Below are 144,179 nucleotides of genomic sequence, written 5' to 3'. Positions count from 1 at the left end.
TTCTTAAGATTGCTGTGTTACCAAGATACAACAGTTATGAGAAAAGGGAATAGGACGACTGGAAAACCCCTGCATTTTTTTTTTTTGGTTTCTACAAACCAAAAATTTGTTTCTTTTAGCTGGATTCATTTTCTCAGCTTACATTTTAGCACTGACAAGGTATTTTTAAAAACTCCCCGCGGCATTTTTTTTTTTTTTTGCTATCAATCAAAAAATGTAGCCAACGTAACAACTGAGATTTTGTCATATGGTTATAAATAAAAAACTCACCTGACTATTAGAAGGTCAGCATAAATTCTTTCATGTTAAATAAAATTAAATGTCAAGGAATGTAGGAACTGGTAACACAGATCTGTGCACAATTTCATTTCAGCCCTCAAGTGATCTTCCTTTGACCCTTTCTAGAAATGTTGTATGGATTTAAAAGTTGAGGAAATGAGAAGGAGAGGAAGAGAGGAGCATCTGTCAGAGACAATGATAACTGGTTGTCCACGTGTCATAAATTCTGTATTTTGGCAACAGCTTCTTCTCTTAGCTCTGTGATGCTCAGCCTGTTATGGAAGAGGAATGAGGATCTGCCACATGAATATACTGCCTGACAGTCTCCTGAGAAAGCCAAACAGAGGGTCACCAGAAACAGGAAGCCACTGGTGTCAGCTCACATCATGAGGTGATGCTGAGCAACCCAGCTCTATATAGCCCCTGGTTCTAGTAATGGGGGTTGGCACTCCAGACAAGGATGACAAGGTGGGAGAGTCAAGCGAAGCAGCCTCCAGCAAACATGTCCATTCCAATGGTAGTTTCTATCACACCAGAGCCATTGCCAATTACAGGAGATCATTTCCAAGAAGATCAGCGCTATCAGATGGTGGAGTGCTACCAAGCTCTCCCCTGCCATCTTTCAGCTGAGTCGTTTGTCCCAGTGGACACAAGCTTAAACTTAACAATCTATAGTTCTCAGTAAAATCCTCCTCTTATCTCAAAAGCGAACATAGTAAAATTGTTTGGATTTTGGGTTTGCACAGAAACAAGGCTCCCAGATTTACATCAATTCTGATTTAGCATGAAAGAGAAGGTCCATATGCAATAGTGCTACTCCTGCCTTGTCCATGATGTGCTTCAATAACAAGGACTCACATTGACAAGAGGTAGAGTTAGCTAGCCACTAAATCAGACTTTTATTTTATTTGTTTAAATAAATTTTATTGAAAGAACAATGATACACATGCATGCATTACAATAACAATAATAGAAACAATATACTGACATAGATTTGCATAGTCTTTCTGCTGCTGTCCATGGTTCTGAAAATTCTAATCCATGCCCCAGCTGGTTTTGGGATGACAGAGGCAGTAAATAAAGCAATAAATAAAAATTAAAACCATTCAGATTTCTGTGAAGGGGAGATTGGCAAAAAATATTGGGATAGTTCAGCAAAAATTCATTCTTCGATATATACAGGGTTGAACTGCAAAGAAAAAGAAGTAATCTCCCTTCCAAGTACCAGCCCGATAAAAAAGTCTGCTGTGAAAACGTCGTGATGTGATGTCACTGGTGCTTGCATTAGGGGTCTACCTTACCTAACCCTTAAAAGAAAGGCAGTATGATTGAGTTTGGGGTTTTTACCTCCTGGGTATAGGGCTGAATATTTCACCTGCCTAACAGCCCCTTGGCAACACAGAGCCTATTCGCAAGCTAGGTTCAATGTGCTACCATCTGCAATACTTCTTGGAAGATTCCATAAAACTCTTTATGCTAACAGACTGTGCACTTTTGCATGTCCAGAGATAGAAACTTTAGAACATGTGTTCTTAAACTGTACTTTTTACTCTGACCCGCTCTCCATACCCATTGACCCCTGTTTGAGTGAGCAACAAATACAAAATTGTCTTCTTGTTGTCAACTCAGAACCAATTGGTAATTGAAACTGTTGCAAATTTTTTATATCTCGCATCCAGGAGGCACTTAATGTATTTGCAAATTGCCATTTGATAGATGGATTGGTTCCCTGTTATGTTCGATATCATGCCAATAAAGGTTATTGTATCACTGATTGCATTTATTTAAAAAAATACTGAAGCACTGATGGTACAGTTAAAAAGAACAGACACTGATATCTAAATGATGGCACCAGACAAGCATCCTTCAAGATGGTGCTCCACTGGTTGGGGGCCATCACAGCAAAGGCCATTTCTCTGGTAGACACCCTGGAGAAGGGCTTCTGACAGTTTTCACTCACCAGCATCCTTGTGTGGACTGTATATTGTGAGAAGGGAAGTGTTCAGGCAAAAGCTTTTAATCACAGTGTCTAGGAGCAGAGGCTGGATCTGCTCCTGCCAGGCTTAATTCTGCCGTTTCCTGACAATGTACAATCAGTCAGGCTGAGTACTCAAGATGGCCACTTAGAAAACTCACATGTAAAGCTTTTTTTAAAAAAATACTCCATGCCCCACAACCATCCTTTACTTGAAGAGACGTCTTAGAAAAGGCTCAGTGTGCCAATTCAGTTCCCCCACCTTTTTCAAGTATGCATTTCCACCCTCTTGAAGGCTATAACGCAATTATCGCCCTATTCAACAGAATATTTAATGATACTTATGATTCACTGTAATACATTTTAGTCCTTTAAAAGAGAGAGAAATCAATTTATAAGCTATTTGCCAGCACAATGTCCTGCAAAGCTGAACAAAATCAATGCTTTGCGGGTCTCTGCAATCTAGGCTGAGGCTATTTTACCCACAGAAAATGCTGTATCTGTTGTTGCACATCTCCAACAAGTTTTATGAAATTAGAATATGTGCAATTTAAAGACAAGGCATATAGCCATTTATGAATCTTTACAGAAGGAGTCTGAGGGTAAAGGGGAGAGTTGCCAATCAGGTGGGAGAAAAATGTCCTGGTCTTGTAATAGAAATTTAATGTTATTTACCAGGTGATGTTATTTGCTTCCCATGCCATGAAAGCTTCAACTGCCCAATTCCCCACATTAAGCCTCTATCAAAGGGACAGGACATTTTTCTCCAGTTCAGTTGGCAACCCTGGTAATGGAATTTTAGTTCAGATTTTAAGGTAAAAATGAAGTTTTCTGGAGTGCTATTTTTGAAAAGTTTGGAGTCGGCTGGAAGCTGGGTTTTTTTGTTTGTTTTTACATAGCATTTATGTGGCACTTCTTGAATGCCCCAGAGTGCAATTCTAAGTAGACTTACATCTAAACTCATTTACCTCAATGGAAAAGGAGTAACTCTGCTAAGTGTCTTGTAATTCTGCTTAGGAAACTCCTTAAAGTATCTACAACAGCATGTAAGTTTTCAGGCTTCATACCAGCATATGAAACTGGCCTAACTAAATAGCTCTATAACTTTCGCTGGATCTATGTGATCAAACGTATATTGTGAGTTTTGTGCTGAGAACTTAACCCCAAGCACAAGGATGCAGTTCAGATCAGCACCAAAACATGCAGAGAGAGCAAACTTCAGCCTTCCCTTCTGTGCTGTTTTCCGGACCTGAAATGGCTCAAGGGGGCTGCCATTTCCCCCACTGTGAGCTCCACATGTACAGGTGGGGTGGATCTAGGTTCCCCAGACAGGGCAAAGAGCATCTTCTAAGGCCATTTCCATTTGGGAAATAGTTGTTGGGGGGAGGGAGGTTCAAGCCTGCTTTCCTTGTGCACTGGGGTGTTAATCCACCCTGGGATGAATCCACAAATCTGAAATGAAATTCCCAGCACCAAGCAAATGACAGGGACCTGGGGAAGATGCTGTTAGGGCCTTATAGGGAGCCACAGCAGTGGACTCTAAGCCCAGCACCAACTGGCAGAGGCTCTCTAAGAGCTTGAGCAGAGATTCTTTCGTAGCCCTGCTACCTGGAAACACCAGAGATTGAACCTGGACCCTCAGCATGTGGAGTAGGTTTTCTAAAAGTGAGCTAAATTAGCAATGACCAGGGGCATGACAGATGCCAGAGGGCAACCAGGTAGGTTTCCCTGCAGCCAGAGAGCAGAGCTTCAGTGCTTTGCCAATCCTTGTTCTTCCCTTTGAGTTGCAAAGGATACTGTATCTCTTATACAAATTGCAGGACTGAGGCTTTTCTAGGCACAGAAGCTGGGTCCATGGGTGCAAAAGGTATAGGGTACATTTTGCCAGGGAATGAAAGCGGGGAGATACCTGCAAATTGAAGGCAGAAGCAGCAGCTCCCTTATTAGGCAAGGAAGCAGTGAACACTTGGCAGGGGAGATAAAGTGAGCTGACAATCAGAGTAACAGCCAGTAAAGTGCCCGAGGAGTTGATTCAATTTGTCGAAACCTGCTTGGGCGAGATTGCCTCGCACTGAGCCGCCAGCTCTAATTGGGACCAGGCAGGCTTTAAATGACACCCTCCTTCGTCTTCACCTCCCCCCTTGCACAGTGACAGGATGAGACCAGACCAGACACAACAGGCCTCTCATCTCAAGAAGAGGACAAAAACTTGAGCCTGGCAGCTGAGTTGCTGGCCCTTTAAGGAGCAGCAAGGACTTCCACAAGGAGGTGGGGCCAAAGAGGCTTTACTACTTTCTCCAAGGTCCTTTTAGTCTGGGGCATGCAGAACAATCTTGCCTCCCACCCCGAAGCAGAAAATGTTTTCCTGTGTTTGTTTTTAGCTTCCCTCAAATATTTTATGAAGAGGAGTGTATTGCACTAGAGGAGAGGCAGCTTAAAAATCATTCTCCAATTAATCCTTAGATGCTGTTTCTTTATCATAAGAATATCAAGGCAGCTTGCCCAGGCCACTGTGAAACCACCTGTGAAAATACTTGCAGAGGAAGGTCAGAGGTCACAATTGCAAAGGCTATCCTGGCTTCCAACCTCACTTCCACCAGTCCCTCTCATCTTCTGAAGGGAGCCTTCTTGAAGATCTCTGTGTACATGTGAAGCTTCCTTAGAGAGACTTAAACTACTGACCTCTTCTGCTCAGCACTATAGCTTCTGACTGGCAGCAGTTCTCTAGAGTAGGGTGTCAAACATGCAGCCCAGGGGCCGAATGAGGCCCCCGGAGGGCTCCTATCAGGCTCCCGAGCAACTGGCTGTCATCTGCTTCCTTCTCCCTCTTGCTTGCTCCCTTCTGCATCACAGCTTTGCCAGGCTTCCTTAATTGCACAGGAGCTACAGAATAAAACTTCTATTTTCTCCATTGGCTGAGGCTCCTCCCTTGGGGAGGAAGGGGAAGAAGCAAAGCTTGCTTTGCCAGGCTCTCTCAATCATACAGCAGAACTACTGAGTCAAGCCTCTCTTCCTTCTATTGGCTGAAACTCCTCCCCCTCCTGGTCCCCTGGGGAAGGAAGGAAAGAGCCAGAGCTTCCTTTGTCCAGTTCCCTGGATCCCATGGGAAAAATACAAAGAAAGCACCTTTAAGACTGAGTGCTAATGTTTAAAGCATGTTTTATTCTTTGTGTTTGTCTGTGTCCTTAATAAAGTGTATATCTCTGCTAAAAAGGTAAAGGTAGTCCACTGTGCAAGAATCAGTCATTTTCGACTCCGGGGTGATGTTGCTTTCATAACGTTTTCAAGGCAGACTTTTTATGGGGTGGAATCTTAAATAGGTACATACACAGCCCAGCCCAACATGGCCTGGCCTGACAAGATTTATGTCAGCTTTCGCCCTCATGAGTTTGACACCCCTGCTCTAGAGTCTGGCACATGGACAGGTCTCTCCCAGTGCCTCCAACCTGAGATGACAGGGTTTGGACGTTAGACCTGCTGCCTGAGCCATTGCAACTCAAAGTTGACATCCCCTTCTCCATATTTAAATAAAAGCTTTGTTTTGGAATTGCAGTCCATTCTTGGGTGCATTGGGAAGCAGATGCTACTTTAGAGATTAGCAAGTCACAAACAAGATGGTACATCAACAACTCTTAATGCCCAGTTTAACAAGCATCAGTTCTAAACAAGGAAACACCATTAGCTGAGAGCTGGACAAAAGCCTAGAGAAAAGGCCATCCCCTCCTATTGTAAGGCTGTAAAATAATTTTAAACGTATTCTTTCAATAAGAAAACCATAAGATGCAATTTTTCTATAACATTCTTCCTCTCCCCCCTCCATCTACTGAAGTATGTTAGCTGACATTTATTTTATTTACTTTTTTGTAGCAGATTACACAGTTAATTAAGGCAACACTAAATATTTTTCTTTTAAAAATTGTTTATTTGAATAAAAAAGGTACAATATTATATTAAAAATATGAATTCAGGTTTTAAAAAACATTTTCATACGATCTTAACCCCAAATTACATTGTTAGTAAATACTACTCTACAAGAAAAAAAATGACATAAATTAAGATGTGGGGTGATATTCAAGATTAAAATTTATAGAAACAAAAATTTATAAGATTAAAAGGAGGTACCAACAGGAATCAATATGAAAAAGATCAATAATCCTACCCCAGAACTAATCCGAAAATAACTTTGCAATTTAGTTGGGCTCTAGATCTTATTATAAAGCAGAGGGTTTTTTTGTAGCTGGAACTCCTTTGCATATTAGGCCACACACCCCTGATGTAGCCAATCCTCCCAAAGCTTACAGGGCTCTTAATACAGGGCCTACTGTAAGCTCCAGGAGGACTGGCTACACCAGAGGCTTGTGGCCTAATATGCAAAGGTGTTCCTGCTATTAAAAAAAGCCCTGCTTTCTTTCTTAATCTGCCAGGGGTTTCTTGAATACAGTCTTGAATACAGGAATACACCTACATACCGTCGAAATAGGAAAAAAAATAAAAAGAGAGGAAGTGACTAGAATAAAAGACCCACTGTCCCACAGTTACCTGGTTAACTAGTTGGTAACATATAGGAATTTACTCATTTGTTTTCACCTTAATCCTCCGTATTGCATGGGGGTGGGGGGAGAGGCAACACTTAATATTAAACTTGTACTATTAAACATGACATGAATTGTTCCATAGCTAAAGGATTTGATCCCAAAACTGCCAAGTCCAAACACAGTCTGCACCACTAGGGCTCAGGAGGTGCACTGGAAGTTAAAAGCCATCTCAAAGCCACAATTCGGCAGGACAGCCCTTGGATAGCCACAGGTTTTCTTTTCACATTGAGAGCTGGTTGCATAATTGTCTGTTCTATACTATGACTCCTGCATTCTAACAACGAGCAGCCAGAAGAGGGGTGTGGGGGGAGGTGGGCAAGTGATTTTCCATCTCCCAGCTGCAGTGGAGATAAATGTCCTATCACCAATCAGGTAACCTGACTTGTCCTGCATCCCCTCGCAGTCTATATTTCTGTGTGCCCCCTCGCTGTTTCTCCAGCCTGAAATTGCTGCCAGCGGTGGCTGTGGAGAATGAGAAGTGTAAGGATGTGAGCAGAATGCAGAAGGTCAGGCCTCAAGAGGCCTCCAGCCGTGGAGTAAACGCAGCCGGGGAGCCGGGACAAGTGGATCGCAGCATTTTTGGATGACTCTATTTAATTAAGAGGCAAAAGGCTCTCTGTCTCCTGGCTGCTGCTGGAGTGGATTGAGTTCATGCCTAATGCAGGAGCTCTGTTTTGAGGAGGGGGGCACACAAATACTGTCCATACTTGTGAAATTAGCTGAAATGTTGCTGACAGACTGACTTGTGAAATTCTAAAGATTTTTGAATGGGGGGGGGGGGGGAGGAAGGTTCTAAGGAATTTATTAGCCATCTTTTCAGATCACTTTGCCCTTACTGGACCTGTGTGTGTATATGTTGTGCTTAATATTTGCCAGCTTTAATTTTCAGTTCAAAACAAGATATTTCAGTAGAATTGCCCCTCAAAAAAAAATCCTAGAAAATTGATTCCTCTGCCAAAACCATCTCTTTGTTTTAACAATTTATTAACAACACATGGTTACAATATTTAATTAACTCTTTCTTATACTAAACCATATGATATTTCACCCCCCCTCCCTCCAATGTTGACTTCCCCAAAGTTATAAATTTCCAGTTAATTCTAAAGGTACCACTAATCTATCAAAATGTAATACTTTTGATTAATACTAAAAAATTGTCCAATGTCTTTTTACGTTCCACTCTTTCTCCATATATCCTTTGAATTTCTTCCACTCCTTTTTGAATAAGTCTAAGTCATAGTCTCTTAAAGTTTTAGTTAATTTGTCCATCTCACTCCACAATAAAACTTTCACAATCCAGTCCCATTTCTCTGGTATTGTTCCTTGTTTCCAAAGCTGCGCATACAATGTCCTAGCAGCTGAGAGCAAATACCAAATTAAAGTCCTGTGGAAATTTTTCTAATTGTAATCCAAGCAAAAAGGTCTCTGCAGTTTTTTTGAAGTCGTAACCCAAAATTTTGGAGATTTCTTGTTGTATCATCTTCCAATGCCAAAACCATCTCTTATCCATACAACTTTGCACACATGAAGGGATTCCCGTATCAGCAGCTCCCCTCTCTTTCACCATCATGTCCATCTCCTGTATACTAGAATATGTCTTAGATTCAAAGAGGAATTGTTGCTTATAGTGTAAACATACATCATATCCCAGTTTTGCTTCTGATAAATAGGTTTGGCAGGTATTGTTCCAAAACCTGCAAAGCCTGTTTAACCAGATGTAAGAAGGGGTTGCGAAGAGCACCAACTGTGTTTTTCCCCCTATCTCCAGCCTTGTTCCATATTTTCCATGGCCCATGGATTTATGAAGGTTGAGAAGAGCATGAAGGTAGAAAGAAATGTGATGGAGAATGTTGAGCAGAAACTTGATTTCTTCTTTTTACCGTGTTTGGGGCTTAGAGACAGAACAATAAATAACAGCCTCTACAGTAAAACATTGCAGGAACATTCACCTGCCTGCTAGAGGGGGAGACAGATCGGCTGCAAGGGTTGTATTTCACCTTGCTTGGAAAGACTGCAAAAGACAAGAGGGAAACCAGGCCAGGCCAGAGATGGCCACAAAGACTCCAGGGGTTGCCCTACAGTGAAACAAGGTGAGGGAGCAGGAAGACAAACAGTCCCGAGCCTTGAGAGGCAAAGTCCCTGGAGATCTGCTCTTCCCTCCAGATCTACTAAAACAAACAGGAGCTGGACAAGATTATCTCTCATCCTGTGGGGTGTTTGGTTTTGCTTAACTTGGAAGCCAAGCTCTTAGAGCAAGGGATTTACCTTAATCTCTGTGTGAAAAAGGCTGGGGAAATGAAGAGCACCATATTAATTAGAATTAGCCACATTAAAGAGCTGGGGCTTGATAATGCCACCGGCCAGTCCTCATGCGTGGCATGCTTTATAAATGCAAAAACATGTGCTCTGAGTTATGAGCAGTTGTGCTTTTATGACCCCTGAGCTATGCCAGTATCAGGGCTGGGCCAAGACCATACTCAGATCTAGACTCAGGAAGGAGGTTCTCCAGCCCAGGTTCTCTGCTGCTGCCTGGAACCAGAACTGGGTAGCCAACACTCAAAGTGCAGAAGGCAGAAGAGGCGGAGCTGTTAAGCAGGTGGGGGCAAAAGGAAGGTTCCTGGAATTTATATTCTGCCTGGCCAATCTGGAGGCCATATGCTTTCTGCCAACTGGAGCAGTCGCTATTGCCCACTGCTGCCCTTCTTGAGTGCTAAGGTTTGGCCTAATTCAGATTTTTGAGAGCCACAAGACAAGGAAGGGAGAGGAAGGAAGAAAGGAAAGAAAATAGATGGGGAGGGAGAGGTGGAAAGAAAGCAACTTCAACTTTAAATGCATTCTCCAAGCCACCAGCTGGCTTGGAGCTGGCTGACAGGGTGGTGGGAACTTCGAGAGCCACACAATATGTGTGAAAGAGCCACATGTGGCTCCTGGGCCAAAGTATTGCCATCCCCGGCCTAATTCTTAGTTCAAGTCACATAGTCCCTTACAGATATCATGGTTAATCCTTTTGTCTGCACTTCTAAATCAGAATTCTTGGGAAAGAAACCTTTGCTTAACCTTAGATTCTTGATCTTAAACCCTCTGCAATTGACCAGAAACAGAAAACAGAGCACTCACCAAACCATTTTTTTGGGGGGGTGAATCTGCATTTCTACAGGCCATCAATAATTTACATTTCTTTGCTTGGCACATTCCTTAATCAATTGATTTAAAATACATACTTAAACACTTAGACACCACTTTTCCAAGGGGGGGGGACCATGGCTCAGTGGTAGAGCATCTGCTTGGGAAGCAGAAAGTCCCAGGTTCAATCCCCGGCATCTCCAACTAGAAAGGGTCCAGGCAAATAGGCATGAAAAACCTCAGCTTGAGACCCTGGAGAGCCACTGCCAGTCTGAGTAGACAATACTGACTTTGTTGGAACCAGGGTCTGATTCAGTAGAAGGCAGCTTCATATGTTCATATGTTCAATGCAGGAAAATCTATAGTTCAGACATTTAATTTAACCATATTTATAAGGGCATGTAAACACACACACCTAGTGATTCAATGCATATGTTCAATGCAGGAAAATCTATAGTTCAGACATTTAATTTAACCATATTTATAAGGGCATGTAAACACACACACCTAGTGATTCTCAAATTTTGGGGTGGGCTTCTTCTTGAGGGAAGAGAGGTATAGGATCCCACAAGTAATTCTTTCCTCCCCTAGCCCATTAGTCAAATTCAGCCACTGCAACTCATTACTACTCTATCCTCACTCAAATCCAGTACAATTCAGTGGGGCACCCTGAATCCCAGACTTTCCCTGATTTGCCTTTGAAAGTATCTTTCACCAACCATTATCCAAATCTAACTGGGAAAAGCAGGGAGCCAAGAAAGAGCCTCTGCTCCATTGCTATATCTCTCTGTATGGGATTTTAGGAAGAGGGAAGCATCAGAAATGCCTTGATCTATTCTTCTTCTAATGCCAGGATTAGATTACTGCCAGAACAGGATCCTCAGATAAAGCTGCAGGCTGTGCACTACTGCTCATGAGCATATACTTTACCATGGACATAAGAAATTGTCTTGTAGCCCTGTGGTGCAGAGTGGTAAAGCTGCAGTAGTAAAAGTAGTCCCCTGTGCAAGCACCAGTCGTTTCCGACTCTGGGGTGACGTTGCTTTCACAATGTTTTCACAGCAGACTTTTTACGGGGTGGTTTGCCATTGCCTTCCCAAGTCATCTACACTCCCCCCCCCCCACAAGTTCACACACAGTGACTTTTACAAGGACTTTGGATGAGACAGGTATTTATAGTTTTGTGCTGGGAACTCATCTCCCAGTGCACAGGGAGCCCCTTTTGGTCTGAGATTGCAACACACAGAAAGAAGGGGCTGAAGCCCTTCCAATGGCCCAGGGAGTCTTGAGAGCCAGTGTAGTGTAGTGGTTAAGTGTGCGGACTCTTATCTGGGAGAACTGGGTTTGATTCCCCACTCCTCCACTTGCAGCTGCTGGAATGGCCTTGGGTCAGTTGTCCTTGAAAGAGCAGCTTCTGGGAGAGCTCTCTCAGCCCCACTCACCTCACAGGGTATTTGTTGTGGGGGAGGAAGGTAAAGGAGATTGTGAGCTGCTTTGAGACTCTGAGATTTGGAGTGGAGGGCAGGATATAAATCCGATATCTTCTTTGCTGGAGAAACTTGCATGTAGATGATATTACATATAAGCTTCCCCACTGGGCACATAGTGGCTCCATGAGGCCATTCCAGGCCAAGAAAATAGCAGAGGGCCCTTCAGCCCATGCACAATAGTTCCAATCCAAATGAGGAACCTGTGTGCCTGGATGCTGAGTTCCCATTGGAAAATTCCCAGGATGCATCTGTTGAAAGTCCTGGTGTCACAAGCAATTTGGCTCTGAGAAATACTGTACTGGGGACAAAATAGTGTTCTCTGCTTTAGCAAAGCAGCCAACCCAACAGCGGCACCCTGGGAGAGAGGGAATCAACTAGCTCACTGATAGTTCCCGTTACAGCAATTTTCTTATGAGCACAGTAACCCATTTGCTATATGAGCAGTGATGTTACTCCCTTGGTGCTGAGAAAGAAATAATGTGACAGAGTGTCACATTAATAACATGAGTGATACTAATCCGGATTAAGAAGCAGGTGGAGGACAGGCCAGCCATAATTCTGGGAAGCTCCTGAGATCCAATGATATAATTCATATGTTGATAAAGCCCTGTCATGTCTGGGTATACAAAGAAGGTTTATAGAATTACGAATGGTGGAGAGAGAGAGGATCCCCCCCCACCTGTCCTATAACCCCGGAGCTCAGAATCTCAAAATAAAATTGATTGACAGTGGATTCAGGGTGGGCAAAAGTATCTTCACGCTACACTCGGGGGCTGTACACAGTTATGGAGGAGGAGTCCATCAGCAGGTATTTACCGTGAAAGATAGAGTTTCCATCTTCAGAGGCAGAGTATCTTTAAACACCAGTTGCTGGATGGGCAACAGCAGGAAAGGGCTAATCAGTGCCTTCATGCCTGCTTGTGAGCTTCACAGAGGCATCGAGTTGGTCACTCTTGGAAACAAAATGCCAGATTAGATAAGCCTCTCCCTTCTTCAGTTCTTAACATCTGCTGTCTTTTGCAGGATAGGGATTGTGCAGAGCCAGTCTGGTGTAGTGGAGAGCCAGTTTGGTGTAGTGGTTAAGTGTGCGGACTCTTATCTGGGAGAACCGGGTTTGATTCCCCACTCCTCCACTTGCACCTGCTGGAATGGCCTTGGGTCAGCCATAGCTCTGGCAGAAGTTGTCCTTGAAAGGGCAGCTGCTGTGAGAGCCCTCTCCAGCCCCACCCACCTCACAGGGTGTTTGTTGTGGGGGAGGAAGGTAAAGGAGATTGTGAGCTGCTCTGAGACTCTTCGGAGTGGAGGGCGGGATATAAATCCAATATCTTCTTCAGAACGTTAACTTGGCTTTATCTTGGCTCTTTTGGTTCTGGCTGGGGTTGAGATGAGGATAATTGTATGAAAACACCAGAAAAGCTTTCCTGGAATGGACGTGTGCAGGGGGTAAGCACCAACATCCTGTTTCCTTCAGTGGATAGCCAGATGCCTCTAAAAAGTTCACAAGGAGAGTGTGAATGTAAAAACCTTCCCCTTTCAAGTGTTATAAGAAGAAGACTGCAGATTTATACCCCGCCCTTCTCTCTGAATCAGAGTCTCAGAGTGACTTACAATCTCTATCTCCTTCCCCCACAACAGAAACCCAGTGAGGTGGGTGGGGCTGAGAGGGCTCTCACAGCAGCTGCCCTTTCAAGGACAACTCCTACAAGAGCTATGGCTAACCCAAGGCCATTCCAGCAGGTGCAAGTGGCGGAGTGGGGAATCAAATCCGGTTTTCCCAGATAAGAGTCCGCATACTTAACCACTCACCAAACTGAAGATAAGCAGCTGATATGCAGAGGGACACTGCCTCCAAACATGGAGCTTCTGCTTAATACACATGGGTAAGAAGCATCCAGCTAGATTTGACTAATGGTACATTTAGCCCCGATTTCTGCTTCTAGCAGCAAGATACCTCTGGGAAGACAGCAAGCAGGGCATGAAGAAAACAAGCCTCTAAGTGTTTAACAAATAACGGGGAGGCGACCACTATTCCACCATCCCACAGCATTGATGCCGGAACCATCCCAGTACAAATTCAGAGTGCCAAATAGTATAATATCATTACATGCGGCACTCAATAAGAATTAAAACCTGCCATCTGGATCCTGGTGAGTGAACCTGGAATCATACTACATATTTTAAATTGTATGAACTGTTGACATGTTTTAATGATTTTATTGTACTTTGATTTTAACACTCTGTTATTTTAACTGTTGAGCTGCCCTGAGCCCGTTAGGGTAAGGTGGGATATAAATGTAATAAAATAAATAAGTTTGTTTATCTCCAGCAGCCTTTATTTAGAGGTATGCTGCCTCTATACATGGAGGCTCCATATAGGTGTATCCCAAGAGTTCTGGCAGAATCAGGGTGTGGGTATATCAGGTAATATAGAAGTCATCTAAAATATTCTTCTGGGTGGGTAGCCATGTTGGTCTGAAGCAGTAGAACAAAGTTTCCAGCGACACCTTCAAGACCAAGGAAGTTTTATTTAAGCTATGAGCTTTCATATGCATGCACACTTCCTCGGATACATTGAAATGGAAGGCAATAGTTCACTGATGCATGTAAATCAGCACAGAACACAGTGACGATCAGCACAGAACACAGCAAATCAGCACAGAACACAGTGACGATGTTTTAACAGATGCAAGAATTAAACAGGAGTAATAAATTAAGTTTACATGCTCACCATTTGTTTGAATTCAGTTGGTGGGGGGGACACAATAAATATGTCAAAATGGGAAACTGACTGTGTAAAAGTATCCTGAACTCAAACTTTGTTCTAATCAATTCTTATAATTACAGGTAAGCAGAATCTGAGAATAATTAAATGCTCGTCATCTTTATGCAATGTTTGTCAAATCTGGGAGACAGGAGCAGGTTAATTTCTTCCTGAACAATCAGGTTGAGTACTGCTAGCCTGTTTCTTCCCTCCCCCTTACATGTCCTAGAACAAGGGCTGGAAATGTACTTATTTTAAGTGCATTTGAATCATTCATTCGCTGACTCAGTTAAATGTGAGAAGCAAGCCAGGGCCACTGTAGGATCTGATGGAGCCCTTAGAGGCACTGCAGGACCCTTCTCTGAAAATGCAAAAGAGAAGTGTGACACAGCTCTGAGCAACTCAGCCTCTGGTTCACACTGAATGGAGAGAGTGAATGAAGGATTCAGATATTCATCTGTTCATCCCCTTTCTCATTACATCTGCAGTTTTATGGCCAGAAAGGCAAAAAAAAAAGTGTTCTGTTGATAATGTTCTGGCAACTGAGGATTTCTTTTAATACATCACCAAGGATTATTTTCTCTATTTCACGCATTCATTATGAGATTCATCCTAACCCATCCACTCTCTCACTGATGGATTAATGGTTTTAATGTGACTCCATCATCTCACTAGCATGCAAAGGCTGTGGAGGGTCTTCACTGGTGGGAAGTTCACTAGGAATTTCTGAGCAAGTCCTATGGATGAAAGTGAGACCCACTCCACCTGTTAATGCAGGAACAAGGAGCTCCCTCCTTAAACTGCTGCCCTAGGAAAGGTTGACTCAGCCTTCCATCCTTCCGAGGTCAGTAAAATGAGTACCCAGCTTGCTGGGGGGAAAGTGTAGATGACTGGGAAAGGCAATGGCAAACCACTCTGTAAAAACTCTGCCATGAAAACATTGTGAAAGCGTCACCCCAGAGTCAGAAATGACTGGTGCTTACCTTTACTTTAGGAAAAGTACTTGGTTGTTGTGACAGCTATCCCTACAATATCTTTACCTTTACTTTAGGAAAGTGCCTAGGTTGTGATAGCTATCCCTACAATACCACCAGGGCTTTTTATTTGGAAAAAGATGTGCCAGAACTCCCAAGAGGGAAATGAAGGAGAAAGACATAAGTGCCCCTCACAAACTTGTAAACCTTTTTAGATTATTTTGTTTCCACAAAGAGGTTCCAGAACTCTGTCCCACTGCATTCCCCCAGAAAAAAAAGCCCTGAATATCAAAGTCGTTCTATGGTAGCAAGCTAGAAACTGTACTATGAGAATTTAGCCACCATGCTGGATGCATTCATCACTCTATGTCTGGGAGGCCTCAAGCAGCAGTGACTCCCTCTCTACTAACATATGGCTGAAAGGCCACCCCATCTAGAAGAGGGTAAGAACAAACTAGAATCTCTGTGTGCAGTGCTGTGTTGGGTTGTGGAATTCCCTCCCTGCTTGGTGTGTGATGATCTTTCAGCATCAGGTTCAAACTTCTTGGGGGGTGGGGGTGGGGGTGGATGAAACTGCTATCAGGTCACAGCTGACTTAAAGTAACCCTGTAGGGCTTTCTAGGAAAGAGACAAAGAGAGGTGGTTTGCCATTACCTGCCTCTGCTGAGCTACCCTGAATTGCCTTGGTGGTCTCTCATTCAAGTACTATGCAGGTCCAGCTCTGCTTAGCTTCCCAGGCTAGCCTGGGTCATCCAGGTCAGGTCATTTTAAGGTTGCCAGGTCTATATTGGGAAATACCTGGAGACTTTGGGGGGTGAATCCAGGAGAGGGCAAGGTTTGGGAAGGGCCTCACCATGGTACAATGCCACAGAGTCCACCCTTCAAAGCAGCCATTTTCTCCAGGGGAGCTCATCTCTGCCAGTTGTAAAAGCAGGAGATCTCCAGGCCTCACCTGGAGGCTGGCAACCCTAGATCATCTGGGGTACAGTTTTTAAATCTTTTGTTGTTGTTGTTGTTTCTGCTGCCTTGCATCAGTTTTTACTGTCTTAATTTTTGTCTACTGCAGTTGGTTTTATTATTTCCCTATTTTTACAACTGTCTTACTGCTGCTAAATCCAGTCTGGGTTATTTAGTGCTTCTCTTTTATTGGTCACTGAGCGTGTTTTGTGGCTGAATGTGGATTCAAACTTGGGCTTCTCCACTCTTGGGCATTCTAACCCAGCGATCCTCAACAGGGCACCTCCTATTGTGTTCCTTGGTGTTCGCCTGCTTCTTCCCCCACTCATGACCTCTCAGTTCAAAGAGTCAGTCCTAGTTTTCCCTGGATCAAGAAGTGTTTCAGTCGTGTCAGACCCCCCAAAACTATCACCTTTGGTCTGCAAGGAGCACTGATTTGGAAGTGGCTGACCCCATCACAGGAAGATACTTGGCACGGTACCTTCCCATATTTTGTAATTGTTCTCCTACAGAAGCCATTTTGCGATACTTCCTATTAGCCTTTCTCAACATTCCAGAAGTGTTTACAAGTTCAGAGAGCCAGTTTGGTGTAGTGGTTAAGTGTGTGGACTCTTATCTGGGAGAACTGGATTTGATTCCCCACTCCTCACTTACAGCTACTGGAATGACTGTGGGTTAGCCATAGCTATCATAACGGTTGTCCTTGAAAGGACAGCTGCTGTGAGACCCCTCTCAGCCCCACCCACCTCACAGGGTGTCTGTTGTGGGGGGAGAAGATATAGGAAATTGTAAGCCACTCTGAGTCTCTGATTCAGAGAGAAGGGCGGGGTATAAATCTGCAGTCTTCTTTTTCTTTTCAACTAGCTTGGGACCTCCTTCCTAGTTTGAATGTGGTCTTTTTTGCAATCTCATTCCTAGCCATTACTTTGAAATCAATTTATTTCCCCTTCCTCTCTACCCTTAATTAACCAATACAGGAATAATGACGAAGAGCAAGATAAAATGACAACCAAGAGACAGATAGATCTTTTTCCAGATTAGTTTAGGGACAGCCTGGACCCCTTCTCCCAGAGCCAGTAATTTTTCGATAGTACCAGAGAACAAGAAAGGGGTTCCCAAGTCAGCTGTAAGTTTGCCTATTTAATCTCCATGCTTCTGGATCTGGTATAGATGGACTGCTTTAGGTGGTTTAAAAATAAAAGTTTGCTCAAGAGCTGTCATAACATTTTTCAAAGGCCCAAGATCAATCTTGGATGATCTTTATGGCTAATTCCCTGCAGAGATGCTATCCTTTGGTGCACCAGTCTTCATTCCCCTTTCAATTGCTGGACGTGAGTCATTTCTAGCAGTGACTATTTTGTTCAGATGTAAAGCTTGAATTGGAATCCAGTGGCAGCACTTTTGAGTACCACTCGCTTGCCTATTTCCCCCTTCTCCATCCCCTTCGCCCAGTTCTCCAAAAAACATTTGAACAGAAGAAAGCAAAGATTAAAGATGGCAAACGAGTAATTTCACTCTGTTAGCTAATGTAGCTTGCCTTTGGCATATTTCAATTCACACACATTTCTGGATCTTTTCTGAAACGGGGGATTTTTCTGTTGGTTCAGTATTGTTCCTTATGCTTTTTGGTACTCACAAATAATCAGATCACTGAATGAGATTTAAAGGATTTTAAGATCAGCAACTCAACACCTCTTGGTGGTCTATGGCCCCAGAGACATCTGACTTGCCTTGACTAGGCTCAGGCCTTTTTCAGTCCTGAGTCTGCCTGATGGAATGAGCTTCCTTTGGCAATCAGGGCTCTCCAAAAACAGTTCTACCAGGCCTTCAGTTGAGGCAGCAGAGGTCACCTTCTATTAGGCCTCCCCCCCACTCTAGTGGTCTTGGGATGTGATGGACCTCTGGGTCATAACTGTTGAGGCAGAGTTTTTAACTAATTTTCTGATGGAACCCAACCCAAGCCTGCCTTGTGGGAAAAGCTTAAGCAGTGTGTGTGTGTGGGGGGGGGGTACAATTAATCCCTGCCCATTTAATAGGAGAAATGTTCAAGCATACCTCTTTGTTAAAGTTCGGGATTCCCAGGTTTTGTGTACCAAATTTCAGCTGGTGAGGTGGCACACTTCATCTCTCCTGTTTTAAAAGAGACATGGAAAGGTCCCTGATTCTGATTTCTCTAGGAACCAGGGGTATCTAGGATGTATGTATTGTATTCTATTTCCCCAAGTCAATTAGACCAAAGGAGGATTATGTATGATCATAGCTCATAGCTGTGCTAAGGCTGAAGGAAGGGCCATAAAGTCAAACAGCACTTTAAGAGCTATTCAAATAATAATCCTATTAACATCCCCCTGAATCCTGAGAGACAGGTCAGCAGGATCCCCATTTTACAGGCTGATGAGCTTAAAATACTGAGTAATAAAAGCACGGAAGGCCCCCCCCCTTACCCTTGCTAAATGCTATCCCAGTAATGCAAGAGAGTCTCAAGTTATTTCACAGAAAGGAAAACACTGAGAAAGCAGCTTTGTTTAGGAGCTTTAATTCCCCAAGAGCAGAGTCCAGCTTTCTTGCATCTTCCGTCACAGACTCAAATGCAGGCAAAAAACCCCCCTGCATTATTTATAACAAGGATACTCCCTCTCTCTATGCTTGGTACTGAAATTGGGTCAGCTATTCTCCTTTTAATCTTTTTATTTTCCAAGCCTGTGCTTAAAAGAACAAACACTTCAGGCATCTCCCTGTCCTGCCCGCCCACCCCGCCAGGCCTCCCCACTTTTCCTGTCACCAAAAGGAGTGCAATCCCTGTTGCCAGGGCAGAATGGAGGTTCAGAGAGAAATGGGTGAAGAGAGAAAGAGGCCAGCTTCAGCCATCTCCTGAGCCAATTATTAACTGTGGGGTAAGAAGGCTGTGCATAAAACATGGCAAACAGAACCATCATCTTAGGACAAGTCCTCATCAAAAGCTAAATTTAATCTCCAGGGTTCCCCCCCCCCTTTCTTTCTTCTTGCTGCTGGGCTGTGCAAACACAGAGAAGATAAACAACTCTGGTAGTGCATTCATTAAGTGACACAGGCAAACCTGGGACTTTGGGAATGGGGATACTTGGATAAACACAACACAGCTGAACCAGGGCTGGGCACTCCCCTAGAAGGCCGTGCCTGCCCTTTGCTTGCCTACAAGAAACCTTGTGCCTTCTCTAGCAGCATGAGCAAGACTTGCCAGTAAAACATAAATGCCAAAATCATTGCCTTCAGTTCTGACGTAGCTCATGAGAAACAAGTCACATGTTTACAAGCAGATCCAAGAAGGGGTGGCACCCCCACTGGACGGATCTTAGAAAAGGTCAGGGAGACCCTGCCCTGAGGCCACTGAGAACCACTACCTGTGGACTGGGCTAGATGGACTAATGGGTCACCTTTGAGAGTGCAGGTTGTCCAATAGTACCCATGCAGGGGCAAGCCAAGGTTGGCTGATGCTCCCTGTCCACCATATTGGTTTAGTAATTATACCTCCATGACCTTTCTCCAAGGCACTGAGGGAAGCACTTGAAACTTCTCTTGTACCTCACTGTGATCTTCACTGACCTGTGATGAGATATCATGAATTGCTCAAGGTCATCCATGGAGATTCACTCTTGGGCCCAGGTTTGTTGGAAGATCATGTGCCACACTTGGGGTAGGATTGGAAACAAATTTAGGTTTATTGTCACAGGGTGTTTGGAATGGCTTTTAACTGGGGCACGACCATCATGCCAAGCAATATGTGGTGATCTAATTTTTTTAACACCCTAAGAGATACAGGTTTAAGGTTAACCAGTGCCAAAATGTCCCTGAGACAATGAAAGGCAGCTTTTGCCTGACTTAACCAGTGTCACAAGAGACACTGGCAAGAACCTATTTAACAAGCAGGATTGAGACAAGAGCCTCCCCCCTCCCCCCTACAGAACTTTTGAGTGACACAGCATTGCATCCCTTTGGAGCCAAAGCACTTCACGACTAGATGGGCAATACCCAGGGATCATATTATCTGGCAGAGAGACACAGCTGCCTTCTGTGTGCAAAGGGGCAAGGATCTGACAGGGAAAACAAGATTACGCAAGTATTCTGGGGCAAGAAATAAGGAACGCAAGAATTTGAGAAAGGATTTGGAGACAAGAGAGATAATGAGCCCAAGAGAGGGGTTTGATGGGAAAGCAAGGGAGATTTCCAGTGCACCAGTCAGCCAGCAAGAGAACTGACACAATTAAAGAAGTTGCCAGTCTTCCAAGGACAAAAATTCAGCATTTCTTCAGGAATTTTTGTTGTCACTAATGCTTGTCTGGCACCAGCAGTATGCTAGGTACAGACTCCAGGAGAACAGCTGGGTTAATCATGGCATAAGCTTCCATGGGCCAGAGCCCACTTTGTTAGCCAGACATCTGACAAAGTGTCTGCTACAATATATTTGTTAGTCCTGAAGGTACTGCATAACTATTAGCAGTTTTGGTTGCAAGAATGGACTAGCAACAGTACTCCTCTAGAATATTTTAAGAAACCCACAAATAACTTTTGTTAGACTATTGGGTGGATCACATCTTCTTTCAGCTTAAGTGGCTCCTTCCTCCAATGGTAAAGCCTTGTAATATCGAGGTAGGCTTCTTACATTGGAAGAAGGCTTCAAACTTGAACCCAAAAGGAGAGGTTGGGTTATAAATATTTTAATAAACATTGCTCAACACAACCATAAAAAAATGACATGCATGTGTGAATAAACCATTCCTGGTGAATATTACTGACTGAATTTTTTGCTTTGTTTCCACAGACAAGGCCTTTCAGTGGATTCCATTTGCGCATTCAGCAGAGAGTGCTGGGGGACCAACTCACACACATTCATGCCTCAGGGACTGCAGCACTGTCACAACTTGTGTGCACCAAATGAGTCATCACAGGTCAGTTGCCAGAGATTGCATTTGAATACCATTCAATGTCATTGGTCTTCAGTGGGTGAGTCAGGACCCCAAACTGGATCATAATCCAATTTAAAGTGAGTCAGCAGCACCATTTTCTTTTTTTTTATTTTAAGAGATGTAAGGTGGCCAGATGCTAAGGAGGAAAGGCCCTGGGCCCATATAACAGTTGTGCAAAAGAGTGAATGACAATAGGGCATAGTTTATCTCTACCTCTATCACATTTTGTCTTTCTTGCAGCTTTTAAGTGTATAGCAGCCCTGTCCCCCTATTTCACTTGGTTACAGTAAAGGAAAAAGCAAGATCCACTTGTGATTGCTCAAGCTACGTGGCAGGTTGTGATTCACAGGTCTGCACAGGTTGAAAATGACAGCTATATGTCAACTGAGGGGCAATTCACACATTATTACATCCTCCTATCCCACGCATATCCTGTTGAGAGATGCGGCTTGTGAATTTTGTGCTTGGAACTTAATTCCCAAGACCATGGTGCACAAGCCTTCCCCCTCCCAGATACTATTTTCCCAACCTGAAATTGCTCTAGAAAGCAGCAATTTGCCCCACTTAGTACAACCCATCAGTATACTAAGTTTCTTCTGTTGGGGCATACAGCAACAATACTAGGTTTCTTCTGTTGGGGTTTCACATTGGAAAACATTAGCAGGCGGTGACTTAAGCCCTCTTTTCCTGCATGCCACTGTCTCATCTAAATTGAGCCTGGGTGTACCTGGGAATTAAGTTCCAAGCACAGGACTTCCAGAGAACTTCTGGTCAACAATTCTGGGTCAGTTACATGGTAGACATGAGGACTTTGTGAAGTGTGCATTAGCCCTTTTGAAGACAGATCTTTGCAATGGGAACAGCTGAAGCCAAGGAAGTGTCTAAAACTAGACATATCTGCAACCCGCCCCCCCCCACCAAAAAAAATTGCAGTGCACAACAAAGAGGAACAGGATGAGCACAACTGATTGTCTCTGGTGACCTAAAAGGATTGGATCTCATCCCCCTTCTCTGGGAAAGAGATTTGGGGGAGGGACTCAAATTTTCTACTTACAAACAGCTCTCTGTGTGCTTCTCTGTCCCTCCTTCACAAGATGCTTGAAACAGGGTCAAAGCCCTGCAAGTTGTTATCGCAGTTAAAGGAGGGTAAACAACCCAGAACAACCTGTTTCACCATGATACACTTATGGGATCAATTCAAAAAGGAACAAAACAAATTAAAATAATCTCTGACTCATGGAAATTCTTGAATGCTTTAGTAGCATTACAACAGAGGACAGCTACAACTGTGGTTCTGCACCAGAGTTACAAAGAAGGCATATATTGGGTAGAATGGATTTGTTTGTCAATAGTTCACAGATGCTTACATGTATTTATTACAAATTGGTTTAAAAACAGTTATAGGCCCAAATATAGGATCAAGAAGAAATCATACAATATTCACAATTAGGACCTTAAACAGATGTGTTTTGACATACTGGCCTTCGCCAGTGATCAAGCATAAACGTTATACATAGGCTCAATTATTGTAATAATATTAGACAATATAGGACTAAGTAAAAATTATGTTCTGATAGATAAGGCAAGGATGTACTTTACAGGCTTCATATGGTACATGTAATCCAAATGGTATTGCAATTATGTACCTTCCTATTGTGGTTCAAAAGAATCAATTTGACAAGCAATCTACTACATACTGTTAGGTTACACTGGCTCCATATTGGTTTTCAAATTGATTCTTTTGGACCACAGTATCATAGAATATGATTTGGAAGGAACCTCCAGGGTCATCTAGTCCAGTGTTTAGTCCAACCTCTGCACAGTGCAGGAATTTCACAAATACCTCCCCCCCCCACTGCCCACATACATCCCCAGTGATCCCTGCTCCAGGCCCAGAAGATGGCAAAAACTTCCAAGATCCCTTGCCAAACTGGCCTGGAGAAAAATTGGAAGTAGAAAGGGACATCATTGTAATACCATTTGGATTACGTGTATTTGATTTGGACACCAGATGATACAGTATGAGGTCTATAAAGTACATCCTTGCCTTGAGTCACTGATATCTATCAGAACATAATTATCACTCGGCCTTAAATTATTAAATATTATTTTTTATTATATTAAATGTATGAATTGCTCAGTCCCTGGTATTGTAGGGCACGGGGTGATACACAACATAATAAAAACATTAAGAAGAACAAGAAGACAAAAATATCTGCAGCACCCTAACATCAAGTGGACTGTGACTGTCTCGTGGGTGTGTGTGTGGGGGGGGGGGGGCAGGAACAGTCTGCGGGAAAGGAGAACACAGGAGGGTGCCAGCCAGAATGGAAACCATCACCATCCTCAACCAACAGCCTGGAGGTACATCTCTGCCTTGCAGGCCTTGAGGAATTGCATAAGATCCTGTAGGGCCCTGATAGTGTTTGGCAGAAAGTTCCACCAGGTTGGGATCAGGACTGAAAAAAGCCCTGTTCCTGGGTTGAGGACAACTGAATATGCTTGTGCCAGGAATCAGTAGCAGATTGTTATTCAGAGAGCATAACGCTCTCCTGGGGACATACCAGGTACTGCAATTGCAATCATTATTGCAATAATTGAGTCTGTGTATAACATTTATGCTTGACCACTGAAGAGGGCCAGTAGGCTGAAACACATTTGCTTTAGGATCACATGGGGTCCTAATTATGAATAGATATTCTTATTGAGAATATATTTGGGCCTATAACTGTTTTAAAACCAATTTGTAATAAAAGCAAGTGTTTTTGTTGCGTTATTTATATATTGATGTTAATGGAAATTAATATTGCACCCCATATTTTGTATCCAATTAACTTTTTTGGTTCTTTCTCATTTTGGGGGGGGGGAGAGGTTATGTTTTTGGTCCCCTCCTTTTTTCTTCTATCACAGATGCTAACTTCAGCATTCTGGGGTGGGAGGCTCATCTTTGCAGTTCAAAAGACCTTGCAACGCTGAGTAATAAGAGACTTAAATGAAGTGCTTTTGCATCCTTTTAGAACACTACCCCCTACGAAGAAACACCATGACTTTTCTCTCTCCCCAAATGTTCAGGATTTTTTTATTAAACCTAAATGAGAAAACAATTAGATCTGCAGAATATATAACAATCCATGGAAATAAAAAAAAATTATAGCATCTACCTGTACCAGATCTTGTATAAGGAGATACGATTACTGGGGGTGAGGGTAGGGGTTGCCTCAGACATTTGGATTTCAGACATACGTATTTTCCAGAGATTCAGTACAGATGGGGATATGGTTAAAAATAAAAAGTACTGAGAAAACCCAAATGCTAAAACAAGTCAGGACAAGCAAGGCTTACTGCATCAACCCTTGGGTTGAAAAGCTGGGCCAAATTTTAATTTTTTTTTAAACAAAAACTTTTTAAAACTTATGCCTGGTACCTAGAGTGGCAATGCTTAAGAGACGAGTGCTGTGGAGTCAGGCTTATCTGGAGATTATGCCACACCCAAGCCAGAGACCCTGCTCTGTAACAGAGTTCAGGGCTGCTTCATGCTTTCGGCAGCAAACAGCATATTCCCCTTATGTCATGAGATATCGTTTGAAAATAGGAGGGCCAGTCTGTTGCATGGGTGTCAGAATTTAACTGAGCAGGCAGGTTTTTGGCCCTCCTGGAGCAGAGCAGAAGGGCTTGCGGACCTGGATATGGCAGAGAATCCAGACTGCATGCCTACCTCCTACTTCAGTGCTGTGCTATTATCTGCAGCCTGGTTGTACAGACTAGAGGCAAAGCCAAACCAAAGTGTAAGGGGGGCATCACCTTTTAGAGCATCACAGTCCCCTGCTCTGGACTTGATCTGCAGTGCAGTTGTTGAAAAGCAACCAGCTACTGAATTATCTGATGGGAAGATGCACATATGTAAATATGCATGTGCACACCACCCAGGAACAATATTGTAGCTCCCTGAAATCGTGTGTCAACAAATATGTGCCTCCTTCCTTCAAATCAAAAGCATAAAGTGCAAAGGCATCCTTCCATTGCGGTGGGGAAAGCACTCTGAAACTCCTCTCCTACAATCAGTAAGGCACACAGCAAGCCTTGTTTCCAGACCTACTCCTGAAACCATTTTGAAGGCACAATGCTGGGGAGCCCTAGCATAAAATTAAAGACTGTGACTACTGGGGTTATCTGAACTCAATCAGTCTAGCTTTAGCCTAATCACAATGCTGAGAAATGAAAAAGGAGCAACTTGATATTTTGCTAAAACATAATTGTCGAGTGGACACAAGCAGTGCTGTAACCAGCGGGCGGGGGGGGTGGGGGGAGTGCTGGGGGTAGTGCCCCCTATTGAATCTGTCACATGCCTTCCCAAATTTCCCCAGCTTTTCCTTTCAGTGAAGACTGCTGGAGATTTGATGGGAGGCACTGCCTCCAACGCCCCCCCTCCCCCACAGCTACACTTCTGGACACAAGTAACTTCTGAAAGGCTTGAATAAAAAATTGATCATTTAAGAATGGCTGGATTGACAGAAAGTGGAGGATGGTGAGAGGGAGACCACTTGGCAGCCTTGGCCCAGTTAAAAGTAGCCAGACATCAGTTCAGTAACACCCAAGGCAGCCATCTTGGACAACTTAAACCAATCCTATTGCAAGTCTTGTGGGTTTCTCAGGTAGATATAAGTGTACAACACTGAGGAGTCAATGCATGCAGGGTGCAAGCATGAAGATGTCAGTTTAACAATTAATGGGCATCCAAAAGCAGCTCTGAAAACACAACTAATAATGGCAACAGAGATAGTTGCGGGGGGGGGGGGGGCTCAAATTTCTTTTACCTCAAAGGCCCATCTCCTCAGTCACCCAGAAAACAGTTTAAGTAGAAAGCAATGCTTCAGTTATTGGGGTGTCTGAGGCTGAATCAGGCAACTGTCTGCATGATCCCACGGATCTGACCATATTAGATCACTCTCTTCATGAGGGTAACCAGATTCAAACTATGAGTGGATCATTGGCACCTGAAGAGCTGTGCTTCTATCAATAATCCCAGAATCTTTCCCACATCTATGCTAATATACGTGCAGCCTTCTGCTAGCTTTTACAGACAGATTAGATGATGTCTGAGCTAGACAGGACTGCATGTATGAGCGTAGTACTGGCAGAAACTATTGCTCCTGGGATTTTTGCACCAAATATATGAACCTTATAGAAACTCTATCCAGGGTTAGGACTTCTACAACTTCTAACTCCTTATATTTTTATGCCCCTTACTATGTGGAAGAGGAGACTACGGTCTGAAAGGTAGAAAATTATCTAAGACCGCTTCCAAAGAAGAGTCTTGTGATTTTTTTTTTTACAAAATATATATTTTTTTAAAAAAAGCTTGAATATGAAGAGTAGGAGTGGGGAAATATACCCATTTTGCCCACTAGGCAAGAATCTCACAGTGGCTTGTGCTTAGGTGAGCTGCATGGCTACCTGTTTTGGGCAGCATAAAACCTGCCTTTTTTTTTTTTTTATGAAATCAAGCTTCCAGCTCTGGGTGTTGGACAGGGCAGGAGGGGGCTAAAGATATGCAAACATAAATGAGTTAAAGGTAAAAATCCATAGAGGACTGGGGAGGGGGGTGCAGAGCTTCCTTTGTGCTTGAGGTTTGTGTGTGCATACAGATACATTCTGTATCCTGCACAGTGCCTTGTCAGAGCTGCTGAACCTCCAAACTCCCAATACCTCATACTCTCTCTTTTTTCCTTGCCAACTGCTGTCCCAGTTCGTCCTTTAAAAATAATCCCAAAATAGCAAACTGTAAAAGTGAAAGCTGAACACTCCAAGCACCAAATTCATTGCGGAATTTTGTCTTCTCTGAGTGAGACACAAAGCAAGGTGGGGCTCCTTCACAGCTCAGCACATCACTCTCCTCAAATCGGCTCAGAGAGGAGGGCGAGAGTCCATGAAGGATGTTGGAGTGCTCCCAGTTCAGACTCCAATGCAGTTCAGTGAAGATCCGGGTTAAGCTTTCATCTTCTTGCACAAGTACCACGAATATACTGTGGGCTTTCAGAGAGAACTGTAGACACTAAACATTAGGATTAAAAATCTGTACACGGGAGCGTCAGCAAAAGGCCACCCCTCTCTGCCTGCAGGGGGAAGCATCCTTCACAGCACTCCTAAGGAGGGCCAGCTGGGGAAAAAGAACAATGCTGTGATGCCCTTTTGTCTCGGGAGGAGAATACAAGTTACAATCCGTACAAACACTTGAAAAAGCTAAAAGATATATCACAGCTATGTGTTATACAAAGATTATTAAAAACTAGAAGGTACTAAAGCTTAGGAGCATCATGCTGGACTCCTCAGACAGCGAAAAGCCAAAATCCACTGCGCGCGAAGAAGGTCCCGATCCAGACGGCAACCAGGTGCAGGTTGCAGCTGAGTCCTTGAACGGGTTCCACTGAGTGTGACCTGGCTCAGTACTGAAAGTGCTGGCTCACTTCCTACAGCTCCTCGAAGAAGGCCACACGGGATTTTGTGCTTTGCAAGGTGAGCTGGGGAAAGGAGAAGAAAAGGAAAGACACGAGTAAACAGGGTGCTGGGATTTCCTCACTTGCTGTTCAATTTATCCTAGAAGGTGGCCCCGACAGCAGCAAACAGGCCCCTGTGTTTGCTGACGTCTATAAGCAATGGGAAGCCTTGCGGGCTTCTCTTCATTGTACTCCCCTTTCAGGTAAAGGAGGAGAAGTGTATATTTTGGCAGCTCAGGGCATTGCTATTGATAACTGTGTTCACATACATTTGTGTGGTATTCCTTATGAAACCATGGAGGCCCATAGCAGAGAGAGAGGTAGAGGGCGAAACAGAGTAGCTTTGCCCAAAGTCAGTTATGGCAGTGTTGAAATCTGAATTGCAGTCTTTCTGGTTCACAGCTTAAATGATCAGCCAGAATGCTACAGCATTCCTTGCTGTACAAAATACAGAAGAAGAATCTTATTAAGAACAAGAAGAGTAGAAAGTTTGTTGCACAGAGCACAGGATCAGAGTTAGTGCTGGGGATGATCACAGAATCATAAGAGTTGGAAGGGGCCATACAGACCATCTAGTCCAGGGGTGGGGAACAGTGGCTCTCCAGATGTTTTTGCCTACAACTCCCATAAGCCCCAGCCATTAGCCATGCTGGCTGGGGCTGATGGGAGTTGTAGGTAAAAAAACATCTGGAGAGCCACTGTTCCCCACCCCTGATCTAGTCGAACCCCCTGCTCCATGCAGGATCAGCCTAAAGCATCTCCGATCCCCAGATTACAAACTATCAGTGCACACCCACTCCTCCTCCAAGTACTCCTAGACAAACAGACTTGACACCAACACAGAATGCAGCATTTCAGAAGTCGTCTTCTCTGCTCTAATCTGAAAGCCTGATAAACACTGGGTGACTTTGCCTCTCATTTCCTCATCAAACTAGAAAATCGAAAGCCTCTAATATAGTTCAGGATCATAAAGAACACCATGGCAGCCACCAAGTGTTAAATGATGTTTGCAGAACCTCCAGTGCCATCAAGTGGTCTTGGACCTCTCAGAGTGGATTTGCCACCCTGGCTTCTTCTGTGTCTGGCTTATCTTGCTGTTGAAGAGAAAATGAGTCACCCAAGGAAAGAAGGAAGGAAAAGAGACAGAAAAGCACTGAAATATGTATGATAATGGAGAAGGAATGACAAGAGAACACATTTCCACAGGGATTCTAACAGGAATGCCAGAAAATCTGACTTGTAAAGCTGCTCTCCAAGCCTGCATACAGAGTGGGCTGCCTGTCTCAGCTTCAGATGCACATGGACAGCCATCTATTTTGTCCTGCTCCTCTCTTAGTCATGCAGGAGTAATGGCCTCCACACACAGTCCCTGCAACGAGGAAGGCTCCTCAGCCCTGCTCTGCTCATTAAGACAGCCTAAATAAGCTATTTTTTCCTGGCCCTGATCTAAGCTGCAATTCCTCTGAAGTGAAACAGGAAGATGCTGCTGTCATCTTGCACGGGTGCGTGCCATTTGTCTGGACACTGTGACATCTCCAAATAGATTCCCCCTCCTATCCACCCCACCAGAAAATATCACAATTAACCTTCCCTGCAATTAATTCTTCCTACACTAGCTTCCCAAGAAGACTGGGGGCAAAAAAGATCCCTTGTGCTCCCTCTCCAACCTTCCTGGCTGCCCAACAGAAATGGAAAAAAGATGTGATTGCTGTTGTCCACTTAGCAGGAAGAGGGGAATCTCAGATCTGTGGTCACTACTGTGGCAGTCATAGATATATTTCCTGGTGCCTGTTTGCTTCTTGGGTACCAAAATCCAAAATGTCTTGAATGGAACAGAAACAAATACCATTTTTGCACACAGCTTACCTCGCAGTCACAATCCTGTTCCCTCTGCAGCGTCCGGTCGGATTTCCCACCATCTGCGCCGGAGTTACAGGAAGTGACACGGCTTTTGTGTAGCAAATGTAAACCGCTAAAACCCAGTTTACATTTGCTACGCAGAAGCTGCGGCACTTCCTGTAACTCCGGCGCAGATGGTGGGAAATCCGACCGGACGCTGCGGAGGGAACAGGATTGTGACTGCAAGGTAAGCTATGTGCAAAAACAGTAGAAGTCAGCTTTGGGGTGTTTCCTACTGACTAACGAAGTAGCTGAGCTGTGAGTCCAACTCAGGCAGATGTGCCACAGCTGGCTTGGACACAGCCACAGACTTTCTTAGGTTCCAGATTGGGAAGACCCTCTTGGGAAGCAGACTCTCCCCATTCTTCTGAAATAGAAAACAACTGGCATCAATTGATGAACTGTTGTGTATGCCCCACTTCACCAAAAGATAACTGCCATGTGCCAAGAAGCTCAGGAGTGGGAGTCTTAGGCTGATTCTGCATCAACCTTGCTCCGCGCCAGGCTTCCGTTTCTCTCTGGAGCAAACTAGCAATTTCGCATCAGCTGCTCCACACCATCATTTTGCGTGGGGCAACCCATGATCTGCCATGCCACAGTATAAACCTGTTTTTTCAGGTTTCCGCTGTGGTGCGGCAAATCGCAGGTTGCCCCGGCACAAAATGGCGGCACAGAGCAGCTGGTGCGATATTGCTAGCTTGCTCCAGAGAGAAACGGAAGCCTGGAGTGAAGCAAGGTTAGTGCGGGATCAGCCTTACACTGTGAAAAAGTCCAGCTTATTTGCCACTATTGGGTGGCTCTAGCTAAGGAGTTCCTAATCAAACAACCACCAACGAAAGAGTCCCCAGTCAAATTTAGGAAGTCGAATTGTCTTATGGAATGTTCTCAAATGGTGGATACAGAGATCCTATGAGGAAACTACACATTTTTCAGAAGTCCCATTGACTTGTTTCTCTCTCATACACACATGCTATTTCCCACTATTACGAAGCTGCACAAGAAAAGGACTAGTCCAGTCAGACATGCATTGGAAGGACACAGTGACAAGATGGCACCTACTCAGGGTTTTTTTCCCCCCTGGAAAAAGAGGTACCAGAACTCTCAAGAGGGAAATGAAGAAGACATGTACTCCTCATGAACTCTTAAACATTTCTTAAAATAATTTTGTTTCCATGAAGAGATTCCGGAACATCGTTCTGCCATTCCCCCCCAGAAAAAAAAACGCCCTGTGCCCACTCAAGTTTTACTAAAAGATATACCTTACACTCCAGGTATCACAACTTTTTTGTGTCAAAGACTCCAATTTTACTAATTTAACAGAACTGCATCAACAGCCAAATATAGTACCTTAAGGAGTTGGAAGGAATTTGGCAGTCTGATCGGCTGCAGAACGCTCTCTGGTGAGTGGGCCGAGTAATGTGCCTTGGTGCACTTCTGCTGGAAGCATCTTTGCTTAAAAGGGCTGTCTTCCATTGGACAAACCTCTTTAGGGGCAGGGAAGAGTGAACAATACAAGACTGCCAAACTGAAGGTTCTGCTTCAGGTTGTCTGGGTTAGACTTTGCTAGATCTAGATTTCTGACGGTGTCATGCTTGCTTTTCCACTAATAACTAATTAATTATGTTTTTATTCTGTCTCATCACCAAGGGAAATGCTTATAACCCAATAAAATAAAATGCCAACTAAAATGCAGCTTAATAAAATGACATCATGCCTGGTTAACTCCAGCTACTGACAGCTCCCCAAGCACACACATGGAAGGCATCCAAAAGCCCAAAAGAGGGAATTCCACAGCTGTGGGGGCAACTGCCTCTTATCCAAGCCCCACTGCAGGGCCCTGGTACATGGACAGAGTCCACAAGAAGATGCCTGCCAGTAATCCCAAAGTCGAAAGACTAGAAATCAGGAGCTGCCATTTCTGGCTTGCTCTTTTTCAGTGAATTCAGGTTTACCCACCCTGGGATCCAAATACAAACAATGCACAAAGGGAGGAGGAAAAAAAGTGAATTTCAGTTTGCTATTTTTCTTGAACACAAGGAGATTCTAATACCAAATCCTGCACACTCTGCTGCTTAAAATCCCAAAGAAGTCAATGGGATGGCATCCAAAGAACCCTGGAACTTTATTTGTAGTGGTAGTCCAGACTAGAGACTGACAGCACACGGCTGGGAACGGCATCTGGACCATCAGCTCTTCTCCAGCCCCACACTTTAACCCAAACAAAGGTCAATAGTTCTGCAGAAAGAGGGCACTGGTAACAGGAGCTATTGCACAGAGGGTTCTTGAAATACGCAGGCGCCAGGTTGTAAAGGGTTTTAAAAGCAAGAACAGGCATGCTGAGTTGAGTCTAGGAAAAAAAAAACTATACAACAAAAAAGTGTAGGCCCATGATACTTGTGGGGAGGGATTCCCTCACTCTCCACATATTCTCTCTCTGGGCCTGCACCCAGGGCGATTCCTGTGCTTCTGCTGCCTGTGGGCCCAGGGCATCTCCTGGGCTGCTCTGCCTGGCATGCTTCCTGAGCTGCAGTGGCCCAGCACAGAGCCCCAGGCTTTGTAGAGCCCTGGGCTGCAAAACCACTGCTGTTGCCAGATAGAATCTGGCCCTGGCACCACCACCAATGAAGGTGTGTTCTCCATGCAACCAATACACCCTGTATATTTTTTCCCTTAATTTTCAGATTTTTCAGCAAACCTGGGGAGTGCCCCAAGTTTGGTGAAAAACCTGATCCAGATGGGGCCACATGTGGCTAATAATATGTAAATGCAAAGATTTCAAAATAGGACCAACATAATAAAAACAGCTAGTAATCAAGCTATCACTTTCTGGACCAGGTAAAGTTGTCTTTGTGGCCTGTCCCTTGTACACAGTATTGCAGATTTAATCTCAGTATACTGCCTCTGAACATGGAAGTTCCATTTAACTATCCTGGTCAGTAGCCAATGACAGACCTACCTCTCCAAGATGTTTTAAAAGTCATCTAAGCCAATAGAAGAAGACAACGACATTGGATTTATATTCCGCCCTCCACTCAGAGTGGCTCACAATCTCCTTTATCTCCCTCCCCCACAACAGACACCCTGTGAGGTGGGTGGGGCTGAGAGGGTTTTCACAGCAGCGCCCTTTCAAGGACAACCTCTGTTAGAGCTATGGCTGACCCAAGGCCATTCCAGCAGGTGCAAGTGGAGGAGTGGGGAATCAAACCCGGTTCTCCCAGATAAGAGTCCGCACACTTAACCACCATACCAAACTGGCTCTCAGCCTCCACCACACATTATGGTTACAAATTCCACAAGTAAGTGTCACATGACACAAAGAGCTACTTTAAAACATTAAACCTGCATACTGCAGCTTCTAAAACAGAATATTGGCAGATCTGCAAGTGCCAAAGAATTCTCTTAAGAGATCTTCCCAGTTTCCTCTTTACAGAATCACAGTTCCAAAACACGTAGGAAGAAGCCACTGTAGTTAAACTGGTTTGGTCTTTCTAGTGTAAACATACTGTAAGCATTGCAAGGGCAAAGGTGGCATCCCAACTGCGTGTGAAGTAGCAAGTAATTTATTAGTAGCGCAACAGGCACTGGAAAAATGCAACCCCCTATAAGAAAGGGAACTGAATGCGCTTGCAACACTGCGGGAAGGGAAAAGAGAAAGGAAACAGCGATGGGCCTTCAGAGATAATTATCCTATTTGATTACAGCCTGTGTAATAGGCGTCCTGGGACAAATTATGCCTTCCGGATTAGCAAATGAGGATTAGCAAATGAAAGGAGTGTTGTTAATTGGGAATGTTTCGGTGCAGGCAAACTAAGTGATGAGCAACTCTGGTCAAGAGTCAGGCATTCTGTGGAGCCAGATCACCTTCCCAGAAATATTCAGCCCCATAACTCAAGCTCTGACGGCCTTCCTTCTTCTTTCTCTGCCTTGTGAGTCTTTTGCTCACTATTTCCTCACAGTTGCCAGTTCCGCTAGGAAAGCCTGAATAGGAGAGGAAATTACTGCAGATGCTTAATGCCCTCTGCTGGAATCTATCCACTGGCTGCCTTGGACAGCTCAGCAAGCGACTGACTGCCCATTCTTGTTCTTCTGCAGGCTACACACTTCCCCTGGGTGCTTACAATCTCAGCCACTTACGGAAACAACAAAATGATGAGAAGGGAACAGAACGGTACCACCTTAGGATTCTGGGAAGTCCTGAGACGCTTGCAAGCGTGCTTACAAGAGCAAGTGTAATCAAAGGCTCTCCGAATTCCAGCACAATCAAGAAACAGGCAGCTTCTGAGGATGACTGGGGGGGTGGGGTGGGGAAAGTCCAGCAGGAACTCAAGTTTTTTTACACAAGAGACCTCACCCAGGAAACAATTTACACTATCAACTTGATGGCTTACTACTAGAACTATCCTTACCATCAAAGCTGTCCATACTCAACATTAAAAAAACAGAACATTCTGCCAACAAGACATAGCTACTGAGATTTCACTAACAGTTATCAATCCACAATCATGCATACCCTTTGCTGCCATAAGGTCTAGAACAGGGGTGGTCAAACTTGCTTAACATAAGAGCCACAAAGAATAAACACCAGATGTTTGAGTCATGCAAGACATGAACGTCAGATGTTTGAGAAATGCAAGAAGGAAGGAAGGAAGGAAGGAAGGAAGGAAGGAAGGAAGGAAGGAAGGAAGGAAGGAAGGAAGGAAGGAAGGAAGGAAGGAAGGAAGGAAGGAAGGAAGGAAGGAAGGAAGGAAGGAAGGAAGGAAGGAAGGAAGGAAGATAAATGGGAGAGGTGAAAAGAAAGCAACTTTAATTTTACATGCATTTTCCAAGCCACCAGCTGGTTTGGCTTGGAGAGGTGATTTTAAGAGACAAATGCCTTCTCCAAGCCAGCTTATGAGGTGGTGGGGGCTTTGAGAGCCACACAATATGTGTGAAAGAGCCACATATATCTCCTGACCTGCAGTTTGACCACCTGTGGTCTAGAAGCTATGGTCTAAAAATGAAAGCTTTGATTCATAGGAAGTGGATTTGCGGAACCATTACTCTACTGTTGTGGGATCACAGTACAGGAACAGCCTGGCCACTGCTGCAGGTTAACTCAGGAACATCACATGAGCAGTCCATGTTTCTTTTAAAGACTCCAAAAGCAATTTGGAGCATAAATGGGAACCAACAGGCAAGAGGCAGGATGGGAAGTTTCAGACTTCGGTATATGGACCATCCTTGTCCAACACTTATTCTCCAAAACCCCTTATTTACGCCAGGGGACTGTGGTATATGCTATTCTTTGTTCTCAAGGGGCCGGGCAAAAAGAGAATCAAGTTAGCCCACACAAAAAGTGGTTGAGCCAACAAGAGAGGACTGTTCTGCCATACTTATCCCGTCCTTTCATCCCAAAACCCAGAGCACCTTACATGGCTCTCCACTCTTCCACTTTATCTTCAGAACAACCATCCTGTGACACAGGCTTATGCTAAGAGAAGGTGACTGGGCCAAGGTGACTTCATAGCTGAGTCAGGATTTGAAGCCAGGTCTCCCCAATCCTTGTCTGACACAGAGTCAACAAGAAAGGGCACAAATGGCAAGAGAGTCAGTCACAAAGCCAGCCAAAGTACACAGTGTTCATCCTTCCCAAATCCAAAAATCAACAGAAAGGGCTCTGCAGCTGTCACGTAATTCTCCAAGAGCACTCTACAGTCTTCTGGGAGAGCAAGAATACTGACAAACTAGAGAAGGAAAAATGGAGCTGCCTTCAATTTTATGAAATGAAAATTCAGGCAACACACGCTGTATCTATGTGGGTGGTCCTCTGAACCAAACGGGAGCTGTGCAAGGACTGTAGAAAAAAGAGCTGAAAAGGGCCATCCCCATCCCTTAGTGGGATTACCTCTCCACAAGATTAACCTGCATTGTGCAAACCCACATGTCAAATAACCCCAGCTGACTGAGAGCCAGTTTGATGTAGTGGTTAAGTGCACAGACTCTTATCTGGGAGAACCGGGTTTGAGTCTTCACACCTCCGCATGCACCTGCTGATGTGACCTTGAGTCAGTCACAAGTTCTCACAGAGCTGTTCCTCTCAAGAGCAGTTTTTGTCAAAGGTCTCTCAGTTCCACCTACGTCACAGGGTGTCTGCTGTAGGGTGGGGAAGGAATGGATATTGTAAGCCGCTCTAAGACTCTGAGTGAAGGGCAGGGTATAAATCCAATCTCTTCTACTACTACTCAAGTGAGCCCAATGCAGTGGAAATCTGTGGACAAGGATCAAGCTGGAATTGAATCCTCAATTGACCACGAAGGTCACTGCATGCCCTTGAGCTAGACACAAAACTCTTACCTAACCTGCTTCTTGCTATCCTGAACTTCTTCGAAAGGAGCAGGACACCAATGCAATGAAAAGTGACCTTTTAATTGAAAAAAAAAACCCACAAGGTCAACAGCCAACGTGACTCAGTGGAAATAATCTTAAAGATGCCCATAGTCTCTTTCTCGGTCTCCCTGAAAATTATCATATTAAGTAATCCAAATGTGTTGCTGTAACATAAAAGAAACCAAGTGAAGCCAAGCAAAACTATCGATGAAAATAACCCAATTCTGAACCCAATTAAAAATGCTATGTTTATACCTACCCTCCAGATACATGCTTGGCAAAGATATAATGGTGTCTCAAGCAGATACTGGCCAACAGCAAGTACGGCTCTTGGATTTAAAGTCCCTCCCCCATCTCCCCAAAGAAGAAGGCGTAAAGGAGGAGATACACATCTTTCCTGACCCCAGAATAATTCCATCACCTCGTACTGAGCATAGCATTAATTTATTAAGACATTATTTATCCTGCCTTTTCTTGTGTTTCAAGCAGCCTTACAGTAATAGTTTCGAAGCATTTCCAATTAAAACAAAATAAAACCCTCATCTCTCCCTCTCCTCCTTATGAGACGCCTAACCCCATCAAAGCCCTGACAAACAATCAAGACTTGCAGTGACCCCTGAAGATCACCGAGGAGGGGGCTCCCCTCACTTCCACAGGAAACTCATTGTACTGAGCAGGAGTCATGATGCTTCACCTAACCTGCTTCTTGCTATCCTGAACTTCAAAGCCAGACACGCCACCCTAAGTGGTGGGGACAGCCAGCAGATGGATACCTGAAGACTGCGGTTAACATACAGAGAGGGGCATACGGAAGGAGACGGTCCCTCAGATATGTGCATCCCAGGTCATGAAGGGCTTTAAAGGCCATAACCAACACCTTGAATTGAACTCAGAAACAAACTGGCAGCCAATGTAGTTGTTTTGAAATGCATATGTTCCCTGACAATAATTGGGCTGCCGCATTCTGGACCATTTATAATTTCCAGGTTGTCTTCAAGGGTAACCCCACATAGAGTGCATTGCAGTAATCAAACCATGAGATTACAGTAGCGTAGATCAGTGTGGCCCAGTTAGCTGATTCTACGTAATGTCACAGAGTTGTCAAACCAGATGCAGCTGATAGAGGCATTCCTGGACACCATGCCAACCTGCTTTTCAAACAGCAAGGCAGGGTCCATGAACCATCCCCAGGATCTTGATCTGCTCTGAAAAAGCCAATTCCACTCCATCTAGGTAAGACAAGTGGATTCAGCCCCTCTAGAACGCACCTTTCCAGACCAGCATTACCTGTTGGTTTTGGATTCCGCTTCAGCTGCAGGGATGTCTATTTCTAGGGTGTTCAGAAGGGTAGAATTTTGTTCAAGAAGATCTGGCCAGCAGTGTTCCCGCTAAGCTGAGTTAGCGTGAACTAGCGCACAGATTTTTAGCTTCCAGCTTGCACATTTTTGTCTTAGCTCAGGAAGGATGACCCCAGAGCACACTAATTTATGCAGTAGCTCACAACTTTAATATCAGTAGCTCACAAAGTAGAATTTTTGCTCACAAGTCTCTGCAGCTTAGAGGGAACATTGCTGGACAGCAGCTCATTTTGCTACAACCAATTTTTATTTGTGAGTCAAGATATGCAATGACTCCCAACAGCCCGAGTCACAACCTCCCAAATTGGTGCGTTTCCGCCCAGCACAGGGGCTGACCCACATCTCTCATCCAGCTGCCTCCTCACATCCAATTAAGGCCAGCAGCATGCAAACGATCTCCACCACCACCGATGGAGGAATTAAGTTTGCTCTTGACTGAGCAGGCTGCCACTTTCCATCTCTGATCCTGCAGGGAACACTTGCTCTGGAAACAGCAGCCTCAGAACAGATGAAATGTTTCAGCCTTGGACTGGGGAGGAGCCCCTGGCAGCTGTGCGTGTGCCACTTGGCTTTCCCCAGCTCTTCTGACATCAGCACAAAATGCTCAGGTGAATACGCTTTGGTCCTGCCTAGCGTTTCACCCGTCAACCTGCCTATTGCTTTTGACAATCCCTGGACTGGAGGGATGGATCAGAGCAGCTCTGAAGTCGCTACAGACTGACTGCATCCAGGCCACGTTTGGCATGACAAAAGCTGGCACATCCAGTCTAGTGGAATAAAGATCGCAGCCCCCCCCCCCCAAAAAAAAAATTCTCATTGGGCCTCCATGGTGAAGAGACCTGAACAGAGGAGCCAGAAGGGCAACTTCAGGATACAGGAAAAGGGAATCTCTCAAAAGAGTTAATGTGTTGCTCCTTTTTTTAAAAAAAAAAAAAGGCAGAACACTCTGTTCCAAGATAGTCCGCCAACAAGAAATCTTGCCTGTAATTCTGGAAGCTACCAATTTCATTCTTTCCTGCATCAGGGTAATCAGTGGTCGCAGATAACACACCTCTGTGGCCAGCAATGCCCACCTGGCTGTTTGCAAGGAAGGAGTGGTGCGGTAAATGCTGCTGGTTTCCATGCTTTCATTTAGCATTTCTTATCCAAATAACGTGGCAATCAAAGATAAGGAGATACTTTCTCCAATCACCCCATGCCTGCCTCTCCTCCAGTCATCTTCTTCCCTAGTAAAACACTGGATCAGTCGCAAGCTGTTTCTCTTGTACAACTGGGGGAGTTGGGTGGGAGGGCAAAGCGTGTGAATTTCTTTTCCCTTCCCACAGCAATGCAAGAGAAATGTGTGCGCAGCAAGATCATGCAAACCAATCAGAGTGATTATGAGCAAATTACATTTTTGTCACAGAGAGAAAATTGATTACACAAGGCAGTATTGTGTGAAGATCTCCTTCGTGCAGGAAGGGAGGAAGAAGAAAAAGAACTCTACGGAGTGGCACCAGGACGAATCAAAAGGGGAAAAAGGAGGGGGAGAGGGAAGGAGGTCTATTAAGCTGCCAGTTCTAGTGAGAATTGGATTGTGGGTCATGGAAGGGAGAAAAGGAACATGCCTTGCTCTTGTGTGCTGGGCTGCTCCATTCCCCAGGGTGCCCACGTTATTTGATTTTAAACAACCAATAACTCCATTGCAGTCAGAGCCGTTTTACAGCAGATAACTCAATAACTACAGGCACTGAACTTCTGCTAGCCTAGCAAAATTACACGGAATTGAAATGAGACCACCAAATCCATTTAGACTCCACCAATAAACTGGAGATTATGGGTGAGTAGGAAGAGAAAAAACAAGGAGGAAGGGCTGCAAATGCTCTGTTTCTTTCAAGACGGGCACTTCAGTTTCTGGGCACCATGGACCCCTGTTGACTCTAGCAGAAGAGTCAAGAATATCAGAAACCCACTTGTTTTTACTTCAGATAAAGACATGAGAAACCAAATGCTTGAGGGTTTAAAAACCTTGACTTTTTTTTTTAACGAGAGAAACAGAAGCAGTTTTGGGAGGGATGATTTGAAGTGAAGCAGCAGTGGACAGGGAAAGGTGTAAACATACACAGCCTCTGTGCTCCAAATCACGCCCCGCCCTTCAAGCAGCTTTAGTTGTTTTTAAACTTGAAGTGGCCATCAAGGCTTTGCTGCAAAGACGCAAGTGCAATGTTCAGTGAGGCCCCCTGAAAATGCTAACATTAATCATCTTTCTCTTATCGGTGCTTCAGATTTTACTTCAGATTTTAACAGCATACAAAGTTAACGGCATCTCCTTTACCTGTCGCTGCCAAACCGCACAGAGAACATGTTTTGCAGAAAGAAGGTCACCCTGACATCTTTGCTACTTCCTTTGAAGCCACTTTCAAATTATTTCCCAGGGTCTCCCACTGCTTGTAAAGAAAGCTTTTTTATTAATGTACTTGCCATTATAATTGGAACAAAGTCAAATTTGTCTGGACGCTATTGAAATTCTGCATTCGGAAAACTTATTACGGACAAACTTGTGCGCCCTTTTCACAGCCTCTTTTTCCCCTCTGGCAAGCCACCACATCCCCCTCTTTCTCAAAAAGACCAAAATAGTTTACCTTGAACCGGGGCTTCAAAGGAAGCCATTAGACAGCTGGAAAAAGGATAATATTGAATAAGGAGAACACCTGACATGTTAGAATGAATACCGCTCAGTCTTCTCCATCCAGATCTATCATCTCATTTTACATCTTCCTAAGATATTGAAACTATGACTTACAGACCTGCCAAAGGTTGGCAGCATGACCAGCAAGAAATGAGACATGGCTCTTTCCATCTCTTTCAAACAAGACAAAACAACATTTATACCCCATCTTTATCCACCACAGAACTTAACATGAAGCAGATGGGTGTCCCATGTAGTCTCCTATCCAGGCTTGGGCTAGAGCTAGTCTCGCTTAGCTTCAGCAAGACTGCTGCATCACAAGCCTTTAAAATCTCACCATAAGGCACAACACTATCCTTCCCTTACCGTACACACCCAGTCCCTACCCCCCTGGAAGCAAATTGCCCTTTCCTTTCCAGTGCCCCCTTCCTTAGATATAGTTCAACTGGAATGTTAGCTCTGGTTAAGAGCAGTGGGGATTCACATAATAGGATGGGATTATTAAAATAACACAGTAGTCATTAACAATAACAATGACAAATGTATGCATTTTATTATCTATTTATCGTATTTGTACCCAGCCTTTCTTCTTGGGTCAAGGTGGCTATGCAGCATGTTGAACACTCTCACAACAGCCCTGTAGATAGGGTGGCCAGACCGTCCCGGTCTCCCGGGACTTTCACGGTTCTGGCCCCCAATTCACGGCTCCCGGGCTGGGTATACCGGGACCATTAAGAGGTCCCGGTTTAGCCAGCCAGAGAGCCGGGGGCCGCGCGCCCGGGCGGGGAAGGCGGCGAGTGAGGGAGGGAGCGACCCTGCGCGTGCGCAGATCGCCCTGCGCACGCGCAGGGACGCTCCCTCCCTCACTCGCCGCCTTCCCCGCCCGCGCACGGGGCCCGGCGGTGGCGGCGGAGGCCCGGGAGGGCGTCGGAAAGGCCCGCGGGGGTCGCTGGAGGCCCTCCAGCGACCCCCGCGGGCCTTTCCGAGGCTTCCCCGGGGCTCTCAACCCCCATCCCCCGTCCTCCTCCCCCGGGAGGGCGTCGGAAAGGCCCGCGGGGGTCGCTGGAGGCCCTCCAGCGACCCCCGCGGGCCTTTCCGAGGCTTCCCCGGGGCTCTCAACCCCCACCCCCCGTCCTCCTCCCCCGGGAGGGCGTCGGAAAGGCCCGCGGGGGTCGCTGGAGGCCCTCCAGCGACCCCCGCGGGCCTTTCCGAGGCTTCCCCGAGGCTCTTAACCCCCACCCCCCGTCCTCCTCCGCCCGGGAGGGCGTCGGAAAGGCCCGCGGTGGTCGCTGGAGGCCCTCCAGCGACCCCCGCGGGCCTTTCCGAGGCTTCCCCGGGGCTCTCAACCCCCACCCCCCGTCCTCCTCCGCCCGGGAGGGCGTCGGAAAGGCCCGCGGGGGTCGCTGGAGGCCCTCCAGCGACCCCCGCGGGCCTTTCCAAGGCTTCCCCGGGGCTCTCAACCCCCACCCCCCGTCCTCCTCCCCCGGGAGGGCGTCGGAAAGGCCCGCGGGGGTCGCTGGAGGCCCTCCAGCGACCCCCGCGGACCTTTCCGAGGCTTCCCCGGGGCTCTTAACCCCCACCCCCCGTCCTCCTCCGCCCGGGAGGGCGTCGGAAAGGCCCGCGGGGGTCGCTGGAGGCCCTCCAGCGACCCCCGCGGGCCTTTCCGAGGCTTCCCTGGGGCTCTCAACCCCCACCCCCCGTCCTCCTCCCCCGGGAGGGCGTCGGAAAGGCCCGCGGGGGTCGCTGGAGGCCCTCCAGCGACCCCCGCGGGCCTTTCCGAGGCTTCCCCGGGGCTCTTAACCCCCACCCCCCGTCCTCCTCCCCCGGGAGGGCGTCGGAAAGGCCCGCGGGGGTCGCTGGAGGCCCTCCAGCGACCCCCGCGGGCCTTTCCGACGCTTCCCCGGGGCTCTCAACCCCCACCCCCCGTCCTCCTCCCCCGGGAGGGCGTCGGAAAGGCCCGCGGGGGTCGCTGGAGGCCCTCCAGCGACCCCCGCGGGCCTTTCCGAGGCTTCCCCGGGGCTCTCAACTCCCACCCCCCGTCCTCCTCCCCCGGGAGGGCGTCGGAAAGGCCCGCGGGGGTCGCTGGAGGCCCTCCAGCGACCCCCGCGGGCCTTTCCGAGGCTTCCCCGGGGCTCTTAACCCCCACCCCCCGTCCTCCTCCCCCGGGAGGGCGTCGGAAAGGCCCGCGGGGGTCGCTGGAGGCCCTCCAGCGACCCCCGCGGGCCTTTCCGACGCTTCCCGGGGCTCGAAACCCCCACCCCCCGTCCTCCTCCGCCCGGGAGGGCGTCGGAAAGGCCCGCGGGGGTCGCTGGAGGGCCTCCAGCGACCCCCGCGGGCCTTTCCGACGCTTCCCCGGGGCTCTCAACCCCCACCCCCCGTCCTCCTCCCCCGGGAGGGCGTCGGAAAGGCCCGCGGGGGTCGCTGGAGGCCCTCCAGCGACCCCCGCGGGCCTTTCCGACGCTTCCCCGGCCTCTACCACCCCACCCCCCCCGTGCTGGCGGAGGCCCGGGAGGGCATCGGAAAGGCCTCTCCGCCGCCGCCGGACTCGCCGCCGCTGCCGCCGCCGCTGGACTCGCCGCCGCCGTAGGTAAGGGGGCCGAAAGCGGGGGGGGGGCTGGCGGTTGGGGGTTTGCCTTCCTTTCTTCCCTCCCTCCTTCCTTCCTTTCTTCCTTCCCTCCTTCCTTCCTTCCTTCCTCCCTCCTTCCTTCCTTCCTTCCCTCCTTCCTTTCTTTCTTCCCTTCTTCCCTCCCTCCCTTTCTCCCTCCCTCCCTCCCTCCCTCCCTTCCTTCCTTCCTTCCTTCCTTCCTTCCTTCCTTCCTTCCTTCCTTCCTTCCTTATGTTCTTATGTGACACAGAGTGTTGGACTGGATGGGCCACTGGCCTGATCCAACAGGGCTTCTCTTATGTTCTTATGTGACGCAGAGTGTTGGACTGGATGGGCCACTGGCCTGATCCAACAGGGCTTCTCTTATGTTCTTATGTGACGCAGAGTGTTGGACTGGATGGGCCACTGGCCTGATCCAACAGGGCTTCTCTTATGTTCTTAAGTGTGACACAGAGTGTTGGACTGGATGGGCCACTGGCCTGATCCAACAGGGCTTCTCTTATGTTCTTAAGTGTGACACAGAGTGTTGGACTGGATGGGCCACTGGCCTGATCCAACAGGGCTTCTCTTATGTTCTTATGTGACGCAGAGTGTTGGACTGGATGGGCCACTGGCCTCATCCAACAGGGCTTCTCTTATGTTCTTATGTGACACAGAGTGTTGGACTGGATGGGCCACTGGCCTGATCCAACAGGGCTTCTCTTATGTTCTAATGTGACGCAGAGAGTTGGACTGGATGGGCCACTGGCCTGATCCAACAGGGCTTCTCTTATGTTCTTATGTGACGCAGAGTGTTGGACTGGATGGGCCACTGGCCTGATCCAACAGGGCTTCTCTTATGTTCTTATGTGACGCAGAGTGTTGGACTGGATGGGCCACTGGCCTGATCCAACAGGGCTTCTCTTATGTTCTTAAGTGTGACACAGAGTGTTGGACTGGATGGGCCACTGGCCTGATCCAACAGGGCTTCTCTTATGTTCTTATGTGACGCAGAGTGTTGGACTGGATGGGCCACTGGCCTGATCCAACAGGGCTTCTCTTATGTTCTTAAGTGTGACACAGAGTGTTGGACTGGATGGGCCACTGGCCTGATCCAACAGGGCTTCTCTTATGTTCTTATGTGACGCAGAGTGTTGGACTGGATGGGCCACTGGCCTGATCCAACAGGGCTTCTCTTATGTGACAATACTGACTTTGGTGGACCCAAGCACTGATTCAGTGTAAGGGAGCTTTGTGTTTGTGTCTTCTAGTGCAATTTTGTTCTCAGATCCTGTATTTACTTCATCAGTATATGGGATAAGGCACTTTCTCAACTGTGCTGCATAATGCAGCCTATTTATTTTGTCCTGTTGGCTCTGTTGGCTCTATCTGCGCCACCTTCATCACTTTCGGGGTGTGGATCCCCCAGTGGAGTGGTCTCCCGACTCCCTCCGCCGGCTGTTTCTGATAGCCCTGCGCTCCCTCTTTCATTTGATATGTGTCCCGTGCGGGTGCCACCCTCCCGCCGGGAGATGCCGCAAAATGAGCCCCCTTGAGGCTTATGGCGGCAGGGCTCGGGGGAAGCGAGCTAGACTGCTGTTCTTTTGAGGGGTTATAGAGTGTTTCGAGCCCGTCCCTGTGGCATCGGTCCCATCATTGTGGGGCCCAGGGGGCCGGCGCAGCGGCCTGCTGAAGCAGCCTGTCGGTCACTTCCGGGTTCCTGTCCTGCATCTCGACCTGTGTTATTAGTGACAGGCTGCTTCGGCGGGCCGCTGCGCCGGCCCCCTGGGTCCCACAACGATGAGACCGATGCCACAGGGATGGGCTCGAAACACTCTATAACCCCTCAAAAGAACAGCAGTCTAGCTCGCTTCCCCCGAGCCCTGCCGCCATAAGCCTCAAGGGGGCTCATTTTGCGGCATCTCCCGGCGGGAGGGTGGCACCCGCACGGGACACATATCAAATGAAAGAGGGGGCGCAGGGCTATCAGAAACAGCCGGCGGAGGGAGTCGGGAGACCACCCCACTGGGGGATCCACACCCCGAAAGTGATGAAGGTGGCGCAGATAGAGCCAACAGAGCAAACAGGACAAAATAAATAGGCTGCATTATGCAGCACAGTTGAGAAAGTGCCTTATCCCATATACTGATGAAGTATATACAGGATTTGAGAACAAAATTGTTTCCGGCGGTGATATTTGGGGGATTTTTGGGGACGTCACAGGAAGTGCTGTGAAGTCACTTCCTGTTTCCGGCAGTGGCATTTGGGGGAAATGATGTCATTTGGGGGAAGTGATGTCAGAGGAAGTGATGTCACTTCCCGTTTTCGGCAGGTGACGCGGGGGAAATGATGTCACAGGAAGTGGTGTCACTTCCTGCTTCCGGCGGTGGCATGACATCACCGGAAGTGACGTCACCGGAAGTGACGTCACTTCCTGTTTCCGGCGGCGCGCGCGCGCACCCCTACCTCCCCCCCCCCCCAGGTGTCCCTGGCTGGCCTTCAGACATTATGGTCACCCTACCTGTAGAGTAGACTAGTATTTTTATTCCCCATATGGGTACAAAGGGCCTGAAGTTGACAAAGAGAGAGCAACGCGTTCCTACAGTTATCACTTAATGAGTTCACAAAGCGATTCTGCTCCACGGTCTTAAGCCAGCACCAGTCCTAGAGCATCAGGTATGATGCAAGAACAGCTTTGGAAAAACCATCCTGAACTGGGACACTCGCATGAATTTCTGTCTTCCTGCTGCCTTTTCAATGTATTCTGCAATTATAAGAGCTTGCACAGAATACAAAAGGGCTGTTGTGGCTGCGTGTGTCCACAGAACCCAATACGGCTTGACTGTGGCTGGCATGCTATCCAACTACTGCACGATCTCAAGAGGATACCAGACTGCAACCTTCCTAGGACATGTTTTCCTACTCCACTGGCCGGACTTTTGCCCAGTCATACTGAAAATTAAACCTGCCAGCAGCACTCCCTCCTTGCCAATCTACTTAGCAGCTTGTCATAGAGCAACTACGACTCACCCAAGCAAATGGCTGGCGTGCCTCTCCATGACATCAGATTCTGTACACAACACTCATGATCTTTGTCCCAGGATCAAAACTGCAGGCTGAAACAGCACATGGGATGTAATCCACATGCACAGCGTTGCCTGACAGACACCATCAGTGGTATCCCTTCCACTGGGGAGTACAGAAGGAGGGAGAAACAACCAGCTTTCTTGCTTTCCTGAATAAATGGAGACATCTGCATGCTCTCATTCCTCTGTGTTCACTACCGCCTCATTCCTCTGACCAGTTGGTTATTCACAAACCCCACCCTCCTGAAAGGTCCTAGATATTCCTCTGGAGCTCTAGGGGGGACCCACTGAGTCCCTCTAAGCTAGTTGACGAAATTGGCCAGATGGCAGGAATCAGGCTTGAAAAGGGGCCAGCTGCCAGGCCGCGCTACCATCATAGCCATGGCCAAAGCAGTCCAGATCTGCCTCCAAACTGCTGGAGCACCATGCCAAGGCACGGAACACCCTGAGTCCCTTGCACTGTCACAGGAGCCAGCATGATACAATCCTTAGAGTACCAGAATAGAACTTGGAAATCCCTGGTCAGCAGCTAAGCTCACTGGGTGACCTTGGGCTAATCTACCATATAGGCTGTTGCTAGGGTAATCATGGAGGACAGAGTAATTATGTACGAGCTCTTTGGGGGAAAGAAAGAATAAAAGCATGGCAGATTGCAGCACAACCAGTTCAGGAGGTTAGAGTAATGCACACTGACCTTGCAAGGTACACAAACCCGCTAAATTCATTTGGAAGTATTTCCCATCCCCCACCCACAGAACTACTGGAACCTCTTCCCGCAGTTCAAATTGCCTGGGGATCTACCTAAGCCATGCAAATAGCTCGTTTTAAAATGCTCTGTTAGCAAATGCTGTGGTTGCTATGGTCTTAGTAAGGGAGTTATACTCACACACTGCTCCATTCATGCCTAACCTATCAATGCAGATGCAGAGGGGTTTATTTATTCAAAACATTACGATTCCATTTCTATTAAAAACACAGAAGACAGTTCACAGCAAATCATTGAAATAAATATAAATATAGTATAAAAAAGCTCAGCATAGAAATATAAAACAAATTCAGCCAGATGCAAAGAGTAAAATACAATTCTATTCTAATAACTGGCAAGAAAAAAAATCTAAAATCTACCTGTAGCACAAACCATAAGGGTCAGAAAAATACCACATTTTTACCTGGCAGCTAGTTAACATCTGTGGGGATGAAATTCCAAAACTGAGGTGCTAGAATACAGAAGGCCAAGGTGTCTCTGGTCACTGCCCACCCAACCTCTGGAGGTGGGAGGGAACAAACCAGGGCTTGTGCCTATGATCTTTACTAACTGGTAGGTTCAGATTGCAGCTGCTAGTCCTTCAAATAATCTGGCGTCTCAGATCATGTAGGACTTTAAAATTAAGAACAAATCACAGAATTAAAAGGAAATGGAATAACACAGTTGAGAATACTGTGTATTTTGCAAGAGCTATGGCAGAACTGGACGGGTGGGTGTTGTATATGGACCTGTGAGCCAACATGTGTCCACAAAAGCCAGCAAGGAGATGGTGGAATAGTTCAAATGTGATGTTGCAACATGCCTTGACACTATATGCGTAAGCCCCATTGCTCATGAGCCCCTCCCTCCAAATAAATATACAATTTCACACAAACCACAGTTTGGCAATATATCTGAAACATCAAATCGTGGTAGGATTCCCAAACAAAACGCAGCTTTGCAGTCTAGATGTAATTTTATGGCTACGAAATCATAGTTTGCACTACATTCAAGGTCTACATTCACGGTCATTAATCAACTCCAAGTGTATGACTGAGGAGGAAGCACACCAGCAAAGTGCTCATTCATATAAACACCAAACCACAGTTTGGCATTACACCTAAACTATACCACTCACAGGACCATGTGCATACTTGCAAAATGCATGCTGTTTCTGCAATGGAAAAAGCAAAAGTCTGAAGCAAATCCTGCTTCATTCTGCTGAGTGTTCATTACAGGATCATCAAATGGCCAAGAAGAAACCCATAAAGTCACAGAGAGACCCAAGGAAACACATCATCCTTTACATTTTAACACAGAGTCAAAGCAGCAAGCCTTCCTGAAGCTCAGCCAGCAGGAATTAGTGGAGCCAGCATGCTAGATGGGGAAGAAATCAGTTTCCAGAAGAGATGCCTGCGCTGGGCCCACAGAGCTCATAAAAAGGGATCAGCATGTTAACCACATAATTAAACATGAAAAACTTAGTAGACTCCTTCAGTGGTTGATGGGAAAACCCAGAGGTCACAAAAATAGCACATGGCGTATCAAGGCTTAATTACAGAAGGGTCTCTAGCCAGGTTAGAGGTTCCTTAGACCTGGCAGGAACAGAAAGGTTTCCCTTCTATTCCAACTGTGTTTGGTTGTATTTGGAGCTGGATTTTTTCCAAACTAGCAGTGACACGGAGATTTTCAAAATAAATTAGAGGTCAAACAGAAGAACCAATGATGAAGTCCCGTTATATTGTCCTGCCTATGTGCTTGGAAGTCCCGCTAAATTAATACCCTCCTTCTTCCCCCCAAAAAGTCTTTGGGTTATAGCTCTTAGTTTGCATCCACAGTTGACATGGATGTATGGGTATTTGCTCATATTTATCCTTATTACTTTTGCCACTTTCTCATTCCACCTTCCCCTTTACCTTTTTATGTGCTTTTTATGGCAATTTTATGGCAATTTAGGACAGGGACTCCTCCCCACTTTGTTATGTAACTCTCTAAAATTCCATGTGCCTTGATGGATAGCTAGCTAGCATGCCACCTGAAACTTTACCCAAGCTTTTCAGAGGTTTAAGAAAGTAAAACCAACTCCCTCAAGTTCATTTTTTTTTTTACTTTTCTCTACCTTAGCCAGAAGAACAGACTGGCAAAAAAGTGCAAGATCAGCAAGCAAGGGGGGTTTTCATTAGGTAACTGCTGCCTAAATGAACAGGGAAAGCTTCAGATATTATACAATTTGTGTCACTTAACTTTTAGTCAAGATGAACAAGCCCAAATGGTCTGTACAGTTCACATAAAATAGCTAAACCTCATTACTGCTAGCCAAATCTAGTACCAGGAGAGAAGCAGGAAATCTTTAGGGCTAATGGTGGTGCTTTAGGCTTTGTAGATGCTCTCTCTAGACAAAGATGTGATTTTAAAAAAACCCATTCCTTTGATTTGTGTGGCTTAATCGAAGCAGGATACAGATTATGCAGGAAAAAGAAAAATGGAGATACCGAAAGAAATTCAATACAGCATTTCATAATGTGAACTTTTGAGCTTCTTTGGATCACAGAATGGAAAACAGCAAATACCACACACACACCCGCCAAAAAAACCCCCAGAACAGTTGTTTCCTACTGGTTTACATCCATGGATATAAAAATATGTTGAAAAGTCCAATAAGATCCCATAATTTTCAACTCATTAACAAGGGACGACTGCTGCCCAACCAGTGTCAACCCCAACACAAAGTGAGCCATGTGAGCTGACTTTTAAATGAGGGCTCTGCAGAAAAGGTGCGAGTAGACTGCAATTCCACACAGGTGAAAAAACACACACAGAAAATACTGCAATCAGCATAAACAGAATTCAGGGGTTTTTTTTAGACTCTCCACTTTCCTGTTTTTAAAAAAGCCCTCATGGTTATGAAGCTACCATGGGAAAGAAGAGCAGCACTTAGTAATAAGGTTACCAGTTCTCTGAGAGATGACGTTTTAATGTTATACATACCTCTGGGATTCAGAAACAGAATACAATTAAGAAATATTAGTGCAATGATGCAAATATATTCAGTTTGCATAACTGACAGCAGTTAAAGAATGCTGCTTTTTCTGGATCCACAGTTTTGTTGCTTCAAGAGGAAACATGCCCAGCAGGCCCAGTCATACAATTGGATCCATACAACATCTTCAACCAAGACAACTGTTATTTTTACTCAGAGACATTTTGCAATTTTGACAAAAGTAGGAAAATACTAGAATGCACTTCAAACATGAGGACACCAAGACACACAAGCCGTGGTCATCAGACAGACTGTTGACTCAGACAGTGTTCAGGGCATTCAACAAGCAAGGGCTGCCAATTCTTTTGGTAAGGCATGAAGGGACACAGCTCTTGAAATATGAAACTGATCCAAAAAGGAAGGCTCCAGAGGCAAATGAATGCATCCAGGCCATAGGAAAAAAAGAGCAAGGGTGCATGAAACAGTAGTAATGTGATCAGTCATTGTTTGACAACTGTAATCAAGTGACACATGTGGGTTTGTGTTTGGGACCTGATGACTGCACTCCTCATGCCAATTGTCTCCAACTGCGACTTCAGTGGTGAAAAAGAGCACTGGATCTTTAAATCGAAGAGGAAAACACGTTTCACAGACTCAGTGGTAACAGCAGTTTTTAAAAGTGTGATGTTCAAGGAGAAGAGATTAGTTTAGGAATCATGCAGTGAGAAAAAGACAAAATAATGCATAGCATAAGGATAGCATTGGTTTAACCGAAGCCACATGCCATCAAAGCAGAATTCTATGCATTTGACACAGTGGTACTTCACTCTGCAGCTCACATAGAGTTATATTTGCAATTAGCATCAACCAGAAGAGCTACATTCATCTTTGGTGCATGGCCTACACCTCAGGGAGGCTTGAGCTTAGCTGCTCCTCCAGTAGTGACTGTTTCAAGGTAGGAACCACTTGCCAACCAGAAGCCTTGTTGGCCGAGCGCTTGCCCATTTTCCTGAAACATGGGGCAACTGCATCATTGGGGAACAGTGCTCAGGAGAGCCACAGGTGGCATGTCAAAGAGCTATATGTGGCTCCCAGGATAACTGAATGAACATCAGTGGTTTAATGTATTTTGTAAACGTTGCATTTGACCCTACTGTTGTTTTCCTAGTTGTGTTCCATATACCAGAAGTCACCCCACGATGAGCTTCAATTACAGGATATTTTTATATGGTTACAAAAACTGGGTGACCAAAGTACCCCATATGATGAATAAGATGCAATGGGATAACTGGGCAATGGTCAGGAAAACTGAGCAATCGTGGCCCAGGATTCAGTTCTTTGAGGGTCACTACCTTCATGTGGCCCCAAAACAGCCTGAAACCTTCTCAAGCACAGCACTGCCAGGAAGTAAACAATTCCACAAAGAAATCATCTTCATTGCTTAAACATTAAAGCCTCATTCCTCTTATTCTTTGTCTTTCAGGATTCCACACGACAGCAGACAATTAGCAGACTCCGGCCCCGTTAAAGTCATCTTAAAACAGCCAACGACAGCAATCATCTTCAATTAAGGTTGATCTCACGGGAACATCCTTAGCAGTTAGTTGATGCTCCAACTATCTGGCGGACATCAACTCTCCCTTTCCTTCACGGCATTATTCTGTTGCGCAAACAACAGACTTGGAAGCAAAGACACAGAGCAGCAGGTGAGCACATCCTTGTCAAAGCTTCCAAAGACCACACAGCTGCTTTGAAGTGCTGGATTAGAGAGGAAAGTGGCAGCTTCAGAAGTTTTCAGAAGATTTAGTTTTCACACATTTCCTTCAAGCTGCAGACTGAAAGGGCAGGGAGAAAGAAACAAAGCCACCTCCAAAAGTGAAACTCAAATAGGCGGCAATTCTCTTCATATCACAGATGATACAGGGTCCCTTTCCCCCTACTAGATTGCTTCAGCTTGTCTGGGCAGAAGTCAGGGGTAGGTGGCATGGGAAAACAACTCAAGGGAAAACCCAAGAGCAGAGTGTGGCATCATCCCCTTCTGAAATTATGCAGCCATCACTTACCTGCTACAGGTGAGTCACATAAGGGTTCAAAGAGCTCAAGCCCAATTCAAGCAATCTCTCCGTCCCTGCCACTTCTTCAGGGGAAAAATCAGCCTAATTATCGCTACTGTTTTTATGCTCTGTTTTCACAGTGCTATTACTCTATACTACTACGTGATTATAAAATGTCGGTACTCTTTCATGCTCTACGTTTGTTCTGCTACTTTCAGAATTACTACTATTTTTATTTTAATGATGGCAGTCTGAATTTGTTATGGTTATATAACTCCTTCATCAGCAGCCTCAGGAAACATTTTTGTCTGAGTGGGTGTCCTAGAAATAATTTAAATAAATGAATGCTACACAATATTGTATATGTTACAGAGAGAAGGGGCACCTGTCTGCCTTGCACCATGCAAGAAGATGATAACCACATGGTAAGTATATGAACAAAGGCTTTCTAAAGGAGTCTCCCAAAAGGCTTCTGTTTAATCTGCTGCGTTTCCAACTAAGCAAAAGTGGTAGGGGAATTTTAAAAACTGTCACACTGATTGTTTTGCCAGTTCCAAGTCTCCTTCTGGTCAAGGCAGATCTGCCCTGATAAGGCATGCCTGGACAGAAGCAATTGCACAAAAGAAGAAAATTGCACCTCAAAAGAGGAATGTTCATGTCCAGAATTGAGTGGTTGTTCGCAAGTCCCAGAATTTTAGACTCGCAAAGCACGCTGCTGAGGTGCGTCAGGCTTAAGCTACTCTGTGGGGTTTGCAGCGCTGACAGCTAACCGCTGCCACAAGTTTTCACAGGCAAGCTCATGCACAGGTTAGTATTACATATGACCATCCCACCACCGCACACAAAGTACCTTGGAATAGCCTACTTTGAAGTCTCAAATGCAGATAGGTCTTCTGCCCTGGGCTTGAGGCTAAACCAGCAAAATAAAAAAACAAACACACAAAAGTCCTTTGTCAAATTAAGAGTGCCACTGTTCCAGATGTGTATTTCCTACAACACTTGATCCAAAGTGAGACTCAGCAAGTGGCGATTACTAGAAAGCAAAGCAAGGTGGTGGGCACAATGGAAAGGAGACAGAGGCAACCTGTAGGTCAAAGGCCCCTGGGAATTTCTCCTGTGCAAGTTCTACTGAAATGGATGGGAGTTTTGCTACAGTTCCTGTTCATCTGACTGGGAGAAGTTACCAGGATGTCTTATGCCATGCTAATTCAAGGGACGGGCTGCCAAACACCAAACATCTTGGGCCTCCCATGGCAGTTAGCAGGGTCAAGTTTGCTTAACTTATAGTTAAATATTTATATCCAGGGCTTTTTTTGCAGCAGGAACTCCTTTGCATATTAAGCCACACCCCGATGTAGCCAACCCTCCAAGAGTTTACAGGGCTCTCAGTACAGGGCCTACTGTAAGCTCCAGGAGGATTGGCTATATTGGGATATGTGTGGCCTAATATGCAAAGGAGTTCCTGCTACAAAAAAGCCCTTTATTTGACTAACATAAGCCCCAAAAAGGTGGTTAAGAAGAACATGAATCTTTAAACACTACAATTACATCAAGAAAAATGCAGCAGCAGAGCTAAAAATCATTTTTATACAGTACAAAGTAACTCGACAACATGCCCCCGGTAGAGGCCAGGAGTGTATTTCTTATCACAACAGAAGACATCCACAATTAGATTCTTTTTGTTGTTTGAAAACTTCCTAGACAAAGCTGAAAAGAGAGCTGTTTTGAGGGTGTCGCTGTAGGAAGCCAGAGGAGAAAGCGCAAACTGAGCTTTCCATAAGCCAGGCTGATGGGGCATATCCTTATATTGACAGTCACAGAAGAAAGGACCAGTGTCACAAGAGTGTTGAGTTTGGAAATGGAAAAGTGGGTCAGACAATCTTCTCTTGGTTTACTCTGTTGGTTTTCAACTGACTGATTTTGCTGCAACCCCAGCTGGGTCATACCAGCAGGCAAGCAAAGGGGGAAAGGGGATACTTTATTTGACTGCGGGAGGAGGGGGAGCAGCCCAGGCTGCAAGCTCAGTGTTATGATCATGGCCATTGATGTCACTTTAGAAATTAAACAGAAATTTTCTTTTCTGACTGATGAGACTGTAGTATGTGACAGTACTAGGAGGCATATTATAACTTTGCATCAGGACCGAAGAAATTATGCTTCAGCTCTGCGTGCCACTGGAACCCCTGTTTTCTTTCTATCTTTTTGGTGCTGCAACAATCAGTTAATTCACTGATTAAAAATCTTTTGATCAATAAAAAATGTGTCTCAAACTCATTAGCAGAAGTTTTTAAAAGCAATCTCTTTAATACAAGAATGGGGATAGGATGTGGCTGATAGGCACCCTTTCAGAAGACGCTTTCCCCCTTCTCTCTACTGGTTTTCAGCTGGTGCATTTTGTCTCCATTACAGGCAGGCCACAGCAGCAGGGCCTGAGCATGGAGGTAAATAAGTAGGGTTGCCAGCCCCTCTGACACTGGTGTGTGTGTGTGTGTGTGGGGGGGGAGTAGGGTTCCCAAATCCAGGTTGGGAAACTCCTGGAGATTTGGGGATGGAGCCTGGAGACCTCAGTGGGGTGCAACGCCATCAAGTCCACCTTCCAAAGCATCCATGTTCTCCAGGGGATCTGATCACTATAGTCCTGGGGATCCCCAGGTCCCACTAGGAAGGTGGCATCTCTAGAACCAGGTACATTTTTATTCAGTCTCTTTAAGATGGTGCTTGCCGTAAAAGGGCACATAAATACAGAACAATTCTGGGAATCTCCCCCCTTCAGCAGAAGAAAACTGAAGATCAATCTCAGCCTACCTCACAAGGTCTGAGAAGCAACAAAGGGACATAAGGATGAACAGTCACAAGCACTGAGCCTTTGTGATGGAGCAGGAGGGGAAAATAAGAACAAAATAATACTGAAGAGATGGGACAACTGTATAGCTTCCTTGTATACAATTTCTCTGTCTCATGGGATTTATTTTAATAAAAGATTTGTTATCTCTAGCTTGAAGTAAGGGGGGGGGGGAGGAATTCCTTGCTGACAAAGGCCTTGGAGATCTATAAGAGATATTTAAGGCTATCTAAAGATTTCCTTTATCCCAGCAAATAGCTTACAAATGAAGACATTACTACTTCTGCAGGGATAGAAAAGGTTAGGACTCTCCCAAAAGAATCATTCTATAAAACGATAGGTAAACAGGAAGAAATAATGAGTAACAGGCTAGTCTGCTGTGACAGAAGCAAGCATAAGTAGCAAGCACATTCTAAAGGGGAAAGGTTACAATAAACTGAATTTCAACTCATTTTTCAGTACCTTCTGGTGAAATCAGTAATGTGGGGAAGGAAGCTTTGAATAAGTGCTAATTTTCTTTGCTTACTGTGAAGGGTTTTCCCCTGCCAGAGCTCTTTGTATTCTCACAGTACATCTCCACTTACATACTAAATTTTATATATTCTTTTGATTAAGAAAAAGCAAGGGTTTTCCAATTGAGGGACACAGCACTAGATCTGCTAAGAGGAGGGTATATCTGAGAGAGAGAGTTTGTTTTCTCTGAATAAGCATTTAACATAAACACTACCAGCACGTGATTAAAGCTTGCACTAGTAAGATGGCAAGGTGAAATCCTGGCCAAAGTACAGCAATGCAAGTCATTCCTGGACTTGAATATGGATTGCTTAATCAATTAACAGATCACACAGAAGTGAACACAATGTCAGATGTTCCTTTCCCTTCACCTAGGGTTGCCAACAGGAGGAAAACACTCTGTCCCTTTAGCAGAGGCATAAAGTGCTCAGCGGCTGAAGCATTTTGTGACACAGAGGTAAATAATATTTCCTAGTAAATAACATCCCATTAAACCCCATTTAATAGGTCATGACATTTTTCTCCAGGCCAGTTGGCAACTGAACTGTCAACATTGGGCAAACTAATAAAAACCTGTTCCCAGCGTTTCATCCCATCATATTCTACAAGAAACGGGAACCAAAATGAGGTTAGCAGGATGGCTGAAGTTGAGCCCTTCTCCAAAAAGTACTCAAAATATTGCATGGTTCCTTTCTCTCTCTATATATATATTACAGGGGTGGCCAAACTGCAGCTTGGGAGCCACATGTGGCTCTTTCACACATATTGTGTGGCTCTTGAAGTCCTGTTGGATAGCTTGGAGAACGTATCTGTCTCTTCAAATCACTTCTCCAAGCTATGCCAGCTGGCGCCATTTAAAGTTGCTTTTATTCTACCTCTCTTCCTCCCCTCCCTCCCCTCCTTCTCTCAAACATCTGACGTTCATTTATTATGGCTCTCAAACATCTGACGTCTATTCTGTGTGGCTCTTACATTAAGGAAGTTTGGCCACCCCTGCTCTATTAGATTCTCACAGCAACTGTGCGATAAAGATGAAGAGTGGTTTAACTCCACTGACATTTGTGGCAACAGAGAGGTCTGAATCCAGGCTTCCCTTGTCTCAGTCCAACAGTCAGCTTCCAACTGGCAAAATTCTCTTCAAGCTGCAACTATGCCTCTCCTGAGGGAACTTTATGAAGCAGAGAACTCCTTGATTTGCAGACTTCCCTTGGACGCAGTGAACGGAGTGGGAGATCCTCTGCTATTTGCCCTCATTTAGGCTGTAGGCTGAAGAGAAGCAAGCTAGTTACTTCTCTTCAGATAAACAATGGTTGCATCCAAATGGCAATGACTCTCTGTTGGAGATTCACTGATGCTACAAATGCAGAGGCATTCACAGCAGCAACAGGACATCCACATGGAAATTTCTTTCACACTTCCCTAGGTCACTCCCAAGCCACTGGCACCACTTCTAGTGTTTAGTGTAAGCATGAAAAAAATCATTCATGTACAATCCAATTTCCCTGCTATGAAGGGGTTGAGAAAGTGAGTGAAGATTGTATTTTTCCTGCATTTTTTAGAGTTCCTCTGTCTTGTTTGTAGGTGGTCCTTTTTGCTGATCTAGAGATCTGTACGAGGCGCTCTACTCCAGTGGTACTTAGTGACACTCGCAATTACCATAAACATTTATTACCATCCGTGGCCATCCTCTGCTTCAGGGAGGCTTGCAGCTTACCTGTTCCTCCAGCAATGGCTGTTTCAAGGTGAGAATCACCTGTCAACTACAAGTTCCACTGGGCGATGCCCTTGCCCGCTTTCCTGAAATGTGGGGTAGGTGGCATACTGAGCAAGACTGCTTAGAAGAGTCACAGATGCCATGACAACAAGCCACATGTAATTCCCAAGCCAATGACCTACTATTACAGAGACTGATAAATAATAAGGTTATTCAAGAGGGTCCTCTTCCCCTTCACTGCACTATTAAGAACATATGCCCTGGGATTCAAGATAGCCAGAAGATTAATTATCTCTTTGGGTTACATCAGGAGGAATACCCTATTCAGAGCAACACTCAAGCTCTTTTAGCATTCTCATTATGCGAATGAGGATACTATACTTCTGATTTTGTAGCTTGCCTTCTTCTGTTCTTGGATTCATTTAGCTCAGCTCATTTGAGACAGCTGGTCACTATCAGCATGCTTCATTATAATCTCTAGATACCGCTGAGTGTAAGCCTGGTCTAAACCAAGCAGCTCATCACATGGTAACACTGTCCCTTGATTAAACCAGTAAGATTTCACGACTGGTGAGAAATTACCTGAATAATTACACCCATGTATTTTTTAAAAAAGTTCTCTGCCTGTCAAAAATTTAATGTCAGGGAAGCAGCAGACAGAACTACATGCTGTGTTTCTGTGATGTCCTGTGATTCTACTTGTCCTGTACAATGTTCCCTGTAAGCTGCAGTCTTGTGAGCAAAAATTCTACTTTGTGAGCTACTGGTATTAAAACTGTGAGCTACTAGCATTGAAGTTATGAGCTATAGCATCAATTATTATGCTCTGGGGTCATCCTTCCTGAGCTAAGACAAAAATCTGTGAGCTGGAGGCTAAAAATCTGTGAGCTAGCTCATGCTAACTCAGCTTAGAGAGAACACTGGTCCTGTGATTCTTTCTGATGGGCTTTTTTCAAAATGCAGGCACCAAATCTTAAATTTAAAGAGAAAGTCGGAGGGGGTGCGTGACTTCATAATCCTGCTCCTTCTACCTTTCTCTCTCACTTAAGAGCTTCTAAAGTGCTTGGTATAGTTGCTGAGCCAGATCTCTCTCTCTTTGCGCAAAGCAGGCTAAATCAAGTATCATACAAGCAATGGCAGTTTCTATTCTGCAAACCAATCATGGCAAAGACTCCATACCTTCTTGATGGTGTTGTGCTTGCTATTCCCCCTGTCGCTGTTCTCACTGTGCAATATATCCATAGCTGTCTCCCTTTCCTTCAACTTCAGAGCCTCTATTTCCGTTTTCAGTTCATTCAGCTGCTCCTGGAGGTGCTTACTCTTCTCCATGTACTCTACCCTGGTTAACACACACACAAAGAAGTTTGCAGTTAGCCATGAAACTAAACAATTTTGCAGATGCAGCTGAAATAGATGATAGGCTTTTTATTTAATTATCCCTGAAACACTGCTGGGAGGATGGAACCAATGACACTGCTTTGAACTGCACCAGCAAGCTATGCTAAGGCAGTGTTTTTGCACTGCTTGGAGACGTGTAGGAGTGATAATAGTATACATGTCATCTAGTCCAGACCTCTACTAACTGAGATGAAAGACTGTCAGATATACAAATCAGTAGCCAGTTGGTCCCACTTAGGAGCTGTAGTGATTGGAACAAGGCCATGCACTTGAATAGTCAGAGAACAAGCTGGGGTCCATGGGGGGCAATTTGAAAATCCCACTACACCGTCCCCATATCTCCCCCCTCACAGGATTCTCTAAATTCTCAAAGATATGAGCAGGCTGATCATCTTTTCTTTCCTTTAACGGATGCTTGGCTGCTCTCAGTATGAGGCATTTTCACCCCAATAAGGCTGGCTAATGAACATTTCTTTTTGTTAACTTACAAGGTCATATTTTTCTGCATACCTGGGAAATCCCCCCTCAACTTCTACTTTGACAGGTGGGGGCTCAGTTTTACAGCTTTCACCATCCACTCTATTAGATCTATTCAGAGGGAAATATTATCTGCATGATTCCCAACACCCGTCCTACTAAGTTCCTGTCTTCTGATACCATCTGCAGTGCTAGATGGTGCACCTAAAGACAAGGAGCTGGCATTGTGATCCTATACATACACCCCATTGTAAGCAATGCTACTGTAGTTTAAACAATATAGTTTAGAGTGAGGATATCAGTTTCTTCACTGCCCAAAGACATTTCTGGCAGACTCTGCTTTGTTAATTTCACACAGAAACAGAGGGGGATTCCCGTTTTATTCCTATGCAGTTGCTAGCATAGCCTTAGAGTTACTACTACAAAGGCTCAAGGCCACCTACTTCTCTTTTTCTATCTCCATGGACAATCTTTTCATGTCTGTATCCTTGAAGTCAAAGGACAAGCTTTCGCTGATGAGGCTGAAGGTTGGCAAATCTGCAGGCAGTGTGGCTGTACTTGAATTCATGGGCTGCTAAAACAAAGCAGAGATTAATCACCATTGGAGCTCCCTACCCAGAGTCTGAACAGTCAAGAACAAGGAGGCTGCAGTTGGCACCATGTAATGAGACATAATACTGGCAGCAGCTAGCAGGCTTTACGAGTGCCCCGGAACCCTCAGGAAGTGGTTGTGAACTTGCAGCTCATTGAATGCCAATAAGGAGATGTCACTGGTCTCCCAACAGGAAAGACACTTCCTGAAACTGATTTAAAATGCAATTCTTTCTGGGACATATATTGAAAAAAATTTCTATGCTGAAATGTTGCTTTTAATTTTACCTATTTTAAATGTTCGATATTCCATCCTATATTTACTAATGGAAAACCAAAATGGAACAAACCTGCAAAATAATAAAGCACAACCTGGGACAAGGTGGGTGGAATTCCATGAATGAAGTGCGTGGGGGCCTGGTTACAGACAAATAATGGTTCCACAGTGCCATTTCAGATCACGGGAAGTATTCCACCACCACCCCACTTTCCACAGTCTCAGGCAGGATCAGGTACCCTATGCATGCACATACAATCAGCTCCGTTTATGGAACTTCCACCATCTTGTCTAGTTCTGCCCTCAAATGTTAAATGTGTATGTGGATTGTACCATTTACTATTGCAGATCAGAACATGCACAACTGATTACCAGGCTATATACACCCCCAACTAAATGTCAGGGAGAAGGGTTCTAGCCTGACTTTCTCCCAAACTTTTTTTTTTACTTTAAGATCTTTTTATTATTATTATTATTATTATTTTAAAATACAGGAATGCAAAAGTTAGATAGATCAACATTTACAGTATAAGGGTAAAAAGCAGAATAACACAAAATACATAATATCTATCTTCACATACCAGTAAGGATAACTGTCATCTTTAAACAATGTCAGAACATGTTTAAACATTAAAAATATAAATCATGATAATAGGAATTACTTGAAATAATCTCATTCTCTACAAGATATCGTACAAACAGAAAACCAAACAGATCAGATGGATTTTTGATAACTCTCCAGATGCAGCATTAAGGAGTGACTTGTGATTCTAACATTAATGAAATGGTTCCAAAGTTTATTATGCCACATTTGTAGGGCAAGGGCTGTTTTATCCCTCCATTTAGTTGCTATAACAATTCTAGCAATGGCAAGCAGATTCTCTCCCAAACATTGTTTTCAGTATGCAGGGATTTTTAAAATTTAAAGGAACATCCACCTGCACTCTGTAGTAGTAGTACAAACAGCATGCAGGCTTATGAACTCATTGAGAACTAGGGTTAAAATATGTGACAGCATAAAAACAGCAATTCAACAACAAAATGCATGCAGCCACAAAGCCAGTGTCTTAATATCCAACACCTTGAAATAGCTGGCTAAACTAAGCTGAACCCAAAAGGAGAACAAACAAAAGGTTTGCATGGCATTCTAAGACTCAGGGGTGATTGGCAGCTCTCCACAAAATTCCAGAGCCTTGAAGCCAACTTTGGCTCTGTTGCTTGCTGGTTTTCTTTTCTTATAAAGGACAGATCTTAATACTGTGATTGTTTTGGATACTGGTGGGACACACGCTTTCATACTTTTGGAGGCTGAACATATCGGATTACCTGCAGTAACAATAATTAATTGTACAAATTCCAGAAGTGCTGCCTTATCAGTCTGTAGCAGCAAACATGACAAAGAGTCTTTGGGGCACCTTTAAGACAAACACATTTATAGCGCTATAAGTTTCTGTGGACTGGAAACCTTTTGGCCAGATGCAAAAAGTGCTATTACCAATTGGCAGTTCATAACCATTTTCTTTTTAGGGCAAAAGGTTTTGATCTACAAGGGCTAGCGGTAGATTTGTGACCTTTCCGTACAATTCCCAAATATGAGAACAGAATGACCCATTCCCAGCAGCAGTCTCCAATGCTAATGCTATCTTTCTAGCTATGCTAATTTAACAGCAGTCATGCAAAAGAAACCACACTAAGCCCTAATTGAAAAAAACTGAATTTGCTGGGGAAAAATCTAGTTCAGCAATTTCAGTCTAAAGTTCTTTTACTGAATAATGGTAACTTTTAGGTCAGTTGCAGAGCATCCTGGGAGACTGAAATGTTCTCCCTCTGGCTTTCTTTGTAGGAGATTAGAGTCCATTTATACTTCTGCGTAGGGACTGACTTGTTTGTTTTAACATGTAGAGCAGAAAGGCCATCACTGGCAAATATTATACTGGAGGACAAGCAGATTAATGGCTGTTATTTGGTACCATCATAGTGTTGCCTGGGTAGATATGGAGCCAGAATTGCCATATGGGTTGTTGCAGCCCTAGTTTCTGCATTGTCTGCTTTTTTTGCGGGGGGTGGGGTGGGGGTGGGGGGGTATCATTGCTGGCAAGTAGCTACTTGAAATTAGGAGACATGTCTATAAATGACTTATCTGTGAAAAAGAAGTATCATTGCCCACAATGGGCTACAGATTGTCTCTTTGCTTCTTCCTCTGCCAGCCTCTTTGCCACTCAGTGCCCAAGACACAGATTCCTCAGTAATTTTCCTTGGACAGAAGGGGGCTTGAGAAATGTCATTCCACATCCTTATCTCACAGCTTAAGGGATGCAACCTATATTCCCTTAAGTTTAATGGCCACCAGGAAGACACTGGGCTTGTGAGTGAACTCTGAACACACAGCCTAGTACTTGGGGAGGGGGTGTTCCCCTTCTGAGAGATTTCTCTCTGTTCTCATTTTGTGGGTGTAATTTTAAATCACATTTTTTCCTGCATGCCTGGAGTTTTCCATTATAGTCATGGCTAGCCCCGTTGTGCTGCTTTCATCACCCAAACATGGGCTGGCCAGTTCAATACCGGTGAAGGATGAGGATGAGAGATTCCATTTCCACCCTTTATACTGGCAACGGCTCCAGCTCCGCCCCCCCCCCCCCCGCTCTGGTTCTGGCTTCGGACTTCCCTCATAGCTGGCTTGCCTCTCTCCTCTGCTTTACTTCCCCCCTCATTAAACTCTGGCTTTGCTTCTGCCCTCCTGCCAGCTCCAGTTCTACTTCTCACCACCATTGGCTCCAGATCTTCTCCATCCTTGTTTCCCTACAGCTGGTTTCAGCTCCTCTCCCCACTCACTTCCTCCTGGTGGTGGATATGGGAACATCAACTGCCATTTTGTGCTGCTGACCAAAATGCAGCCTGATCTCTGGTTTGCAGATTTTTTATTTTAAACTGTTAATAGCAATTAGATTTCAGAACCATAAACCATAGCTATGGCTGCCCCATCGTGAAGAGGGTCCGCTTGCGGAGAGGGCGGGATATAAATGTAAAGTAATAAATAAATAAATAAATAAATAAATAAATAAATAAATAAATAAATAAATAAGATTTGCATCTATTATACATTTGAGGCAACCCATGACCATTAGATATATTAGGGACAATGAACTGGAGCAGTTTTACTTTTGGACTTTTGCTGTAATAGGCAACTCATAAGTACCAGTCTGGCCTAAATCAGTCTCCACTTCACTGGATGGCCATTATGGTTTTATGAATGCCTGGAAGACAGTTAAGTGTAAGAAACCACAACACTAACCTTCAGGATTTCCTTTGGGGCATCTGAGATTCCCAAAATCTGAAACAAAGTTTAGGGCAGCACACAATTTGCAGCCAGCAGTTCTGGATGGATTTTGCTCACTCTTGGATTCTAATTATTATGTCTGGGCTTGGGGAGGAGCCCAAGACACATCTGTGACCTTGGGGCTTTATTTACATTGCCAGAAAGCTTGTGGCTAAACACATTTGCTCAAATCACCAAGAGCTATTTTGATCTGCCAGCATTTTCTGCAGGGCACACCATGATGGCAAGGAGTGGGGCTGGTAGATCTTGCCTCACAGCAGGGACCTCAGCTGGGGGGAAAGTGTAGATGACTGGGGAAGGCAATGGCCAACCACCCCATAAAAAGTCTGCCATGAAAATATTGTGATGCGACGTCACCCCAGAGTCAGAAATGACTGGTGCTTGCACAGGGGACTACCTTTACCTTTAGAAGCAAGAAGCGGCAAGGGAAACCTATACTACTGATTGGTCAGGACAGCAGACTTGTTCCCATAACTTTGCTGGACAGCTGATGCTGAGATAAAACAGAGCTTCAGACTGAATGGATTTTACTACTCACTTGAAAATCTGACACCTCAGAAATTACCATCAGTCACAGTCATTTAGATCATTAGTTCTAGCTGAAACAACAGCTGCAAAAGGGAAGTGATACACACCAAACCACTAGCACCAATTGCGGCAATGCAAAATGCTTTCATCCAATTACAGATTGCCCTTGCTTGATTCTCTGTTACAATCTAAGTGCTGCTTTATATGAAATTATATATAAGAATCAGCACTCATGTGTCTACGCACGCAATTCAGTGACTCTGGTGCACATGTAGGTACACCAATGTGCACAAAGAGATCTATACTCCTTGACATTGATGAACACAACACCTATACAACAGAGTTCGGTGTGTGTCTGCTATGCAGCAGAGTGTGTGTCCCAACACTGAAGGGTAATGCCTGTCTACACAGAACTGCAGAACTACTAACCTTTTTTTGACACTTTTTGCAGGTAGACATGTCAGCTTGCCATTTCATGTGGCACACAGTGTCCCCATTGTCCTTCACACAAACCTGCAAATTAACTGACCTGCATGCAAGCTTTCCAGTGTGAGCAGCAAACCAGCACATCTACAAGTAAGCGTAAGCTTATTCATGAGTGAGTACACCTCCTTGAACCAGTACATGTGTCTTTCAGTAAGTATTGGTGTTGATTTTTCATAGCGCAAGTGAGGAGCAATGAGACACTTGTTTTATAAAGCCCCTTGAAATGCAGTGGTTCTGACATTCACATAACTCTTCAAACAGCCACTGTTGAAGACTGTGGCCTCTTAAAGGGGGTGTAACTACTGTAGCTATAACTCAAGTGATCTGAAAATTTCTTCCACTGATGGAGAAGTAGCAGGCCTTGCAATGAAACAGCAAGGGCCCCTTTTAGAAATCCTTTGGGGAGCACAGCAGCGGACCACATAACCAGGAGAAGCAGTTCTCAATGGAACATTTCTGGGACTGATGCAGCTGGAGGAGTGGAGCTAAACTTCTGTCCCACAATGTTCCCCTTAATTATACTTCAGCTCCAGAGGCAAAAATATACTTGTGATGCCTGCTGATTAGCTTCCAATGAGAACATGGAGTGCATACATGATAAGAAAGCTTGCTTTGTTCCATAAGAGTTTAGCCAAGGACACACCAGCCTTATGGCTCTCAGAAGTGCTACTCTCCTGCAGATTAACCAAGATTCTAAAACAGGATTCTTTCAGCAAAGCAATTTAGAGCCCTGGGTTAAAATTTCACTCTTGGTATCAAACAGGCTATGTGGCCTTAAGAACAGAAGTAAGCCTCAGCACAGACACCCCAAACTGTATTGTAATATAGATAGCATGGAGACAGCAAGTTTCATACATTTAGCAAGCTTCACATTAATTGTCTCAGTAATCCCTGCAACCACCTGGTAAAGTCAATTAAGACAATATGCTTAGAGCCATCTCCTTCCACCATGCTTTGAATTCTTCTATAGTCTGGAGCGCAGCAGGCTGGGTCTTTTTGTCTGTGGCACCACTGATAAGAGCATGACCTTCATGCTGCCTGGTTGCTTGTGAGCAGTGGAAAACTGGCTACTCAAGAAGGCTTTTCATCTCCTTCTCCTGATTCTTCTCATTTTGCTGTGGTGGTTTGATTTACGATTGCCCCAGTTTTGATTCGTTTCAGTTTCACTGGCACTCACCATCAAGTCATTTTCCAATGGAAAGGCAGGATATAACCATTTTGAAAAAAATAAAATAAAGTATTCCCATATCACAGAATGAAGTGAAGGCTATTTACATGGTAGAGGTGAGATCTGCAGCAGGAACTTCCTGGCTCGCAGCCTAGTCTCTAAATCACTATGCTGCGCTAGCTCTCATCAGATGATAATGCTAACCTCAACTACTGGATTGGTTTAAGTAGACACAGTTCAAATTTATTGTTACAGTCAACAACCAGCTCACAATCAATCTGCATAAAGCATCTGGGTACAGAATGTAAAATAAAACCAGCAGTAACGTTGGGTATCTGCAGGACTTTTTTTGTAGCAGGAATTCCTTTGCTTATTAGGCCACATACTCCTGATGTAGCCAATCCTCCAAGAGTTTACAGGGCTCTTAGTACAGGGCCTACTGTAAGCTCCAGGAGGACTGGCTACATCAGGGGTGTTTGGCCTAATAAGCAAAGAAGTTCCTGCTACAAAAAAAGCTCTGGGTATCTGTGACTAGATATCAGACATAATGCATGCCATACACTTGGCAAAATAAATAAATAAATATAGCAATTATGAATTAGCTTTCAAAGACCAGCCTTGGACCTTCTTTCTTAGGGCCAATGGGCACCCATCTATTCCCTTGGCTTCTCCTCTTTTCCTATCCTCATGCCAGACTGATACTTTCAGTCCCCAGCCAGTTATGTGCATGAAACAGCAACAAAAACCCATCAAGGACTGAAGGAAACTAGCCTGATAACCCAGTTGCTGGCATCAAGCCTGCTTAAATTAGCAGACCTGACAGTTAGCACAAAGGGAGGAAAAAAAGAACCAAGAATATTTGTTCCAAACAGTTCTCCAATAAAGTATCCAAGCAGCCAGTGCTCAGCTCAAGGGGCCTCAGGCTAGAAATGCCAGGCTCATTTCCCCACTGCAGTCAGTCCCCTTAAAAGCTTCTGAAGGTTTCCAAAGAGCCTCAGAGAATCTGGAGAAAAAGCCATTAGATTCCAAGCCACCTTTGTTCTGCTTGTTTAAACACTCACTCAGGGTGATGCAGTATTGAAAGACAAACTGTGATGGTAACTGCTGTAAAAGGAACCTGCTTATAGGGTTTATTTGTCACAACAACAAACTCCTCCTCCCCCCATTAAAGCAGCCAACAGTTCAGCGCTGAGGGAGATTTTTTTTTAAAGACATCTTCAAAGTTTTAACACACTTGCAAAGGAATACCACAAAATGGGAGGTATTAAAAATGCATCGTTCATATGCCCCTGATTGTGAAATTCCAAGTCTGCTTTCTCATTTCCCATTCTATTCATTAGTGTCCCGCTGGTATCTTTCATACCCATATTGGCCCAAATTTTAGAGACCTCTGATGATTTTAAGGTGCATTTTTTTGCTTGATAATTCTGATCTGGAAATAACTGAATTAGTAGCAAAGGTTTTTTTTATAGAGTTATGGTTACTTGTCCTGAAAAGTAGTACTGTGTATCAGGTTTTACTATATTGCTACTTTGTTTTTATCTTGTAATCCTAATTTTATTCTGGATGGATTTTATACTCTTTTAATCTGTAACCTGGCTGACCCTCTTTTTATTTTTATATATGCCAATAAAGGCTGTCTTGTGTGTGCTATTCTGCCTTTATCAAATTGACATAAGAAGATCCTGCTTATTTCATCAGCAGAAATGACAACTTGACAGAAACAGGGCTCTAACACAACTTCACCCGCCTTCCCAAATCACTTATCTACCACCAGTGTTCCCTCTAAACTGCAGAGTCTTGTGAGCAAAAATTCTACTTTGCGAGCTACTGGCATGAAAGTTGTGAGCTGCTGAATAAATTAGTGTGCTCTTAGGTCATCCTTCCTAAGCTAAGACAAAAATGTGTGAGCTGAAGGCTAAAAATCTGTGAGCAAGCTCACGCTAACTCAGCTTAGAGGGAACACTGCCTACCACCCCAGTGAACAGCAAGGGACAAGCGGGTTCAATTAAAGTTTCCTGGGATAACTGATACCAGTTCTACCAACAACAAAAGGATGGAGAGTATAATGATGCCCGGTGACCAGGGCTCACCTAGATCTAAAATGTGCATGGACAGCTACAAACAGCCCCAATGCTAGGAGTTCTAGAGCCCAAGGCAGAAACCTGCACCCCGCCCTCCCCCAGGTGTCTATTCTCGCGCACTTTGTGCACACAGCCCAATGACGTCACCAGAAGTGATGTCATCGGGGACGCGAGCGCTTGGCCCACCCCTGTGCTCAGCTCTCTCCTGCTTCAAAGGGAGCTGGAAAGACCTCTTCCTGGCTCCCTCCGAAGCCGGAGAGGGCCAAGCATGAGGCAGGCCGAGCCGCGCATTCTTTCAAGAGCCAGCTGCTCAGCTGGGTAGCTGTGTTCTGGGCATGACAGGAACCCCACCCACCTTTCAGCAGAGTGCCAGCAGCACAGTGATTCCCCCCCCAACTTTGCAGAGGCTTCCCGAGCCTCAGTGAGGTCCGGATGGCACTGGTGTGCTCAGAGCCGGGCTCTGAGTGCGCTTGCTGCCACACCCCCTGACTTTGCTGAGGCTTCCTGAGCCTCACGAAGCCTCAGCGAAGTTGGGGGAGGGTGTGGCAAGCCCTGTCTTCCCAAACTCGCCAAGCCTCAGGAAGCCTCAGTAAGGTCGGGAAAGGTGGGTGGGGCTCCTGTCATGCCCAGAACACAGCACCCAAATGAGCAGCTGGCCCTCAGCAGCTCAATTCTGATGCTCCCTCCCCAACAATTTTAGTATAATTCTTTTTTTCTTGTGAACTTCTTTAATACTAAAAGTATTTCAAGTGAAAAAAGTGATTCAGAAATCTGGCAAAGGGTGGAACTTTGTATTTTGCTCACCCTTCCTCTGCATTCCTGTTGCCTTCTGCCTACAATCTCCCTATCCATAACATGCCCCCATTACCTCCCTTTAACCTTCCCTACCAAAATCTTGTCCTTTCCCCAGCTAAACACTTGGGGGGGGGGGAAGCTTGCAGTCTTTCGCTCAGAAACCTACAAGGGTAACTGTAAGCATGTTTTGTTTCTTAGTTGTCTCTTTCTCCTTGTTTTCCCCTTGGTTATCAAACTTCTTTTGAGCCTTCAAGACAAACATGATCTCACTGCCTCCACAATCCTATCTGCTCCAAGTTCCAGAATACTGCAGGTTATAAACGAAACAGAACAGATAAATCCCTAACCTGCAGAGGGAAATACCTTAGCTCAACAACACTACATGACAGTGAGATGCACTCCTTAATAAGTGTGATTGTTTAACAATGCACAGATTTTGCTCCTCTTAAGAGTTCGCTGCCTTTCTGTTTAATTAGGTGTCTTGTTATTTTTCTACTACTGAGAAGATGGTAAAGGAATTTAAAGAGTCAGCCACCTGGTAAAACCCAGGAGCAGATGCCTAAATTTTACTAACACAAAGCTGACCGATTACACTCAATAAGCACACAGCAGGGAAATCTGGTAAGGATCCTTAAGATGAGAAAAGAGCACAAACACTTGGCAGATTTTGTTGTGTTGGTTTTTTTAAAGGAAGATTTTCATGGCCATTTCTGTAAGCCCTGAAATATACACAACAGAACCTTGAATATGGAATTCAGCAGCAGAAGGCAAAATCCCTGGAAACAAAGCCTAAACATAATCCTGACAAGACAGAGGTTCCCTGGGTTAGTAGAAAAGTAGACCAGATACTTCAGATCTCTCTTGACTTGGATGGGGTTGTATTCCCCTTGAAAAACTAGGTCCACAGCTTGGGAGTGCTGCCCAATAAAGCAGTCAACAGCATCTATTGCTGGGTCAGTCAAATCAAGCCACAGTGACCCATGGGGAGGGACGGTGGCTCAGTGGTAGAGCATCTGCTTGGGAAGCAGAAGGTCCCAGGTTCAATCCCTGGCATCTCCAAAAAAAGGGTCCAGGCAAATAGGTGTGAAAAACCTGAGCTGGAGACCCTGGAGAGCCGCTGCCAGTCTGAGAAGACAATACTGACTTTGATGGACCCAGGGTCTGATTCAGTATAAGGCAGCTTCATATGTTCATATGTTCATGCCTTAGTTACATCTAGACTGGACTACTGCAGCATGCTCTACTTGGGGCTACCCTTGATGAGCGTTTGGAGGATGCAGCTAGTGCAGAACACTGCAGCTAGATTGCTGTCGGGGGCAACTATCAGGAGTCCGTGACCCAGAAATTACACTGGCTACCAATTCACTTCCAAGCTCAATTCAAGGTGTTGGTTTTGATCTTTAAAGTCCTACATTGCTTGGGACTGGGATATCTGAAGAACCGTCTGCTCAAATATGTTCCTGCCTGGGAATTAAGATTACACAGAAAGGCTCTCCGTGAAAGTCCTGGAGCAGCCAACCAGCCCCTCCCAAGGTTCCCAGCCCACAGAGACTGACAGTTTCAAATAAACACATTTTAAAACAGACCAAGTTTCTAGCTCTCTTGGCTACAGAATGTTGGGGGTGGGGATGCGAGAGTGCTGATAGTCGCTCCTTATTGTTCCAATAACTTGGTATAGGTATCAGACATTCCCCATGTCCCCACCTCTATCTCTCCAGTCCTGCAAGTGTATTTCTCCCAGGCTCAACAGTGAAAACTGTACAAAAGAATGTAGATTTACTGATATAGATCTGTTCGATTTGCATGATTTCCAATGCAGCATGCAAGTCGTGGGATTGCAGAGTTCAAGGGTTTCCGTGAGTCGGGTGGGTGGAGGGAACAAAGAATAGTAGTCTGTAGTGTTCTTACTGTATAAGATGACTTGCTGGTAATTTCCAAAAGCTTCTGCTTGGCTCTCCGCTCAGAGTCACGAGCTTCTTGAAGGTCCTGCTTGAGTTGATCTGCCTCCTTTGCCCTAGCAACAAAAAATAAGTCAAGGGCCAGAGCTGGGTAACAACAAATTAAAACCAGGCCTGCAGGCACGACCCTGCCCTCACATCCCCCCCCCCTCTCCTTCCAAAACCAGCAGGAAACTGCACTGCCTTATTTTTTTATTTGATTTTTTTATTATTAGATTTATGAATTGCCCCATCCCTGCCACAGCAGGGCTCTGCACAATGTACAACAAGAATTAAAACATCAAACGTAAATAGGCAATTAAAATAACATTTGTACTAAAATCTAAAATCAGATGGCAAAATCCAGCTATTACAGTTGCAGACTGTGAACCATTTCATGGGCAGGGAGGAAAGAGGGGCAAAACAAATGTGGGGAGCAGAAGAGGGTGCCAGCCAGGATGGTAACTGTCGCCATCCTCAACCAAAGGCCTGGAAGAACATCTCTGCCTTGCATAATTGGAAAAGATCCTGCAGGGCCCTGATGGTACTCAGCAAAGAGTTCCATCAGGTTGGGGGGGACAGGACCAAGAAGGCCCTAGCTCTGGTTGAGGACAGCAGAATATTTTTGGGCCCAAGGACCACAAGCAGATTACTGTTCAAGGAGCATACTACTCTCCCAGGGACATAATGGAGGAGACAGTCTCGTAGATACATCGTTCCCTGACCACTCAAGACCTTTAAGGTCAATACCAGAACCTTGAACTTGACTTGGTACTCCACTGGGAGCCATATAGCTGGCACAGCACTGGATGCATATGTGCCATCCGTGATGTTCCTTTCAGGACTGCGCTGCTGCATTCTGGATCAGTTGGAGCTTCCGGGTCACTCTCAAGGGGAGGCCAGCATAGAGCGAGTTGCAGTAGTCTAGCCTGGAGGTGATCATTGTGTGGATTACCATAGATCAGGGCATGACAGGAAAGAGGCCAATCGCCGCAACTGGTACAGATGAAAAACGCCAGTCTGGCAATGTGCGTGACTTGGGCCCAACTGTGGTTCAGAGTAAGCTCTAGGAACATTCTGGCTCAGATAGCAAAAGTTTCTATTTTCAAATCTAAATGGCAATCAAATGCTACTACTGAGGGCAGTTAAGTCCACCGATTCCAGACAGGAAAAGCAGTACTTCATTAGGGTGCTCAAGAGTACAAGAACTGCTGCACACCCCTCATATTTGACAGGTCCTTGGGAAGCTTCCTGGGTAGAGAAATGGAAGGGGGTGAAGAAGCGGAATGAAATGTAAGCAAGACACCTCTTCTGAACAAAAAACTGGCAAAAGGAACGAGATGTTTGGCAAGCCAGGCACAGAAATAATGAATAAGGAGGCAGAAGCCTGAACACAGGAGGAACAAAAAAGAAAAAAAAATGTCCAGAACGAAATCAGCACTATTGTTAATTTACCCACTAATGAATGCAACTTGTGACAAGAGCCCTTGGCAGCAGCCCTTGTTTGCCCTGAAGATTGGGAAAGCAGGGGCCTGGAGCATAGCGGGAGCCTCGTGAATAGGAGAGGAGGGAGAGATGTGGAGTGAGATAGTAGAACAAGGGGGGAAAGTAATTAATTCCATTTAATATCTAGAGGCAAAAAACTTAATTAATGGCATCTAAATGCTTTGGAGAATGCAGCTCAGTGTTCGCTGAGCAGCTGAATAATCAGTTGGTGCTGAAACCCAAGGGCTGTGCCTGATTTTCTACTGTAGCACTATGCCAAAGAAGGGTGTGAGAAGGGAAGGGCTAAGGGCTCCTTATATCCACCCACCAGCTTGTCAGAGGCAAATACCCCAGACTCTCTATTGACACCCAGAAGCACATAACCCCAGCTCTTGCTTGTGCTATGCTTTGAAGGAGTGCAAGGTCTGTCTCCTGCCATTTCTTACTCTCTCTACACTCCTGCACAATAGAGATAATGCCTCTCCTCCCCCATGTCTGAGAAACTGGAGGTGTGAAGGGGGGTGAGCACAAAAAGGCCAGCTAGTAAGCTAAGACAGTATCTGTGGTTTGCAACTGGTAAAGTGATGTGTGTGTGTTAATGGAAGACAGAAATGCACAACAAAGAGTACTGAAGGAAAGTTGTACTAAAAAGTGTGGAGATTTTGTCCACTAAGCTGTCTACTTAACTTGTGCTGATCCAACTACAATAAGAATGGCATGTGTCATTTCTGCTTAAACAAGTATACAGCATTTGAATAAAGCCTGCCCCTTAAATAAAGCATCACCACTGATGCAACTTTCATCTTGGGCTCTGTTATTATTTTAAATCTTAACTCTCTGGTTTTATATCTAGTTTAAATTTTGACTTCCAGGCACAGAAACACATACATGCACATAAAACATGTACACACATATTAAAAAAACAAGGGAGGGCATCAGGAAAATTACTACTTCTGTATTTTTGAACGCAAACTGAGCTAGAAGGTCTTTCTTTTCCTATCTCTGGGCATACATGAAAATGCTTATGAACAAGGTCATGTGTTGCATTGCTGCGAGCAACACAGCACATTCCCAAATTATTAAGAGATACACAGGAAAGAGCAAAAAGAGTTTTCATGATAAGCACAACTGTTCTGCTCATAGCAATTTTTTAGAATGTTATCTGACAGATATGTGTGGTGTGTGCGTGGAGGTGAAATTCTAGTCTTTCATTTGCAGGAAACAACTGAAGCAAAAAGATGAAATATTTTGGGAGCTTTGGGAGGGAGAGCACAAGCACACACACACACACACAATACACAGAACATAAGTAGAACAGAAGTAGAATAATTACAGCTGGTGTGCAATCCAGTAGTCTTGAACAAAAAAATCTGAGCAACAAGGTCCATTTTGCACCCCACCTGACCTCACCTTCGTTCAGATTCTTCCGCCATCTTCAATGCCAGCATCTCTGCCTCCAGCACCTTTTGCTCCATCAGCCGTTTCTCCTCTTCTGTCCGAATGGCTGTAGCCTTGATCCGCTGCATCTCCTGCTCGGCTTCGGCTGCTTTCTGAGCCAGGAGTTTCGCTTCCTCTTCTGTGATCTGGGCTTTTTCAGCCAATAAATCTGCTGTTTCTTCAGAACGCATCTGCGGAAGAGGGATGGAGAGTTCCATCTGCCAGGTCTGATGTACATCTGCCAGCATCCACCACTGGTCAAATGGACAGCTGCATCTGGTGGCCAGGAAGGCTTCTCCAGTGCCATAGCTGGAACCAACTGCTACGGAATCTTACATCAGCCTAGGGAGCTTGGCAAAATGCCCTTCAATAACTTCCTCCCTCACTTGTGTAACCCTCCATTTGCAGGGCAGCTGTATCCTTCCCATCCACTGTCCAGCACTGGTGTTGGCAGCCTAAACTGTTTCTCCTGATGCTGTTGCTGCTCAATGGGGGGAAAGCTGGGAAAAATAATAGGTGGCTGGCACTGCTGCTCCAGGCTACCAAAGACTGCTAAGCCCAGGAGGATGAGCAAGCAGCTGGCAGTGGTCATCCAGACAGGACAGAGGACATATATTTACGGCTACCCCAGCAGGGGAGCAAGAGGCAGCTTCTGGCACTGCTCCTGGAGACCACTATTACCTGCTCTTCCACAGGGCAAGTGAACAAACGCACAAAGCTGCCATATTAAGTCAGACCACTGGTCTGTCAAGGCCAGTGCAGGTTATTTTGACTGGCAGCAGCCCTTCAGGCTCACAGGAAGAGATCTCAAATCACCTCACATCTGACTGTTTTACTAGGAAATGTCAGGGACTGAACATGGGACCTTCTGCATGCAAAACAGATGTTCTGCCATTGACCCATGGTTTCTCTCTTTTGTGCCAGAAACAGGAAGAGACTGATGCTATAATCAATACCTCCTTGAACATGGAGGAGATTCCACTGCTTGAAAGGAAAGTGTGGGCAGGAAGGACACAAAATAAGAGGGAACCAAATTAGGAACATTTTGGTCCAACCCTACAATTTGGAATGCAATAACCAGATTCCAACAATCCATTTTCCTAAACAGCTGCAGCTTTTTGAACTCACAGTGCAGGAACAGCTATGTCAACTTGTGGGTGAATACAGCTATACCTCCAAAAAGGAGCAAATGCAGGTTTTCAGCTGCAAGGCAAGCTTTGCTGTCTCCCACCTTTGATCAGCACCTTCCAGATTAAAAGCACAAATACATGCAGCGTTTCTAAAGCTGCTTTTCACTTTGTTTTTTGGTCCCTCCTCCCACTCTGCCCCAGTTCCCAATGTGTTAATGTTCACTGGCATCTAATCAATGTTTTATTATTTTAAAAACTTTTAAAATTACATTTTGAAACCTGGTTCATCTTGTGATGACTTTGTGATTAATCCAGCCAATTCATACCATGTACAACTCAGCTCTGAGAAAGGAAAAAGTTGTTCCATGATCAGCACAAAGGCCAGACTGCCTGGTTGTTGCTACAGATTAGAAAAGTACAGCCAAGTTCCTGGAGTAAGGCCATGTGCATTTCAAATATACGTGTGTTCTTCCAACTGTGGGCTCACTGTTGCAATGGTGTTACATCTCTACATACATGATAGCCCTTCCCATGATGTTCAATGCAGACACACCTACAGATGTGAAAGCCAGTCATCTGAACACACTCTACATCAGCATGTACTTGGTGTGTCAGAGACTATGGCACAGAAGAGGCCTGCAACATCAACTCCTGAAAGGACTTACTAGGGCTTCATTAGCCATTGTTGCCTCCTCTTTTAATTGCAACAGCCTCCTCTCCAACTCATCCCTCGTTCGCTCAGCCTCTTCTCTCATCTGTTTCTCTCGGGCTAAACGCTGGCGCTCCATCTAGGGAAAGAGAGTGGGATGAAGAAGAGATTTTGTAGCTATTAAGAGCAACTGAAGTGCCCAGATTTCTGCTTTCTGCATATAAATAAATCTCATTTCTAGAGCTACGGAAGCAAGACTATTCATATGTTTATGTGGCACAACTGATACTGCTTTCATGAAGCAGATTAACGAAGTGTATTTTTGTATAAAGTGGAGGAATCGCTCTCCTCTTTACTATAAAAAGTAGGTGATGGCAGCAAGTAGCAGCCTTGAGAGAGTTAACTGTGAAGGTGTCGGGGAACCCTTAGATTCCTGAATACGCACATAACAGACTTCACATTTCAACTCTACACCACTGCTCTCTGCTGACAACATTTGAGGTGGATTCCAAGAATGAAAAAAAAAAGAATTTATAAACAGTAAAAACAAAATTAGCAACAATCTATTTGTTAGAAAACAGCCAGCGAACAAATAATATTCCTTAAGATCACCAGAGCAAAAAAGGCAATAGGTAAGAGGAAAAACAGAAAAGTAAGAGGAAGTAAGAGGAAAAACAGAAAAATAAGAGCAAGTAAGAGGAAAAACAGAAAAATTGACCAAAATCCTGAGTAAACGAGAAAGGCCATAAGGAGCTCCAAAGATAAGGAACAACCACAAAGAAGGCCCCATCCTAAATAACAATCCAAGTCAGTACTAAGCAAGGCTTCTGCAAAAGATCTTAACTGATGGGTGAGCTCTTACATTATCCTTACAAGAGTTCTGGCAATTTTTCTCTATACAGACAATGGACATTTATCCTCTGCTAGCCGTCTGAACAGAGAAATGAGTTTTTACTACAATGCCTAGCAGACATTAGCTAACTCAGCATACTGTATGAGGAATTCAGAAGGGCAAGTAGCAGCTGCCTAAGGGCAGAGCTACATGCTATGCGAAAGATCTGTGACCAGATCATCCAATTTGTTTTTTTAAAAAAATGGTAAACAGCTGCCTGGGAGGGAGAGTCATATTCTTTATCCAAATCACCCCCTCCCATACACAGGAGCTACTATTACCGAAGGAAAACAGCAGAGTTAAAGGGTTTAACTCCCCAAAGGCCAATATAAGCTGGGACCTTACCATTCTACCCTGGCTGGCTTTTAATATTAAAGATACACTTTGGGAAGTGATTGTGGATCACTGAAGTAACATGTCATTCAGCTGTTCAAAGCAGCAATTTGCTGTCCAAAGAACTGTGCAACTAGCTACATGTGCCCAAGGGGATTTTGGGCTTGTGCTTCACAGGCAGCACTTATCACACACCAGACAGTGAGCCTCTTTTGAAGGTGAAGCAACTTTACACAGCAGTTTGTAATACAGTGTGGCAGGGGGAGTGAGTGGGAAGAAGGCAAAGAATCTACTGGGCATGCCTAAACATTTGGACATAAGTAGCTCTTTTGCCAGTTTCCATGACATTCCCAAGTTTCTCTTAGCCATAAGGACTAGAATCTTCTTTTTTAGTAAATCAAAGCTGAGAATTTCAGGACAACAGATTATGAACTCATGCAGTGAACCACAGGAGGAGAAGACAAGTTCACAAGACGGAGAGACACTGAAAAGAGGAATGGTGAAGAGTCTTATTGGGTATGTACTGCACCCATTCCTTACCTGCAGCATCTATTGATGTCTGAGACAAGCTAAACATTATGAGGGAAGCAACAAGCATCTGATATTTCTACTGCCCTTGAATTTGATTCACAAGGCTTTGATTCTAGTTGTTGCTACTCAGACAGGCCTCCCTCTCCCTAAAAGCATCTGCCAAGTTCAAAGCAATGATTCATTCCTCACTGACCCTCTCCCCCCCCCCCCGCCCCCATCTAAAGCTGACATCTTCCAAAGGGCGGCAAGAAATCCTTTCAGCTAGTCAAAATAATGTCTTGACTGACCTAGTGACAGATTGAGACAAGCATTTCCCTCCACACACGTACACTGCTCAGCAGGCTGCCCTTACATTCCCTTTGGACAGATTTGGTTTGTGCAGCTCAAGTTGAACTAGACACAAAACCTTCTCCTCAGCAAACCCATCACTGTGCTGGCTGCCCCGGGAACTGAACTGTAAGTCCAGAGTAACATCTCTGACACAGGCAAATCTAAGCATGGCCCTTTAACCTAGTGCTCCAATGAGCTCTGCATCTCCTGGCGCAGCAGCAGACTGAGCCGGTGCTGCTATGTAGCAGCTTACCAAGAAGTGGCAATCTATATTCTGAACAGCACCATACAGATTAGCTGTGTGGGTTTCAGCAAGTAGAAAAGGTCTACAAGTGGAAAACAATGATTCATACAATCCAATTTGCTGATATGTGCTCATTGGCTCCACGCTGCTGCCTGCAATGTGCTGTGTCTGCCGGCTGGGCTGACCTGCAGAGAATAAAGGAGGCCAGGCCCAAAATTAGCATGCAGGCAGCATGCAATGGAATGTCGGCGTGCATTCCATCACCATCTAATTAGGACATGTGAGTGCATAGCTCTCCCTCCCAGTCTTAACAGCAACCAAACTCCCCAAGACACAGTGGACTTACTAATGTCAGTCCATACACTTGAGGCACACATACATTTAAAAACAGGGAGTGTGTACACATAGAGTTTATATCTACACACTTGGTCTCTCCATTTGCACTCTTGGAAGATATACCGGTAAGTCAAGAAAGGAAAGAAGAGGTGTTCCCTGACTAGTAAAGAGCTACAATATGGAAACTTCTCAAAGAACAGTTTGTAAGCAAAACAAGAATACCTGAAAGGATTTTCATGGGCCCAAACAAAGTTATGCCTTTGCTTTAATTTACATGTTAAGGCATCTCTTTGCTTGTGTGGTTGCTAGCTACACAATACTGCCCTTGAACAGCGAAAGAGCAAAATGAACTTTGGTGCGCATGCATTTGACACAACTCTGTTTCAAATGTGAAAACAATCTTAAAACCTTTGCATCCGCTTAAAGGGCTTAGAAAAGTACAAACCACAATAGAACAATGTATCTTTCTTCAGCACTGAGATAGCACAATAATACTTGACTTGAGCATTTATGACACAGTTCTTTGTTTGATGTTTAAGTATTCACTTGACACTTGTGCCCTTTTTATTTTTAAGTACGGGGAGGAAACACACAAAGCAGGTGGTAATGTATATCTGAAGTGAGGCATCACAAACACTGCAATTTGCCACTGTTAAATCTAAACATATTACAGTAAATAGATTAAATTCTATTTGTCAAGTACAAAAAAATGCAAGAGGGTAATTTTCACCTATGCAACAACTGTGGAGGTGGTGGAAGAAACATAAGCAATGTTCTGATTCTCAAAAGGATCCAAACTTAGATGTAAACAAATATCAGTCCTGTTTGGGGTGGTGGCAATGATAATTAGTACTTGATCTATCTTGCTGTGGAACAGCAGTTCTGAATGATTCATATGGATGTTAAAGTGAATGTTCAAAATTTGGTCAGTTCTGACTTTCACACATGAATACAAATAATCCCAAACAGATTTTATGTCTAAAAACCTGCTACATCTAACAGGCTGGTCCCTGTGTAGATAATGAAAATCACACAATGGGGCCACCCACAAGTAAGACGGAAGTTTCTACACAGTCGAAAGACTTCCCAGATATTCAGGAAAATACGACCTTGCACATTAGCCAAAATGGGGGGGGACCCCAAAACCCAGGCTAATGTGGACTATTTATGTTTCAGGAGGCACAGAATATTGAAAGTCAGTTAAAGAGTATTGAAAGGACTTGGGGGGGCAGGGCAGAATTGGCCTACTGAAACCCCTCGAAACATTCAGAATCCTGGAGGGGGAATTTTTGAGAAGTAGGGTGATTTCCATGTCACCCCCTTCCAACTGCAATTCCTTATGAATCCCGACCTGTAGATACATATTCTTCCATGACCATACATAAGTAAATGCTAACAATCACATTGAGGCCAGTAACAACACTTGCCTGTGTATTTCTGAGCTTTTGCACATTCAGAAAGTGTAACAGAGATGGGCAATGTCAACATTACCCAAAGCTTCAGACATTCATTGTAACATATACTTGGCAGCAGATCTTTTTTGGGACCTTCCCTTATCCTGGGACAACACCTTCAATGGATTTCAAAAGCTCTCTCACCTGTTTCCTGGCCTTCTCCTCCCTAGCTTGTGCTTTCATCTGCTGGACTTCAAGAGAGTCTGCTTTCCGCCTCCTCATGAACAGGTCATGGTTCCCAATGCACAGCTGGAGGATCTGTCCCCACCCAACAACAAGGCAAGGGTATAAAACAATATGCTCATTAACACTGCACAGTGTCTCAATAGCACCTTTGTTCCACTTGCATCACAGAACTGCAAGGCAGCTCTCCACGAGAAGAAATTCCACTCAGTTCTCACCAGAACACCCAGACATCTCATGAGTACACTCTTGTGGGTGGCTATTCTATGTGTTGCAGCTGCCATATGGAATAACTGATGTAGAGTTGGCTTCAGGCAGCATCTGCATGGCAACTGTAATGTGTACACCAGTTTTACATTCCCACTGAGACTGCATAATGGCTTGTTCCTGCTGTTCTCATAGTGTTTGCACTCACTCATGTGTATTTTCACCCTGACTTTTTTTTTAAAAAATCCAAAACAGCTGGGGCAAGGGTCTGCTTAACTCTTTAAACTCTGGTCACACATCCCCCCAAACCCAGTACATATACAGATTCAGCTGGTTTCATCTCACATGAGGAAAGCTGCTCGTATCTATATCATTCCCCTTGTAAATCAAAACATGGTTGTGATAGACAGGAGTTTTGATATTGACTAGAAAGCCAAAAAAACCCAGCCCTTTACCAGTCTTCCATTTAAGATCACAATAATCACAGATCCATTTGACAAAAGAGAAATATAATGAATAAAAAGGAGGGCATAACTAAGCATCAGAATTAGTTAGGGCTTTATTCAGGTGCCTTCAGAGAATTTATGCCCTAATTTCTTGCAGGGTCTTCCAGAGCGATAAACAAATTCTCCACCTCCACTCTGAGGGTTGTCTGTTCTCTAGTTATTCCTTATGTTTCTATTACAGTAACCGCCACTGAATGTTATCACTTTTCCATTTAGTATTCAGTCCTCACCTCCGTAGTGTCTATGAAGGCCAAAGAGACTGGGAGGGAAAGTGGAGGGAGAGGTCATAGGTTAGGACCTATGACCCTGCAATTGTGAGAAATACACCCAAAGCCTTCAAAAGCTCCCCCACTGTATGCTAAATGTGGACGCCAAGAGGAGAGTAGTCCATAGATATTAAATTCTCTATGCTAGGATCATAAAAAGCACTGCAGTGTTGAACTTAAGGTCCTCAGCTGGATTCTCTAATGTGATATATAAAAATCATACCATATGTTAGAAAATCCATTCCTGGTTTATTTGTCAGGTGTCCTTTAATAGATGAGATAGATTCAGTTACCCTGACTATAATGGACACGGGGTGCAGTTAGAGCTGTGGTGCAGGATTGCTCTCCAGCTACACATTCTCCAAGTGCTTAGGATTCAAGGTCCGTGGAACAGCAGGCAAACAAGTGTTTTCTGATTAGAAAGTGTTAAGTGGGACAGCTCGGGAAAGCTCCAGACAATACGGCTCACTAATCTAGAGCTCTATTAAAATCTAAGCAAGCATAGCCAGAGTTGGAACAAAGAAAAATAGGGGCCCTGGAGTAAATAGTTTACCAGAGAGCAGACTGTTCCCTCCATGCTCCAAGAGACTGATTTCTGAGTGGGACCTGCCAACCAGTCAAACAAACCCACTCCGCTGCTTCAGCTGAGCTTTGCTCCCTGTCAAGCAGGCCCTTCATGCAAGACAAGAAGTTTCGCATAAACATCTAGAGAACTGCTGTCCTGTCCACTTTCGAATCCCTCAGGGAAATACCCCTTTCAAGGGAGGCATGCAACCGTGGTTGAGGAGTGGGTTTCAGATGAGCTTACAGTCAAGTGTTTTTATGGCCGATTTACAGCAACAGTCCCAGTAGCATAATTGTTTCTATAGCACAGGGGTCTCCCACTCAAGGACACTTCAGATAATAACGAACAAAAAACAGGTATCTGACCCAGAGGAGATTGCAGTTCAAGTTTAGAAAAGAGGAGAGAGGCAACATAGGAAACAGAGGGGGAAAGAGGGGATAAAACCCTGTCAGGGGTCAGAGAGGAAATGAGCAATGGAAGAGCCAAAGATGGCAAATATGAGCAAATGCAACTATGTGTGGTTAGAGCACAAGTAAATGTGGTGCTGGAAATTTTGTGAACCCTGCTTCCAGCACTATTCCTCTCTACAAATTAGCCACACGAGGATCCAATTTGGATCAGGTCTGCAGCACGAGAGAGAGAGGAGGGTTATGTCTCTCCCCCAACCTCACACATCATGTTTCTGATCCGGAATGGTCCAAAGGAGTTGCTGTTTGTGGCCACTATCGCTGCTACAGTGCAGCAGTTGTGTCTTAGTATGTACTTACCAGCTTATTCACACGCAGCTTGGAGGAGTTGAATTTGAACACATCAATTTTTTTATCCAATGGCTTGATCGTAAACTGTAAGCAAAATTGGTCAAACTCATTAACTAAAAAGGGGAGGGGGGAGGAAATCTGAGGAAGAAGGTATAGCATGAAGTTTAAACCAGGTTGGCACAGAGTTAAAGGAACAGGCTGAAGGTTCGTTTCCTTGCCAGATGCCCAAACAGAATCAATCAAGAGACAACTGGTTCCTTGGGATGGAAAAAGCTCTAGACCTCAGAAGCCTTTCACAGCTCACAAACAGGATCTCACATTAAAGCCCATCTGTGGGGCCAGTAGGCACAAGGGGAAAATCATTACAGGAGGGCACGAGCAAACACCTGGAGGTGGGGGGAAGGCAGCCACCACAGCTGCAATTCTGATGGGTCCCAATCGGTACCTTCATGCCTCTATCTTCACCTCCCAGGAACACCCAGAGACAGTTACGAATGGAAATTTGTTGCCCGAAGACATCACTGAGTAAAAGCTTTATTTACAGTGACAGAGGAGAGGGCTGGCACAGTTTGTTTTTAGCAAAGAAAATTTGGTTTGGTTTCACAGGTGAGCTGGTAGCCTTAGAGCGAGGAGTGTGACTCTCTGCCTCGGATTCAGCTCTTGCAAAGATGCCTGCCCTTGCTTCCGGCAATGGGGCATGGGGGGGGGGGGGCTTTCCCATTTCCAGGCAAAGAACTGATCATTGCCACAGTAGATTAAACACCTCTGATGTGTCAGTGTAGCTGTCCTGTGCCACTATTAAGCCTGTTTACTATCATGTCAGATCTTACTGGTGGCCAAATTATTACAAGCATTATTGACAGGATAAAAAATGACAGATACTTCCCTCAAGGGGCAGGTTTATTACCGTCTATTACGTTCAAAGCCTAGCAGATGCAGTTTTAGACCTTCAATTCCTGGAGGAATGCACAGTCAGGAAGCTCACACTGAGAAAACCTGCAGGCAGGCAGCAAAAAACTCTCCAAAGGATTGTTTAAAAAGTGTTAAGAAGATTATTTCTCAGAGATGATTTTTTTAAAAAAGGGGACCATCATGAGCTAATTGCTTATGGATTCAGCAATAAAAGTAACTGACGTGGAACATTGTAAGCTTTTTGCCCTTGATAGATAATGTTTAAAGATGACCAATCCTTTTCCCTGTTCTCACCTTCTAAAAAAATAATAATACACAATCCCATAGATAATTTTTTCTATGTGAGCATTTACCTGAACATTTCACCACTACAGAAAGAAAACTGTAGTCAGTGTTGAACAGCACATTATAAAGACATAAAATCACCATTCATTTAAAAACTGTGCTTGTGCCTCTGTTCTTTGAGAGCTGCAGAGCTCAGGAAGTTCAGAAATTCTCTGCAGTGCTGCTAGATGGATATGATCCAAAGGCTCTGCCCCTTACACAACGGCAGTTAAAAGGCAGAATGCAACCACAATAGGGCAGGCATATGAAAAAGGCAAGCTATAAGCCTTGCTTGGGTTGACTACACCAGGGGCAGTTTCATTTTAAAAAATGCAGACTAAACGGCTCTGTTAAAATACACACACTTTGCAGAACAAAAAAATCAGATTGATAGCTTCTACTGTAGCCTTTACATATCTTAAAGTTAAGAGCTTTTCTTTAAGTATGCAATGGAGCCTTAAGAAGACTGAGTTTAGCCAAGCAAGGGTTGAAAGATACCTGAATCCACTGTTGTTTAATGCACAGGTTGGGGGACAGGGAAGGGCAGTGAAATATGCCTACCTCTTTATCACTGTAAGAGACATTCCGAATCTCATTCCACGGAAAGGAGATTTTGGGGGTCAACTTGTTTTCTGGGTCATATATGTGCAGACCCAAGGCATCAACTCCCAGCAGTAGCTCAGTCCCTTTCTTATTCTAAAATAATAAGGCAAAGAAAAAATACACAAGATTTCCATTTGGGGCTTCACAGCAGATCTGGTACCTAAGCATAACCCATATAGCTCTATTCAACCTTGTTCCAGGAAGGGGGTGGGGGCTTAAGGCCTTCCAAAGCAGAGTGAGCTGCAGTGGCAGTGACTCATTTATCCCCTTGGGAAGCCTCTCAACAGCCCTTCCTGGTTGCAGGTGAAACTAGAACAGGAAATGTGCCAGCATAACAAATATTCTACACAAAACTCTCCCTCTGTGACACAGAAGCTTCATCTGGCAACTATCTGCAGAGCTGAAGACCTGCCCAACTGCCTCTTTTTGGACATGCTTCAAGAGCACCTTACAAACCTAGGATCTTACCCTAATGGTAAAGTAATTCACACCGTACATCTCTAGATCCTGAGCAATCTTCAGATATTCCATTTCGGCTTCATCCCTGCAATACAGACAAAAAAGTGTATGTTTGCAAGAAAAGTTCGGCAAGATTGCAAAGCTTGTGATCTGTGCAAGATAGGTTCTTGGCTTCACCAGCACATTGTGTACCACAGCCGGGGCTGTCTCTGTTTCAGGGCATCAAGTTTCTGTTTACAAGTAAGATCGATAAAAATCTACAACAAATTCCAGTCTGCGAGTCCACTGCATTTTAATGTCTATTAAAATGGATATGCAGCAAGAGCGAGATGACAAAAATGTTGACCTTTACCCATCAAGATCTAGACTAATCTTCTACTCCTAAATAACCTACATTTCACATCTGCAGTGGCTATGAAGACAAAGGAAAATTTTAGTCCCATTGTTAGAAGCCTACTTATTTATTTAGATATTTATTTCCTCAGCAATGGGGACCCAAAACAGCTTACAACATTGTTTGCCCTTTCTCCATTTTATCCTCACCATAACCACCCTGTAAGGCAGGTTAGACTGAGAGAGCCCAGTCCAAGGTCATCAAGTAAGTTTTCATGGCAGGGTGAGGATTTGAACCTGAGACTGCCAAATCCTCATCTGAAACTGTAACTGCTACAGTCTGGTATAGCAGTTAAGAGTGTCAAACTAGGACCTTGGAGACTCAGGCTCATATCCCCACTCCACCATGGAAACTCACTGGTTGACTTCAGGCTAGTCACACACTCTCAGCCTGACCTACCTAACAGGGTTGTTGTGAGAATAAAATAAAGAAATGGAGAACAATGTAAGCTGCTTTGAGTCCCCATTAGGGAGAGAAGCAAGGTATAAATGAAGTAAATGGCAAATAACTACACAACACTGACTCTCCAGTTGAGGGATGGGGAAGTGAGAGATAACTACAACTTATCAGAATCCTGAGGATGGTTGTTTTTGAGCTTCTACTACTCAGCAGGGTTGATACAAAAACCTAAAATATCAGAAACAAGATGGCAAACAGATTATCATTTTAAGCTTGCTGCATGAATCTAAGGATTTTGATCATAAACTTTTTTCTTAGCCAACTACAAGACTTCTAGAGAGACTCTACAACAGACTGGTAACAATAATTCAATACCTCCTAAACAGGCACAAAACTGCAGATTCAAGGGTGAGACAGCATCGCTGAGGAAATGCCAGGTGTTCACCTAACACCCTGGGTAGAGTTCGGAAGATGGAAGATTTGCTCTTCCCATATATTTGTAGAGGCCAGGCTTGGTTGGGCACTCTAGCAAAGCAGAAAGATTCATGTGACTATTTTTCTATTCTATCGTACAGTGGGTTCCACTTGTTTTCCTATCACTTTTAAGAGAACCACCAGCCATAAAAGAATTTCAGCAGTTTCTCATCTCAAAATGACATTTCTCTATAAAAACAGTTACATGAATGAGCTCCATAGGCAGCAGTTTTCTACCTTTGGGGGAACCCAGTGAGAAGAGGTTCCAGTATCTCTGAAATAGACATAACTGTACTTGCATTGGCAAGGTCACTTTCAAATACACCCACATGCTGGATCAGTTTTCCCAAAGGTATGATCTCACATGGCTGTAATCATATGGGCTTTTTCTGTCAAACTATTGTACTTCCTGGAAGGGTGACAATCAGATGGAAAGACCTGCACAATCATCCCCACCACACATGCAGCTGCAGTATTCACATACATTCTCACCAGGCACAGGTGAGAAGCCCCATCTGCTACAGATTGTTAGAACCTGCAGAGGCTGGCAGCATACTTTCAGGGTCATTTCTCCTGATCATCATGTGGCCAAACAGTTCTCTTAGCCGCTATACAACTAAGAGCTACATTCCACCCAAACCTATCTTTCTTGTATTGTTTTAACCTATTGTAAGCCACCTTGGAAATAGTAAGAGCCGCATGATGTAGTGGCTTGAGTGCAGGATGTAAAGTGGGGAGGCTCTGGTTCAAATTCCCACTCAGTCATGAAGCTGACTGGATGCCCGTGAGTCACTTTCTTGAAGATACTGCAACCACATGAGACCATGTCTACAGGTCATTTAAAGGGAGTTCAAGCCACGTTGCTGAGTTGCATTAATCACCTCCCAAAGGGCTGTGTTTCTTGGAGACTCACCTGGCTCTGCCTCGATGTTGGCCGTACCAGGATGTTATTCTTTCCTCCCACATTTCTGGGGTCATCTGGTACAGGTTTATAACCTGAGAATGGGACACAATGGATGTTTAGTTTAGCTCAGCTTGGCCTAACTATTGGTTTTACTTTAACAAGACCCAGTATGGTTTAATCTATGGACAGAATTTGGCAATGTTTCCAACCCCACTGCAAGCAGGATTATGTATGTTTTCTCAGAATGAAATCCCACTGTGTTTATTGAGCTTATTCTTAGGTGAACATGTGCAGGACAACAGACCAAGTGGTCTTCCGGAAGTTGCAAAGCCTTTCAGTCACAGCTGCACATCTTCTGAAGGCAGATAACAATAATAGTAAGACACTTGCATGGAAATGGCACACAGCATTTTTACATACTTTCCTCAACAAACATATTCATTCATTGCATCACAAAAAGCAATGTATTGTTACGTAATCAAATTATAGACAGTTACACTCTTTCCAGACAGACAAGACTGTGGGTTTTTTTAAAATCCATATTCATAAACAATTAAAATATGTTACAAGAGTAAATTAGGTAAGAAAAAACAATTGTTGCAGTTCTGTCAGAATTCTCTCAGCCCCATCTACCTCAGAAGGTGCCTGTTGTGGGGAGAGGAAGAGAATGCGATTGTAAGCCACTCTGAGACTCCTTTAAGTAGAGAAAAGCAGGGTATAAAACATCTACTCCTCTACTTCTATCTCTATTTCACTCTGTGGTCAAGACAACACACCCTCATGAAGCAGCACAACAATGACAACAGAGGCTGAATATGGGCTCATGCAAAAATGCAGTGGAAAGACAGAAGACATTGACTGCAGACCAGAACAAAGCCCAAGTAATTAAATTGACAACACTGAAGACCCACCTGGAAAGCACATTTAGGAGACAAGCAATTCAAATTTTACAATATTACTTAGTAGGGTTGCCAACTTCAAGTTGAGAAATCCCTGGTGATTTTGGGGATGGAGCTTGGGGAAGGCTGCAGTTGGGGAGAGGAAGGAGCTCAGCATGGTATATAATGCCACAGATTTCACCCTTCAAAGCAGCCATTTTTTCCAGGGGAACTGATCTCTGTTGTCTGGAGATCAATTGTAATGTTGCAAGATCTCCAGGCTACACCTGGAAATTGGCAATCCAATTACTTGCCCATCCTACAGGCAAGTCTATGTCCAGCAAGTTCAAGAAACACAACCTGATAATGCATTCAGCTGAATGGACTAGATTCTTACCCGCTTGGGAAGCAGCTCCTCTTGGGCCAGGAAGCCCCGCTTGTGAACGGTGGGATCGTAATCTCCATACTGCCAAGACACAGAAATACTTTGGAGTTGGAAGAAGTGTAAAAATATGCTGTACCAGTTCACAGATTGCAGATAAGGCTTTCCTACAGAGGTACAGGAAGTTTCCAGAGGTGCGAGCTCCTTGCTGACCCCTCTCACAGTATGTGTCTTAAAGGTCCAGAAGTAACTTTTCTCTCCCCATTCAGGACAACATAGTGCTCCAGATGGCAGGGGAAATACAGCAACCTTCAATTTTTCTGATCCTTTAAAAACTTCCTCCACCTCAAATCTTAAAGTCAGGGCTTGCATATCTCTAAACAATACAAATTTCCATACCAAGGTAACTAAAATTCTCCAGTAAGATGTATTCTGCAAACTTTAAAGATTACATACATTAGGCTTGCATGTATTCTCTTGCATATGATTTCTTCTGCTTCTGGCAATCTGAAATCGACATCCTGTGTCCCAGCAATCATTCTGAACCTTCACTATGACACTTGAGATTTCATCATCTACTGACTTCTAACCACAGGCATTTAATATCCAGACATTCATCATACAATGCAACACTTGGAAATGGTCCATCAGCTACTGTTTTTTGAAAACGGAATCTACAGCTATAGAATTATAAAGACCTAGCAAAAAACAAAACAAAACAAAACTGGTGGCTGAATTTGAACCTGTACAGATGTGGAGAGGAAGAGCCAGAAAACATCAGCTAGGGGCATGGGTGTGCAAATTGGTGTGCGAATCAGTGTGCAAATGACAACTCCCCCCTCCCACCAAAAACAGATTCTATTTGCCTTGTTCAGCTTGAACAGAGAGCCTCATGGCCCACAGCTGGGACTTAGCCTAGTACACTACTTTGAACTGGGTGTGATCAACTTTCCAAGCCCTCTTGAAGTATGGAAGAGAATAAAGTTGCATAGCATCAGCTCTTGTGACTGGCAAGCAGCGCAGCCTCCAAATTAGCCATTAGCATAAGTACTGGAAACTTGGATTGCTTCCTTTGCCTGGACAACTGGACAGTGCCCTCTCTGCTACCGAACTTCAGGTCCCAGATTCTAACTAAAAGGCCCATGTGCTGGAGACCATAAAGTACAATCGCTCATCATCCTGGCTTGCTAGTGAGCTGGCTAAACCACCTGGGTACTTCATGTGGCATAAACACCTGGCTGTTAGGCCTCCAAGCAATATCTTATTTTATGTAGCCTGGCAATCATTCCAGTACTGCTCATCGGCATCCCTGTTAATGTACTTGACCATCAACTTCCCTTGCAAGTAAGATTTAGATGGGAAGTCAGAGATCCTCCAGACAGCTATCTGTCCTGCTGCCAAAAGCTCTTTTACCTAAATTGGGCCACTGAATACCACTGTTATCAGGCAAGTGCACCAAATCATTATTCACGCTAGTACATACGATCCATCATTTTGTGTCGATACCCTTCAAATAACGAGAAACCCAATGAAACAATCACCTTGGAAATTAAGGATTCAGACGGGCTGCTCCTGCAACTTGTGCAGAAACGACACAGTACAAAGGGGCACAGAGCGGCCACCTTGGAGCGGGTGACACAAGAGTGCATGATTTACAAGCAATATATGTGGGAAATATTTTGACTTGGATTTGCAGCATGCTGACATTGCCCAGTTAGAAAGCCTGGACATGATTTCCTTTCATCATTAATCCCAGCATGCACAACATCCTCCATCTCTGTGTCCTCGGTGAGGACTCAGCTCAGAGAGGGAGGAAGTCTGGGATTGTTTAGCAAGATAGACGATGAAAGAGAGTGCATGCAGGAAGTCAGGAGTCACTCAATCAGCCTCTATTTAAAGTTGGAGTAAAAATGCCAGGGCTCAGCATCCATGACTTGCATGCATATCCTCTAGGCAGTAAAGCCGTTCCCACGCCTCATACGAGCCAAGAGGGGCTTCAGGACGGAAGTGCCAAATTTGGACCCAGCACAGATGTAAAGGAAATGCCCAATCAGCATCTGACTCAGAGTCTGATTCATGAAATAAATGCTACAAAAACTTATCCGAGAAGGTACCAGGCAGGCACCTGGCAGATATCTGAGAATAGGATGCCATAATAGTGTCTTTGGGGTGCCTACAAAAAGGATAACACAGTGAACGTGAGTACAATCCCCCCCACCCGAGGCCAATTGTCACAAATTGATCTTGGAATGACAAAGCTACCTCATCAGCAGTCTGGAGGCTGTTCTTGCATTCTTTCAAACATCTCACATTAGGGTTGCTGGTAGTAGGAGCCAGCCCTGAGAAGCAGAGTAGATTCTGGACTTGAAAAAACTTCCGCCACACAGAACACAGGGACCTACTGGTACTCTCTGTCCTATGCCAAATTTGATAAAAAATAAAGCTATGAAAGATCATTTTCCCCCTCCCATCCAGGGCTGTAACCAGTAGTAGGGCACAAAGGCAGTGCCCCCTTTCAAATTAGGGATGCCCCTACCCTACCCTCTTTTGCTTACATTTTTAAACACCTCGTTTAAGCTGTGGCTTCCCCTTCACCACAGCTTCTCCTCCTCTGCGGCTTCCCTCCTCCTCCTCTTCACTTAACAGCCTGCAGGAGGAGACAACAACAGAGGGGATGGAAGCCTGTGGACACATTGGAAGGGGAGGACAGAAAGCTTGAGCCACACAGGCCAGCCAGCTACCAGAGGGAATGGTGGCTGGGCAGGCTGTTGTGGGGCTGTGCGTCTGCATACCCGACTTCTCTCTGCCCCTCGTGCTGCCCAAGGGGAAGCAGAACCACGTGCGCACACACCCAGTCTGGAGGCATCTTGCGACACAGAGGTGGCCAGGTAAGAAGCTTAAATTTAATTAGCAGTGCCCCCCTGGAAAAAATTCCTGGATATGGCTCTGCTCCCATCCAGTCTTAGGATGGAATTGCTATGCCTTCTCTTCTAGCAATAAAAACAGTATGCAACATGCCCTGACCTGGATAACCCAGGCAAGTCCAATCTTGTCAGAACTCGGAAGCTAAGCAGGGTCAGCCCTGGCTAGTATTTGGATGGAAGACCTCCTTGAAATACTAGAGCCAGGAGGCAGGGGCAGGCTTTATTCATCCACCTCTCTGAATATCCCTCCAGGCCCCCAGTAGGGGCCAGTCACTAGAAGTTGCCATGACTTCCAGGCGCACACACACACACTCTACATCAGGGGTGTCAAACGTGCAGCCTGAGGGTCAGATCAGGCCCCCAGAGGGCTCCTATCAGGCCCACGAGCAACTCAGTGTTGCCTGCTTCCTTCTCCCTCTCTTGCTTCCTTCTGCATCACAGCTTGCTTTGCCAGGCTTGCTCAATAGCACAGGAGCTACAGAGCATAGCCTCCATTTTCTCCATTGGCTGACCAGCACACAAAGTAACTTAGTACAAAAGCTCACAATGCTCAGCCATTTCATGTTTTCTCCCCTGGGTCTTAGGCTCAATTGCATTGACCATGAGATTTCAAAAGTAGGTTTGCAACTTACAGATGCATACCTGAACAGCATACTCAAGATCGCTACAGCACAGAGATTGTCTTCAGATTTTGATGCAATAAATCAGAGCAAGAGGTGTCAGTTATCAGAAGCAGTTAAATAAACAAAGTACTGCAAGAGTGCTAATCTTTTAAGCATGTTTAAAATATATATATATATATATATATATATATATATATATATATATATATATATATATATATATATATATATATATATATATATATATATATATATATATAAAATTAATTGTATTTGTTTGTGCTCTTTATAAAGTTTATATATCCAGTACCTGGCATTACATTTTATGACACACATGGCCCGGTCTGACAAGCTCTCATTTATGTCAAATCTGGCTCTCGTAGAAATTAGTTCAACACCTCTGCTCTACATAAATACAAAAACAAACAAACAACCCAGCATGCAACATAAAAGCTAATGTTTCCTATGGGAGATTTCTTCAAGGCCCCTTTAGAGAGAGACATTGTCTATGCGGGTCAAGCTCACCGGATTCCATCCAGCATATTTTATTGAACTGCCAACTGTATACTAATCTCCAGAAGGTTCTGTTAGATAGTCTTTCCTTACTGTCCTACATTCAAGAAAATAGGATTGATTGCCGTTTCCTATTAAATGACAACATAATCGATATCACAAAAGCTGTTGCCAAATTCTTGGCTGAAATTGTTAAAAATTATTCTAAGCAGGTTTTATTGTGATCTTAATCTTAGTTTAGCCTTTTATGCTTTGAACAGACATATCTGATTGTTGTTTGGTTGACAAGTCTCTGTATATCTCTTTTCGTTATGCCAATAAAGGTGCGATTGGGTTGATTGGATTGGATAAAAGGTAATGCATATTGTCTGGAGTTGCAATACTGGTGGGCCTTGCACTTGTTCATTACTGCAGCTGTGTAATTCTTAGTAAGTGCACACAAGGCACATTCTGTACTTTATGATTCTACATTTAGCAAAAAAAATCTAAAATCAGCTGCTCCTTCCAGGCTTCAGTGGTAGCTTCATTTAATTATCAGGTACCTAAGAGAAATTACTACCTTCCTTCAAGAATTTTCTTAAAAAAACACATTCATCAAAGTTTTACAATAAATGAATATGAATTTCATTGACAGGTGAAAAGCCAACCCATTTTTTTTATAAAAAAATCTTTAATCAGTTGTCATCTTTACTTATGAATTTGTGATTTACCAAAGAATAAGCCTAAATGAAAAATTAAACAAGTCATTTTCCCCCTTTAAAAAAAAAATCAAGAATAGCATAAATATTTCAAGAGATGCTGGTTCAAATAATTTGACATAAAAGAAAAACATAAACAAAGCTTTTCAATTAAATTAGATCTTTGTAAGTGTCAGGAAAATGGTTCTTCTTGAACGAACACTGATTCATGTTTCTGTTTATACTTATAGATGGTTTCTCTATCAACCAGACATCTGGTTTTGCTTGTATCACATACATTTTGTTTGCATTTATATTTTGAGATACCAAAGAGTTATTCGTTTTGGAAATAACAAATAAGGAGGGGGGGAAAGCACAAGCAGGAATCAGGGTGCGATAAAATTCAAGAGGCTAGAACAAGCAAAGTTTAGAACTGGCAACGATTCGTGTTTTTCAGGGAAAAATCCTTTTGCGTGTAAGAAAGTACCTTGATTGTTTTTAAAACCAAAGTATGCACAATGCTGGGAAATGGCCAGTATGGCAAAGAATTTGCAAAATACACAGTATACATTGCTCAAAAACTATCTTCTCTGAAACACCCGTTTGACTTGCACCTTTGGCTCTCACCCACAACTCAACTGGATTCACAGGACCCTGGCCAGCTTGTCTTTAGCCCTTGCTTCCCACTCCCTCCCTCCCTCTAGAATGTAGGCGCCTTGGTTTTTCACTTTGGTTATTCTGTAAAATGCCAAATATGGTACTGCATTATTTTTATTATCATTATTAAAGATGTACTCTGCAGAAGATTAGATGATTTCAGGCACTGCAACAGAATTCTAAGCCCTAAGACAAATTTATCCCAGGTAAAGCACATCTCTCAACTGAGTAGTTAGGTTGCTTATTATTTGATCATAATTAAATATTTTAAAATAGACCTTTTCCTGCAGAAGTTATCAAATATTTTCTGAAGCTAAGAATGCTGCTGCATAGGTGGCAAGACCTTTCTTATTTCATTATGGTATCATTTATTAGCTGGACCGGGAACGAGGACTGCTTCCCTTGCTAGATGGGGCACTTAACCTAGCAGCAGAACAGAGTTGCTCTTATTGGTCATCTAACCAATGACCATTTGGCACCCTGGCGATTCCCTTGATGACCTGGTTGAGGCCTGGCAAAACCGGCTATCCAGGGCTATCAACGAGATCGCACCTCGACGCCCTCTGTGCCCTCGTGTGAGGCTGGCTCCATGGTACATCTCGGAGCTATGACAGCTGAAACAAGGGCTCAGATGGCTAGAGCGGCAGTGGCGGCATACTTGTGATGAAGCGACGAGAACATCCTATAGAACGTTTATGAAGTCTTATGAGATGGCAGTCAAGGCTGCAAAGAAAGATTACTTTGCGGCTAGGATTGCGTCTGCAAATTCGCGCCTGGCACAATTATTTAGAATAATTGGAAACCTTGCTACTCTGCCTCAAGGCAGACCAAACGTGAGAGAATTAGAGATAGGCTGTGAGGCTTTTGCGAAATTTTTTGCGGATAAGATCACATTGCTCAGCCAGGACTTGCCTATCACATTGGATACAGTACATGAACTTGAGGCCCCGTGCCTGTCTTCCGATTTAGTTCTGGATCACTTCGACACACTCAGCCTGGAGGAAGTTGATGGAATTCTCTCGACTGCACACCCAACAACTTGTGATTTGGACCCTTGCCCCTCCTGGCTGATTAAATCTTGCCAGAGGGAGCTTAGATGTCCTTTACGGGACATCATAAATAGATCCTTCTCGGAGGGGCGTTTTCCAGCACCCTTGAAAGAAGCTATGGTTCATCCCCTCCTGAAAAAGAGTACAGCAGACCCGGCCGAATTGGCAAACTACCAACCGGTCTCTAATTTACCGTTTTTAGGTAAAATTATAGAGAGGACAGTGGCGTTGCAGTTGCAGGGCTTCCTGGATGATGCTTCCATCCTTGACACCTGCCAGCCCGGCTTTCGCCCAGGCCATGGGATGGAGACAGTGCTGGTCGCCTTGGTAGATGACCTCCAGAGGCATCTGGATCGAGGTGGCGTGGCAGTGCTGATGCTGTTAGATCTGTCAGCTGCGTTCGATACGGTCGACCATCAGTTACTGACCCGCCGCCTCGCCGACATAGAGGTTAGGGGGTTGGCCCTACAATGGCTTTCCTCCTTCCTCAAGTGACAGGGACAAAGGGTGGCAGTTGGGAGTGAGCTGTCCCAGCGGCGCACACTAGATTGTGGGGTGCCGCAGGGAGCAGCTCTCTCCCCAATGTTATTTAACATCTACATGCGCCCCCTTGCCCAGATTGCCCGGAGGTATGGTCTTGGGTGCCATCAATATGCAGATGACACCCAGCTCTATCTGCTAATGGATGGTCGGCCTGACTGCGTTCCAGGGAATCTGGACCTGGCACTGCAGGCTGTGGCAGGTTGGCTTAGGCTGAGTGGGCTGAAGTTGAACCCGACGAAGACAGAGGTCCTTTGCGTGGGTCGCAGCGCTCTGGGAGGAGAAATTCCTCTCCCAGTTTTTGACGGTGTGCTGCTGAAAGTGGCGCATCGAGTCAGGAGCTTGGGAGTGCTACTGGAGCCTTCACTATCAATGGAGGCCCAGATAGCAGCCACTGCCAAGTCGGCGTTTTTTCATCTGAAGCGGGCAAGGCAGTTGGCTCCCTTCCTAGAGCGTCGGGATCTAGCAACAGTGATCCATGCAACGGTCACCTCAAGATTGGATTACTGTAATGCCCTCTACATGGGGCTGCCTCTGTGCCGAACCCGGAAGCTGCAGCTGGTGCAGAACACGGCGGCTAGGCTGTTATTAGGGCTCCCGAAATGGGAGCACATACAGCCGGAGCTGCGCAGACTGCACTGGCTGCCAGGTGTATACCGGGTTCGTTACAAAGTGCTGGTTATCTCCTTTAAAGCCCTATATGGTCGAGGACCTGCCTACCTGAAGGACCGTCTCCCCCCATATGAACCCCAGAGAGTACTGAGGTCAGCTGGGAAGAACCAGCTGACTATCCCCGGGCCAAAGGAGGCAAAATTAAAGAATACCCGTACACAAGCCTTCTCCATTGCAGCTCCACACCTATGGAACCAGCTCCCGGAAGAAGTGAACATATGAAGCTGCCTTATACTGAATCAGACCCTTGGTCCATCAAAGTCAGTATTGTCTTCTCAGACTGGCAGCGGCTCTCCAGGGTCTCAAGCTGAGGTTTTTCATGCCTACTTTCCTGGACCCTTTTTTGGAGATGCCGGGGATTGAACCTGGGACCTTCTGCTTTCCAAGCAGATGCTCTACCACTGAGCCACCGTCCCTCCCCTGAGTGCGGGCCCTGCGGAGCCTTGAACAGTTCTGCAGGGCCTGCAAGACCTTCCTTTTTAAGATGGCCTTTACTGACTGAACGACTGATGATTCACCTTAAGTGATTCCGCCATAGTATTTACACCTAATAGAGTAGCACTAGGAATGTTAATTTTAATTGGACTGTTTTTAAGTGAATGTGATTTTAAAACCTGTTGTATAATTTATTGTATGAATTGAGATGTTAGCCGCCCTGAGCCTGCTTTGGCGGGGAGGGCGGGATAGAAATAAAATATTATTATTATTATTATTATTATTATTATTATTATTATTATTATTATTATTATTATTATTATTATTATTATTATATAACAAAAGGTATGTGAGCCAGAAAGATTAGAGAGAATGCCATTTAATAGATTTTTGCTTGTTTAATACTTGCTGTTGCTTAACTTCTGTTTTAGGTTTGTTTGTTTGTTTTGTAATATGGTCTTCCAGGATAAAAACCAAACACAAGTTCCATTAATTGCTTGCATATATTGAAATGTTACCTATTAAATTATAGCTCATTGCAAACAGTTTAAAGTTGATTTCATTGTTTCACGAATAACAGTAAACTAACTTGTTTTTCTGATTAACCTAACAGCAGATCTGCTGCTGATCAAAATATATGTCTAACGCTTCATAGCTCAGCCCTAGGGATGCAAAATTTTATATTAAGCCTGCCGTGCCCAGCATAGGAAGAAAGTTGTCACACTTAGAACCATTAGGTGCTTATTTCTAAAATGAGACTATAGTTTTTCCTCCCCTCTCCCAGGTCTAAATCTAGCAGCTGTCACGACACTACCTCATTCTTCAGATATGGGTAGGGGGAGGGGGCCCATAGATGTTCTCAAGTAGTCTGGTCAGCTAATTTCAATGTGTATTTTGATTGTTTCATACAGAAAGACATCTTATTGTTATATTTTATTCCAAAACATATGTTTTCCTGTAACATTTAACCAAGTAACACACAACAATAGAAGAAATCCATGCCCTATGAATTCCTAAATATAACCTGAGAAATGCTGGTAGGTTAAAAAAAAAAGATTATTAACATAATCCAAGATTGAAACATAGATATTCCATCATTAATTATCTTGGACATGACCATTCTGGTTTTGTACTTTACTGACATAATTATTTCGAATAATTCATTATATTGCTTTTTTATCTTTTGGTTTGCAACCTCGTCATTATTTATGGCCCCCACGGAATTCTCCAGATAGTCTCTCTCCTTTGCATTGGACTTTTGTGGGAATCACCAGGACAAGAAGAGAATCTTTGTGCATGAGTTAGAGGTGCCGGCCGCTGGCAAACAGGCTGCTAATGAACTCTGAAAATGATCCCTGTGTACAATTTCCCAGTGAAATGCAAGATAACATTGTATTGCCAAGCATGTGGCCAGTCAATAATGGGCAAGAGCTCACTAGCAAGAAAAACATCTTATGAAACACTATAACAACCGTGTCTGAGCTCAACAGGTAAAAGTGGGCATATTCTGCTAAGCAAAGCTAGGGTGTTTTGGGGTTTTTTTGGCCAATTAAAGTTGTTCTATACACCTCCTGCTTAAGAACATAATGCAGGAACAGCAAAATCACAAGACAAATGCTCCCCTGTGCAGTCTAATAGCAGGACGGCCAGTGGGTGTTCAATACAATACACTCTTTCGTAAACACTTATTAAGAGATTCATCTGCCCCAGACAGCAAGCTCACTACACAAAATCATAGCATTTAATTTTTAGGTAAAAGATAAGGTGCATTAGTCACCACTTACAAGGACCAGAAAGAATAGCAGCTCGTTAAAAATAACCATTTATCAATATTTGTGCATCTAGAACATCGTTTCACTACATAACTACACCGCCACCAGGAGTGCCTTTTTTGTTTGAACAAAGAGGAGATGACGCAAAGAGGCAAGGTACAGAGCTGTCAGCAAACGGAGGAGCTATGAACATTAGGGAGGCAACGAACAAATCCATCACCACTCCCTGTATGATTGCAATCAAAGAAGTCGTCAAGAGAGACAAGAGCAAACTCACATCACATCAGTGACAAAGCTCATTCCACAAGATGGCGCAAGGCAAAGGTTTGAGTATGATCGCAAATGTACGCCACGGATGAGCAATTTGTCCTCAGCTAAAGACTTCATTGAAAATACAGGTTGATATTCAGCCAATTAATTTAGAACAGCTTGTCATGAATAATGCCAGGCAACAACCTGGAGACCCCACTGCACTTCTATCATGTTTTCGTTTATTCTGAAGCTGTACCCCCTCAAATTTATTAAACAGTCCTCAGAAAGTCTTAATAGATGGCGGGGAGGGAGGAGAGTTCCAAAAAATGGAAACCTCCCAGGACTTGCTGTTTACAGAGACCATTTCTGCAGTACAGCCTAACTTCTTTTTACCAGTGGGTTAAATTTCCATCTGATGTTTCAACTTCGCAGCACTCCTTCCGTAAGAAGGCTTTCACTTCGTATTTTTCAGATCTGATCCACGATCGGACATGCCCCATGTGTTTCACATTCACTTTGAAAGGGAACGGTGCTGCCGTCCATGCTGCACTTTATCATTAATGGTGCTAGGGTGGCCATAATGTCTGAAGGTCAGCCAGGGACACCTTTGGGGGGGAAGGTAGGGGTGCACGCGCAGTGACGTCACTTCCGGCGACGTCACTTCCAGTGACGTCGTGCCGCCGCCGGAAACAGGAAGTGACATCACTTCCTGTGACATCATTTTCCCCCGCGCCACCTGCCGGAAGCAGGAAGTGACATCACTTCCTGTGACATCATTCCCCCCCGCACCACCTGCCGGAAGCAGGAAGTGACATCACTTCCTGTGACATCATTTCCCCCAAATGCCACTGCCGGAAACAGGAAGTGACTTCACAGCACTTCCTGTGACATCCCCACAAATCCCCCAAATATCACCGCCGGAAACACCAAGATTATTTATAGAGAGGGAAAGGGGGAAGTAAAGTTAAATGAAACTCTTTTTTTACTTTTCTCAAAGTGAGAAGACTAGAGAGAACGGGTTCCATGCTGAGAAGCCAGTCAGATTCCAGTGAGACTGTGCTGCATAATTCAGCCTATTTATTTTGTCCTGTTTGCTCTGTTGGCTCTATCTGCGCCACCTTCATCACTTTCGGGGTGTGGATCCCCCAGTGGGGTGGTCTCCTGACTCCCTCCGGCGGCTGTTTCTGATAGCCCTGCGCCCCCTCTTTCATTTGATGTGTGTCCCGTGCGGGTGCCACCCTCCCGCCGGGAGATGCCGCAAAATGAGCCCCCTTGAGGCTTATGGCGGCAGGGCTCGGGAGAAGCGAGCTAGACTGCTGTTCTTTTGAGGGGTTATAGAGTGTTTCGAGCCCGTCCCTGTGGCATCGGTCCCATCGTTGTGGGACCCAGGGGGCCGGCGCAGCAGCACGTCGAAGCAGCCTGTCACTAATAACACAGGTCGAGATGCAGGACAGGAACCCGGAAGTGACCGACAGGCTGCTTCAGCGTGCCGCTGCGCCGGCCCCCTGGGCCCCACAACGATGGGACCGATGCCACAGGGACGGGCTCAAAACACTCTATAACCCCTCAAAAGAACAGCAGTCTAGCTTGCTTCCCCCGAGCCCTGCCGCCATAAGCCTCAAGGGGGCTCATTTTGCGGCATCTCCCGGCGGGAGGGTGGCACCCACACGGGACACATATCAAATGAAAGAGGGGGCGCAGGGCTATCAGAAACAGCCGGCGGAGGGCGTCGGGAGACCATCCCACTGGGGGATCCACACCCCGAAAGTGATGAAGGTGGCGCAGATAGAGCCAACAGAGCAAACAGGACAAAATAAATAGGCTGCATTATGCAGCACAGTTGAGAAAGTGCCTTATCCCATATACTGATGAAGCAAATACAGGATCTGAGAACAAAATTGCACCAGAAGACACAAACACAAAGCTCCCTTACACTGAATCAGTGCTTGGGTCCACGAAAGTCAGTATTGTCTAGTCCAGTCACAAACACAAAGCTCCCTTACACTGAATCAGTGCTTGGGTCCACGAAAGTCAGTATTGTCTAGTCCAGCCACAAACACAAAGCTCCCTTACACTGAATCAGTGCTTGGGTCCACGAAAGTCAGTATTGTCTAGTCCAGTCACAAACACAAAGCTCCCTTACACTGAATCAGTGCTTGGGTCCACCAAAGTCAGTATTGTCTACTCCAGGGGTGGCCAGAGGGAGGGAGGGAGAGAAGGAAGGAAGGGAGGGAGGGAGGGAAGGAAGGGAAGGAGGGAAGGAAGGAGGGAAGGAAGGAGGGAAGGAAGGAAGGAAGGAAGGAAGGAAGGAAGGAAGGAAGGAAGGAAGGAAGGAAGGAAGGAAGGAAGGAAGGAAGGAAGGAAGGAAGGAAGGAAGGAGAGGAGGGAGGGAGGGAGGGAGGGAAGGAAGGAAGGAAGGAAGGAAGGAAGGAAGGAAGGAAGGAAGGAAGGAAGGAGAGGAAGGAAGGAGGGAAGGAAGGAGGGAGGGAAGGAAGGAGGGAAGGAAGGAGGGAAGGAAGAAAGGAAGGAAGGAAGGAGGGAGGGAGGAAGGAAGAAAGGGAGGAGGGAGGGAGGGAAGGAAGAAAGGAAGGAAGGGAGGAGGGAGGGAGGGAAGGAGGAAAGGAAGAAAGGAAGGAAGGAAGGAGGGAAGGGAGGAGGGGGAGGGAGGGAGGGAAGGAAGGAAGGAAGGAAGGAAGGAAGGAAGGAAGGAAGGAAGGAAGGAAGGAAGGAAGGAAGGAAGGAGGGAGGGAGGGAAGGGAAGAGGGAGGGAGGGAAGGGAGGAGGGAGGGAGGGAAGGAGGGAGGGAGGGAGGGAAGGAAGGAGGGGAAGGGAGGGAGGGAAGGAGGGAAGGAAGGGAGGAGGGAGGGAAGGAGGGAAGGAAGGAAGGAAGGAAGGGAGGAGGGAGGGAAGGAAGGAAGGAAGGAAGGAAGGAAGGAAGGAAGGAAGGAGGAGGGAGGGAGGGAGGGAGGGAGGGAGGGAAGGAAGGAAGGAAGGAAGGAAGGAAGGAAGGAGAAGGAAGGAAGGAAGGAGGGAGGGAAGGAAGGGAGGAGGGAGGGAGGGAAGGAAGGGAGGAGGGAGGGAAGGAGGGAAGGAAGGAAGAAAGGAAGGAAGGGAGGAGGGAGGGAAGGAGGGAAGGAAGAAAGGAAGGAAGGAGGGGGAGGGAGGAAGGAGGAAGGAAAGGAGGAGGGAGGGAAGGAAGGTGGGAGGAGGGAGGGAAGGAAGGTGGGAAGGGAGGGAGGGAAGGAAGGGAGGGAGGGAGGGAAGGAAGAAAGGAAGGGGGAGGGAGGGAGGGAGGGAAGGAAGGAGGGAAGGGAGGGAGGGAGGGAGGGAGGGAGGGAGGAGGGAAGGAAGGAAGGAAGGAAGGAAGGAAGGAAGGAAGGAAGGAAGGAAGGAAGGAAGGAAGGAAGGAAGGAAGAGGAAGGAAGGAGGGGAGGAGGGAAGGAAGGAGGGAGGTAGGAGGAGGAAGGAGGAGGGAAGGAAGAAAGGAAGGAAGGAAGGAGGGAGGGAGGGAAGGAAGAAAGGGAGGAGGGAGGGGGAGGAAGAGAAGGAAGGAAGGGAGGAGGGAGGGAGGGGAAGGAGGAAAGGAAGAAAGGAAGGAAGGAAGGAGGGAAGGGAGGAGGGGGAGGAAGGAAGGAAGGAAGGAAGGAAGGAAGGAGGGGAGGGAGGGAAGGGAAGAGGGAGGGAGGGAAGGGGAGGAGGAAGGGAGGGGAGGGAGGGGAGGAGGAGGGAAGGGAGGAGGGAGGGGAGGAGGGAAGGAAGGATGGATGGAAGGGGAGGAGGGAGGGAAGGAAGGGAGGAAGGAAGGGTAGGAAGGAAGGAAGGAAGGAAGGAAGGAGGGAGGGAGGGAGGGAGGGAGGGAGGGAAGGAAGGAAGGAAGGAAGGAAGGAAGGAAGGAAGGAATGAAGGAAGGAGGGAGGGAAGGAAGGGAGGAGGGAGGAGGAAGGATGGGAGGAGGGGAGGAGGATGGAAGGAGGAAGGAAGGAAGGGAGGAGGGAGGAGGTGAGGGAAGGAGGAGGAAGGAAGGAGGAGTTGGAAGGAGGAAGGAAGGAGGAAGGAGGAGGGAAGGGAAGGAAGGAGGGGGAGTGGAGGGGAAGGAAGGAGGGAAGGAGGGAGGGAGGGAGGGAGGGAGAAGGAAGTGGGAGGGTGGGAGGGAGGGAGGGAAGGAAGGTGGGAAGGGTGAAGGGAAGGTGGAGGAAGGAGGGAGGGAGGGAGGTTGAGGGAGGGAGGGGGGAGGTTGGAAGGAAGGTGGGAGGGATGGAGGGAGGGATGGAAGGAGGGAAGGGAGGAAGGGAGAGGAGGGAAGGAAGGGAGGAGGAGGGAGGGAGGGAAGGAAGAAAGGAAGGAGGGAGGAGGGAGGGAGGGAAGGAAGGAAGGAGGAGAGGAGGGAGGAGGAGGGAGGAGGAAGGCCGCCCCCTCCCGCACAGCCGCCCCCACCCCCGCTTTCGGCCCCCCCTGCTTACCTTGTTCCAGGGCAGGTGGCGGCCTCTCCTCCGGCGGGCTGGTGCTGCTGGCGGGGCTGGCGGCGGCCGGCACTGGTCTCTGGAGGGCTCCAGGGACCCAGCGCCGGCCTCTCCGCGGCCTCCGCTGGCCTCTGGAGGGCCTCCAGGGACCAGCGCCGGCCTCTCCGCGGCCTCCGCTGGCCTCTGGAGGCCCTCCAGGGACCAGCGCCAGCCTCTCTGCGGCCTCCCCGGCCTCCGCCACCGCCGGGCCCCGCGCGCGGGCGGGGAAGGCGGCGAGTGAGGGAGCCAGCGTCCCTGCGCGTGCGCACAGTTGTGCGCACGCGCAGGGACGCTGGCTCCCTCACTCGCCGCTTTCCCCGCCCGCAGCAGCGCGGCCCGCCGGCTCCCCGCTGGCTATACGGGACTTCCTAATGGTCACCCGGTATAGCCAGCCTGGGAGCTGGGAATTGGGGGCCAGAACCGGGAAAGTCCCGGGAGACCGGGACGGTCTGGCCACCCTAAATGGTGCCTTCCTTTTTAAAATTTCTTTGCACATGCCAGGAACATTACAATGTCATTACATTGCTAAAAAGGCTGGCTTGGGGCACCTTCTCCCTCCCCCATTGCCAGCAGAACCCCTTAGATAAAGATCCTAACACATCGAAGAGTTAACTGAATCCCCTAGGCCACTCTAAATCGCCTTCAGCTCTCAAATGGCAGACAGACTGACCCCCCTCCAATTGCCATAACTCAAAGACAATTTCAAAACTTCACTCTGAATTGAATTGGGGTGACGGGGGAGTGAGGAAAGACAAATAATTCTGTTTTCTCCTATGCACACCAGCACTCTCTTAGAAGAAGCTATGCCTTCTTGGACTATTTTGTCCACCCTTTTAAACATCTGCCCTGTGGTCACTGCAAATTAAATTAGGAATTGCCACAGCCTCTCTCTCTACCCTGCCCTTGCACCCAAAAAGTGAGATGGATTTTAAAGGGGGGGGGGAGTTGGTGAGGCTGAAGCTTTGGCCATGGCCCCTCCTCCTCGAACACTTTCCTTCTGACTTGCTCTCTTTTTCTCCCTCCCTGCCAGCACTACTGATCCTAATCCAGAAAGTTTAGGGGAGAGAGAAAAAAAGAAGCATGTGCTAAATATCCCTCAGAAGACTGGCTTGCAGGGTGGGGGGGAGGGAGGTGTAAGGGAGTCATGTTCCCTTTAAAAGCCATGTCGGGGGAGACCTGGCCATGGACTGTGGACTCCTCAACGTGTCCACAGATGCTCAGAACAATGTTATAACATTGCTGTATTGAGGAGGAGACTGGATTTATATCTTGCCCTTCACTAGGAGTCTCAGAGCTGCTTACAATCTCCTTTCCCTCCCCCTCCCCCAAAAAGACACCCTATGAGGTGGGTGGAGATCTCTTTTGAGAACTGCTCTTGAGAGAACAGCTCTGGCAGAGCTTGTGACAGACCCACGGTCACACCAGCAGCTGCATGTGGAGGAGTTGAAAATCAAATATTGTTCTCCCAGATTAGAGTCCGTACTCCTAACCACTATACCAAACTGGCTCTCCAGAGGACAAAATTGTAATGCAATCAATATTTTTTTAAAAAAATGGCAGATGTCTCCAGAACAACCTTGGGGGGCAGGGAGGCTGTAAGCAGAGTGAACACGCATCACTGACAACCCAAAATGGCGGTGCAGCAGGACACTAAATTCTAATATGCGAATTCCTCACTGGAAAACTGTGAGTCAAAATCCAAAGGGAAAACAAACACTGCAGAAAAAAGGAATACAGAAAACATGGGGTAAGGGGGTACTGGTTTTAAATCTATTCCTAGGGAGGCAAAAAGTTGTGCAGAAAGTTTTACATAGTTCATTTATTTAAGAATGCCTATGTGGGGATGTGCTCTTTTGTGGAAATGGTCAAAGTCTGGGAGCTTCAGTTCAGGAGCAAACAATGTCTCTTCTGGATTGGAAGCTGAAAAAGAGTAGGCAGATCCATGGAAAATGACTGTTGCTTCTGCATTCATTTTCCATGGGGACAAAACCACCAAAGCATGCACCAGAGCATGTCACTTGACAGGTAAAGAAACAAAGCCAGGCTAGAATCAAATCCAGACAAGGAGGAGAAGAAAGTCCTAGGAAGTATCTACACTTACCTTAGCTTGGACCGCATAGGAGGCAAGGAGAACAGATGCCTCAGGTGGACAAGAGATCTTCTCATCTAAGATCTGCTTCTTTACCTGAGCAAAACAATTGAGCAGATAACACTGCTAAGTTTGGCAGCTCCAGCAGACATCCAGAGTTGCTTCATAACAGACATTCACAGCTGCCTGCCAGACTGTTAATTTTCAGTTACAATTCTTACATTTACAGACTTCAGGGCCCAAGATTCCATCGTCACCCATAAAAGGAGATTACAAGGAGGGCTTCATTTCACCGAGTGAAATGCAAGCAAATGCTACTTGTAAAGTCAAAAATAAAAATCCTTATCCAATAAGCACAACAGAAAATGTTCTTGAAGGGTGCCAAGAGAACCATCAATTTGGATTTCCTGGCTCCTGTGCCTTGTTTTTAAAAATCAATTTGTAACATTTAATACTAAAGTTCCCAAGTTTTACTTCAGCTCCATCTTAGCTGACTGTCTCCAGACATTCAGTTAAGAGTCTGAGCCTGATCACATTTTAGACTGACACAAGACTACTTAGAACTGTTCCTGCACCTGCAGTCCAAATAGTTTGCACTGCCTGCTGCTCCCTTTTTGGAATAACTCTGGAACCTAAAGACTCAAGGACAAGCTAAGTAAGACCTAGGCTGAGCAGATGACCCTCATCCTTTTGCAGGTACTTGAAGCCAAGGCTCTTCGGTCTTAACATGTGGCTTGCATCCTGTGACCCTTGTTCTGGTGGAACCAGCCCCAACCTGGGATGTCCTGATGACTTATTACCCGCTTTAACACTGCATCAGCAGCCCACTGTATACTTTTGATCAAAGTGTTCTTTTTTGTGCGCATTTCATTTCGTAGGCCACTCTGAGTCCTCAGTGTGGGAGAAAAGTGGGGTAAAACAATTAAAATAAAAAGACCATTGCAAAGGTTTTTGAAAGAGTACACTTGTAAACCTTATGGATTATTTCCTGGGCTATCTTTTCATGTGCTGTTAAATGAGGCATGCTTTTTTCATTCATGGCCCTGGCTATGACCTGAAATACTCCCTCTTCTAAATCCATGTCTGAAGAAGCAAGGGAACCCCTTCAGCTCCACACTGCACTCTAGGTAGGGCTTTTTTTGAGCAGGAATGCACAGAAGCAAAGTTCCGGCTGACTTGGTGCCAGCGGGTGTGTGCTAATATGCAAATGAGTTCCTGTGTGAAACAATTGTGATGTCAGGGGGTGTGCCCTAATATGCAAATGAGTTTTTACTACAAAAAAAGCCCTGACCCTAGGGGCAGCTTGACCTGCTCTGCGCTGGGATGCTGGCTTCTGTCGATGAGGTAAAATTTTGCCCCATTTTGAGTTTATAAAAGTGTCCCATCTTCAGACCCTCCTTGTAATCAGCATGGGTTGGGTATGGGCCAGATTAATACATACACTGGATCCCATGCATTAAAGGAGAGACACAGGATAGGGTTCTGTGACTACCCTCCACTAAATTAGATCCTATGGTTCTCTTCTGCTAAGTTTTCCTTCAAGGGAGAAAGACTTTTTCCAGTGGAGAACAGCCTCTGATTGGCTTGCAGAAGGTCCCAGGTTCAATTTCTGGCATCTCTCGTTAGAAAGTACCAGGAAGTAGGTGATGTAAAAGACCGCTACCTGAGACACTGGAGAGCTGCCGTCAGGCTGGGTAGACAATACTGACTTTGCTGGACCGAAAGCCTGATTCAGTACAAGTTAATATTTTTTTCTGATAAGAAAAAGTCTTTCTCTATTGGTAGAAAGGAGATGTAGGATCCAATCCATGGCAATCAGGTGCTTCTGGCTACATAGGCACCAAGATTCACATAATGAAAAATTTTAAAGTCACCTGACATGTTGAGCAAACCCAACAGCAGTTTCCTTGATAGGACTGAAAATTATAGACTTCTGTTCCACTCCAAAAACATTTCTCCTAGTTTATTTTCTACAGGGCTGGCCAACCCCCAGACTCCCCTACAAAGCAGCTTACCTGAAGAAAGAATAAGTGCTGAGTGATCTCCTGGACAAGCTCCTCTTCAGCACTTTCTGGATAAAATTTGGCTAGGAAGTGAAAAGTGACAGGCTCCTCCTTTGGAACATCATGGTCCAGGACCTGCAGGATCAGAGCTCTATTTAACCTTTCTGAAACAACCTTTCTGAGACAAGTTTTTCTCTCTTATAGTTTAGAGGAGCTCTTTCTCCACGACCTAGCCAGAAACCACAGTCAAGCAAAGGCAACAAAATGCCATACTACCTGGTGTGCCCTGTGCCTTCAACCAAGGACTGAGAATCTTTCAGCCCTGCTGGATTTAAATGTCACTCTTCTAACACTCTTGAATACACACAGCTCTTACTCAGACATCTTTGGGGCCAATCAGACATAATGGCAGCATACCCTGTTTTTTAGAAGCTGGGTTGTACCACTAGCTGCACCCCTAACTGTAAAGAAGGATGAGGGATGATTGGTACCCTTCTCCCAGTCATAGAACACAGCAATGAGAAAGACTGCAGGAGAGGAACTGTGAGGGCACAAGGGGGGCTGGGGGAGGGTTCAGCACCTGCCTGCCACTCTCGTACACTTCCAATGGTCCCCTGCAGCCATGCTACAGATCTGTGTTCTAACACACAGGACTGCCCCAGTGACATCACATTAGCCCTAAGGATGAACAGTGTTATCTGGAAACTATTCAGCTGTGAAGATCACTGAATGAAAGCCAAGATTTGGAAGTAAGGTGTGTGTGTGTCGGGGGCGGGGGGTGGGGTGGGGTTAAACCTGATTTGGTTCTCTTCAAGAAATATTTCAAAAGCCAGCAGATGTTAGATTTGCTAGTCCGCTCCATCAGTGCAAGTACAGGCTTGATTTCCATTCTGTGTGTTTTCCACTGATTTCTGAACATTTTGTGCAGCCTTCCGCCTCCCCCCCCTTTTTTTTTACTATTTCTCCCCCCCTCCCCCTCCCAAAAGAAAAAACCAAACAAACAGGCTAATACTCTGGACGTTCATACCATCAGGAACCATTTTAGATAATAACATTTAAAGCTCCTGCTTTCATTTCAGATTCTGGTTTGTTATGATTAAAGTTTCAGATACTGAGGTCTCACCAAGTTAGAAAACACCAACGTAGACTAAACCCCCTAGGTCACATATACAACGTGTGAGGCTTAACAAGACAATGCTGACCAGGGGATTTCGGAACAGACACCTGGAAGAGATATCGTTGAACTACAGCTGCTCAGTATGGGATAAATCCTTGCACCTTTTACAATTAGCCAAGGTGACATGGAAACTGGATATGCCAAGCAGGCCTGTGAATTTAAGCAATCTACTTTGAAAAAGAGCACGATTTGAGTCTAGTACTACCTTAACAACCAACATGATTTCTAGGGCATAAACCTTTGAGTAGTCAAAGCTTATACCCTGGAAATCTTGTTTGTCTTTAAGGTGCTACAAGACTCAAATCCTGCTCTTTTACTGCAGATCAACATGGCTACCTGCTTGAAACTAGAGCGTAACTTTTCCAAAGTAACAACAAGCAACTAACAGCCACCTTTTTGGCCAATTATTACAAATTTGCTAAAAAAATTAAAATAAAATCCTAAGCAGTTTTACTAAACATTTTGTTGAATTTAAGATTTACTTCTGAATAAAATGCATACTACTTGGCAGCATGGGTACTGGAGAAACTGTGTCACAGATAAAAGCAGCTAATTCTTTAGCAGCTTGTTATATTTGGGGAAAGTATGACAAAACATTTAAAACTGTAACAGTGCAAAGCTAGGCAGAGCTACACCCCACTAGGACCACTGAAGTCAAGGGTGTCACTCTGCTTAAGATTGTAGTGAAAACCATACAGCTGAGGCTAGCATAAATCTTTAAAAGTTACCTCACTGTCTAATAATTATCTAAAATAATCCAGTCTACTTCTTATATAGCTTGATTAATAGGAAATTCAGGGCACCCCAAGTTTAAAAATGCACAAGCATTAACATCTGAAATGCAAAGTGAGAGCATTGCTCTGGTATAGGTGTTTAACGTAATGGAAATTTAATTGTATCATAAAGAATTTGAAAGCAGCAAAACTCAGTGATCATCCTTCATTCAAAGGGGGGGAGAAAACAAATAATGGATATTATAAATAACAAGTTGGGCTGCCATTTCACAGCAGCTGGCTGGATTTATTCAGGTACTGCGGCACAAGTACTGCAGCACGAGAAGACATACCTTTATTATATGCAAAAACAACATTTTAAGATTCCAAACTCATACCAACAGCCACTCAAATAAGTGTATCAGTCTTGGTTTAAGCAGCTTGAACTCCAGTTTCAGTATGTTTATTTCTGATGAAGGTACAGTGTCATGAGACAATTTGTATGAACTAAATATTCAAAACCTGACGAGATGTATAAAGCAACTCTACCAATAAATTTAAGTAATGTGTACAAAGCAGAAGCTGGAATATTTAAACTATTAAGCAGAGGAGGGAGTGAAAGACTAAACCTACCAAAATGAAAAAAATAGAAACGAGAGTCCTAAAGATCAAAGAATTATAGAGTTGGAAGGGACCTTTAATATCATCTAGTCCAACACTGTTAATTACATTGAAGCTAGAACAGTACTAATGCTGCAGAACAGCCTTTTATGATTAGTTCAAGGTTTTAGAGCCCAATAGGAACATGGTCCTGAAAAACTGATGTATTTTGAAGATTATATACACACACACACTGTGGCTAATAGTCACTGATGGACCTCAACTCCATATTTTTATCCAATCCCCTCTTGAAGCTGGCTATGCTTGTAGCTGCCGCCACCTCCTGTGGCAGTGAATTCCACATGTTAATCACCCTTTGGGTGAAGAAGTACTTCCTTTTATCCATTTTAACCTGACTGCTCAGCAATTTCATCGAATGCCCACGAGTTCTTGTATTGTGAGAAAGGGAGAAAAGGACTTCTTTCTCTGCTTTCTCCATTCCATGAATAATCTTGTAAACCTCTATCACAGGGGTCCTCAAACTTTTTAAATAGGGGGCCAGTTCACTGTCCCTCAGACTGTTGGAGGGCCGGACTGCCGTTACTGTACAAGGCCGCGGGCCGTCAGTTCTCCGTCTTCTGCATCTCTCTCCCTTCCCCACACCACACACCCCGGCCTGGGAACTTACTTCACCTCGGTATCACCTCACACTCTGTCTCCGCCGCCTCAGCCCAGTGCCGGAAGTGTGCGTTGCTAACGTGAGTTTAGGTCGAACGTCACTTCTGGTCTGATTTTGCCATAACCCGGCGGGCCGCATAAACGTCCTCAGCGGGCTGCATCTGGCCCGCGGGCCTTAGGTTGAGGACCCCTGCTCTATCATGTCACCCCGCAGTCAACGTTTCTCCAAGCTAAAGAGCCCCAAGCATTTTAACCTTTCTTCATAGGAAAAGTGTTCCAAACCTTTAATCATTCTAGTTGCCCTTTTCTGGACTTTTTCCAATGCTATAATATCCTTTTTGAGGTGCGGTGACCAGAATTGTACACAGTATTCCAAATGAGACCACACCATCGATTTATACAGGGGCATTATGATACTGGCTGATTTGTTTTCAATTCCCTTCCTAATAATTCCCAGCATGGCGTTGGCCTTTTTTATTGCAGTCGCACACTGTCTTGACATTTTCAGTGAGTTATCTACCACGACCCCAAGATCTCTCTCTTGGTCAGTCTCTACCAGTTCACAACCCATCAACTTGCATTTGTAGCTGGGATTTTTGGCCCCAATGTGCATTAGCCGCCCTGAGCCTGCTTCGGCGGGGAGGGTGGGATACAAATAAAAGTTTATTATTATTATTATTATTATTATTATTATTACTACTTTGCACTTGGCCAGCAGAGGCCTGGTGGGTATTTCTAGGGCCAGTGGCAAGGCTTCCCTCGCAGGCTAAGGCAGGATGGCCTCTGATACTGCTAAACCATTGTCAGCAGGTGCCTCAGCCATGGTAATTGTAGTTGGGATTCTTGGCCCCAATGTGCATTACTTTGCACTTGGCCACACTGAACCTCATCTGCCACGCTGACGCCCACTCACCCAGCCTCAACAGTTCCCTTTGGAGTGCCTCACAATCCTCTCTGGTTCTCACCACCCTGAACAATTTAGTGTCATCTGCAAACTTGGCCACTTCACTGCTTACTCCCAACTCCAAATCATTAATGAACAAGTTAAAGAGCATGGGACCCAGTACTGAGCCTTGCAGCATCCCACTGCTTACCGTCCTCCATTGCGAAGACTGCCCATTTATACTCACTCTCTGCTTCCTATTAATTAGCCAGTTTTTGATCCACAAGAGGACCTGTCCTTTTACTCCATGTCTCTCGAGCTTACTAAGGAGCCTTTGATGAGGAACTTTATCAAAAGTTTTCTGGAAGTCAAGGTAAACAACATCTATTCGGTCACCTTTGTCCGCATGTTTGTTCACCCCCTCAAAGAACTGTAACAGTTTAGTGAGGCAAGATCTTCCCTTACAGAACCCATGCTAAGTCTTCCTCAATAACTTGTGTTCATCAATGTGCCTACTCATTCTGTCCTTGATAAATGCTTTCTACCAACTTTCCCGGTATTGAAGTCAGACTGACTGGCCTGCAATTTCCCAGATCTCCTCTGGAACCCTTTTTAAAGATGGGGGTGACATTTGCTACCTTCCAGTCCTCAGGAACGAAGGCAGATTTCAATGAAAGATTACATATTTTTGTCAGGATATCCACAAGTTCAACTCTGAGTTCTTTCAGAACTCTTGGATGTATGCCATCCAGACCTGGTGACTTAGGTATTAGCTTTTAATTCGTCAATCAGTTGTAGGACCTCCTCTCTTGTCACCTCAATCTGACTCAGGTCTTTCAACATCCGTTCCAAAATTAGTGGTTCTGGAGCGGGCAAACACTTCTCATCTTCCACAGTGAAGATGGAGGTAAAAAATGCATTCAGCTTCTCATCCATTTCCCTATCCTCCTTCAGTAATCCTTTTACCCCTTGGTCATCCAAGGGCCCCACCGCCTCTCTGGCTGATCATAGTCTTGCATTTGATTTGCCACATCCTGTGTTCCCTTTTATTAATCTATCTCACTTGGACTAGCTTTCCACCGCTTAAAGGAGTCCTTCTTACCTTTTAGCTTCCATTACGTTGTTTGTTAACCATGCAGGCCTTTTCTTATACCTGTTTGTGCCTTTCCTAACTTGTGGTACATATTTTATCTGAGCTTCTAGGATTGTAGTTTTAAATAGCCTCTAAGCTTCCCCAAGGGTTTTGACTGTATTTACCTTTCCTTTCAGTTTCTTCTTCACATGCCTCCTGGGCTCAGAGAATTTACCCCTTTTAAAGTTAAATGTGGTTGTGCTGGTCTTTTGGGGCAACTCCCTATTTATACAAATGGTGAAATCAATAAAGTTATGGTCACTGTTCCCAAGCGGTGCAATCACTTTTACATCTCTCACCAAGTCTTGGGCATTACTTAGGACCAAATCCAGGATCGCCCCACCCCTGGTAGGTTCTGTGACCATCTGCTCCATAGCACAGTCATTGAGGGTGTCTAGAAACTCAGTCTCTTTCTCTCGACTTGAACACATATCGACCCAATCAATTTGCGGGTAGTTAAAATCACCTATTACGACAGTTTTTACATTTAGCCACTATCTTTAATCCTTCCATCATATTATATTCATCCTCTATCTTTTGATTTGGTGGGCGATAACAAACTACCATAGTTAAACTTCCTTTTGGGCCCTCTATTTCAACCCAAAGCATTTCTAGAAGGGAATCGAATTCTCTGACCTCACTCTTACTGGACTGTATACCCTCTCTGACATACAGAGCCACCCCACCTCCAATCCTTCCCTCCCTATCCTTCCGATATAACTTATATCCAGGAATCACTGTGTCCCACTGATTCTCCTCATTCCACCAAGTTTCTGAAATTCCCACAAGGTCTATGTTTTCCCTCAACACTAAACATTCCAACTCACCAATTTTACTTTGAACACTTCTAGCATTTGTATACAAACCTATAATTTCCCAGGCAAGTTAGGCCCGCAACCTTCCTCCTGCTGCCTCGAGACTTTGGCAGACAGTCCATACTGTTTGTCACCATCTCAGTGGACAGTAGAAAAGTAACCCTTCATCTCTTGGAGATGCGTTCTCCCAAACCAGAGACATTTCATCTCCTATTGGCTTTCCCCCAAGATTTAGTTTAAAAACTGCTCTGCCACCTTTTTGATTTTAAGTGCCAGCAGCCTGGTTCCATCTGGGGACAAGTGGAGACCATCCATTTTGTACAGCTCCCACTTGTTCCAGAAAGCATCCTAGTGCCTAACAAACTTAAATCCTTCCTCCTTACACCATCGTCTCATCCACACATTGAGACTTCTAATTTGTGCCTGTCTCTACAGCCCTGCATGTGGAACAGGTAGCACTTTTGAGAAGGCTATCTTGGAGGTCCTGGCCTTAAGACTCCTGCCTAGCGACCTAAACTTTTCCTCCAGGACCTCACAACTGCATTTCCCCACATCGTTGGTGCCAACATGCACCACAACCACTGACTCCTCCCCAGCACTGTCTATCAGCCTATCTACAACACGCACAATGTCCACTACTTTCACACCAGGCAGGCAAGTCACCATACAGTCAGTACACAGTTTTGCCACCCAGCTGTCTACTTGCCTAAGGATCGAATCACCAACTACCAAGACCCCCCACCCCTGCCCAGGGTTGATTCCTTGGCACGAAAGGATACCCGCTCACCAACTGAAGAAGAGGTCCTTTCTGAGGGCGCATTCCCCTTATCATCGGAATGGTGCCCTGTTCCCTCTCGACCCTCATGCTCCCTGGCAGCAACAGGGCTGCCATTTTCAGAGTGGGGCTCATCTAATACGTCCCCGAGAGTCTTCTCCGAGTGCCTAACTGACTGTCTCTGCTACTCCAGGTCAGTCACCTCGGCCTCAAGGGTATGAACTTGTTCCCTGAGGACCAGGAGCTCCTTGCATCAAGCACACACCCAAGATTTCTGTCCTGTGGGCAGATAGTCATACATGTGACACTCAGTGCAAAACACTTGAAAGCCCCCACCGCCCTGCTGGGATTCTACCTTCATGATAGCTTTTTTTAAAATATACAGTCCCCTTTTAAATCCTGTTTGTTTATGTGGCTCTCCTTCTGGAAGGTCTACTTACCTTATTGGGAACACAAGGAAAAAATGGGATCTGAGTTCCTGTTCCTTACACAGCCCCCAGGCTAAGAGCCACAGGCCAAGAGCCCTTTAACTCTCGCCCTTCAGCTCGCGCCTCTGGCAAGACGCAGCTTAATAATGCAAAGAGGGTGCGGCCTCAGTCTGCCCCAGGAACACAGCCACTCCTAATCAATCAGCAACAATCATCTTCAGCCCACTCAAACCAAACAAACAGCAGTTCCCCAGCAACCACAAACTCAGAATTTTCAGCAATCACACAGTCACACAAAATCAGAAATTCTCAGCAACTTCCCCAGCTGTTTAGAAAGCCAAACCTCACCCTTATAGCACTTCTTATCTGCTCTCTCTCAGAGCTCTCTGAAATGTACAGTACAGTACGGACCTATATAATTCCTCTCCAAAGGTAATCCCGGATCTGCCAGACCATGCATTTTGAAGATTTTTTTTTTTTTTTTTGCAAATTCAGATATTCTATAGATCCTGGTCTTTTAGAAAATGTTCATCCCAGCTTGCTTGTGGCTCTCAGAAACCTCCTATTTAGACACTGAGCAGCTTTGAATCACATAGCTTTATAATGATCAATTATTGGGTGTTCTCAGACCACCAGCTGGAATAGTGTAGTCAGTGGTGACCTCCCCTGCTTACACACATTTCCCGAAGAGAAAGATACAGCCCCACCTTCTTATCCATTTTGAGCCAGGCCATAGTGTCCTTGATCATGTACTGCAGACCGAAGAACCAAGTTTCACGGAGGCCTAATGTCCGACATACCAGATCAAATAAGTCTTTTCCTTTCCATTTCACCTGCAATATAGAAACAGAAGCAAATCAACTTGCAACCTCCAGTTATCAAATCTAGGTATTTTCATGCTTGTACATGGCCTTGCTATTCAGTCAGAAAAAGTGAAAACAATATAAGTGTGAAAATGTAAACAAATTGCTTTCACTATGAAGATTTGGATGTTATCATCTCCCATTTACAAGGAATTCCACAACGTTTTGGATTATTTTCACATCCAATCAATAATATCACTAGGCTAAAAGAAAGAAAAAACAGCCAGAATAAGAAGCTAAAGAATTGGAATCAATTAACAAAGCTAGCCCCTTTTAGTCAAGAATCACCAGAGGAGGTCCCATTCTAAAAAGCTAAGTGCCTCTTATTCTGTATTAAAGCTACCATCCTTAGATGCACCAGCAAATTTTAATGCAATACTTCAGCATTTTCATGCCACATCCTAGGTATAAGGATGCACCTTTTGCATTTTTGTTTACTCCCTTCATGGAAAAGCTGGCCATTGCTTAACAAAGAGAGTAGGCACCAAATATGGGCAGTGAGGGAGAAGAGCAGAGTCATTTATGGGGAAAAGTGCTCACATAGATATGGAGAAGACTATGGTAACGTGACCAGTATGTTACATTGAGGATAAAGAGTTGTACAAACATTCCCCTACAGTGTACATACTTTTATTTTTAGTAAAGTAACTGAAGGGTGGCTTTCATGTACATTTCTTTGAACACTGCGTTTGGGAGGGGAGTAGTTATAAAGGAGACGCAGAACATGCTGGCTCATTTAAAACAAGTCCATTACTTGGGGCTTGCTATGTAATTTTTGAAATACAGCCTTTGCTCTGCCGAGTTCACTTCATTTCCCATTAAAAACCCTTCCAGAAACATTCACGTACATAAGAGAAGCCATGTTGGATCAGGCCAATGGCCCATCCAGTCCAACACTCTGTGTCACACAGTGGCCAATATATATGTATATGTATATATACACACACACTGTGGCTAAAGCCACTGATGGACCTCTGCTCCATATTTTTATGTAACCCCCTCTCGAAGCTGGCTATGCTTGTAGCCGCCACCACCTCCTGTGGCAGTGAATTCCACATGTTAATAACCCTTTGGTGAAGAAGTACTTCCTTCTCTCCGTTTTAATCTGACTACTCAGCAATTTCATTGAATGCCCACGAGTTCTTGCATTGTGAGAAAGGGAGAAAAGTACTTCTTTCTCTACTTTCTCCATCCCAGCTATACTTGCATCCCAAATACAGGCCCTAAAGAACATTCCTACCCATTCAAAAAGAAAGGTAATGGCCTCCTTCAAAAGTTATTAAACCAGAAAAAAGCCTCATTGTCATATTGTAGGACCAACTTCACCGCCTTTGCTCCATGTTAGTTTTGCAGGGTGACACTGAAGTTGTCTTGGTAAAAATACCCTTCGTTTGCAGCATTTATTTCAATAAAGTATGCAACATAGATGCTCAATATATACAAGCAGCCCAACTAAGTGGCTCTGTTATCAGTTATAATTTGGGCTGCTTCCACACTGAAGTTTGGTCCAGTTTTGTGTCTAAACTGGAGGGTTTTTTGGAGCTGCCACATGATATCCCCTAATCATTCTCCCCCACTTATCTGTGGTTTGGGGGAAAAAAAGGTTAAATAACTTTTGCATTCTCTATGGCTGGAAAGGTGTGCATTTCTGCAGGTCTCATCCACATCTGTACCATTTTCCTGGCCATTTCCACTCCCTCCTGCCACAAGAAGATTTTGTGGAGACTTTTAAAAAGCATAATTTACTGATACAGCATCAAGCAAAAGCAATATGCAAATTGCCAATTTCAAATCATAGGGAGCCCAACTGCACCTAAATACTATCAGACTATTTATTTATCAAAGCATCAGCTTTCAGACTGCAACCCACTTCATCAGATGCAAGCAACACTTGGACTCTATTCATGGAGGCAGAACACCCAGGCAGCACTCAGGGACATATGGCCCTTCTTCAAAAGCCTGAAGGCAGAAAATCTCTCCCCCCAGCCTGTCAGAATCTCTCATTTTTAGGATTACCTGCGCAACATCAGCATCAATATTAATGTTCACACATGGCAACAACTGCTCTTCTTCAATGCTATTCATTCACCAGCTGTTATCACACACTGCCCTCTTGTGGTTAATTGTTTCAAGGAAAAGAGATTTCAGCCTCCAATAACTGCCAGTGCTAGGCTAATACACACAGACACACACAGGTATTCTGAGAAATTGGACCATGCTGTTCAAAGAGGACAGATAACATGTGTCATCTGCTTTACATGGCTAGAAATCCCATTATGCAGTGTTTACAGAGTGCTGTATGCAAAAGTCAGCTCCCTGCCCCAAGAAGTTTTCAGTATACATTTAGACGGGGGGGAAAGCAGACAAGAGAGTGAAAGGAGGACATGGCAAAGTCAAAGCATCCCCGTTCTAGGTTGTAGCTACTTGGATTCTCTAACAATCAAGCGGTGCTGAATCTCCACTATACCCAAGCCAAGTCCTAGATATTGTTGGTGCCACACAAATATCTTTTCAGTAAAACCAAACAGCAAGCCCTCATTGAAACATGGGCTGGGGCACATCTCCCATTCATTTCAATGAAGCCTACACACAGGAACATCCCAGTACCCAAAGCATCAGACCTCTCAGGGTCACTGTTGCCAGCTGACATTTCTGCCTGAAAGCATGGCTTCCCTTTTTTCACCCAAGGAAGCAGTACAGCTTATAAACATGCTGTTCCCTACCTCTTTGTTCACAGGTAACTCTTTAATCATCCCATTTTATCATGGAATCATAGATGTGGAAGGGACCTCCAGGGTCATCAAGTCCAACTCCCTGCACAATGCAGGAAATTCACAAGTACCTTCCCCGCACATGCACATGCCCCCAAGTGACCCGTGCTCCATGCCCAGAACATGGCAAAAACCTCCTGGATCCCTGGCCAAACTGGCCTGGAGAAATTACTATTTATCACATTCTTCCTCCAAGGATGTAAGGGCGGTGTGCATAGTTCTCTATATGCAGTCCTTACAACAACCCTGTGAAATGGGGTAGCCATGTGTGACTGACCCAAGGTCACTTGAAGAGTTTCACAGCAAGCAAGAATCTGAACTTAGCTCTCCCATGCACAACTTTAGGGAGAGAAGCATTTCAGATTCTATTACATCCCTCTGTCATTCTGAGAGAAAAGCTGGGTTAATACATTTAGCGTGAGGTTATTTCCGACTTGGGCTAAATTGTATCACATGAAGCATCATCAGTTTGGTTGTGGATCTTGTCCTACCCCACCCCCCGCAATCTTTGCTGCAATTTTTCCAAAGGGTTCATGAGAGAGTCCATTTGCAAAGAGACTCATCCATTCACTAAAGACCAGGCAAAGGAGGCACTTGCAAATACAGGCCAATGCAGTCTGCCAACAAGAGGCTTTCATACACAGATGCAGATTTGTACCCTGTGGAATCAATGTTTTCAAACTCCAGCTGCATTTTAGAATACAAACGACACGGAGGCCCTCCCCAGCTGGAGTTCAAACCCGTCCACAGACTGCAAATGAAGTGCAGTGTTATATAAGCCAGTGCAAACCCTACAGTAACATTCTCAAAACATTAAATATTGCATTAGCTTGTAAGATGGGGGGGCAACTGGGTGGAACACGGCAGGATGACTTCTAAGATTAGTTTGAAATACCAATTGCCAACATTTCATAGATGAACATGTGTTCTCCCACAGTTGCAATTTGGCCCTGTGCATATAAACTAGCCTCTCTCATGGATTGCTGCCTTGTCGTGGTGAGAGGGCTTGTGTGGTTCAATGAGGCTGTGGGCTTTGCCATGTAGGGCCATCCAAGATGGACAGGCCACAGCTGAGAAACCAGACTAAATGTGATCCACTGGAGAAGGAAATGGCAAACCACTCCAGTGTCCTTGCCAAGAAAACCCCATAAACAGTAACAAAAGGCTAAACGATATGGCGCTGGAAGATGAGCCCCTCAGGTCAGAAGGTGCCCAATATGCTACTGGGGAAGAGCGTTCAAGTAACCACAGAAAGAGTGAAGTAGCTGGGCCAAAGCCGAAAGGATGCTCAGCTATGGATGTGTCAGATGGTGAAAGAACAGTCCGATGCTGCAAAGAACAATAGTGCATCAGAACGTGGAATATAAGATCTATGAATCAAGGTAAGCTAGATGTGATCAAACAAGAGATGGCAAGAATGAACATCGACATCTTGGGAATCAATGAACTAAAATGGATGGGAACGGGTGAATTTAACTCAGAGGATCACTACATTTATTATTGTGGTCAAGAGTCCCGTAGAAGAAATGGTGTGGCCTTTAGAGTTAACAAGAGAGTGAGGAAGGCAGTAATGGGATACAATCTCAAAAATGACAGAATGATCTCAGTTCATAACCAAGGCAAACCATTCAATACCACAGTAATCCAAGTCTATGCCCCAACCACTGATGCAGAAAAGGCTGAAGTGGACCAGTTCTATGAAGATCTACAACACCTTCTAGAATTAACACCAAAAAAAGATGTCCTCCTCATCATAGGGGACTGGAATGCCGAAGTAGGAAGTCAAAAGGTAACCGGAACAACTGGCAAGTTTGGCCTTGGAGAACAAAATGAAGCCGGACAAAGGCTAATAGAGTTTTGCCAAGAGAACAAGCTGGTCATAGCAAACACCCTCTTCCAACAACCTAAAAAGCAACTCTACACGTGGACATCACCTGATGGGCAGCACAGAAATCAGATTGATTATATACTCTGCAGTCAAAGATGGAGAAGCTCCTTACAGTCAGCAAAAACAAGACCTGGAGCTGACAGCGACTTAGATCATGAGCTACTCATTGCAAAATTCAGGCTTAAACTGAAGAAAACTGGGGAAGCCATTAGGCCATTCAGGTCTGACCTTGATCACATCTCTTATGAATATACAGTGGAGGTGAAGAATAGGTTTAAGGAACTAGAGTTGATAGAGTGCCTGAAGAACTATGGTTGGAGGTTCATGGCATTGTACAGAAGGCAGGAATCAGCACCATCCCAAAGAAAAAGAAATGCAAGAAAGCAAAGTGGCTGTCTGATGAGGCTTTACAAATAGCGGAGGAAAGAAGGAAAGCAAAAGGCAAAGGTGAAAAGGAAAGATTCACCCAACTGAATGCAGATTTCCAGAGAACAGCAAGGAGAGAAAACGAGGACTTCCTGAAGGAACAATGCAAAGCAATAGAGGAAAATAATAGAATGGGAAGGACAAGAGATCTCTTCAAGAAAATTGGAGAAATCAAGGGAACAAAGATGGCCATGATAAAGGACAGAAGCAGAAGAGCTCAGGAAGAGGTGGCAAGAATACACAGAATTATACAAGAAGGATCTCAATGTCCCAGACAACCATGACAGTGAAATTGATGACCCTGAGCCAGACATCCTGGAGTGTGAAGTCAAATGGGCTTTAGAAAGCATTACTAACAACAAAGCGAGCGAAAATGATATCCCAGTTGAGCTATTCAAAGTCCTAAAAGATGATGCTGTTAAAGTGAAGCACACATTATGTCAACAAATTCTGAAAACACAACAGTGGCCACAGGATTGGAAAAGATCAGTTTATATTCCAATCCCAAAGAAAGGTAATGCCAAGGAATGTTCAAACTATCGCACCATTGCACTCATTTCACATGCCAGCAAGGTCATGTTAAAGATTCTGCAAACTAGGCTTCAGCAGTATGTAGATTGGGAACTACCAGAAGTTCATGCTGGGTTTTGAAGAGGTAGAAGAACTAGAGATCAAATTGCCAACATTCGATAGATTATGGAGAAAGCACGGGAGTATCAGAAAAACGTCTATTTCTGCTTCAATGACTATGCTAAAGTCTTTGTGTGGATCACAACAAACTGTGGCAAGTCCTTAAAGAGATGGGAGCACCAGACCACCTCACACGTCTCCTGAGAAACCTGTATAAGGGTCAAGAAGCAACTGTCAGAATAGGATATGGAACAACTGATTGGTTTAGAATAGGAAAAGGAGTTCGACAAGGATGTATATTGTCACCCTGCTTATTTAATTTATATGCAGAATACATCATGCGGCTTGCTGGCCTGGATGAAGAACAAGCCGGAATTAAGATTGCTGGGAAAAACATCAACAACCTCAGATATGCAGATGACACTACTCTAATGGCAGAAGTGAAGAGGACCTAAAGAACCCCTTATTGAGGGTGAAAGAGGAGAGCACAAAAGTAGGCTTGAAACTCAGCATCAAAAAAACTAAGATCATGGCATCCGGCCCCATCACACCTTGGCAAATAGAAGGGGAAGACATGGAAGTAGTGACAGACTTCACATTTCTGGGATCCAAGATCACTGCAGATGGTGACTGTAGCCATGAAATTAAAAGACTTTTGCTCCTTGGGAGGACAGCTATGGCGAACCTGGGCAGTATATTAAAAAGTAGAGACATCACCCTGCCAACAAAAGTTCGTATAGTCAAAGCGATGGTATTCCCAGTAGTAATGTATGGCTGTGAGAGCTGGACCATAAGGAAGGTCGAGCGCAGAAGAATAGATGCTTTTGAGATGTGGTGCTGGAGAAGACTCTTGCAAGTCCCTTGGACTGCAAGAAGATCAAATCAGTCAGTCCTAAGGGAAATCAACCCAAACTGTTCCCTGGAAGGTCAGATGCTGAAGCTGAAGCTCAAATACTTTGGCCACCAAATGAGAAGGGAGCACTCACTGGAGAAGATCCTGATGCTAGGAAAGACAGAAGGCAAAAGAAGAAGAGGACGGCAAAAGATGAGATGGCTGGACAGTGATACTGATATAACTAACGTGAATTTGAGCAGACTTCGGAGGATGGTGGAAGACAGGAGGGCCTGGCATGACTTTGTCCATGGGGTCGCAAAGAGTCGGACTCGACTGTGCGACTGAACAACAACATATAAACTAGCACTCACATGACTGTTTATGCTCTTAAATTTTATGCCTTGACTCACAAGCACAGTAATACCAATTTAACTACTGTTGGGGAAACCACAGAATCCAAGTTTGACTTGTGTGTGTCAATAAATTTGACTCTGAAACCACATTAGTATTCTTTTTTGGAAATTTAACTAGTATAACTTTTGGAGATTTAACTAGTATAACTTTTTTGGAGATTTAACTTAACTATGATCATTTCTAATTCCATTTGTGTTTGTTCCAACATATTACACAGCATTACATACACTGGTGTTACTAACAATGCATTCAAATAACCTGCTTTCTTGCCTGTTTCCCATGGTAAGGCAATCAACCATATCTTTTTCTACCTTTTTAAATCTTATGAAGGGCTCCAATGCTCCCCAGACCACAAGGTCAACATAATCTGGAAAATCTTTCAAAAATAGGTTAAAGCACCATGCCAGAACATTCATTTGCAAACAGGATCAATACTTCAAAGTCAATGGAAAGAGTAAATGAACACTGACTTTGTTTTTCATGTTATAAACGTAAGCATGCGAACTTAAATTCTTCTTTAAATGTGCATTCCATACAAGCAGAGCTTTTTTTGAGCAGGGACGCACAGGAACTCAGTTTCAGCTGGCTTGGGGTCAGGGGTGTGGTCTAATATGCAGATGAGTTCCTGCTGGGCTTTTTCTACAAAAAGCCCTGCATACAAGGCAACACTTTCACAGATAAATAGCATATTGCAACTGCTCAGTTTACCAATAACCAAAATCATTCAACAAAAGGAACAATCAGAACACATGAAAAAAGTGCTTAGTACTTGCCTCAAAGCCCTAGTACAGGGTTTCCCAAACTTTTCTCTCCCGTGGCCCGGTTATTTTTACATTTCTCCTTTGTGGTCCACTCAAATTTGGGGGTGGAGCCAGGAGACTTTGGGGATGGAGCTGGGAGACAGGAATCATGTCATTTCCTGTGGTATCACTTCCAGGTCAAGGGCCAAGTGATGTCAATTCCAGGGCACACTGAACCAAAACTCCACCTTTTCCTGTGATGTCACTTTCAGGGCACTCCCCCAAACCTGCCTCTTCTTCTGAAGTAACTTAGTTTTCAGAAAAATCTCTCTGAAACTCATGCTGAGCCAAAATGGGGGGGGGGGGGAGTGGACGGTCTGCAACTTTTTCATACATTCCCGGAGTCCTCTCTTTCCACCCCCACAACTGCATGCACTTTTCTGTTTGTATGTTCTTCTCCAGTTTGAAAGCACTCCTAATGCCCATGTTCAGTTGCCTGCACTACCTACACACCCCTTCCTCAACAGCACTGGCCAGTGTATGCAGCTGGGAGTGCTGTTGCCATTGCCATCAGGAATGCCAGTACTGGGTACCACCCACACTGAGCCCTGGCAGCTGCTGTACATCAAAATATGCTGACATATTTAGTAGGCCCTTCCTTCAGCTGCTACTACTGGAACTCTGCCTCAAGTTACAACCAAGCTTGCTTGGTTTCAAGAAAATATTTTGACAGTTATTTTTCATACTTTACTTTGGCTGAAACACTGGGAAATTGCTGTTAAAGGTAGCAGAGAATTGTACTGCAATTAATGAATTAATTTCAAGTTATATGAAGTTCACACAAGCTTTTCTGCAGTGATCCCAAAAAAGATATTTATGAGGGGCTTGCAGCTTTTCACTGGCTGTTTTCCCCATGCCTTTAAAAGCAACCTGTTGTGCAGATATTTAGCCAGTAAACTTCTTTCATCCTTTTTTAATATCTACAGGAGGAGTTTAATTTTGGTGTCAGACAGCTGTTAAAAGTAGGACCAGTAAAATGGTGCCAGGTTCATAGTACCATCACTTCCAGTGCTGTTGAGATATACAGCAGTAATCTCCAATAATCTCTTTCTGCCCCACACCTCTCACTCTCACTCACTCACACAGAAATCTCATAGAAAGGCCAGCTAGCTACAACTGGGGGTGCCAACTTTTCATTGGCAGAGCTCCTATGTCTGCAACAACAGTATGATGAACAGAAAAGTTTTATCCAGTAAAAATGGAAGGAAGGAAAGAAAGAGAAAGGGAAAGAATGAAAAGGAAGGAAAGGAAAAGAAAGACATTGAAAGAAAGAACATAACAGAAGCCATGCTGGATCAGGCCAGTGGACCATCCAGTCCAAAGTTCTCTCATACAATGCCCAAAAAGAACCAGAATGTTCACCAGTGGGGCCAGGGCACTAGAAGCCCTCCCACTGTTGCTTCCCTCCTGCCCACCCAGAACCAAGAATACACAGGGCATCACTTGCAGAGAAAGAAAGAAAGAAAGAAAGAAAGAAAGAAAGAAAGAAAGAAAGAAAGAAAGAAAGAAAGAAAGAAAGAAAGAAAGAAAGAAAGAAAGAAAGAAAGAAAGAAAGAAGGAAGGAAGGAAGGAAGGAAGGAAGGAAGGAAGGAAGGAAGGAAGGAAGGAAGGAAGGAAGGAAGGAAGGAAGGAAGGAAGGAAGGAAGGAAGGAAGGAAGGAAGGAAGGAAGGAAGGGGGGACAAAGAAAAAAAAGCCTTACTCACCATTTGATGACCCTAGCCAGCAACAATTCTGCCCAGGGATCATTTGGTAAAAAAAATATCTACTGGAATGCCCACTCCCCACCCTCCTGGCTGAATAAAACATCCCCCCCTTCTTTGCTGCTCAGGCCTCCCAGGGAAATCTCCCCAAAAGAACATACTGCAAGGCACATGAAAGCTCATACCTTGAAGAACATTTCACAGGTCTAAAGTGCCAGTGGACTCCAGCTTTTCTCTCAAACACTGGTAGGGAGGGAGAAGGAAGGAGAGGCAGCCCAGCTTCTCTCTGCACAACACAGAGACAGGGGAAGGAAGGAAGCCAAACGGAGCTCAGGCTTTGCAGCCTGTGTCAGTCCTCAAGGCTAGTTTTTCCCTGCACAACAGAGAGACGAAGGAAGGAAGGAAGCAGAGCAGAGCTCATGCTTTGCTGGGGGCGGGGATAGCTTTGGCTTTTCTTGTGACCCGGTACTGAAGCTTCCGTGGCCCAGTACTGGGTCAAGACCCTGCAAATGGGAAACACTGCCCTAGTATATTCTGGCTATGGTTATCTTCTGCACATGCTCAGAAACACTGAGTTCCCCAATCTAATTTACACGAGCATACAATTTGGGAGCTATCCAACTTTCCCTTCTGAAGCCATTTCTACACTTTTGCAAGTCTGCCACGCATTGTCTGAACTATGTGATTTGCACAGTGATGCACATCTATTTAGTAGCAAGCAGCAGGGCTGTCAACGGGAAGCCCAGCATAGGTGTTATCTGAAGGACATTCCAGATCTGCAGTGATCATCCCTCGTTGAAATTAAGCTTGCTCTACTGGGGAGGAAAAGACCTGACTCCACAAGGACAGGCAGAAAACAGAACAAAGGTGGTATACAGTTCTATATTTGGAGATATGTGACCACCATCTGGCAGGGCATCCCAAATCTGGTCACAAAAATACTGCCTTCTTTGCCACTCCACAACATTTCCCACCAACAATAATACATCTTGCCCTTATGTTTTGCATGAGGGTTTCCCTCAACCCATTCTCTGTCCCTTCAGACACTCACTGAGTCTGCCGTGAGGCTACATCTTCCAAGACAAAACCAACCCCCATCAGTGGTAAAAAAAAAAATATATCATTTAGCCAGTACACACAATAAAGTCTTCATCCATGTGATGTGCCTAGACTACATTCAAAGACATGAACCAACTATGGACCAATCCACATACCACTTAAGATATATTTTTTGCATTCCAACTCAAGTAGGCATCACACAGGTACACTTCCTGGGAAGACATGATTGGCTGCAACACTCTGCCATATGTACAAACCTGTGTTTGCCTCTGCATAGCCAATGTGATGTAGTGGTTAAGAGTGCTGGCCTCAGACCAGGGTGGCATAAGCTATTCCTCCCCACCTCCATTTTATCTTCAGCACCATGAAGTAGTTAAGCTAAGAGAGAATGACTGGCTCAAGGGGGCCTGGAAGATATTCAGAGAGGTGGCTGAATAAAAGCCTGCCCCTGCCTCCCAGCTCTGGTATTCCAATGAGGTCTCCCATCCAAGTACTTGCCAGAGCCAACCCGGCTTAGCTTCTGAGATCTGATGAGATCAGGCTTGCCTGGGCTATCCAGATCAGGGCCTCCCTTGTAGATTTTTGTGAAAATAAAATGGGCAGAACCAAGTAAGCTCTTCACAGGGAGGGAGGGATGAAAAAAATGTCATATCATAATGTGTGCAAAGGCAAGCACCATTATCAAAATTTTGCACAGCTAGAGAACCACAAGCAAAGCCTCTGCGCTGGACAAACGGTCTGCATGGAAGTGAGAAGTAAAACCTGTATCGCTGTTCCTCCTTCAGAAGATTTAACACAGAAACCTTTGGCGAGGGTCACTGCCATAAGCAAAGCAAAGGCTTAAAAGCAGAGTTCTTCTACTGCCATAACCTAGAGTTGTGGCCGAATGATATAATAAAGCTAAATTCTCAAAATGAGAACTGCATTAGAGGCGTAGCCATCATTTAAACGCAGGACTGCAATCGCTCTGATACCGTCTGTGTGTAATGGAGCTTGGCGCACCCACACTCCTTCTTCTCTTTGATGCCCTTATTGAGCCAGCGGCAGGAGAATGGATGTTCTCTCATAGGTGGCCCTGTCATATTCCATTAGCTTTATCTTAACATGGTTTGTTAGATATATTTGTGAGTCTTAGAGGGATACGTGGACAAACTCTCTTATAAACACAGCTAAGTGCGGGAAGGCTGTTATTTTGCGGACCAGGGATTTATGATCTTTACTAAATGCGGAGTTGCTTGTAATTTATCAACACCGAATGTTTTAAGTAAACAATAGCGAGCTCTTAAAACTCAGCAGAAGGGGGCGGGGGGGAGAATCCGGCTCTGGTCAATCCCGCAACTGCATTCTCTGTCCCGAGATGTCAGATTGGGGAGAACCTATTAACAGGGGATACATTATTTATTAACCTGCAACAGGAGTTATTTGAAATTGGCAGCCAGCCCAAGCATCACTCCGATAATACAATTTATATAAGTACAGTGTCCTTCCTACAAGCGACACACAAGTGCTTCTCAGGCAATTACAACTATAAAGCTGCAGCAAAATATTAGCGGGGAAATAGCTGACATTTGTATAAATGAAGCTTGCTGGAGTGGGAGCCATCCTTAAAGTGGTACTAAATTATTTTTTACCTATCCCATCCTTACCTTATGGTGTACATACCATTTTATTCTCACAGAATCTCCGTTGAACAGGTGAGAGATTGGGACAGACTCAAGAACGCCCAAGGAGCCTCAGGGCTCAACAGGGATTCAAACCCAGGTCTTCCTAATCCTAACGCACAAACCGTCACACTTCACTTCCTCTCAAGGGAACAATGCTAAACACTCCTAATTTTTAAAAAGTAAGTATATATTGGTAGATTTTTCAAAGAGAAATTAAAAGAAAAGCAGGATATAAATACATGAATTTATTTATTCATGAATTTTAAAATCATATTCTACTTTCACCTGTAAGTCTCCAAAGCAGATTTTAATTTCAATTAAAATCACAATAATCACAAAGAGGAGCCTGCCAGCTGTGTGTCTGTGTACACTGGTGCTCTGAATTTGCCCCCTTCCAGAATGCATGCAGAAACACAGGGGCTGGGCCATTTAAACCCCAGTAATTATTATACTTCCGCCATGAGTCAAATATGCCTCCAATTTACAGTTTTTAAAACAGGACATCACCTACCACTGGTCTAGCACTATACTGCTTTCACTGATGAATTCCTTTGGTGAGGCCAGAACTGACCACATAAAGTTACCCATCCTGAACCTTATATCTCACTAGAACTCCTTTCCAAGAAAGCACGCTCAGTCTCCTTCACAGAAGAATGGATGGAAAGAGAAACTAACATGTTCTAAAATAGCAGGAAGGCATAGGAGGAATAACAGAAAATATCCCTTTTAAGACAGGGCTCCTTGGCAATATGAAAGAGCAGCAAGTTCACCTTGCAGAGAATGAGAGCTGTTAAAACACTGTGGGCCTTAAAATGAAAGGTTCTATTCAGACATAATGATAAATCATGATTCATTTATCACCTCTCCCCACCATTTCTCTTCCCCTTGCTGGGCTTTCCAATAAATCATCGTTTGTCATGGCATTCAAACTGGCAAATGATAAAACATGGTTTGTACTCTTGCTTACAAGCATGGTTCCAAACTGCAGTTTAATCCTGCTTTGTAGCTAGGAAAACAAAACACAGTTTGTTGTTCCTACTGATTTGAGCATTGTGACAAATTATGGTTTGCCTTGAACAAGGTAGTCTTTAGTATCCAGGCAGCACATAAGGAAAGGCTAAGGGAAAAGAAACATGCAAGCCTGAGGATTTCCATGGCTCATATAATAAATGTTTTTTGTTCTATCTAGATGCAGCTAGTTCTGTTAAATACCTGGCAAGTGTTGTGTTTCTCCTTCTTCTATTTCTCCCTGTCTGAGAACGTGCTGGAAAGATCCACAAAAGAAACTATGATTCTGAGGAGCATTTCTAAAGCACCTTTACATGTAACAGGGCACAATGAGACCCTAATACTGTGCTTAACTTAGCAGGAATTAAATTAACAGCAACTGTAAAAAAGCCACAATATTTTCAAAGTCATAGACAACTAACATCAAGAATACAGAGAGTCCCTTTGATTTCCTCCTTTAATAAATAGATGTCAAAAACTGTAAAGAGACACTTAACAGAACCACCTGCAGAAGCAGCAAAAGCTATTTTTATTTACTTAATGCTGCATGACAATTTGATAATGACTTTTTAATGAAAAGCTATTTCTGTTAAACCTCCAAGGAGGCAGTAAACATGCCAAGGTACAGCTATGGAGACTATGCATCTTACAGCACAATCCAGAGAGGGGGGCGGAAAGTCTTTTGGGAGCAGACGAGCCGCTACATGGGCGCAGGAAGGGTTTGCACCAACGTATGGCCGGCGTCGCCACAGCAGGGGGGAGTTACGTGGGCGGGGGGCCGCCTGAGCGCCACTCCACCCGAGGGCAGTGGCGCCTGAGGGCTGTGCCCAAGTGTGGGCGAAAGTGAAGTGAAGTGGATCACGGCATTCAGGCCCTGTCTCACCCCCACCCCCACCTCGCCACCAAGCCAGGCTTCTCGTGTGCACATGCCCAGTCTCACTTCTGTTCCCTCCCCATGTTGGTGGGACATCTCTCCTTTGCCTGTGATGGTCTGCCCATCATTGGCTCCATTCTCTGTTTGGAGGCGGGTTGGGGATGGCTATCAGCCTCTCTGTGGCTGCCTCTCCCCATCCCTGACTGTCATGAGCACATGCGCCAGGACTGGCCAATGGGGGTGGGGGGTGGGCTGGCCCTCCCCTCCGGCTGCCTCCGCCTCCCTTGTGCCTACGCCAGCAGTGTTGCCATGGCGACCGTCTTCCTCACGGCAAGCTACGCCTCTCCCCTCCTCACGCTCCAGCGTGTCAAAGTCCTCAGGAAGTCTACTAGTGGCGCAGCAGCTATGCCACGGCTGGCCGCCACTTATGTCTGGATTGGGCTGTTAGTGTCTGGTTTGAAATTGACAGGCAAGCTGACAGAAAGGAAGGTTCATATAATGATCATAAGACACCAGATTCAATTTCCAGTATCTTGAAGCAGCGGGGCTGGGAAAGACACTGTTAGAGACCCTGAAGAGCTGTTGCTAGTTAAAAAGACAATGTCAGATAGATGTATCAATGGTCTGACTCAATTTTAAAGCTGCTTCACATGTTAAACCAAACCTGATAACAGTGCAGTAAGCAGGATGCATTGCAGAACTCTCAAAAATAAAGATGAGACGTTTGCTTAACATCCAAATTTACATTTGAACTTCTAACTTGTTTACTAAACAAGAAGGCAGGCTAAACCAAGATGCTTTCTGCAGTTGCCTTTCGTTCAGAAGGAAGATCATTACTGTGATAGAAAGATTCTAATTTCTGTACCTTCAGAACCATACTAGAAACTATGGTATGTTATGTTGTTTTTCCAACAGAAAACTGTTCCTCAATATGGCTAACAACAAATAGTTAAGCACAAACAAAACCATTATAAAGATATGCTTAAAATCAGTCAACACAGAAATGAAAGACTAAAATATAAATCTAAAAGAAATAATATTCAGTACTTAACATTCTTAAAAAGCAGAGTGAAAGAAATAGGCAGGCAGTGAATAAGTGAATAATAATTTCAGTAGATCTGGCCTGGCCTATCTCCTTGAGACAGGAATACTATAATACAGGGGCTACTCCAGAAAAATTCCTACAACAGGTAGAGGACAGTCTCACTGCAATCCCAAAGCAATGTCTATCCTCTTGATCTCCACTCATGGGGTGGAGGTGGGAGATAAATGGGAGAAGGCTCTCCTCAAATACACTCCTAAATTCACTCAAGTTTATTTAGGAGTGTACACAGTTTCATTTTAATCTAAACTGGTGGTGGTCATAAGAGCCAGTGAAATCAAGCTGAAGGGGGCTGAGGGGAATTACTGAGAGAAAAAAGGAAGGCTCTGGCGATTCTGTTTCTTAAACTCTGATTTCAGTTGTAGACATGGGCTGGGAAGAAGGAAAAACTTAGGTGGGGATTATTTCCTCCAAAAAAGACAAGAGAGTACAGACACTAATATCATTTTCTATGCTCTGTAGAAGAGAATTTATTTTAAAAGGTGCAATACTGTGCTGGTTAAGCTTCTCAAGCAAAATAATTCCCAAACTGTATACAATGTCTGAATTTGAAAACTGTGTTTCCTGAACTGTGAAATTCCTTCCATGTATTATGAGGTAAGACCAATAAAACTATGATTGGACATGCACCACACACTACAAAATTCAGCCACAGTAATTCAAGCAAGCCAGGGACAAGATGAGGAAACTTTTAAATCACTAGGATGGGTGGGAGGGAGATATCTATCACTCATTTAACAGTTGACATCTCAGAGTGCTTCTGCATTTCATTAAAAGAAGGATATTTAAAGGCCTGTGGACATTCATCCAAACACACCTGAAATACACTGGCAGCTGCACTTTCTGGACTAATGCAGAATTCACACAGACTGCAATGGTCCAGGGCACATCGTTTCACACTGTTTACTTCTTCTCTAAACTCTAAAGCATGAAGGGGGAAATGTGTAGCTAGAAAGCTTGCTTCCAGTATTTTCAAGACTTCAGAGTCACAGAAAAGTTAAACTTCCTTCTGCATTTCCTGTCTTATGGAAACATGCTTCTGGTCCAAGCCTTGGACTGGTACAGGTCTGTGGCTTATTAGCAACTGGGCCACAGAGTGAGGCAGAGGCGCAGCACTGCCCCCACCTGCGTGGGACCTGGACAGATGAAAGAGGCAGCCTGGACCTCACTCCAAGGCAGGGAGGCAGCCTCAGAGCGAGGCCACACCACCTCTTTCGTCCACCCAGGTCCTAGGCTGGAGGAAGGGGCAGTGCTGCTGCAACCTTAGATGGGTTGCAGCAGCGCTCATTTAAATGGGAGGGGGAGGCAGATTGGCCTTCTGCTGCCTGGTCACCTAGTGGGGAGGCAGCAGAAACAGCCCCAGTCTCCCCCTTTAAAGACCCCCATGGGGGCAGGAATGGGATGTGCAGGCAGTCTGGGGCAGCAAAAATCCTAGCGTTGTGCCCCCCACACCGATCTGTGGAAAAATTGTCTTCCATGAAACTGGTCCCTGGTGCCAAAGAAGATGGAAGCCACAAACTAGTCCACTGCATCAGCCATGGTCAACTGGCATTCCATGAGCCAAATTAATTCTATAAGCCAGGGGTGGCCAAACTGTGGCTCGGGAGCCACACGTGGCTCTTTAACACATATTGTGTGGCTCTCGAAGCCCCCACCGCCCCATTGGCCAGCTTGGAGAAGGCATTTCTCTCTTTAAATCACTTCTCCAAACCAAGCCAGCCAGCAGCTTGGGGGATTCATCTAAAGTTAAAGCTTTCTTTCCACCTCTCTCCCCCCCCCCAATCTATTTGCCTTCTTTCCATCCTTCCTGTGGCTCTGAAACATCTGATGTTCATGTATTGCGGCTCTCAAACATCTGACGTTTATTCTATGTGGCTCTTCCATCAAGCAAGTTTGGCCTCCCCTGCTATAAGCCCTACCAAGTTTTAATCAATTATTTAACCATATTACAGAACAGGAAAAAATAATACAAGCTATAAAAAGTGCATCAAACATAATGCCTGGGGCCTTATCAGGTCTTGGGAGTAAAGGAACAAGGTGGCATGAAACATTCCTATTATGCACAAACTACTGAACCAACTTCAGGGTTGAAACAATGAGTCTTGCCTGACCCGGAGTTGCCACTTTATGCCAATGCTTACTCTTGAGGTCTTTGGGACACAGCAATGCACATTTGCATATACACAACACCTTTGACTATCATGCTCATTCTACAGGAACAGATAACTTACTGAAATTGATTCCAGCATAAGCTGTTGTGCATCAAAGCACATTTCATTAGACAGAAGCATGCAGGATGTAAGCATTTGATGAAGCAAGCTCTCACTCATAAATACTAATCCTGGAATAAATGTTGTTAAGTCTTTGAGATGGATATATGCGATTTTGGTGGTGTTTGTGATGTTTAAAACTGGATCCCTTTGCTGCTACAGACTAACACCCACCTGGATATAATTTACAACAGCTGCAATTCCCCCCACCCCAATTTTAGTATCTAAGGTAAAATTCCTGATTTCATACCAAAATCAGATGCAAAATTCAGATGGAAATGATGTTTCTTTAGTGAACAACTAGGGACAATTGCTAGTTAGCAAATAAGTCCCCTGGACTCTTTTGAATTTGACACCTCTGGTCTAACAATACTTCAAGTTTTGGACATTACAAAATAAACTTCCAAGCTATGACCAAGTATATGTTCACTATAATCATAAAGCTCAAACTGGTTAATGGCAGCAGTTTTATCATGAAGCATTAGCAATTCAGAGGGGGTCAGTTTAAATGGCAAAGTAGACTTCTCCCCTGCAACTATTATCTAGACAACCATGTGTAAAAAAAGGTAAAGGTAGTCCCCTGTGCAAGCACCAGTAGTTTCTGACTCTGGGGTGATGTTGCTTTCACAACGTTTTCATGGCAGACTTTTTATGGGGTGGTTTGGCATTGCCTTCCCCAGTCATCTACACTTTCCTCCCAGCAAGCTGGGTACTCATTTTACCGACCTCGGAAGGATGGAAGGATGAGTCAACCTCAAGCTGGCTACCTGAACCCAGCTTCTGCTGGGATCGAATTCAGGTTGGGAGCAAAGCTTAGGACTGCAGTACTGCAGCTTTACCACTCTGCGCCATGAGGCTCTCTAGACCAGGGGTGGCCAGCGGTAGCTCTCCAGATGTTTTTTGCCTACAACTCCCATCAGCCCCAGCCAGCATGGCCAATGGCTGGGGCTGATGGGAGTTGTAGGCAAAAACATCTGGAGAGCCACCGTTGGCCACCCCTGCTCTAGACAACCATGTGGCCCCCCAAAATACAAAATAGACCATCCCTGCTCCTCACCTCCTGTGCTTTTTTTACAGTATATACCTGAAGATGAGAAGAGGACTAAGCGAAATTCCTGTGACCTGTCCAGAAGATGCCTTCACTTTCCTTTTTATTCCTTTCTTTGTGTGACCTAAGTAAAGGTCACTTGATCCTACAAAGGGCCAGAAAGCGAATGCCTTTGGTTCACTTCTGTGCCAAGTAAATATATATGTGGTAAGCAGCTATCTATCAGCTACAAAGAAAGATAACAAATTCCAGAGCCCAAAGCTGGCAGTGAGCTCCCAAACTGGTAATAAGATAGAAAGCCAGCCTTGATGTATTTGCCAGTGGAAAATCGTTTCCCGTTATTGCTGCTGGTAAAGCTTTTCAATTCACTTTTAACTCAAGACCTACAAAAGCACTCACTGTCAAGAGCATTAAAGGTCAGGAAATCAGCTGGGACAGTCAGTGGCATCTCTGCAAAATGAAAATGCAGAGCTCAAAATTCATAGAAGAGACAGAAGGCCTTAAAATGCTGTTTCAGAAACATTCAGCTGGACCCCCACACACAAAGACCTGGTGTCCAAAAACATACCTCCAGCTGGACTGGAAGAGACTGATCCAGGGTATGCCTGCTCAGAGGTAAGTCCTGCTGTATCTGATGAAACTTGACTGCAATCCATCAACTGCACTGAACAAAGTAGGGCTTAGTTTTGGGTAGACACTCTAAGGATTGCATTATAAGTATACAAAGGATTGAAGCCTCAGGATGGCAAGAAAATGGATGAAAGATTTCTAAAAGCTTTGATATGAAGACAGTCAGAAGCTATTTGCTGTAAAAAAAGAAGGCAACAAGGAAGCATGACACCAACAGAGCAAAATCTTGCAGGCTTAAAATGTCCTTTGTTCCTTTACATACTGGGGGTGGGGGAGTCTTTGCATTCCCTTCAAATGTTCTTTAATCCTTCCATGCCCACTTCATCCAAGTATATAATTATTACAGAAATAGTATTTCCTTACATTGATAATCTTATTAGATGTCTACTACTCATCAGGACCTTAAAAGAAAGGGCTGTGACATAATTTCATTTTCAAAGCAAGCTTTAAGGTGAAGTGCTTTGATGTGACAGACGAACATGTATGCATATTTTTTGAGACTGCATGTATTTATTGTTGATGATAAGCTGTTCTGATTTGGAAAAATCTATATTAAGATCTCCTTTTGGGGGGAAAAAGGGGAATAGAGGGTTACAAGGAACATTCTTCCCTTGATGGTGGCAGAAGAACCTTCTGTGACTCAGGGTCATCCCCATCTTAACTGACCCAGATGTATGAACACATCCTGCTCAGAGATAGACTGGCGTTTTCACTTTAATTGTGACTAGAGCTGCCACACTAGTCAAGTGACCAGTCAGACAGTACCACTTGATCACTTAATATTTGTCTGCAGTAGAATGTAGCCATAAATTCCACTGCATAACCATGTCCTTCATTAGCTACAGCAGGAGTCAAGGCTGGTGGCTCCCTGGCTAGCCTTGCAGCAGATGGAAACAAAATCTAGCAGTATAACAAAGCTTCTCATATTAGTCACCAGCTACAACGTCAGGCCTCCCAAACAAGAAACACTGACCTGTTGTCTACTTTGCAACAACTGCATTTAAGAACTGACTATAATATAGTGGGTCCAGATGGGCAGCCATGTTGGTCTGAAGCAGCAGAACAAAGCATGAGTCAAGCAGCACCTTTAAGACCAACAAAATTGACCCCTGCTATAATATAGTGGGTTCAATGCATGGAGAGACAAGGTTGCAGTGATCAAAGCTGCTCTTTTATTAAGTACAGCATGGTAGTGGCTGAACTCTAAGACTGAAGAACTGGGCCAACCTTGGAAGGATGGAAAGCTGAGTCAACCTGGATCTGGCTATCTGAACCCAGCTTCCACCGGGATCGAACTCAGGTCGTGAGCAGAGCTTCAACTGCAGTACTGCAGCTTTACCACTCTTTGCCACGGGGCTTCTGGGAGTGACTTATGGTACTTAAGGCAACCCCACCCCTGTCCCTCTGTAGACCTTAAATTACAATACAAATCATGCTAGGCTGATTCATCACCACTGGAAGAGCTAGACACACCCATTCATCTGTATGCTACATTGTTCTGACATTTCTGTAGCAGTGTTTGAGATATTACTTCATTTTGTTTACACACACACATACTCTCCTCTCTATACTTAACAGCACATATGCCTACCCACCTAGATGACCACTGCATATGTCTGATGAAATAAGGTCTGGGCCATGAAAGCTTGTGCCACAATTACATTCTTTGTTTTCAGTCATTATGAACCTTCTGGAAGAAAAAAAAATAACCCATAAGCAGAAACATCTACAACACCTAAACCTGCTACAAACTCAATAAAAACATTCAGTCTCACTTACAGTGACCTAACTTTGGTCCATCAGCTAAGAGTCAATATTTTCCCTCTATAGACTCACCATTCATCTTTGTTTAGAAGATCTTTATTTCCCAGTTAGACTCATGCAAGGCTGCCTTTTTCATTTATCCTTAATTTTTATTTGATCAGTGCACAGTTTGATCAATCAGGCTAGCTAGGGTCATCAGCCACAAAATGAACATCTCTAGCATGAGGAGAATGGGGTGGGAAAAGGCACCAGTTTCAACCCTTGGTAATTTCCAGGAATCAAATCTCATTAGAAGCAATTACCATCAAGTCATAGAAGATCATCCATCAGTGCATACAGCTAGCTTTTAATTCTCACAACTGTTCCAGTTATTGAACAGTTTTACACCTTTAATTGCTATCAACCTTCTTCTGATTCTCATCCGCTAATGATCCAATTCATACACATTACATCTTGTACACCAAAAATCTTTTCGTGTACATCACCAGGGGTCATTCTGCAGAAAAATAGGTGGCGGAGCTCATCCAGGGAATGCTATGCAGCTGCACATGCTATTCAATGGACAAGGAGGTGGAACTCTCAGAAAGGTTCAGGAGCTGTGCTCCTGTGAGCTCCCACTGAATCTGAGGCCTGTATATCATTCCTTGCCAATAAGCAGTTGGAAGTTTAAAAAAACAAAAAGCTTTGGGAGATGATTTGGAGAGGAGCAGCTGGTGGGGGAATGGTTAAGGCAACACCTTGCCATTTCTTTGTTCAAAATGGTCCCCTTCTGAAATGGCTTTTCTTGAAAATACAAGAGTTAAGAACCATATGCAGGGCCTTGTATCTCTCTGAAGGGCAGGATAAGAATGTGACAGATAACCAATGAAAAAACTAGCCACTTTTCAGTAAATTATATGTGTGGTTGAGAAAGAAAATGGGGAGGGATGGTGGCTCAGTAGTAGAGCATCTGCTTGGCAAGCAGAAGGTTCCAGGTTCAATCCCTGGCATCTCCAACTAAAAAGGATCCAGGCAAATAGGCATGAAAAACCTCAGCATGAGACCCTGGGGAGCCGCTGCCAGTCTGAGTAGACAATACTGACTTTGATAGACCGAGGGTCTGATTCAGTATAAGGCAGCTTCATATCTTCTTGTGTTCAATGCATTAATAAATTGACTCTGGGGCGCAAACCAGCCATTACCTCACAGTTGAACTCCATCTCTGCGTCCATGGTCATAATCCGCACCGTGAAGGTTTTTGGCTGCTTTCTCTTCAGCGAGCTGAAACTCATCCGAGATGCTATGGCACCAGCCATGGCAAAAGGCCTGGAAAGCCAACTAAGCTAAAAAGGGCACAGTCAAACCTTGCTGCCCCACAGAACAAGAGGCTGAAATAGGCAGGAGCCAAGCAAACGAAACCTAGGGTGCAAATCTGGCCCCTTTTGGCCTTCTGTAGAGGAACAGGCTGAAGACTAGCAGCCCTAGCATACCTCTGAGCCTTTAAAAAAAAAAAACCTGATATTTTTATCCCTGATGAAAGGAAGTGTTGAGGTACTAAGAGGTATCAAAGTGCTGCCTCTTTCGAAGTGACAGCTCCACAAAGCTGCGTAGATAAAACTTTTGTAGGGCCAAACACACTCCCTGCTCGTTACAGAGTTGCCTCGGTGCTTTAATTGGAAAAACTACTTAAGCACAAAAAAGGCAAAGCATGGATGAAAAGTATCCAGTTGCCACTCTGTCACAGATACCAGGAAGCCCTTGGTTGAGCACGCCTTTGATTAAAAAGGGGCAGACAAGGATTCTCTTTTATGGGGCGGAGTTCCTTACACTATTATTTCAAGACCTGACTTTTTCAGAGGATAAGGGTTGATTTTTTGCAGGTTGGACATTTAACTCTCAGCCACACCACAGGTAAGCGGGACGCTGGAGGGGAGGGAGAGCAGTAAAGGCCAAGAACTCAACAAAAAGACACAACGAAGAAACTCGTTAGAGGGAAGCATGCATGAAGAAGAGAACGGAAGGTTTGGGGTGCCCAGATGAGGTCGTACAGCCTAAGGGTTACAAGCGACAAAGAGGAGCTAAAGTGCTTTTTACTTCAATGTTAGTGTCTGTGAGGTGGGGTGGAGGGGCTCTGGAAAACCAGATCAGGGGGTGCGCCTGGAAAGGAAGGCGAGCAAAAAAGGGCAAGGGGTGGTTCTTCCTGAGAACTGGTGGCCGGCCACTGAACTTGGGACCATGGAAGGGGTTAGTTAGTGTGTGCAACTACAGAAAGAAGGGGGAGGAGGAAAAGTTTTCTTCGCGAAAACTGAAAAGGCCAGTCTGGCCATAGGCAATAGTTGAGGGAGGCGGCAATATGAACGCCTAATGCAAACTGGAGGAAAGGGTCAGGGGCTCTACTTATTGATTAGACGAGGGGAAGGGAGGCCTCCTTGGTGAAGGGGAGGACAAAGGGGGGGTCGTGAGAGGAGTCTCTAGAGAGGCAAGCTTGGCGGAGGACTTCTCGCTATGGCCCGCTCAGGGGAAAGGGCAGAAATCGCCCGTAGGGAACGACGCCTCTACTCTGCACCCCCCTCCCCGCCTGAAAAACTGCCCCTCACCTCGGCCATGACTGCCTAACTTGCCACTCCCGGTCGCTCTTTGCTCATTGGCTCGCAAACACCGCCGGGGGCGGGCCGCACAGTTTTGCCACCGCCTCCGAAGCATAGAATAAAGAAAGAGTGGCATGCAGACTTAACACTTCTGGTTCCCTATGTGACATACCACCATAGGACAGTGGGAAAAGCACCCCATTCCCTCAAATGTCTGTCATTTTTTAAAAGGTTTTGTATAGTAAGCCGCCTCGAGATCCTTTGTATTTGTCATTGAAAGGCAGGTGTAGTTCTCCAGAATAATTATATATATTTTAAATTTTCATATCGGGCATCATTATCCACGCACATATATTCAGTTGGAAATCGGAAGTGCGATGATGGTTTTGCAGAGGTTGCCTCTTTGGCACCAAGGTCGGTAATTTCTCTACTTGCGTCCCTGTCTCTCATTGGCCTCCGCAAGTCGCCATTCCTTTCCAGCGGGGCTTTCTTCGGCCGAGCTGCTGGCCATAGAGTACAAATAGTCTAGAGCGGCTCCCGCCTTTCCGCTAGCAAAAAGGGTTCGTTGCCAGAAAGAAGACATGAGGGTGGACTTAAAAGGAAGGCCTGTGCGCCCACTAGTGGAAGCATTTGTGAACGTCTCGACATCTATTGCAACTAGTGCAAATCCAGAAATTGCCCAAATTCCAAAAGCGGATTCTATCTGCAGTTAAAAAAACAAATTTTAAAACCTGGTGGCATCAGACGCTGAGAAAGTCACCATGATATGGCAGGGAGACGTTATTTTTGTGTGTGTGTTTGTAAAATGTAACCATGTTGTGACCTTTGTTCACTGGAAAAAAAAAACTAGTGTCAATGTCGCTGAATACTAGTGTCAGTCTCAGCTCTGTGTCTTAAATCTATAGCACAATGCAAACTACACCAGAATGTTTACACCTGAAGTGTCTTCATTTTCCTGCTATGTAATTTGATTGGCCCTAATAAAAAGTATTATGTGGATGGGTTTTGGGAGTTTTACTTGGACCACCATTTATTTCAGACCAGCTTCTTTAACCCTATAACAGCTTTTTTAAAGGTACTGGAAAAATACGTGGCCAACAATTCATGCCTCAAAACACGAAGGTCATGGCTAATAGCCACAGACATTTATCCTTAAAATAATTGTCTAATTCCCTTCTGAGCAACATTTTTTGTTTGCTTAACTTTTAGCATTGCAATCTTATGCCAATTTACAGACTTAAATGGGACTTCCAAGTAAGCTTGCATCAGATGCAGGTATAAAGATATTTTGCTCTTCAGGGCATCTAGTTGCCTGCAACTCTCTTATCTACTTTGGAAATAGGGTTGCCAGGTCTTACCTGGCTGCCGGTGGGGGATGTAGAGCATCGCCCCCAATATTACCAACACAATGATGTCACTGCCAGAAGTGACATCAGTGCGTTGCAGGCATCCCTGCCCACTCCCAGAATGCCTCTTAAATTCCGCTGCCAGAAGACACCTGGCAACCCTATATTCCTGTTTCCTCATATTATTTTTTGCTAAAGCTGCAAGTCCAAGGATATCCAAATCATCTTAACTTCCAGTACATGGTCTGATTGGATGATCCATAGGTTGACAGTAGGGGCTTTAGGCAGAACTTCCAAAGGTCCAAAGGAAAAAAAAAACATTAAGCAATGGAGGAGTGTTCCTCTGTGGCCAGTAAATGACCCAATGTCCCAGAGAAATAAAAATGGAGTTGGTAGCCTCTGTGCAAGTGCAGAGGATGAGAGAACAGTTTAAGCCTAAAAAGCTTCATGGTGCTACCTGGCAGCCGGGAGTGGGCGGGCGATGCTCCCTAAGGGAAATCCCAGAGGGTCCTGACTAGTTCTACTCCCTCACCTCATAATGTATGCCCCTTATCTACCACATTCCCCATTATTAAATTAATCCCTTTCCTTTTTTTCATTATATAGTCACCTAGAATATCATCCACAAGAACACCCACTGATATACATAATACTAAATATATCACAAATAAATGTCTTGACTATAAATACACTTCAAAATAGACTCCAGCCCATTCTTAAATACATCTTGGGATTTCTTCCCTCACATTTCATCTAGCTTAATTTTATTCCTGTAAATCAGGGGTGGGGAACGTCAGGTCCGAGGGGCATTTATGACCCTCGAGATCACTTGGTTTGGCCTTGGGTATTGTTGGGCTGAGCCGAGCCACATGGTGGCCTCCTTGGGGCCCAGCTGGCCAGTGAGCATCATGGGGCCCTGTTGTGCTGTGCAGCAGCCTCCCCAAGGCCCAGCTGGCTGGCAGAGATTGCAGGGCCCAGCTGTGCTTTGCGGCAGCCTCCCTGCGGCCTGGCTGGCTGGCTGGCCAGGATTGCTGCGGGGCCTGGAAAAGTCACTGTCATCATTCAGGTAACTTTCCCCCTCATTTCTTTATTTCCTTGTTTCCCTTAATTCCCATCTCTTCCTCCCTTTCTTTATTTCCCTTTCTTTCCATTTCTTTATTTCTCTTTCTTCCCCCCCATTTATTTATTTCCCTTCCTCTCCCCTCCCTCCCTCCCCACCCCCTCTCTCTGTGGAGCCAGAGTGGTGGGCATTGTGAAGGACTGCTGCTGGCGTACGTGGGTGCCTTGAAAGGTCTGCTGGGAGCAGCTGCAGTTTCCACATGAAGGGAGAAGTGGCAGGGGTGGAGGGAGGGAGCCTTCCACCACTATTTCAGTTTGCACTTGATTATCCCAGATGGTGTGGCCTAACATGCTAATGAGTGTGTGACCTAATATGCTAACATTAGGGGATGTGGTCTAATATGCTAATGAGTTCTTGCTGGGCTTTTTCTACAAAGAAAAGTTCTGGGCATTTGTCTAGGGTGGCGGGCCGTGTGTGTGTGTGTCAAATTAGGCTCTCCCCACATGACTTCAAATAGGAAAACAATTATTTGCATTAATTTTGCTGGCTTGGACCCAAAACCCTCCCCCTCGGCAGAGCACTGTTTTTTAAGTTGATAATTTTGTATGGCCCGCAAATTATGTTATAAATATCCAAATGGCCCTTGGCAGAAAAAAGGTTCCCACCCCTGCTGTAAGTAATGAATGGCTGCCCAAATTTAACAAATCCTTCTTGTGTTCTTCTTTGCCCATCCCACAATTCTTTAATTGCAGTTATCTTGCTCATGAGCAGAGTGAACCAGCCATGCTTTATGAATCTAAACATTTGAATCAGAAAGCTTGTCTTTTTTCATATATTGTGCCAGAACTAGTCTAACTGTGGCTTGGCCTAGTTTCAAACCAGCCCTCCCCTACACTTGGTTCAAGGGAACTAATCCAATGATTTCCCTGGCTTGTCTATAGCTCTTTCGTCTTTCATCTGCTAATGGAATGCTCTATTGAAAGCAAGAAAATATGCTGCTCCAGAAGCCTCTAAAGTGGCACTCTGTCCTCCAAATTGTCATCTTGGGTCATTTAAAAACCCAATGAGAGTCAAAGGGATTAAAGGCTTCCATAAGTCACTTCACCAGTCTGGTCAACTGAGTGCAGAATGTACAGATCGAAGCCTCATAGAAACATTTGTAAAACTCTAATCACAGCTTAATAATTGCTAAACAAAGAGAGCCTAGGAGATTGGTCACCTGCTCTGCAAGACTGGCTCCTTATTAAATGAGCTAGGGAAAATTAACAGAAAGAACTTTCCCATAACATTAGAACTCAGCAGTTCCAATGAAGCTGCAAGACAATGGACAAAAAAAGTGCTTCTTCATTCAACAGGCAATGAACTTGTGAAATTCACCACTAGAGGGTGCCACAAGCAGAGAGGGCTTTAAAAGGGGTAGACAGATTCAGTGGCTATTAGCCACGGTGCCTAAAGGGTACATCTACATCCAGAGGCACTAAACATCCGAAGACCAGCACTAGGGGAAGTTCAGTTCAGTTTATTTATGGCACCAAGCCAATCATAAAAACCTAATAATTGAAACAAATTTGAACATTAAATGGCAAAATTATCCATGGTTAAAATAGAATACATAAAAATGAATAAAAGTGTCAATAAAATCAAGAGATACTGTACACACATTTCTAATGCAAAGACAAACATTACAGAATTTAGCTACCTGTTTTGTAATATTCTGACTGGCCTCTGAGCGGAGATAGACTACCTGAGCAGACTCTGTTAGCCCTGGCTTAGCCTTAACCCAAGGGGAAATATATTTAGCACTATTCCAAGGACATCTTAGAAGCACATGTTCAAAGGGACCTCACACCTTTTAAATGCCTTCCCTCCATTGGAAATAATGAAGGATAAGGGCACCTTCTTTGGGGGCTCATAGAATTGGACCCTCTGGTCCAATCCTTTTGAAACTTGGAGGATATTTTGAGGAGAGGCATTGGATGCTATGCTGCAACTTTGGTGCCTCTACCTCAAAAGACAGCCCCCCCCCAGAGCCCCAGATCAATTCTCCATTATATTCTATGGAAATCGGTCTTCATAGGAAATAATGAAGTGCCTAGCAGAGCAGACATTTCCCTTCCCCCCTCCCCGGCTTTCTGATAACCCTAAAGCAGGGGGAATCCCCTGCCCACAACAGGATTGGAAACCCTATTTGGTCTCCCAAGGCAACTGGTTTCCTACGGTGTGAAACAGGTTGCTGGACCAGAGAGACTACCAGTCTCAGCCTTCTTAGTGGTAAACCTGACCACTTATCTCATGCTTTTCCTCGGGGGTTTTCCTCAGATATCCTTACTTATAATTAGAAAATATAAGTAGATTTTTTTCAATTGGCCATACGCCTATTTCTAAAACAGCAGCCTGGCCTGGACATAAAGAAGTTGGCATATAATGAATCATTTCCTGGAGAAAAAAATAACCTTAAATCATTTATTCATTTGTTTGTTATTTAGAATTCTAAAAATTGTGCCTCTCTATGAACATGTTTGAGGCAGATTACAAAATAAAAATAACGAAAAACACTAAAAGCTATTAAAGTCCTGTATTAAAAAACCCAAGCCAGCACAAAAAATAGACCATAAAATTGAGGCTTCATTGGATATTATTTACAACCATGACATGATATGATCACCATCTTCAAGTACTTGAAGGGCTGTCATATAGAGGATGGTGCAGAATTGTTTTCTGCAGCCCCAGAAGGCAGGGCCAAAACCCTGCCTTCTGGGTTGAAATTCAATCAAAAGAGTTTCTAGCTCAACATTAGAAAGAACTTCCTGACAGTAACAGTGGTTCCTCAGTGGAAGAGGCTTCCTTGAGAGGTGGTGGGCTCTGCTTCCTTGGAGGTGTCTAAACAGAGGCTAGATGGCCATCTGACAGCAATGTGGATCTTGTGAATTTAGGAGGACCAGAGTTGCTTGTGTGGCATCAGGTAAGAGGCTGCTAAGTCATTTTTTTGCCCACACCCTAATTGAGAAGAATGCAGGAGAGTTAACCTTGCTTTGTTTTTTAAACCATGCATCATTGCTCTTATGGACTGCAAAATTCTGTTGCCTGGCTCCAAACCAAATATATGATATTAAGCATCATTATAAACCATAGACGGTCTCTGTATCAAAGTGAATCATCTTAAAAGGAAACCTCTAAAGGGAAAATATGACAGTGTACTTTTCATTTTTCCTGCTTTATGGGGGACATGCTGACAGGATGAAAACTTTCTTTAAAAGCCTCTTACCGCCACCAGAAGTATCTGTGGGTTGCAGGCTGCAATCACTCTCATCCTAAACAAGTATGTTCATCCCACTTATGTCTACTCAGTGAAGATTATTCCCAGTAAAAAATTTTTAGAATAACACTATAAATTGAGAGCCAGAAATCCCACTGAGCTCAAGAGGGCTTACACTTACATAAGAGGAAACACAGCATCATGACAATCAAGTGGACTTTTAGTTAATCAGTGAAAGCCAGTTTTAATTAGTAACGCTGACAGCACACTTTTAAAGTTATTTGGATCTGCTATGTCAGGGGTGGCCAAACTGCAGCTCGGGAGCATATTGTGTGGCTCTCAAAGCCCCTACCACTCTGTCAGCCAGCTTGGAGAAGGTATTTAAATCATATCTCCAAGCCAGCAGGTGTCTTTGAAAATGCATTTAAACTTAAAGTTGCTTTCTTTCCACCTCTCCCACCCTCCTCCCATCTATCTTCCTTCCTTCCTTCCTTCCTTCCTTCCTTCCTTCCTTCCTTCCTTCCTTCCTTCCTTCCTTCCTTCCTTCCTTCCTTCCTTCCTTCCTTCCTTCCTTCCTTCCTTCTCTCAAACATCTGATGTTCTTGTATTGTGGCTCCCAAAATCTGACATTTATGCTATGTGGCTCTTACATTAAGTACGTTTGGCCACCCCTGTGCTATGTAATTATTGGGATGTGGAATGGTATGGTATATCTCAGTCTCCAAAGCCAAGAAGAGCTGGTACTTGGATGGGGGAGCATCAAGGAAAACTGCAGAGGAAGGCAATGGCAAACCACCTCTGCTTCTCTCTTGCTGGGATCTCCACAAGGAAGCACTTGACAGTATATGTCACTGAGGGGGCAGGGGTGTTACAAGAATGATTTTGCACTAGTTTAGTTAATGTTAGGTTCACTCAGGGCTTTTTTTGAGCAGGAACATAGTTCCAGCTGGCTTGTCAGGGTGTGTGTGGCCAAATATGCAAATGAGTTCCTGCTGGGCTTTTTCTACAAAAAAAAGCCCTGGGTTCACTTATAGTTAATTCAATATACTTTTTTCCCATGCTTCTTAACCACCTAAAATGAGTCCCCAAAGTAGCCAATTGCAATTTAAAAATAAACAGAAGTATTAATAAAAGCAAAACATTTGTAAGGTCTTAGTACAGGCACAATACGGTACTGAGTGGCTAAGTCTTTTCTCATTCAAATAGGGAAGTTAATAGCTGGATTTAAGTTGTCAAGATTCTGCAAACACACGAGCCCTGGATACAAGCATCAGTCTTTGCAGGATCAAGGCTCCTCTCGAGACCAGCACTGTCTGGCTAGCCGATCACTCAATGCAGGTCACCTTCTGCAAGAAGAGAGATAATTCACTTTCTCAAGAGCTTGGCCGGAGAAATTGAAACACTTCTGTTCTCAGGAAGGAAAGAAATAAGATGCATCAATGTCAGATTTATTCCCTGCACCCAGACATCCTTTTGCTCTTGTTTAAATTAAAAGGCAATTGTTTGGCCTGACTGCATTTTTCAAATCTCAGTGCCTACATGCTGATTTCCCCTTCCCAACAAACTTTTCAGGCTTTGTTAAATATCTTTTAGTTCATACTGTTTTTCTTATGTAAAAACATAGTTTGTGTTCCTGTGGAGATCCTCAAGGAAACTGTATACTGAAGATCAACATTATGTCTCCTTTTCAACCTAACAGGTGAGGTGCTGGATGCTTTATAGTGCATTCTTCAACAGAGTTACACCCTTCTAAATCCATTGAGTTAGATGGGCTTCAGGACCAA

The 144,179-nt window shown here is 44.8% G+C and overlaps 1 protein-coding gene across 5 annotated transcripts; it reads right to left on the bottom strand.

The window, feature by feature from the left end:
• Window positions 1-24,145: 24,145 nt before the first annotated feature.
• NF2 (NF2, moesin-ezrin-radixin like (MERLIN) tumor suppressor) lies at window positions 24,146-136,749 on the bottom strand. Of its 5 annotated transcripts, none has more exons than XM_060249747.1 (17): window positions 135,348-136,749; window positions 113,127-113,252; window positions 105,231-105,353; window positions 103,228-103,311; window positions 86,529-86,597; window positions 85,263-85,345; window positions 83,092-83,167; window positions 82,582-82,716; window positions 80,794-80,868; window positions 78,444-78,557; window positions 74,196-74,318; window positions 72,374-72,591; window positions 69,450-69,555; window positions 58,719-58,849; window positions 57,580-57,739; window positions 52,182-52,241; window positions 24,146-27,615 (listed from the first exon to the last, which is right to left on the bottom strand). In XM_060249747.1, exons 1-16 carry the CDS (start codon window positions 135,459-135,461, stop codon window positions 52,206-52,208), a joined length of 1,773 nt encoding a protein of 590 aa, XP_060105730.1. In that variant the 5' UTR covers window positions 135,462-136,749; the 3' UTR covers window positions 24,146-27,615; window positions 52,182-52,205. The 5 variants fall into 5 exon arrangements, with proteins under 5 accessions (XP_060105730.1, XP_060105731.1, XP_060105732.1 ...); XM_060249748.1 differs by having other exon boundaries at window positions 52,197-52,241; XM_060249749.1 differs by having other exon boundaries at window positions 58,719-58,846; window positions 135,348-135,635.
• Between the last annotated feature and the right edge of the window lie 7,430 nt (window positions 136,750-144,179).

This window comes from Heteronotia binoei, chromosome 11 (genome assembly GCF_032191835.1).
Source record: "Heteronotia binoei isolate CCM8104 ecotype False Entrance Well chromosome 11, APGP_CSIRO_Hbin_v1, whole genome shotgun sequence".
NCBI classification, from domain to species: Eukaryota; Metazoa; Chordata; class Lepidosauria; order Squamata; family Gekkonidae; genus Heteronotia; species Heteronotia binoei.
The sequence above is the reverse complement of the archived record's forward strand: the minus strand, read 5'-3'. Positions and strand labels throughout refer to the sequence as shown.

Coding starts and splice junctions, on each gene's coding strand:
- NF2 (XM_060249745.1), bottom strand. CDS start 135,461: ATGGCTGGTGCCATAGCATCTCGGATGAGTTTCAGCTCGCTGAAGAGA. Junction 72,592..74,195: donor CAATGGCTAATGAAGCCCTA/GTAAGTCCTTTC, acceptor CCTCTTCCGCAG/ATGCGTTCTGAAGAAACAGC. Junction 27,616..57,579: donor AGCACAACACCATCAAGAAG/GTATGGAGTCTT, acceptor TCCTTTCCCCAG/CTCACCTTGCAAAGCACAAA.